This window comes from Anopheles ziemanni, chromosome 2 (genome assembly GCF_943734765.1).
Source record: "Anopheles ziemanni chromosome 2, idAnoZiCoDA_A2_x.2, whole genome shotgun sequence".
NCBI classification, from domain to species: domain Eukaryota; kingdom Metazoa; phylum Arthropoda; class Insecta; order Diptera; family Culicidae; genus Anopheles; species Anopheles ziemanni.
The window spans coordinates 69,270,306-69,414,484 of record NC_080705.1 but is presented as its reverse complement, the minus strand read 5'-3'; the positions used below and the strand labels follow the sequence as shown (position 1 = coordinate 69,414,484).

The 144,179-nt window shown below is 45.3% G+C and overlaps 6 protein-coding genes across 7 annotated transcripts; 5 read left to right on the top strand and 1 right to left on the bottom strand.

The window, feature by feature from the left end:
- Nucleotides 1–9,152: 9,152 nt before the first annotated feature.
- Nucleotides 9,153–59,261, top strand: LOC131290656 (WD repeat-containing protein 47). The gene is made up of 9 exons (XM_058319822.1): nucleotides 9,153–9,908; nucleotides 10,927–11,202; nucleotides 11,297–11,469; nucleotides 13,136–13,515; nucleotides 13,598–13,895; nucleotides 55,835–55,995; nucleotides 58,227–58,623; nucleotides 58,703–58,926; nucleotides 58,993–59,261. The coding sequence occupies exons 1-9, from the start codon at nucleotides 9,167–9,169 to the stop codon at nucleotides 59,216–59,218; spliced, it is 2,877 nt and encodes a 958-aa protein (XP_058175805.1). The 5' UTR covers nucleotides 9,153–9,166; the 3' UTR covers nucleotides 59,219–59,261.
- A 20,173-nt stretch (nucleotides 59,262–79,434) lies between these two features.
- LOC131287087 (anion exchange protein 2) lies at nucleotides 79,435–106,338 on the top strand. Of its 2 annotated transcripts, XM_058316107.1 has the most exons (11): nucleotides 79,435–79,494; nucleotides 90,917–91,363; nucleotides 91,436–91,542; nucleotides 99,829–100,393; nucleotides 100,458–100,604; nucleotides 102,289–102,550; nucleotides 102,602–102,681; nucleotides 103,671–105,616; nucleotides 105,684–105,878; nucleotides 105,957–106,185; nucleotides 106,264–106,338. In XM_058316107.1, exons 1-11 carry the CDS (start codon nucleotides 79,435–79,437, stop codon nucleotides 106,336–106,338), a joined length of 4,113 nt encoding a protein of 1,370 aa, XP_058172090.1. The 2 variants fall into 2 exon arrangements, with proteins under 2 accessions (XP_058172090.1, XP_058172098.1); XM_058316115.1 differs by lacking the exons at nucleotides 102,289–102,550; nucleotides 102,602–102,681 and having other exon boundaries at nucleotides 103,674–105,616.
- A 2,128-nt stretch (nucleotides 106,339–108,466) lies between these two features.
- LOC131286001 (solute carrier family 35 member F5) lies at nucleotides 108,467–112,110 on the top strand. The gene is made up of 8 exons (XM_058314861.1): nucleotides 108,467–108,577; nucleotides 109,991–110,355; nucleotides 110,464–110,601; nucleotides 110,675–110,731; nucleotides 110,816–111,049; nucleotides 111,122–111,304; nucleotides 111,377–111,687; nucleotides 111,760–112,110. Exons 2-8 carry the CDS (start codon nucleotides 110,251–110,253, stop codon nucleotides 112,067–112,069), a joined length of 1,338 nt encoding a protein of 445 aa, XP_058170844.1. The 5' UTR covers nucleotides 108,467–108,577; nucleotides 109,991–110,250; the 3' UTR covers nucleotides 112,070–112,110.
- A 7,428-nt stretch (nucleotides 112,111–119,538) lies between these two features.
- On the top strand, nucleotides 119,539–123,727 carry LOC131294200 (uncharacterized). The gene is made up of 2 exons (XM_058322246.1): nucleotides 119,539–119,640; nucleotides 122,945–123,727. The coding sequence occupies exons 1-2, from the start codon at nucleotides 119,539–119,541 to the stop codon at nucleotides 123,725–123,727; spliced, it is 885 nt and encodes a 294-aa protein (XP_058178229.1).
- Nucleotides 123,728–126,505: 2,778 nt separating this feature from the next.
- Nucleotides 126,506–126,988, bottom strand: LOC131294199 (holotricin-3-like). Its single transcript, XM_058322245.1, has 2 exons — nucleotides 126,980–126,988; nucleotides 126,506–126,907 (listed from the first exon to the last, which is right to left on the bottom strand). The coding sequence occupies exons 1-2, from the start codon at nucleotides 126,986–126,988 to the stop codon at nucleotides 126,506–126,508; spliced, it is 411 nt and encodes a 136-aa protein (XP_058178228.1).
- A 4,364-nt stretch (nucleotides 126,989–131,352) lies between these two features.
- Nucleotides 131,353–131,932, top strand: LOC131294198 (shematrin-like protein 2). Its single transcript, XM_058322243.1, has 2 exons — nucleotides 131,353–131,361; nucleotides 131,588–131,932. Exons 1-2 carry the CDS (start codon nucleotides 131,353–131,355, stop codon nucleotides 131,930–131,932), a joined length of 354 nt encoding a protein of 117 aa, XP_058178226.1.
- Nucleotides 131,933–144,179: the final 12,247 nt, after the last annotated feature.

The following is a 144,179-nucleotide window of genomic DNA, read 5'->3' as shown; positions in this document are numbered from 1 at the left end:
GTCTAGCAGATGTGTGTCTCGTAGCACGTGTCGAGATAAAATAGGAGTCGGTGAAGTATTTTAACAAATTCCGAGAGCTTTTATTTACCTGTGTAGAGCTAATCAAAGCAATAAGAAAGGTATTTTTCATTTTATTTTTACTCATTTTCTCATAACTTTTTTATTATTCACTTAGAATAAGAACAGATGATGATTTAGAAAAATAGAGTAACGTGGGGCATACTGGCGCTTGCGAGTGTTGCAAATCTACTAGAAGGGCTATTTAGGTGTTAGCCAGTAGTGGCTGCAACATTTTATTCTTTTAAAGTGTATAAAATTGTTCTCGATAGTATTACATATAAATCTGTTGGAAAATTTTGAAATTTTTTTGTAAAATGTTTTGGTTGAGTTGCCACAAATGATGTTGAAAGGTTTATGTATCCTTTAAATGTCTTCTTCTTGGTGTAACGACCGTGTTGGTCATGCCTACCCGTTAAGGGGTTACGAGACGTTTTCCCTATGTGTACGTCTCGGTCTCGTTTGGGATTCGAACCCACACCGTCGAGGTGGTGCGCCCCGGCGCTCATGGACCGATTTACCTTTTAAGTTAAAAATACGTAATGTTCTTTTAAAATTTTTAAGAACATCTCAATCAACATTTGTTTATTGGAAAAAAATAAATGAAACAAATCCTACACACTCATCTTCGTACCTTTATCATATTGCAATATACTTACTTGCTGAGTTTTCTCAGACTGTAATATTACCGGGTAGCTCCCAGTACCCTGGAAAAATTCTCCAAATGTTTTCTTATAATTTTGTTGTCATCATCAAATGATCGTAAACATGAAAAGTGTTTCAGTCAAATGTTTACATTTGCATAACACGTTTTTATTTGAAAATTATTTTAAAAAAATAGACAAACAAACAAAGGCAAACAGTCTAAAATTGGATATGTCTGAGATAAAGATTTTTTCCTTGGCTTTTCCACTTTTTAACTGAAAGGGGTGCATGATAGCCTCACTCTACCCTAAAGCCATATAGGAATTACGCACGAAAGTAAAGAATGCATTCGAAGAATAATCGTGCTTCGAGCTGTTGGAGCGATTTTCTTACACTATAAAATGTGAAACATTTTACTGTACCATAATCAACTATACCCCCAACACCCCACCCTCCTCCCACACACTCTGCACGACGATACCGTTGCGTCTTTATCGCTCCAATCGCTCCGTTTCGTCGATAATTGGTGGTGCAACTAGTGCTGGGCGCAGTAAAACGCAGCTTGGTGCAGCGAAAAAGTTGCATGCTACAGAACAATAATGCACCGGCAAAGAACCATTTTCCATTTCCTCCAACCCACGTCCGTTCTGGCCAATGGAGCTGAAAGACTGCCGAGCTGCTAAGGCTGGCGGTGGAGGGAGGTACGCCAATGCAAATCCTCCGCCGGAAAATGGCCATCGCTCGCTCCGGCAAACCCGGCGTGGCAATTATTATTGGTTCGATTCGCTCAAGATTGCATCTCGTGGTCGGTTTGCCATCTCGCGCGCTTGTGCTGTTGCGCTTTAATGTTTATCATTTTTCACCCCCCACCACCTCCTGCAACCCTTTTACGGTGGCTTTGCCTTGCCTTGATCCTCATCCCCTGTGCGTTATTCTTTCATTCATTAGTGTGTTTTAAAATCACTTGCCCAGTAGCAGGGCTGTTTCACTTAGCACTGTCGGTTCATTTCTGGTCCGGGCCGTGTCATGGAAAAGAAATATTTGCACGAACAAGCATCTCAAAATCCCGACGATCTGGTGGACTGGTGGTCCGGTGGGTGAAGTGTTTTCGGTGCTCTATCATATGTTCTATGCTTGAAGTTAATTACCTTACATGGGGAGCGTTTCGTTTTCTTTTCCCCTCCCGAGATCCGACACAGGGCTTAATTATCATCGCTAGCCGGGCAAGACGGGCCGAGGCGTGTGTGTGTGTGGATCGATCGTCGGGGAACGCCCGGTTCCGGGGCCGCCTTATTCTAGTAGTAAACGCTCGTTAAGCCAACCATCGAGCGCAGAGAAGTGGTCGGCTCGGGGAGGCGCACAACAACACAACAACACAACAACAAAATCAGTCACCGAACGCCGCGGCCTCTCTTCATCCAAACGATCGCGAATAATGATCTGCTCTGCGCCATATCGGATAGTGGATCTTTAGTGCTCGACTTAGGGGAAGATGGGGGAGAACAATGCGCCATGCGGATGGTTTTATGACCAACGTCGGGGAGGACAAACGCCGCCTTGCCGAGCGACGGTTTGATGCGGAAAATGACGCGACTCGAATGCGTCAGAACGAATGCGCCCAAAACTATAGCCGGCTGATTTCTTCGGTGTCTGCGGAATGTTTTTTGTCGTGTGGGATTTGTGAGGAAATGATCGTGCCTTAGATGGACGTCGGTATTTGTGGCGGTAAAATTGAAACCGGTGGTGGGTGGGTTTGCCGATTCTTGTGCCTTCCCTCCTCGTTGGCGCTAAGCTTGGCCTTTTTTTGTGTTCAGCTCCCACAGAAAACGGCATTCGATTGAAATGTTGTCGTAGGTGGGAAATGGGGTTTATTTGTTCGAACTGAGGTGCGCCACGGATCAGGGTATATTTTGCTTGTTCCATCGAGATGCTAAAAAGATTTCTTAAAAACCCTTCACATTTTTTCTTTCATCACCCCGCAAGATATACTTTGTTTTATTGATCTTGCAACCATTTATTAATCGGAAGTGCATAAAAACAAGAAAATACCCTATGAAGTGTGCTCGATCATTGGTAATTGGTACCTTTAGGTAAGAGCGTAGCGATAAATTAACCCAAACGAATGCATGCACACAAAAACAGTAGAAAAGTGCACGTGCAAGATTGGAACGAAACTAATAACAGTATGCAAAAATAATCCTAATCCCAACGAAGAAAGTTACCTTCCTTCGTGTGGTGTTAGCCAATACCAATCGATTGAAATGGTACAACAACCAATTGGAGGAAAAGTGTAAGCCCTCGGCAAGAAGTAAAAGGTTGCATAAAAACGTGAAACCCCCCCCCCCCCCCCCCCCCCCCCCCCCGACTGAACCCCCTTAGTTTCCCTTTTTAGTCTGTTTCCCTCATTTGCGTCGGCCGCTTACCGAAGCATAATTAATAACGCTCCAGTGCAAAAGCGAAGGTAAGGTGCAACCGCATAATTGCCGTTCCTTTGCTCCTTCTCCCGGCTGGCTTCCAAGCAGCAAATCGGGTTGGATTGGTTTCGCGTGGTGTCCGAGGCCCTTTTCAGAGCACATACGCCGCACGAAAACTCATCCACCGAAACAGCAGCAGTCATCTGTGGTGGCGAGTTCGATGGGGGGTTTTTGTGCTTAACAATGTGTTTATTTGACGGGAAGCTACAAAACCCACCAAGGTGGAACTATGTTTTATTTCGTTTTTACTTTACCGATCGAGAACGGATGATGCCTGATGTACAAGCGGCTGTCTTAGTTCAAAATGCGTCCTATCTTACGCCGGAAATATGATTTGGATTAAAGATCCACTTCGGGTGCGGTTATTATGGCACCAATTAATGTGAACAAATGTGAACCCGACATATGAATGGTTGTAGGCCGCATATAATTAACGGCTGATCGTTTGATAAACTTTACACACCCTGCTTAATTGATTAATTTGTTTCCCACTTGGTGGAAATTAAATAAATTTTGTTTCCAACCACTTCGGACCAGGCGATTAAATTGATCTCCTGTCGAACTAACCGTAAACACGTGGAATTTAAAAATCCATTAACATTTCCTTCGACCGGCGCGGTCGCTACACCTCCCAGCGAGCCGGGGGTCTTTTATTTTCCTTCAACCTTGAGTGCGGAATCGAATCGCAGCTGGAGAACATCGAGCCATGGAAATAAACTTGTGGCCTAGCGATGGAGAGGTTGATTTAGTTGTCCTACGTGGGTATGGTTTTCTCGATCACCCTAGGGAGAGAGGGTGTAGGTTGTTCGCCGCTCCTGTCTGTCGTCGCCAGAAATCGAATGAAACATGATACAATAAAAGCTTCCCGGGAGACCAACATCGGATCGCTGAAAAGTCACGAATGGTGGAAAAACGCATGGTGAAACGTCTGGCAAACCGTCACGGGCCACCGCTGATGGGTGGAGGGAAATGTTTTCCTTTTCAACACGCGCTCGCTCGGGGAACATCTGATCGATTGGCTGATTTGGAAAAACGATGGCGTGTTGGTTGCTATAAATGACACGGGCTGACGAGAAGTATCGTCGTTCGGCGCACCGCGTGTCTAAGATGGTCGGAAGAGAAGGGTTGGTGGAAATCGTTTTTTCGCGATGAGAAAAAAAACGGAAAAATCAAAACCCACCGGTTGTAAACAAACCTGCCGTCGATTTGTCTGCGCGGGTCCGCCTCGGTGAATGAAAAAAAATCCAACCGAGTGAGTTAGTAAGTGAGTAAAACAAACCGCTGACAGGTCGCAAACTATAGCTGCCAGGCTTGGGGAAAATCTTTAATGAATGACGCATTCGATAGGGTACAAAAGTTATTCAATCAAGGTGCGGAAAAGACGGTAGAAATACACCAAAAAGAGGCAGAAATTGTATGAGGAAAGGAATGACTTAAATGGCAAATGAAAATGGAAATTATCGGTTTAGTTGTTTCTTTTGCCACCCTCAAAGAAGGGGTAGTACGGTTAGGGGAGGGCTGGTCTGGTTATGAAAAGTCACTTCTTTCTTTTCCTCCTACCGAAGGGCCAGTCTCGGCGTTGTTTGATAATAACGCTGGGTCGAGTGTACTTCTCGCCAACAATTGTCTCCCCATTTCCCTCGGGAGGGCTCGGTTTTTTTCTCCGTTTTCCATTATGAGTTGCCAGCAGCACTTTGGTTGCTTCTCGGCTTCCCTCACTGTGCCCCCCCTCCGCTGCCGTGGCCGTTGTCCCATTTCCGAAGTGTTGAAAGCACACGTCGTCATGAATCGATATTTTCGTCTGGTAGTGTCTGGGGAGTGTACGTTTAGGAAAAGTGCCTACTCGCGTTTTTGTTCCCCTACTTCCTCGTGGATTTCATGGGCCTCGGGATGTGTCCCGGAACGCAGTTCCGTGCAGTTTGTTTGGGTGGTTGTGTCATGAGATGCAACTTTTTCCATTTCCCAAATGATAATGCACGGAAAAATAGTTTCTTTTATATCGGCAAACGAATCGCTGCCATGGTGGAATTATTTGTTATAATAGATTTCCTCCGGGTGCATCTGGGACATCTGGAACACGTGCGGAAATGTTTTTTATCCTCCGCTGTGTACCCCTTTTCTGTGCTCATTCTATTTTATGTTTTCTATGTTTTTTTTTATTTAAGGTACCCTCCTGCTTGTAGTTTTTGTTTTTGTATTTTTTTTTCTACTCCACTCTGGTTGTCTCTTTGCCAGGTCTTTTACCTCCTCGGCCAAGTTTTCCGATTTCATTCGTCTTGTTCCATATTTCATCGTTCAGCCGTTCATCATCTTCTTGCTCTCATGCATTTTTAAATGCTCATGATTCTGGTGATTTAGCTCGTTTGTTTTGAGTCACCGGCGGAAAGAAGAAGTTATTCACGGCTCCACCGGGTCGGAAAGATAAAAGGTGATGTGAAATGTGATGCGTCCGCTTCCGGCGCGATTATTCACCAGCATTTTTTTTCTTCTTCTGTGCTTCGACGTTATCTGGGTGGGCTTTCGGTTCGTGTAACCTTTTCTAATCCCGGTACTGATTGGGGGCGATACGGGTTTAAGACGGTGTGATAATAATCTGAAGAAAATAATAACAATGATAGGGGTTTATTCATGTCGTTTGATTGCACGTTTATCTACCACGTGCTGTGAAAGCGATTCCTCATTAGAGATAAGTTGCTGGAGCTTTATAGATCCATACATCATTATCTGTTGTTAAAAAATAATATGATACTTCGTTTTGAGATCGTTTCGCAAGTACGTTTGAATAATAAATTTCGAAGCAGCAGATTAAAAAGATCAGCCATTGCTAACCATTTTCCGCCGTTTACAGATTGATCTTGTAGTAATCATATTATTCGGTCGATCGGTAACCCTCCGTTCCCTTCGGCTGTCCTTTTCGACAATTCCCCCATGCGGATGAAATAATCCCGATACGCCACGGCGCTCCACCCGCAGCAAATCGGATTGTGGATTGAAATCGTGTACGAAACCGACCTAAGGCGTCGGTCGGTGGAAGACGATCGACTTTAATTTCACGGTTCGTTAGAACGACTGCCGGTCACAGCCTTTATCCCCGTTTTATTTTGTATTTTTCTACCCGCTTGGATCGATATTGGTTCGATTGAAAACGGAAAATTCTACGACGGGGTCCCCCTTGGACCTTTCCCTTTCGTCCGCTGCCTGCGCATGACCGCACACGGCCTGCCGGAAGGGTCCATTCGGTTCGGTTGGACAAGACGATTTTACGCCGGTTTTTTTTCTCGTCGAAAGAGAGTCGTCGGTGGTGCGTTTTACTTCCGCTGCCGAACGGGCGGTCAGCTTGCGATTTTCTTTGGCACAAGCGCGGCACCGCACGGTGGGAAATTAATTCGAAAAATGCATGTTTTCACTTCGGGCTGTCCATTTTTCTGTTTAAACGTTGGGAGGTTTCCTTCACGTCGGTGTACTTTTTTTTCTCTTTCGTTTGTCTGTTCCTGAACCGGAATTTAAACTTGGTGGTTGTTTTTTGTTTTGCATGTTTTATTTCCTCCTTTTGCACGCAAAGGAACGCCATCGGGAGGGAGAGCAGAGGTAACACGTGAAGCAAAATGCGTTCAGATTTCACTTTTCCTTCGCCCATAAGCGCACCGCGGGACGGGAAATTGCACCAACGAGCGTCCTAAACGCAATTTTCACGTTTCATCACAGGTAATCAATTAATGGGAAAGGGCTCTTTGGGTTCGAATGAAGGAAGTATGGGCGAAGAAACTAGTTACTTCCGTCCCTCCATGCAGTTGGCGTGCGTTGTCTTTGAAACGACCGTAACGTAATTCAGCAATTTTCGGTAAAGAACGTGTCGGCCATCCTCCTGCACACACGTGTGGATCCATAAATCATGGCATGAATTATAAATGCCGTTGCCTCGTTCGTTGCCTTCCTGCGTGTTTTCCTCCATGTGGGCCATCTTGGACGTTGCGGGTTGCAAAAGTAATCGTCGTCAACCAACTGGATCAACCCATCCTGCTATGGAAGCCCGTGGGTTTGTTGCAGCCATTGCAGATTTATTGACCCCTTTGTAAAGCATAAATTAGCGCTAGCCGGCGTTAGGCGTCCGATCATCATCATCATCGATCGACCGACCGACCGACCGGCCCGCGGTGGTGCAACCCATGGTTGTCTACCCATTTTTATGCTTTTCCATAAAACACTTTCATCTTCAGCCTATCTCTTTCGAGCGCAAAAAAAAAAAACCGAGGGCTCCTACCCGGGGATCCCGTGCCGCCCGACAGATGCTTTCCACTTTGTCGTAAATGGTGGCCCATTAATGTTTGGACAGAGTTTTGCAATGGTGAAGAGGGTGAGCTTTTCCTACGCCTTCCGGTGAAAGTTATGGGATCAAGACCCTCCCGTGGCGGGGCCTAGTCGACCTTTCGTGCGCTGTCCGGTGGGCTCTGGAGCAGGGCTTTTTTCTACATTAATTAGTTGTTTGGTTTTTTTTGGTTCCTCTCGATCGCGAGTGCTTCCGATGTCGAAGTTCCTCCGCCCAGAGAGGTGGAAATATCAAATCGAATGCAATGTCAGTCTAACCTCGTAACCTGCTGGCCTGAATTTGTTTACAGCGTGGTAGGTCAATAAGCAATTGTTTTTTTGCTCCCTATTAGTTGTACATTAATTTCTGTCAGTTTATTTTACACTGTGATATAAAGTTTTAAAGGCTTTCGTTGGATTGTGATTGGATGTGAAATTTCATTGGGTGTGATTTTCATGCGGTTATTTGTAATTTCGAATTACTTACTTAGTTCAAAATAATTGCCCTGGATCCTATCGAACTATTAAATCGGTTCACTTTAATCTATGATCAATTTTGCTTGTGATTCATAACGGAGGAATAAAGCCGGTGATTAATGCCAGAAATCATTCGAATTCTTTCAAGAAATGGAAAATATAAATTCAACCATCAGGTTACTCACCAGTCCACCAGGGGTCCGCGACAGCCGAGCGGTAGCGCCGGTTCGAATCCCAACCGAGACCGGACCCTCCCCTGTACGAGAGGACTGACTATCCACGTACAACAGGGAAACAAGTAAGCCCTTAACGGGCAGGCATGACCAAGAGGTCGTTTACGCCAAGAAGAAGAAGAAGTTACTCACCAGTAAATCCATCTTCCATGAAGGACTCTGCTAGGATCAATCATCTCAGATTAAAATAGAACCTAGCAGAAAACATGTTAAATGATTAAAATTCCTTGAATTTGCTTAAAATTATGCCCTCAAAACATTTACTATCCAACAGAAAACGAATTCATCAGCAAAAAAAGCATACTAACCATTGCTGAAATGTTTTATGCATGAACCAAACCCATGAAAACATTTTTCCACCATTTCCTCCTTTGCATTGTTACCTCCACTTACTCTCTATAGCAAATGTAGTTAAAGTCACCCCCAATTCACTCGCTTAATGTGACAGTCGATGAGGAACGGAAACCGACAGGAGATTAACGACCAGCGGAAACGGAAAGAGCATCACCCCGTCTAGCTAACTTTATCCATTACGAGATATTTGTTCGATTTGTTCTCTCGAAGCCGCTCGTGGGCTTTATGGGCGAGTATGTTTATCCCTCTTCTTTCGATTGTTCGCGTGGTGGTTTTGTGGTGTCGGAACACATTATTAAACCCTCTTGTTCGTGAGTGGTATTCGGTTGTGTTTTCCCACTTTATTTTATGGTTAGGTGGGGGCGTTAAGGACTTCACCCTCTACGGGTGAGGGGTTCTATATTCGATCTGAATGGAATGTAATTACAATTTTAATAAATTCCCCGTTTGTCCGTCGTTTCTATTTGCAGAATCTTCACGTCTTCGTGTGTGTTTGGAGTGGAGGTTGCTCCAGCCGTCCCTTAGGGCGGACCGTCCCGAAGAGCGGGAGGGGACGATTGTATGTGAGGTGCGCTCAGGACTGAAAGACTCTGCCCCAGCCCCGTTATTAATGTGAGCAGTATGGCCCCGGCGCGACTATCACTCCGCGAGGAGGACATCGTCCGGCTGGCACTGGAGTTCCTGAACAACCGCGAGCTGCACATCTCGCAGCTGTCGCTCGAACGCGAAACGGGCGTCATCAATGGGCAGTACTCGGACGACGTGCTGTTCCTGCGGCAGCTGATCCTCGACGGCCAGTGGGACGACGTGGTGGAGTTCATCCAGCCGCTCGAGGCGCTGCAGAACTTCGACATGAAGCAGTTCAAGTACAGCATCCTGCGCCACAAGTACATCGAGCTGCTGTGCATCAAGTCGGAGGCGGGCGGGCTCGCGGCCGGTCCGCCGCTGATTAACAACGTCGAGGGCGCGGTGGAGGAGGTGGTCCAGGTGCTCGGCGAGCTGGAGAAGCTGTGCCCCACGAAGGAGGAGTACTCGGGGCTCTGCCTGCTGCTGACGCTGCCGAAGCTGGGCGATCATCTGCAGTACCGGGACTGGAACCCCAGCAAGGCGCGCGTCCAGTGCTTCCGGGAGATCTTTCCGCTGGTGGAAAAGTTTCTGCCGGGTGACAAGAAACTCGGTTCGGCCGGCGGCGCCGGGGGAGGAGGGGGGCTGGCGTCGGCGAAGAACGACCGGCTGGTGCAGCTGCTGATCAAGGGTGTGCTGTACGAGTCGTGCGTGAACTACTGCCAGGTGAAGGCAACCGGGGCGGCCGATGCGGCGAGTCAGAAGATTAACTTCTCGCGAGTGCTGGACGGCTCGATAGGTAGGTTTTCCGGTTCTGGCCGTTTATTTTTTTCCATGTTTGCCCCGACAAGAAAACATGAAGGTGGACTCAAATTGATGCGAGGGTCCCTGCGGTGACCCACTTCTAGTCGTAACGATTGCCCTCAAGTGCCGCAGTGCCGATGAAACGGTGGGAATTTATTTATGAGATGCAAGAAAAAAGGTTCCTCGTGCGCGGGCGATCGATTTGGCTGCGAGGGAATGGAATGCAGTATAACGTCCTCCTAGTTGCCACGGGGAAGCCAAATATGCAGCTTCGTTGTAGATCGATGATACTATTTTAGAAGAGCGTCGTTATTCCGATGTGCCAAAATATTCAAATGGGAATAGATGTTAGGGAAATTTCTGTGATAGCAGAGTGAAGTCATGAAAATTTATGGCAATCATAATTCAACAGCCGAAAACTCCGGAAGCGATTATTTCTTAAATGCAAATGAAGGATTTCCTTTAAATTTGTAGGCCAACCAGTTCAAAATTAGACGGATTCTGGAACATCGTTTTGGAATTGCGGAGTAATGTCGATCTATTTGGTAGCCAGAGTAGCAATGTTGTATCATCCATTTATGTGACACCTGGTAATTGATAAAATTTGCTTCACTTGGACTTTTGAGAAATCTAATTATAGAAAATGGATCCCAAAATTGTAATAGTATGTTATTTTATGTGGTTTATGGACTTTCACCAAGAAAAAGGATAATTTTCTTTAAAACAATTTGTTCTCAAAGTGACGATATGTAACTCGATTTCGTCCGTTACATCTTTGTTCTAAAAATATATTGCTTTTACTTAATATGACACTACTTTGCATGGTCAATGGCAATTTGAAAGGTCAATGGCATTTATAATTTGACATAAAGGCACAATAAAATATTTAAGTATATGAGTTAAAAATTTAAGTATTGCAGTTTCATCCGCAATTAATAATTTGGCTGGTGATGTTTGAAAATTAGCACGATATAATAAATAAACCTCTTCGTTGTTTTTTTCCTTCTTGCCAGGATTTACCGATTCCGATCTTTCCCTGCTGAGTTGGCTGCAGAGCATTCCGGCCGACACGTTCTCGGTGCCGTTCGAGCAGAAAACGCTCAACGTGGACGTGGAACGGCTGGAGAAACCGTCGTTGGAAACCTCCTGGACCGAACACATGCTCATCACGCCGATCAAACCGAAAACGTTCCCCCACTCTGTGATGCCATTCACGCGACCCCGCAGCGCGGCCGACATCATGACCCGCTCGCTGTTGCCTTCGCTGGACGCCGTTTCGAGCTGTTTGAGTGAGTTCTGGCACCCGGCAGCTCGACCCTAGTAGTGGAGCAGTTATGATTAACTAACGAGTCGTATCTTCCTGCTTCCTAACTCCTCTTTCAGATCCGAAAGCACCGAACGAATCGTTTCCGATGTCCCGTTCCAGCTTCGCCAGTTTCCACCTAACCGGCATCAAGCCGAGCAGCGGCAAACTGATGACCTCCAGCGTGGACCGGTTATTCGAGAACGGCGACGGGGGCGAAGCGTACCGCAGCAGTAACTTTGCCGAGTATCAGGTTCGTTTCCTCGATACCAAACCCACAACTCGAAGCAGGGAGCAACCTGCCGTGGTGGTATGCCGAATTTTGCGCCCGACCCCCCGTGTCCCTTTTCCCTTTCGTGACTTTTTTTTCTTCATTATGCAACGGGTAACCTGTAGTAAACGAGACACTTCCGAGTGGTGTGCTCCATTACCATTAGGACCGGTTTTAACAAGCCACTCGTAGTAGCGTGTTATTATCGTGGGGGGGAAAAAGTAGGTGATAGATTAAGAAACGATAATCAAGCTGGCAACGCAATCTACACGAGACCAGTAGGGACGGCCCTACCGCAGCACGGGCCACTTATGTTTGATAGAAAGTGTCGACGGATTCCTTTGCTACCTTGAGTACAGGGAAAATAAGTAGGTCTTTCTGCGAGTGGTATAAAGAGGAAGAAAAATCGATATCAAACCCAAATCCCCACTCTTTCGCTCTCGCTCCGGGTGGTGGATTGTGGCCAACCGTTTAGATGCATAAAGATAATGATAAGCTCGCGTAGGGTCAATGACTGCAGGTAGTGAATGGCACGTGGAGTATGCGCTCGTGTGCATGGCAGAAATTCATGTCTTTAGATGCTTAGGAATACCTCTACCTGATTGCTAGACTGTCAACATACCACCGTCAGGTGTCAGGAAGAAAGTAGTACCCTTTGCTTCGGTTGCATTCATAGTGGACTGAAAAACTAAATGATACCAGCGCATCGCTCTCTAGGAAGTGTGTAAACAAAGTATTTGAAACGCAAACGCCTGTCCGCAACTTGAACGATGATAAATGACACTATATTCACATAACGGCAAAACAAACAAATCTTAGGCAATGCATAAGAACGGGCCGAACATAAACACTGTTTGCATTTACTACATACAACATACACATAGAGCCATTCGCTTGTTCGCTCTCGACTTTTGGAACCTCGGGCCTTCACCATGTTGGTGCAGCTTTTCCACGGAACCACGGAGTGTCAATATTTACTTAACCGAATTGACTTTCCATTCAATCGGGACGGAACCCCCGGAATCATTGGGAACTCGTGGGATGAAACGGGGATAGAGATTTATCGTGATTGCAGTGCACGAACCCGGAAGTAGAAAAGCACAGCTGGGATCACGTTTCGGTCATTTCGGAGGGAATTATGTCACGGGTACATTGTAGGGACAGTTCAGGTCGTAGGGCATAAGAAGAGGCAAGGTTGAAACACAATACAATCAAAAAAGTAATTTGGAAGGTGTTTTTTATTCCGCTTTTTAGAATGAGTTACGACACATTTTTGTAGTGTATTCTAAGATGTCATTCTTTGTTCACTTTAGTTTGATGTCATGTAATTTGTAAGTCATATTCACTATATACCTGCGCTAAGCGGTGCAGTGAGCAAGCAAGTGTAATAAGATATTCTGTTGTTTTCAATTAGGTAGATAGTAATATTGAACGTCTTGGTTCCTAACTAACGTGGGAGCTCTGCATGACGGACGTAGGCATAAAACTCGCTGCAACCTGCTCAAGGTCTGCTAGAATCGGCTAATGCAAATTGCAAATCCTCCCATTCATACATTACTGCTCCCACGGCTTACAATCGATGGTCACCAGTATCATACGCATACTAATTACGTGTCTCTCTTGTTTTGGTTTGCCCAACCACATCCAGCAGGGACTCCCGTCGATCGACGAGATCGCTTCTGTGCAATCGAAATCACCCGATCTGCAGGCGGTCGCCGGGGCCGTGGTCAAAGCGTGCGACATTCATCAGAACAGTGCCGAGCGGGACAGTCCCAACACAACCAGCTCGACAGCCAAGAGCTCCCGGCGGGACTCACTGTCGGAGAAGATAACGACGACCCAGCAGCCGGTCCCGACGGGGCTACCGCACCACAGTCAACCACACTCGGTGCCAGCATCGGCGATCTCAACGCCCGGAAGTACGGCCGGGCCCAACAGTGCCAATAGTCCGGTGCCACTGATACCGCCGCCGGGGGTGCCACATCCACCAATCGTTGCAGGCGCTATCTACGACCAGCCCAAACCGACGTGAGTATTTCTTGTAATCGTTACAAATTGCTAAAGTACGTTTTCTAACAAAGTGTACCAATAATTTATTTTTGTTTTTTAGAGCAAAACCAGGACACAATCCACCCGCAGTTCACAACTACAACGGTGCAACCAACGGCAACAGCAGTAATTCGGGTGCCGGTGGAGGTGAACTGTATGAAAAATTCAAGCAACAGAAACAGAACAAAGAAAGTGACTACATTATGAACGGAAATCCCACCATCGTTCCGCCGGCGCACATGAATAATACGGCCCCCTCGCCGGCTCCACCGCCCGTGCAGACCAACGGGAATGGGATGCCCCCGGTGGTGATGGGAGCGCACCCATCGGAGGACATTATCGGGAACAGAGATTTCGAGGTAAGTTTTGCACGAATCGGTATTGCTAAACTGTAGGTTGATATGAAAAATGGTTTCGGAAACCATTGTGCTCAATACATTTAGGCAACATTTAAAAATAATTTTATTTGAAGGACAAACACTTCGATAAGAATAATTTTTCTACACCGATGGGTAGAAGAGGAAAGTGATATTTTTCTGGTGTTCTATAAACAAAATACAAGCTGGAATGATAAATAATTTTTCTTGATTCAGTCGCGATAGTTAAGATTTCAAAGAAGATCATATACGTCTTAAACAATAATTATTACATATTTCGGATATCGTTAAATAGATATCTTTCATCTAAATAAGTTATGCGAATATGCACGTCTGAAGAGAAATTCATAAGAAAAGCAATCAAAAGAAAAGTATTTGTGGCAATTGATGAACATTGGTTATCTAAATAATTGCTACTTTTTAGAAGGTTTTTAAGTTCAAAATTATAACAAAAAATGTCTTAACATATTTACGCCCTAAAAAAAGGAACTCATTTACCGATATTTGCTGTGCTCTTCAAGAGCTGCTATGTTATGTATCTGAGATTTCCTATGATACATGCTTTAGATGTGTGAAATACTTACCCTGTAGTATGTAGTCTGTAGTTGTAGTATGAGTTTTTTTTTTTCTTATTTCGCTTTTAAAGAAAAACAAATCAAAATCCATTCCAAAACAAAGTTTTAGCGCGTAGGAGCGTAACAAATAAACAAGATTCAACTCTACTTATAAGCATCAGCAAATTAGACCAACCACTTCCCCAAAAACGTAACGTTGCTCACCTCAATCGCATCATTTGAATATCTTTGGCACGCAAAGCCCGCAAAAGCGGCGAATTGGCGATCCGGGTCCGGGTGCGGAAGTATTGATTGCAAATAATCAGTTGCCTCCGATATCTCCGACTTAGCGTGGGCGTTTGTGTGTTGGCCGATAAATTGGAGCAACCAAATAGATATACATATATACACTGTCCATCCGCTCATCGTCATCCCTGTGTTGTGACAAACTGGTCCGAGGCACGGTATAGTTTGATCCGTTTCTAATTGTGCTTTGTGTGTAGTAAGCGTTGAAGTTGAGGATTGGTGAACGCTACAACGGCCGGAATCCCGTGTGGGACGCCCGACTACCCGGTTTTACCTTTTTGCACTATCGTGCGAGACCTGACCTGCTAATCGGAGGCGGATCCGGATTACCAGAGTGGAGTTGTTAATTCAGTGACACGTTTGTTAAGTCGTGGTCTCTCGGCAGGATGTGTGGAGCTGGGTAGGATGGGTGGTGGATTTAATAAAATCAATCGGTGGGGAATTCAAGCTGATCTCTTGTAAACAAGCTTGCACACAGCACTTGTACACTTTGTGCTTTTGTGTGCAATGTTGTTTGGAAATAGGGTCCCCCCTTGTGAATGTGGATCTCCATCCGTGTCGTTGATGCAGCGCAGTATGGACTCTGCCTACGCCTGAGGTGTGTGCTTCTACAAAACGGCCCGCGCTACTGCGACACCCTTCGCTAAGGGCATCAAAACGATGTGGGATCACTCAAAGACCTTCGGCCGCAATTCCTTCCCCAATGCCATCGCGTCACTGTGTGCTGCTCAGCGTTCCGGTAAAGCTCCAACGTGCGCCCCAACTCTACGAGCTTGTGAAGCATCCCTTTTACGGCAAGTTCATGATCAAGAAACAACCGCCACCGATCGACGATCTCGTAGCCGAAGGGACCGAAGCGATGGGAAGTGTTTTGTCGCATCATGACACTATCATAACTCTCGCACCGTGACACGCTTCCGGTTGAGCTTGAGCCCGATCTCCCGCTGATTTGATGTTCGACCCGATAGAGATTGATACGATCATTTATGGTATCGGGTATCTTTTATGCGTCCTGCGGAGTCGTTGGACGTTTTATTGACTGGCGACAGTCGTCTGCAAGTTGGCGTATCGGCTGGTGGCGCCTTTCGGCGAAACGGTTTCGATTTTAATGAAGGGTTTTTTTTATGATCAAAGATAGGTAGATTTGAACCACAAAACACTTCAGGCTCACTGGACTGATTGATCAGCGTCCACTTGTCGCAAGCAGCAGAGCATAAAAAAGAGTGTCTGTTCGGATGAGGTGATGGCGTTAACATAAAAAAATAAACGTCCCCATTAACTCTCAGCCCCCAAAATTCGAATCCTCTTCGTGTTGACATGCTTAACGAAAGACAGTCAACGACTGCTCGGGATACTTGTTTCGCCTCCCACACGCCAACACCACCAACCCAGCGTCGTAAGGGTAATAATTATCCATAACCCGAACTCATACGCTCATTCACTTCAATGTACCAACGAATCGGCGGCCCGTAGTCGTCGATTGGAGTTTCAAGAATGAGCCAATATTTGCTTAACTCTTTGCGAAACGCTGCCCAGAAGGAACACACGGAACGAGGGGGTGAGTACGGGACGATGATAGGGTCGCGCTCGAAAGATTCTATGTCATAGGCTGGTCCCCCTTTCCTTTCCGCCCGGCTGGAGGAATTAGTCAGTTTTCATTTTTAAACCATCGACCGACATTGGCTTGTGTGTGACGCAAGTGACAGAAGTCATTGATAGTTTTATCACGTAATCGTCAATTAACGGTGGTTTGATGGACGGTAGAAAAGGGTTGAAATGTTTGTCAACAACATGCTTGCTTTTATAAATGACGCTAGAGGCGAAATTGTTTGAACGAATAATTTTTACTGTCATTTTTAAAACAAACCTTAGAAGAGTACCTCCCAGAGAAGAGTTTGATGACCTAATTTATTAAAGCCCCTGTGTTGGATCACATTTAAGTGTGTTCATTTCTTCTGCAGTAAAGTCTTCTTTCCACATCCACCCACCTCTGTCCGCATGCAAGGCATCAATTTATAGCATCGCATACCATTTCAATTAAACCAATCGGCCAATAGGGCCTGCACAACGCAATGCAGCTTGGACGGTTCTGTTTGACCTCGTTGCAGCATTAATCATGATTAGTATGCGTATGCCTTTGCCTACGTGCAAAATCTCTACCGCATGGAAAGTGTTTTTCGAGTGGCCCTCGTACGGGAAAAACATTTATATTTTCCCTTTTCCGAACACTCACGGCGAAGGCGAAAGCAATCTCAATCCAATCGCTGATCAGAAAAGACGGTACGGCCCCGTCACTTGATGGAAGAGATGCTCTTTAAAGAGCTAGTTAAAGTAAACAGTTAATGGAATTTATTTTAAATCCTTCAGTGAGTTCAGTACACCGTGTGGCACAAGCAGTGAGGAACGCTGGACAAGATGATGGTATGCCGATGATGGTGAACCTTGAATGTCGCCCACGAAAGTCCCAGCCAGTAGTTCGCTCGTCACTCGCCGTTGCATTGCCGCTGCTTTGGGCGATGATTTGCAATCGGTTTTTATGTAGGTTAGTGACCAATATGTGTGGTGGGTTAAGGGCGTTCAATTTGAGATCAGCTGCTCGACATACCGCACCGCACGGGACCGGAGTTTACATGCAGTGTGAATAATTGAAAAGTTAACGAAGCAAAAAAGGAGTTTGAGGGATTGACAGTGTTGGCTTCCGTCGAAGGAAAAATCATAACCTTATGCCCCAGATGTGCCAAAAATGGATTCACATCGATGAGTTTGCAATTTGAATTAATTTTATAACGTGCCAATATATGCCATCGGAGGGAAGTGCGGTGAAATTTGAGATGGATTTATGTCTCGCAATATAAAGGAAAAAAGATGATTTTATTCGGCTGTTGCATTTTTTTTGGGTTAAGGCTTACATTTCACTCTTCTGGAAATCGAATTCGTCAAACATAAATTCTGGATCGAAGAATCTTCTCCTTTTTCATCCGTTTTGCGAGGGGTTCGGATGTCGGCGTCGTAAATAAATACGCAACTATTGGACTGGCACCTAAGCGTGTGTGCGTCATGCGGTAACGATGGGAAGTCGCGAGTCGCGCGAAACGGCAAGACAGCGCGAGACACTCGTCGTCGTCGTCGTCGTCGTCTTCGTTGGCCGCCCAGGGAGATCGGTTGCGACACAGAACGTTCAAACGAATCAGTTCTGCTGGAGACGTCGGTTCGATCGTGTCGCGGAAAGTTTGCGTACTGCCTCATTCGGGGTTGGTATTCCAGTGCGTGTTTGTAATTTGATCTTCGATTCACTCTTTTCGATTTAGTTATCATTGGCCTGTTTCTTGCGGTTGGAACAACCTACCAATTAATCAATCGTCCTGTTAAAGGTTAAAGAGATTATTAGCTTGAGGTAAACCCTTTGGTGGAGAAAAAGTGTTGTGTGTATTTTCCCTTTTCTGGAAGTGGACAAGCCGTGTCATCAGTCTGTGGACCACTCAGCGTTTAACTATGCTCTGCACGGGAACGGTGATCTGTTTGACGAAAGTGCTCCATCGGTCTGGCGATCAGTAGTAGTGAGTCACGATTTGTCAATCGCTGTGTGAGGTGAAGCAAGTGTTGACAAAACAAACGGTGTTGGGCAACGCGGTGGAACTCGAGCTACGGTGACACCATACATTCCCGGACAACGAGCCACAAAACAAGAACCAGTATGGCAAATCTAAACAATCATCATCACCATCATCACCACCACCATCCGCATCGTCATCGATCGTTCTGTGGCGTCGATCGGCAGCTGAAGAAGATTGAGGAAATTTTCAACCAAAACCAGAAGGAGAACGAGGTGAAGATCATCGAGACGCACACGAGTCGCCGGTGCAGTGTCCACGGGAGTCACCGGCGCGGTTCGGTGTGTTCGGTGAAGCGCCGCGATTCGATCGCCAGCTCGGTCGGTGATCTGTCGAGTGTCGGCGGACGCACCGCCTATGGGTCGATCTACAACGTTGGGCGGGAGGCGGAAATGGCCGCACGGCGCCGTAGCAAGCTGAGCAACCGTAACTCGATCGCTAGCATCAGTGATCTGCGCGAGTGGACGGCGGCTGGCGGGCAGATGAAGACGGCCCCGGCCCGGAAGAGCCTATCCGGGTTTGCCGATCCACGTCGGAGGGACAGTATGCCGGTGCTGAACGTGATCAAGCCGGCCGCGAATCGACCGATGGAACACCCGTCCGACTTTCCGTCGATGTTGCGGAACACTTCCGTGTCGACGGTGGACCTGAGGCGGAAGCCTTCGATCGGTGGAGGTGGGGTCAGTCGCCGCTCGAGCATCAACAGCAAGCGGAGCAGCCTCCATCTGGACGATAGTCTTTCGTCGATGAAGCTGCACTCGATCCTGAAGAAGGCCGCCTCGCCGTCGAAGGACAGCGAGGACAGCGGTGAGCACGAGCTGTGTGACATGACCAAACGATTGTCCTTCGATTCGGGTATCAATGCGAAACCGCTCGGCTTTTCCCCGGCACCACCCGGGGGCCTCGGGAACATCATCATCAACAACAACAACAACAACAGCCACAACAATCGTCGAAACTCTAACGATTCCAGCTACTCGTCGTATTCAAGGCGCATCTCGATCGATTCGCTTGATCCGGTGGCCGGACGGCGACACTCGCGCCGACTCTCGGATGCGTCGTCCCTATTCGGGGGTGACGAGGACGGTGCCAGCAGCGGGAGCGTCGGGAGCGGTCCCACCAACGACATCGATCGCATCAAGGTGCTGAACAGTAGCTTCTCGAGCAGCTTCGGCGACGACTCGGCCAGCACCCATGAGGTAATTGCGGCGTCAGAACAACGCAGCATTCCATTCTCGGACATAGTGTTCGAGCGCACGCGATCGCTCAATTACTATTAAAATAATTCATCACCATGAAAAAACCCACGACATCGGGTGGAGGACAATATGCAAAAATCAGCTCAAAAAAGGGGTGGGGTAGAGGGTAGGGTAAAACAATCACACACCGTCATCATAATCGCACACCGACGGGGCTCCGATCCGATCCGATCCAGCGATCCGCGAACCAGCGAACGACTATAAATGGCAATTCGCCAGTACTCACTGCGCACATTTTTGTGTGTTCGGAGATCTTTTCAAAAGCTTTTCAACCACTCAACACGGGTGGCAGCACGCGTTGGACGATCCCACGTCTCCCCGGTGCGGTACGGAGCAACCCAAAGATGGTGCTATCGGCATCATCGATCGGTCGAATCATCAGGCCGGAGCCTTCGGAGCCGGATCGCGTGGATCATAAAACGTTCCTTTCACGGACGGACCGTTCCTGCCCGGAGCACCGAAGCACATCCCGAGGGCGGTGGTTTGCATAATTTCAATCATACCGCTCCCATCGGTTTGTTCTGTTCTTTTCTCGTTCTTCCCGGTTCTTTCTTCCTCCACATATGACAAGAAGATGTATACCGTTCCGACTCTGGCTTGGCGCCACAAGGCGGGTGTAGACACGAGCGCCACTGCTACCAGCTGTCGTCGGCCGTTTTGTTTGAGGTTATGTGAAGCGCCATCGAACGGCCCGCGCGAGCGTCCTTCACGCCGTCGCCGAGATGGAATGGAGGTCGCGCGGTTCAATCTGTTTCCCGCGATCCGGTAATGATCCGGTGAAAGCCGGCTTGTGTAATTAACCCAACGAGATCGAAGCTGAACCAAACCAACCAGCCTCAGCCGCACAGTGACAAAATAGGATCGGAAGCCGGCTGAAGGCGAACGGCATCGGTCTCGCGCAGTCCCTTTAAAGCACGATGGAGACGATCTTGTATGAACTACGGTGTTCAATGGAAGCGTTGTAATTGTGCGAGGTGATTATAGAAATGGTAATGATCCTTGACACGACGAACGACGTTCGATCGATTGTTCGTTCGTTCTCGATTCGGTGCCGCGGATTGATCGGTTCTCCGTTTGGTTGTGGCGCCATTGTGTGCGTGGGTGAACGTTATGGATTTTTATTAGAATCACGGAAATGATCACCAGGCAAACCGCTTTCTGTTGTGCAATTTGTTTTGGAGGTTTTCTATCACCTTTTTAGCGGTGTTTTCCAAGCTAACGTTGTTTACCTCGTTGCTCATTACGAGCGCGCGCCCGTGTGAATTGTTTTGGTAAATAGCAGCATCTTAGTGGTGTTCAAAAAGAACCACAGATTTCTCCCCTGTGGCAGGCAAGGTTGGTAACTTTTTCGGTCAATCTAGAACGTCCTACCCTCCGACGGTGAAGGTGGCGATCGGCGCTGAGTCATGCGCATGTCATACACGATCTTGTATACATCCCGACACAACACAACACAAAAGTTGCCTGATTGGCAGCAAGTAAACTGGTTGCCCGGTAAGAAAGCCGCTGTCACCCGAATCCGAACACGCTACCGAACAGCCCGGGTGGGGGTCCGGTTTGTACCTGGACAAAATCCTTTGACCACGGGTACATTCAGCCGCCCACCGGAGTGACGATCTCGCAGCTGATTTGAGCGCTCCCCGTCGTTGGCGTAAGTTCTAGCGCGTTGCAAGCGCGGTGTGGAAAGGGCCGGGGGTGTACAATGTCACTACAAAGTACTATGATTAAAAGCGATTGCCGCAAAACAGGCGTTACACCGGTTAGGCAGGAGCGTGGAGCCCCCAGCCGGGCTGATCGCGTATGCAATCTTTTCAGGTTGCTGATGACGAAGGAAGATAAGTATGCAAATGGTTCCGTTTCCTTCTTTGCCAGTACGCCAGTGTTACCTTCCTAACTGCATGTAATGTCGCACTTCCCTTGATAATTCGTCGCCGGAGGGAAACGTGATCGACGTGTTAAGTGAGCAAACAAGTTCTAGGGTTTCGGTTTTGGCGGCCCCATCCAGCAGATGAAGGAGTTCGGCGTCGGTGTCTTTCCGTTCATCCTCCTCCAATCATCCTAAACCATCGATGATTGTATGCTTCACTCCAAAAGCATTCACACAACGCATTGGCATGAATCATCCGGTACTTATTTTTGATCCGTTATTATGACATCGAAAGCTCAGTTCCCATTTGTCCCGCGGTGTGTCTATCTTTGGCGAAACGGCTTCGTTCGAGGGTTCATTGAACACGTTTTGTTTTTGAGTCGTTCGAGAGAGGGAGCGCTCCAGCCGCTCCTTTCCTTTGCGCTTTGCGGAATGTCAAAGAAATAAAACGGTGAAGAAAAATCTGTCACATCTCGTTACGCGAAACTGACCACCCACTCGCGCTAAAGTTTGGCCGATTCTGGGGGCTCCGTTTCGACGTTTCGTCACTGGCCAACCGGGTCGACTGGCAGTCAAGAAGGAGGGTACTCGTGAGCCTAACGATCTCGTTTCCTTACACGGTCCTGAGCCGTCAAAATGGATGGATCAAAGCACTGGACTTAGGAGTCTGGACGGAGCTTTGCAGCTTTGTTGTTGATGGTTTTGTTTTTCCCTGTTTCCCTTTCCTTTCGGGGACGGCCCGGAGTAACGAGAGCGTTAAGAGCTATGTCTTGTTGTTAAAAAGTCGCGTCATGTGTACCGACTTCAAAAAAAGCGCTTGCCAAACTTTTTATTTTTCTTCGACATACACATTCACTTTCACACCACACCAGAGAAGCTCTCTGCTTCGATCTGTATTCGATGAAGATCCGATTTCGTTGACCTAATAACGCCACTCTACCATCATCATCATCATCATCATCATCATCATGTATGTAGTGTAGATGGCGAGTTCATTTAGAGCACACTTCGGGAGGTAGATTCCCGAACGCACACCCGAAAATGGTCTGACAAAATATTGTGATTTTATGCCGAGATAAACCTCTTGGGCCGCGTCTGGTTGGCGGGCAGGCTAGAGGCGGGAGGATGTTTAGACTGGCTCTCGAATGTTGAGGTTCGTCTGAGGATCGGGATTCTAGTTCACGCCTTCTAAGGTAAACGGTTTCACGCGGATGTAGACGACATTACTCCATATCGTTTTCTTGACGGTGGTGGTGGTACACTTCTTTCGTCGTTCTATGTGTTCTCCTCAGCACGTTGCCCAACGAGCGATCGTTAAACCGATGGTGGTCGTGTGATGGTTTCTGTATCTATCGCTGGTGGCGCCCTGCCGTCGTAAAGTAATTCGCGACTGCTTGGGAAGTCCGTCCGAGGAGGTGTTTTATCGCTCGCCACTGGAGAGCAGCGCACCTGTTGTCGCTGGAGGTTGAGTGCCATCAAAAGAATCGTCTTAGAAGATCCTGTCGAGTATACCGATCGCACTCGTCGCAGGTTGTAGGTGGGGGGGTGTATGCGTGCGTGCGTCTTAATTCCCGTCGAGCTCGTTTTGATTTTACGAGGCTCTTTATTTTAGCTTCCCCGCAAGGTCTGTAAACACCAGCAGCCGATTTGGGGAATGCTCTTCCAATATTTGACCCTACGCGACAGGTTGGTATTGTACCATATGTGTGAAATCTAACATAACCAAGGAAGGCACACCCTTGACGTACATCTGGTAGCGTTATTCTCCGTTTTATTGTACAGGACGTTTAATGGGTTGATTGCTTGTTTATAGAATCCTTTTGTATGCCACTAATTATCACCTTACAATTACAACCTTACCTAACAATTGTATCCTGTTAAGATATATGTCCGTAAAGGTCAGGGTGCGAGTAGTAGGAATATTGGTCCGTATTATGCTAATGTTGATCCCAAATGCAACGTTTTCTCTTTCCCCCCCAAACCATCGCCTAAAGATATTGCAAATCAGTACGTTGGTGTATCATTTATTAATACTCTTTCTCTCTACAAAAAGTGGAATAGAAAGCTATTGGGATACATTATTTATTGCCCAGCTTCGACGTCTGTGGTCCTCCCTGCCATGTCCGCATTCAATCAATCGTGGCTGTGCTAGTTTGCTTCACTGGTGTCTTGTTTTACACAAAACTTAAGATAAAGCAAGGCGTCATCGAAGGTGACAAATTGCCCGGAACCTTCTAACGCATCGACAATATATTATTATTGTCCGGTCCATACCTTATACGTCCGGATGCCGTCGGACACGGACGGTGACGAGTCATCGACATCTCCATCGTCAATCTCTGGCCATCTCGTCGCGTTCGACATTGGCCGCCCAATCGAGATCCGTCCGCTCCGCTGTGTCACTTGTGATTTTTCCCCATTTTTTCAATTGTGGCCGCCATATTTTGGCTGCAATCGCCGACGACAAAGACAATGCATTAAAAGTCAGTTTGCTGTACGGTACTAAAATCTCGATCGTGCCTGGAATGTGTGCACTTTAGGATGGTGGCATTAGCGAAGAAAAAGAGTGGCGACGGACACACACCATGTACCCAACCCTTACTCTGTACCCTGCCTTGTACCTCCCATTTGTCTTTCCGTTTTACATTTTTAAACGCGCACATTTGATTTGATGTCTTAAGAGAGGGTACCTTTTTGAATAATCGTCCTCCCACGATCATAAACCAACGAACCTGTTGATTGCGATGCCCAAGGGGTGGCGGTAAAGTGCTATTCATACGGGGATCTTTTTTGCTGATTGTTGCGGAGACAACGACGCCTCTGCACTGCACAAAACCCATGTAAAATTAATTAGTGCAAAATAAATGGACACGACGCAATAAGTGTGCGTCAGAACACGGTGTGTTAACATGTCATGCTTATGTCTTTATTTTTGCATCTCTTAAACTCCGTTCGAAAAAGGTCATTCAAATGAAGTATCGCGTCACCATGCCTAAAGTGAATCTTGCACGTTAACGGATTGTAATGGAAATGTTATTTTTAGCATTTTGAATATGTGTTGTTTTGTTTATACCTTATAGGACTGTGTAAACTAATATGGAGGAAAGTTTTTGATCGATTTGAATAAATCGATCGCGGTTTGTTTCGAACGGCCTACTCCGCTCAACTTGTATGCGATTGTCTCTCACAGCGCCATCTGGCGCAACAAATTGGCAACATTTGTTTCGAATAGTGATGGGTTCTCGGAACCGCACCCACCGCCCGGAACCGCTTCCGAGCATCTTTAAACCGGCTCCGATTCCGGCTTTGGAAAACCCACGATTCCGCCCGGAATCGTCCGGAGCTGTCCGGAACCGTCCGGAACCGTCCGGACCCGCTAGTCGGCCGCCGGACCCGGCTCCGGACGGCTCAAAACGACTCCGGACGGCTCCGGAAGGCTCCGGCTCCGGTCGGTTCTGGATGGTTCCGGACGGCTCCGGACGGCTCCGGACGGCTCCGGCTCCGGTCGGTTCCGGCTGCCGACTAGCGACTCCGGACGGTTCCGGACGGCTCCGGACGGCTCCGGACGGCTCCGGACGGCTCCGGCTCCGGACGGCTCCGGACGGCTCCGGACGGCTCCGGCTCCGGTCGGTTCCGGACGGCTCCGGCTCCGGTCGGTTCTGGACGGTTCCGGACGGCTCCGGCTGCCGACTAGCGGCTCCGGACAGCTCCGGCTCCGGTCGGTTCCGGACGGTTCCGGACGGTTCCGGACGGCTCCGGACGGTTCCGGACGGCTCCGGACGGCTCCGGACGGCTCCGGACGGCTCCGGCTCCGGTCGGTTCCGGCTGCTGACTAGCGGCTCCGGACGGCTCCGAAGGCTCCGACAGCTCCGACGGCTCCGACTGTCAACTAGCGGCTCCGGACGGTTCCGGACGGCTCCGGACGGTTCCGAGCTCGGAGTATTGCACCTACCTTACGGAGCCGCTTCCGATATTGGTGGAGTCATTCGGAAGCGGTTCCGATTTTTTGTCGAATTTACCCACCACTAGTTTCGAACATTTTCAACATTTAAGTTCTGTGAAACCGTAATTTTTTGCAGGATATTTATAAGTGTAGCTGACTTCTGAAATGATTTGTTAGGTTGTCAAAGTTTTGTCAATTTCTAAATAAATGTCTTTTCTTGTTTTGGTTGAGCAAACCATCACTGGCACAAGTTGCCAAACTTTTTGTCCCAGAAATGTAGTTTTTCGCTATCTCTCATAAATGGTCCAATGATTGGTCAAACTGGGTCACAAATCAGATTGGCAACGTAGTATCGTTTTAAATAAATCTCAGTATGGTTAATAAAAGTTTTGTTTATTTTTTCTATCACTAAAAGGCCAAGTAAAACATTCGAAAATAAAACATGCCGACAGTGCCATCGAAGCTATTTTAGCGCCACCAAAGTTAACATGCATACTTTGTTGTTTGTTGTTCTAAATTTATGTTTTACACTTTTACGCACCAATTTGATATTTTGATTAGCGGCCAAACTCAACGCCAACGATTCTCCGTTCCCGGAATAGATAATACGCTAATGAGAGGCAATTAGCAATGCCTCGCTAAGTTCCCAGCCAGAGACACGCGTAAAAGCATGCTCCCAGCATGGTCGGGAAAGCATTCGGGCTTAGGCGAGTTAGTATTTTTGGTGATTGTTTTTTAAATTTCCAAAACAGCGCGTAAGCAACGACCCATGGGAAGGTCCTCATTTGCGTAGTGTGCTCGGTGGATTAGTCACTTGTGGGGAGGTTTTTTTTTAAAGGGCAGCTCTACTTTCCATGGGCGGGTTTCGTTGCGACAAACAGTACACCATTTGTCACGGCAGTTTAACAGGAAACGAACAACCATCGACGTACCGGATGCGGCAGAGCGCTTAGCCCTCGGAGACGTACGAGTTGGCTAATAAACATTTCACATGTCGCAAAAGGGTCAGCGGAGGGCACCGTGGGCAACTTCTTTTTTCTGCCTCCTCTTACCGGGAAAAGGATGATTTCGTAATCATAAACTTTCAAGCATAAGAAAAGCGTCCAACAGTGATAGTCGGTGGCGGCGTAAAACAAAGCAAATCTCGGGGCACATACACACATGGCGTGATGCAACCGGTGCGGGGCGGATTCATAAACGAAATGGAAAATTCAGCGAAACGGTGGCCAATCTTCACAGCCACACCTTCTCACACAAACCGTTTGCTCATCTCTTAGCGAACGTCGCGGTCAGGGTTTTTCGTCCACCCAGCCCAATATGCTTGATGTATGCGGTGATGTGTTTTCCTCTTCGGCGCAAAAGTCGGTCGAAGGAGGCTGACACGGGCAAACACAATTTGACAACCCAGTTGTCGTCTTTTGACACCTAGTTATCCAAGTGAGCGTGGTACGATTATTTGAAGATTTTCACCCACCTTGCAATTAAGGCCGTACGGTTGGTGGTGGCATTTATCTCGCTTCAAGTTAACAAACAGTGTGTGTGTGTGGCCGTTTACCATGGTGTTACCTCAGAGGCACCCGTCTCTGGGATCGGATCACAGCTTTTCACTTCGTAGCGTTTAAGTTTATGCGACACCTTTGTTTCATGTGTGTTTGATTTTCGTCACATTTATCGAATGGTTTTAAATATTTTCCTTTACCCTTCCTCTTCTTCTCGTTTTAGGTAAGCATTGCGACATAATGATCCTAAGAGACGCATACGATTTGAGATGGCCAACTCAACCATTGCAAATGAAAGGTATGTGGCAGCTGGAGCCGAAAAATTGCCTTAGTTAACGCTAACTACAATATGACCAGGTGATGCAAGATAGTGAAGAAATACATACATATTCCCTTCCTTAATGTTCGGCCGATGGTGGTAACGATGCCAGCGGAACGCGTACGGAAAATTGTTAATAATACCAGCACGCGTCCGGCTACTAGAACTTATTTTTAGGCACGCGGCCCATGAAGTATTGATACCTAAAACCCGACGATAACCTCCGCTCCTACTTACCAACGATGCCTTGAAAGGGATTAGAAGGCATCACTAGCAGCCATACTGAGGAAATTACATTGCGTAGTTATTCCGTTTATCTAAATTATCGGAACGGCAAAACGGAACACGCGTACTTGTTCCGACGCGCTGGTTTTCTGAATGGAAATAATTGCATCATTACACCATCCAGCTGTATTCTATTCGCTTGCGGTATGGAAACTCAAACCTCGAAGGTGTTAGGGCAATGGAACTTTGGAAGCGTGTGCTCCATGCCAAAGAAGTACCTGCATCGTTTGCGTTGGTTCGGGCATGCCATGTGCTCCTACCGACAGATATTCATGTGCCCAGAATGTTGCCTCCTAATTTTCTACCTTCTTTCCCCGGCTGTTGATATGCTATTGATTCCCGATGAACCACCAAAAGTACAGCTCCACGCTGTGAAATCACCTCGGTGGATTGATTTCCACTTACGTCACACACAGCGTTCGGTTTTGTTTTGATTCCACCTGTGCTGTGGAACGTAAAGTGCCGCAAGTTCCCTTTTCCTCGACCTCCCTCCCGGGGTCGGGGTCCGTGGCGGACGTGGGATGCTAATCTAATTTAAATTTCATAATTTTTCCACCGCATGTCGGCTTCCTTCTCTCGCGTTTAGTTACTTTTTGCGCTTGCCGAAAGCTGTGGAGGAACCGAATCAGTGAAAGCTGCTTGCTAGCAAGACCAGCATTTTACGATCGGCATGCTTCAAAAAGAAGATTTTGCTCTCCATTTCGCTTTTCCTAATCGTGTATCATATTAATGACAGATGGGAGTCAACACCGGGCTACCATTCCTATCGTCTTTAGTTGGGTTTGATTGTTGCTCGGAATGATTTTCGGGGTTTTCGAAAAGTTGTTTCTCAATGATGGTTTCTCACCCATTCTTATGTTGGCGTGATTGTTTATCGGTTGGCAGAAAATAAAAACGCAAGCAAAAAAACAGAGTGAGACAGCTCTGAATGATGAACAAAACGATTCTTATCGCATATCGTGTACCAACGTTGTACCCCCGGACGGGGAAAAGGTGGAAAACAATTGTGACAAAATTTGATTTGCAGGTTTCCTTCAACCATGGAACGCTCCAATCGCTTGAAATTCTCATCACTCGCTGAGTGACAGCGTTTATTTGGGAAATTTTAAAAGTGAGTCCGAAGTGAAAAATGTCCCAATGTGAAAAATTCCACGATTTTACCTAATATCCGCCCCCGGACGATGGGGTGCCGGTGCGAAGGACGGGTGACGTAAGGCACATCAATCTCTCTCAACCAAAAAAAAAAAAAGAAGCGTGGAATCTGCTCGCTTTCGGTTTCGATCAAAAAAGAAAAGAAACAACAAAAAGCAAACGGCGGTACACAACTGACGACACATTCGTCAATGTTTCCCTCGAAAATCGGCGCAGAAACGGTGTGGCCACAGAAAATGGCGACTTTTTTTTTCTTTTCTCAAATCCGCGGGAACACAATTCGACCAACTCTCCGCGCAATAAAAGTATGCCGAGAGTGCGCGCACAGACATCATAAATCCCACCGAAAGGTACGGGGGGAAGAGGAACGTCACAGGTGACCGGTGCGGGGCAGGGTCACAGGCTAAAAAAGGGAAAGTATAGGAAAAAGAGATAATTGTAGCAAATTTTTATCAACACCCACCTCAAACGCGCAAAGCGCACACCCCACCCCCCATCGCCCAGCCTTGGCCTGGGAAGTCGCCAGCGAAAAAGAACCCAATCTAAAAGAGACCTCAACCCGACCTTTGCTGCTGGCGATGGTGGCCTTATCTCTGTTGTTCGTGTTGCGCCACGGTGTGAGAAACGCGGGGGTAGAAATCTTTGAGGCTGCGATTGTTTTCCCGAGCGACTCCCACAGGCGACCAATTTTTGCGGCAATCTTCTTTCTCCATACCGTGCGGATCGGGGGAAAAATCAAGCGGTTGACGGGAAGATGCTCCTTCGGCCGGCGGCAGGAAGGAAAAGCAAAACGCGATGATGCAACGACCAATGTCACCAGGTGGGAAATGATTTATGGCACCGCGCTTGGATGGGTTTCCTTCGACCACCCCAACGGCAGGGCGGAAAGGGGTGTGGTACGGAAAGCAATAGAGGTTGCTATTGACTTGCATTTTTTTCGGTTTTCGTTGGTGCAGGGTTAAGTTAAGTTACGCCTTTGTTTCACGTTTTCTGTGTGAGAATGGCTGAGTTTGTTTTTCTCGTGCATTTTATTTCGTCCGCTCGTCGCGTTGTTGCTGTGCGCAGCAATTAGACAAATTGCACCCCGTCGCATTGGCATTGAGGAAAATGGTTTGGAAATCCGTTTCCGTTGCCCGCACTGGTGTGCGATATCTCCGAAATAAAATTTAGAGTATGTCACAGGAGCAAGGATAAACGGTGACCGTAGTCGGAAGTGAACGATTACCGATGACATGTGTCGAAACGGTAATTGTCCATAGTTGTTGGAGGTTGTAGACAGAACACGAATAGCTTAACAATGTTTCAACGTACACGAACGTGTAAATAATAATGGTGCCGTGTTTCCTTGACATTCATTTTTGTTCTGGTTTTTCCCGTTTTTTGTGTTCCTTTTTAAGACACGCGCTTAACACTCAAATCCAAAAAGCGGTCATTTTGACCGCAACACAATTTTAAAATTTAATAGCTTCAAAACCAAACTGCAGCCAAGTTTTCAAAAAGGCCTTTCTTAAATTCCAAAGATATATGTAAAACAAAAAATTATTATTTTTCTGTTCGACCAGTTCCGAGAACCACTTTGCTTTTTTATTTTTTTGTTGTTCTTTTTAAGACGCTTCCGATTTTATTTTGTTTTTGAAGGTATATTTCAAATCTGTTGCTTTTTAGTATATTTGTTGACTATCTTTTGGCGTTTTTGGTTTTTGGAGACACCAAGCTAGCGAAATTAGCTATGAAAAGGTGCATAAAAAATTAAAAAGACTAAAAGATAACCAACAAATATAAATAATCCGTTTGCGAATTAGAAAAATCTTTAAAAACAGAGAAGTTATAGCGTCTTAAAAAGAGCGATCAAAATGGCCACTAAAAAGCAATATCACAGATTCCAAAGCAATGTATTCTAGAGCCAAATCTCTGAATGATTGTCAATATTAAACCCAAATAATCTGTTTCCTACATGTGCGAGATGTGCCTTAATTTACTCGCTTAGTCTGTTGCATGTTCCCAACTTTCTTCTGCATCGATCGTTCCAGGCAAATAGAGTTAAATCTGCTCGAAATCGATCAATCATGCCGCGCCTCTTGCTAAAACCACGGCACGGGATCAGCGGCGTCCTTTCGCTCGTAATATCTTAATCACTTTACGAGGCGAAAGCCGTGTCCCGTGTGTGTGTTTGTGCTGTTATATTTCCCTGATCCGGCTATGTTCATTTCACAAGCGTACCAACGCATTAGGATGATCTATTTCATACCAACCGAAATGACTTTGTTGTGACTCGACCCGATCGGCGAAGGGAAAAGTGAAGGAAGAGCGTGTGGTGCAAGAGATGAGGGGTTAATGCCTTAAAGGGGTTGTCGGGTAACAGAGAGTAGCAGCTGGCGCCCGCAGCCACCGAAAGGTGCAAAACGTTGTCGTGCGGCCAACTTCCAAGTCGCCAGAGTACAACCCTATTGTGCCTCGAGTGAATTAGTTTCCTGTTCCGATTGTTGTGCGACAACTGCAAGTGACACTCCCGTCTGTCGCGGGTAGCCCATGGAGAAAGTTCCCCCTGAAGGAAGACCCCCGGGTGTGGGGGAGGTCAAATTCGGAAATTTTGATGTAAAGTCTCTTCTGGTACCACGGCTTAAAATATGCCAGAAATAGAGGGAAAAAAAATCTTCGAAGCCATTTGACATCGATGACCCGCGCAGTTTTGTGAAATGAAATACCAACAAGCAAGTGTCATGCATATAAACCATCCGCACAACCTCGGTCGCCGAGTATAAAACCGGTCGGGTTCGTCGCTTGGCTGGTCCGGGTTGAAGTCTTTTGTTTTGTCAAGGCGTGTCGTGGTTCACTGTTTTTTTTTTTCTATTTGCCACCATCTCCGCGTCACCTCTTGCGGCGGGCGGTGGCGCTCGGCGGGGGATGTCGCTTTTCCGAGTGAAAGCGAAAATTTTCACGTCCCCCGCGTGCAGCAATTTAAAGCTCTCTGGCAGCTAATCTCTATAAATAGTGCATCTCTTTCAACCAGTTGGCCTTTTTTCATTCGCTCTTTCTTTTTTGCACGGGTGTGGTTTGTTCAGGTTGACAAGACACACCGAACTAATTTAGAGTAATTCTTTTTGGTTTTCCTCTTTTTTTTCTCTCTCCTACGGGCCTGTGTTTTGTTTAACCTCCAATTTTGATCCGCCGCAGCTAATCCGTGCTCCAGACGCGCGGCGAGGAAAATACCCCCGGGGAGCATTGTCTGCTTTTGGGAGGGAAAAAATGGTTTCATCTTTTTTAATTGACTTTTCCCTCCCGGAGGGGTGAAAAACGCTTGCTTTCAGCAATTCTTACCCACACCACACCCTTCGGGGTGTTACCTCCCTCCTGCCCTAATGTGCGTTGTGCGTTGCGGTGGACGATTTTATTCCATTTCTTTAGGCTGTTATTTTTTCAAATTTTAGTAACTTTTCCCGCTTCACTGACGTTGGCGGTTGAGGAGGATGTAACAAAAAACAAAAATAGTTAGATGCGCTACTGGTTTGCAGGGTTAGTCACAAACCTTCATCAGCAACCACCGCAGGCAGCTTCGGGAGTGTGAAGTGCAGCGAGCGAAAAGAACTGGCGATGAATTAGCAAAAATGAAATCGTAGTATACAACAACTCCGTCAGCCGAGATTAGCTTTATGATGTGCGCGAGTGAATTGCTTTTGTTTCCGAGCCCCTTTCTCATACTTTACTTAGCCTGCGCGTTCGGTTTTGCTGCGAAGGAATTTCTACGAGAGTACTTCTTTTTACCTCCCCATTTATTTCTTCCACTCGTGACCTCAATCCAGGTGGGAGGGTTTGTACGGACGCCGTGGCGGATAAAGTGCAAGTGTTGCTGTGGAAAATTTCCCCCGCGCCGTAGTTTAGAATCGATAATTGGTGCTCGGAGTTGAAATTTTGTTTTATCATTGTTATCTCTAAATTTGAGAGTGTGTTCTTATGTGGTTAATCTCACGTTCTATTCTCAATCGTAACGGGTTCGGCATGAATTCCCGTTCCGTTCGAATGCCGCGAGCCACACCGGTTCAAGTGATCATTTGCAATCAACACTAGCGCTTCCGTACTGTTCGGTATTTATGTTTTTCAAACGGCTATTGACGAAATGTTTTCTGCTTTCGTGCACTCCCGCTCGCCACCATTATGCAACGACCGTCCGCGTATAGCTGCATTGGTTCGGTGCATTATGGGTGATCAATTTGTTTTATTGTTGTTTTCGATTTTCCCGAAGCTTGCAGGAAAAAAAAGGTACCTTACCCGAAAAATCTCACTCCCTCCCGCGAAGGCCACTCAAGAAAATCGACGCTTCCAAACCGAGCCGCCTTTGGAGTGGAAAAAGTTTGCCGGCAAAGAAAGCACCTCTTACTTCAACTCAACCAAACGGGGAGGGAAGTCGGGGAAGCGAAGGGTCCCGGCGGCTACCTCATCGCCCAAAGTGTCCGGTTTCGATTGCACCGCTCTTGGTTTGCAATCGAACGAAACCGAAATTTGGTATTACATCTCGACGGCTTCGATGAGCATCGCGAGCGCGGAGGAAAACAAAAATTATTGTTATGATTCAACGCGTAACGGCTTCTTCCGGCAACCCCCGCGCTACCGCCGATCCAACATTACCTTGCCAGGCCTTTTAAACATCGACCCATTCCATCCCCCCGGGTGTGTGGCGGGCGCTTTGTGGCGCGAGGCGGCGCACAGCATCATTTACATATTTTTCTCGGCAACGGCGAGATAATTTCTCGGTACGCATTGCATGCGTGTGTCTCGGGCCCTCGGTGCTCGGCTTTCCTCCATCGAGAAGCCATCGTGCATGGAAATGTGGCTAATTTTTTCGAACCCCTCCCCACCCCCCACCAACACATCACGACGAGCAGCTTTTGTTACCCTTTTGTTACCCCGAGATACCCTTTTGTTAAATTTGGCGCTCGAATTTATCAGCCCCTTTTGGTGGAAGCAATTAATTAATTTCGAAACTGTAACTAATCTACTTTCCGCTCATCTGCCTATTATGTATTAGTGTGCCGTACACTCGCGCACACTTTTACTTCTTGTTCCGTACCGGTTGTGTTTCGTCGCTGGAGAAAGGAGGAACATTAATCAGGAGAAATGCGAGAAGTAGTAAACATTTAATAACAACAAGCGAATAAACAAAATCATAAAAATAGTCAACGAGAGAAAACTGAAGCGCATCTCAAAGCCAGAGGAAAAGGAACGGGTAGAGATTCCACACTGTCTTGCTTTTTGTTTGGTCAATGACGCACTGAATAATTTTTCTCTTCTTTGAAATCCTTTTCATTTTTTTGAAAATAATTTTTCCTAAGGAAGCTACCAGGAGGAAATAGTAAGAAAAAAGTGGGGGTGCAATCAGAGGCGGATGAAGTGTTCTAGAGGCTGTTAGTTGTTGAGTCTTTTAAAAACCGAAACAGTCCTTTTTAGGGAATAGTTCAAAAAAAAAGGAAAGGTTAGTGTAATGCAAAGCATTAGAACTATGTTTGGAAATGTGCTGGGCATTCTTTTGCAGATTCATGTCCTCAAACTATACTGAGAATTTTCCTCTTCTGCAAAGCCATCTTTACACTAATCGTTTTTATATATGTTAGTGCATCCATATTTTATATTTTAACTTAAAAACACAATAATGTGCCGATTGCTGACCTCTTCTTATTCCAAGAACAATTTATTGGCAAATTTGATAAGACATGTAGCTTTTTTGAAAAATAATAAAAATTAGTTTAAAAATTTAATATAAAAAACATATGGGCTAAAAGGACGGGATCTTCGACAACTTGGGGCCCCAAGCAGCTGATTAATTTGCTCATCCTATGAATCACCTCTTGGTGCGATGTAAACTATAATTATCTGCGCATTTTCCACCGCCTAAACGCTATCTTCGCGTTTTCCTAAATAAAAACTCGTGATGTCATAGGAAATTACTGTACTCAAATTTGGCTATTAAATTTGATTCAACAATCAAGTAATGATCAAACACCCCGGGAGAAAGTAAAAAGGCCCCTAAACGGTTGCAGACAAATGCAAAACGGTGATCCAACAATATCTCTTTGATTTTCCTGTTTATAGTGATGATGGAAATAACGCAAATAAATCTGCATCAATGTTCGATTATGTGGCAACATCATCACTTATGATCTACATAGATCATCGATAGATCCCCCATCCTCCCAAAAAGAGCGTTGGAGTGGAAGAGAACTAGGAGTGTGTTCCTTAAAAAAAAAAATAGTTGCCGAGAGAAAGATCACGGGAAGCTTCGTGCAAGAGATTCATCTGGAACAGCTCAACTCAAGCTAGCTCAAGCCACCTGGTCCATCTTGAACAACCCGTCTGGGTGGGTTTCGCTTCAGTTTCGCGTTCGCTAGCACTCTCCTACCCCACCTTCTCCCCACGGGGGCAGGTGATGATACCATTTTGGGTGGCCCCGCACATCACCCGAACTCGCTTCTAACGCGATCCACTCCCATCTCGCCTCGGTTGGGGTCCGTTTTTCCAAGGTTCCTCTGGGGAGGGCAGGGAAAAGCTGCACAAACTCTTCGCATCTCGCGCGCCGTACACGATCGTGTAACCCCCCGATCGCCTCTCCGCCTCGCGAGTGAGAAGAAACGCTCACGACTCTCGGAGAAAACCGAGACGGTGGCGCCAGGGGTTCACCTCTGCCGAGGGAAGGCTGACGGTTCAGTTTGCAGACAGCTCTCACGCGTGCCGGACGGGTTTTTCGCGGGACGGTTGCACCGTGCTGAACGTTAACGTGTGTGTAGTTTAATTAACGTGCCTCTTTTTAGTGTTTAACATTTTAATTTCAAATCCGTAGCTAAAGAAAACCTTGCCCGTTACGAGAGTGGTGCGTTTTATCTGAAACTTATAAAATGTGTTGTGTGAAAAAAGTTTGCGAAACGGCGTTTTTCGCTCCATGGCGAATTTAGTAGCGCTTTATGTTTTAGGGATGTGTTCAGCGATGCGTGCCTGTTGTGAGAATACCATTCGGGCAAGAGTTTAAAACAAGACGAAACACCGCGAAGGCAGGAAAATATTCTGCAAACAAACAGCAAGTTTCATTCCGTTGCACCCCAAAACACGAATGTGCTACATACGTCGAGAATAATAATAATCATCATCATCATCTTAATCGGGAGAAAGGTGGAAGAAAAAAACACACACATACACACGTACGCGATCGGTTCTCTCTGCTTTCTTGATTAGTGGCAACGAGAAGTAACGAAGAACTTCCTGGAAATGATCTCGTGGAAGCGGAAAGAAAAACGTGCAATCGATCGAAAGCAGTTCTGAATCATGATGATCATCTCTTCGTGCTGCTTTGTGGTGGCGGCGGCGGCGGCGGCGGCCATATCTGTGCCAATCGGTGTGGGGATTTTCTCATCGCCATACTCATCTTCCTGCAACGGGAAACGGCCGCCGCCCGGTGTACACATTCTTGCGCCGATGCCACGCGGGAAACAGGTTGCTTCCCCCCGGCAAGGGGCGGCGGTGAGGAGAGGATTGTTATGATGGTCTGCTGCCAGCACGGCAGCATAACATAACTGTGCCCAACCGCCACCCATTGATTATCGTCGCGAGATATGGTCGTGGGATGATGATGGTAGTGGAGAGTGTTTGCGCTCGAAAAGATGGAAGTGAACCGAACAACCATTTCGCCGAACCGCCGCGGGATGATGAATGGAAAAACACCTTGCTCTCGTGGAGGATCAGAATTTAACATTTGAAGAACACGCGCGCTCAAGAAGTAGCGCACACATACACACACACTGCCCCTTTACGAGCGCGACGTTACAGTTACACCGTTCCGTTTTTTCACCGTTGAGCTTGTCTCTCGTTTTACTTCCCATTTGGTATGGACCCCATTCGTCGTCGCCATCTCGTCTTCAGGCCCGCATTGTCTGCCACACTTTTGTGGCGTTTGTTTTTCTTTCCCATCACCACGTTCCCCACGTTGAACTTTTATGTTTTTCTTCCCGCAAGTTCCCTCGGCTAAGCAGCGCTTTTTCGTCGTGCAACAGTGTGTTTGAGGCAGTTTTCTTCTCACCTTTTCCCAGGTTGGCCCAATACGCGGGGTGTAGTGTTCGGTCGGTTGCACCCTAATGGTCACACACGAAGGAAAAGCAAGCAAGCAAGCAACCGAACGAGCGAGCGAAGTGGCCTTTTCTAGCGGGATCCTCGCGGAGAGTCTTTTCTCTTCGCCCGACGCCACACATTTCTAGTGCGTGTGTGCTTGTATGATTTTATATTTTTATACCCATTTTGAAGTGGTCCAGGGAGGTTTTTTTTCGGCCAGCCACGACGTCCTGCCGGACAAGGTTATTTATCGGTGGAATTCGAAATTCCCGCATCCGTTACCGTCTTCGGTGCCGCGTCATCTTCCGTCATCGTAAATCACGCTCGAAAGCGTAGCGCATGGGCACACTTACACACACGCAAACACATGCGTTTTTCGTTGTTTTTTCCGTTTGATGTGTTTGGGAAAAAAGGTTAAAAAAATATCCCATACTCACACGCACGATAGTTTCCAAATTTGTAACGCAAGCGGGTGAATGATCGATCGCAAAACCTAAAAAAAAAATTAAAACAAACCACCGTCGATAAAAATAACCTACGTGCGGAAAGCTGCTGCGGTCCATCTATCATCTTTGTTTGAGGGGATTAATTACTTCAACGAGCTTGCGAAAATTTACGATAAACCCCTCTCAACCTCTCTGAGGTTGGATACGAAACGGACAAATTTTGAAATTTTCTTCGCTGCGGAAGGAAAAAAGGGGTTTGAGTTGTGGCAGCTTTTTCTTTGTGACTTAACAATCGGATTAAAAATATGTTTTCTTAAGCTAAAATTTCCATTTTCCTTCAGTGAGTGATTCGTAACGAGTGATTAAATCGAGATCATAAAAATCTGTAATCGATCGGTAGTAGGTGAACGACAAAAAATTGAAGCTGAAAAATGAAGGCAATCGTAAGCGACTCAGTGTCCTGAGAAGAAACTCCGCGCGGAAGTGGCACCGGCATCCAACGGCAAAAGTGTCAGTGTCAGTGTCAGTGTGTGTGAGTGTGTGATAAAAGTGTCGACAGCGTTGGAAAAATCAAACGCACGTGAAGGCACACGGTTCTAGCAGTCCGCTCGCCGGGCGAAAGTGAACCTCTTTCGCTTCAGACGGTTTCGAGAGAGATTTGCGCGAGGGGTTTTTTCTTCTTGTTGTTTTTGTGAGCTGCTCCCCTTCTTCCGCACGTTCCGGACCACCCCCCCGGTGAAGGGCGAAGGGAGGAAAAGCAGTGCGAGAAGATGGTGCTGACGGCGGCCACCACGACGGCGGCCTCTTCGATCGTCCCCGCGCCCATGACGCGCTACGATCGCGCCCTTCCGGTGAACGCCATGACGGAAAAGCGCTACTCCGACCGCCGCCTCCGGCCGTGGCCCCCGACCTACAACTACGGCATCCCGGGCGGCGGAGGTGGAGGATCCACCGGTGGTGGTGGAGGAGGCGGAGGAGGATCGACCGTGGTGGTCCCGATGGCCGGTGGGGGAAAGTCGCGCTGGATGTCGGCCGGCCTGTCCGACCTCGGTCCGGCCCTTTCGCCCGGCGTGGCCGGGGGGTTCCCGGGGCTGCGCGGTGCCGGTGGCAGTTCCGCCGGAAGCATCTACGGTGGGAGCGTCGGCGGGGGCGGTGCACAGCCCCGGTACCTGTACGCACCGCCCGGCGGCGCCCTCAAGCGCCAGAACAGCGACTTCTTCCTCAACGTCAAGTCGGCGTCGCTGGCGGCGGCCACCGGGTACGACTTCAACAACAACTACGTGGTGAACAATATCGCCTCGCGGAAGGTGAAAAACATCGCCGGCATGACGGCGATCGTCGACAGCGATAGCAACATGGAGGTCGTTCGACGCATGAGGTACACGCGTGGCGGTCCCCACGAACACACGGCCAAACGGTCGAGGCGACGCTCTGCTCGGAAGGAAAAACAAGACGGATGTCCCCAGCGCCTCGGGTGGGCGCCTTCTGATCGGAAAATAACAAACGCACCGATGGCCGGGATAAGAAATCGGAAATCGAACGGAAATTGGTTTCCCTTTTTTTTTAGCGAGTCAGGGAAGTCCGGTTACTCACGCTCGAAGTGTGTGTTTGTGGCGAATACATGCCCTCAGGAATGGAATGTCGACCAGATCGAGCGATTTGTTGGACGTCAAGTTTCCGCTGATAGTGGTTTTCTGCAAATTGCCAAACGATTGTAGACGGCTTTTTTTTTTAAGTCTGTAATTAACTCGCCCGTAAGGGTGTTAAGGAAGATTAATGTGTTTTGCACCGTTTCACTCGCTGTTTGCATATCTGTTATCTCATGCTCCCTTCCGGCAGCAATTTCTTGCAATGGGTTGTGCATTAATGTTGCTCATGCAACAAAACGATGCTTTTATTATTGCGCTGGAATTGAAATTGATGTTTTCAATTATCAATCCAATGTTTACATTAGAAGCGAGCTGGAGCGGAAAAACTTTAGATTAGTTAAATGTGAATACAAAAATCGATTATTAGTTTATTTGCCTACAGTTTGTTACGTCGCTTTTGGCTTACGATTGGAGTTTCAATAAGTTTTTCTTACTTTTGAAATATTAATTTGGTAGCATCTTTGCTAACGTTTTAGCTTATATTGAAAAAAGTAGCTTAATCTTGAGCAGCCCTTTTTGCTTCTGTCCAGAGCATTTAAGTTTTTTCCAGTTAATAGGTGGGTTGATAAGTTGTTGTCCTTATATATATTAATTTTTAACCAGTTTTGTCCAGCCTTGAAAACATGTGTGTCAAAGTTTGACAGTTGTCAGTTGATTAGATTACGAGATATATTGTTTTGAGTGGAGCCATGTCCGCCATGATCCGAAACATGGATAGTAAGGGATTTCATGTGCTGATCCATCGTTGCTTTTCGATGAGGAAAAACACTGTTAAAACCAAACAATTGCCTGATACGTATTACCCGAACTCTGCGCCATCACTTTCAACCATTAAGTATTGGTTTTCGAGATTCTAAAAGTGGCCGTATTGACACAACCGAAGCACAATGCAAGAAAGTGTTAAAAAAGTCCACAACATAGTTTTGTTAGCTGTAAAATAAAATTGATCGAAATAGCAGAAGCTTCTGTGATATCTAAGGAACGTGTGCATCATATGATTCACGAAGATTTGGATATGCGAAAGCTTTGTGCAAAGTGAGTGCCGCGTGATCTCTCACATTCGATCAGAAGCACCGTGTCACAAACCATTAAAAACGATGGCGAAACTCCACGAATTGGGATTCGAATTGCTTCCCCATCTACTGTCTTTTCTGTTTGCAGACCTTAACAGAATGTTTGCTGGGAAGACATTTTTCTCCAATGATGAAGTAATCGCTGAAGCAGAGGCCTATTTTAGAGGTAAAAGAATTATTTTAGATTTTAGAGATAAAAATTATTTTATAAAAGGCATTGAAAAGATAGAAGATCACTTTATGCGCTCCATTGCCCTCGAAGACAATTATGTTGAATACAAAAAAGTTTTTATGTTTAGGACAACAACTTATCTACCCACCTGTTAAACTAATCTCAAGTGCTTTCTTCGCAATAGTTGTTAGTCGAAGCAACACACCTGTCATATTCGTTTATTCATTCATTGAATGACGGTCGAAACCCTTTTCTGCAAAATATTTTCGATTATTTGCACGCCAAACCGGTGATATAAGGTTACTTTCACGATCATCTTTCATGCGGGGTAGTAACCCTCATCACTCATTTTCAATATTTGCATGATTCATCGGGCAGCAAAACTCCTCCATGCCACAGGAGGAATACAGGTCGTGCATCCTCACCGGCCAAAAACCGGCCTGACAGCTTTATTGACCGAAGAGAAGCTACCTTCGACCGTTGCAAAAACAAAACGAACGGCCTTTTCTCCTTTTCCGTTTGCTTTGCAGTTGCACTTTTTGCCAATTTGCTACGGTTTGCTTGCAAAGAGATTATCCTTACTTTCACTCCGTTCCGCACTGTCAAAGGTGTTCCGAGAGCCGTCGGATTGATCGGATTTGACAGGTTTATCTCGCATGGAAATGAAAAAGATAACCGAAAAACAAAAAAAAATATAGCGCTCGAGGTATCAAATATCCCGTGGCTGATGTTTGGTCATGTGGTTAATGTTTCCGCGATCGCGGTGGTGGCACGCGCTCACGCATCAACTCGGAAGCGCTCACGGGTCTTATCTCCCGGAGCGGGGCGTGTAAATAGTCCGATAATTGCAGCTGCCAGTAGGGAAATCATTTTCCACCAGCAAAACGAATCGCCCAACGGGATCGCCCCATTAGCACGGTGACGACCGACCAGATCGGCGCTAATGATTGGATCGCAGAGAAATGGCATGCAAAACATCATGCTCCGGAAGACCCCCCCTGGGGACAACATAATCAATTTTATCTTGGAAAGGAAAGCTTTTTCCCCGATGTCGTCATCGGTGGTCCGACGCCTGACGGGATTTTCCTCCCCTCGGGGATAGGATTCCGTTTAGCCGTATGAAGGTCAATGAGGGAGATTTGTCTCCGTGCGGTAACTGTAACCTGCTACTGCACTTCAATGGACCATCGATTTCCAGCTCTTCCGGGTGCATCTCGGAAGCCCCCCGTAGTCGCATGTTTTTTCGCTTTCCAGAAGGTATTTAATTCCGTTAGGGAAGATTGTACCGGTCGCCTTTTTTTTCCCGCCCCGGTTGGTTAATCGCTTCGGATTGAAAATGTTTTTCCTCGCCTGCCCTGGACACAATTTACAGCCGCTTGATTTATGCCCGTTGCATGCGGTGCCACCATTAGTTGGTCACTGTTTTTTATTTAGATTTGGCACACTCCACATTTTAACCGCAAATAAACCGTTTAAGGTGGCCGCGCTCCATTTGGACGTGAAGGAGAAAAACTAAACTGTCGTGTATTGACTTTTTTCTGAGCCACTTTTCGTACCGCATGCAAAACGGAGCTAGTGCCGCCATCAAGGTTAGGGTTATGTGCAACGCCTTCAAACTGGTTCTTGGACTCGGTGCATATGCGCACCGATGCACTAAAAACCTTCAAAATGAGGTCTGGGACTGTTTGCTTTCGAGCGATGAAAACGAACCCGAACTGCCGGCGGAGAACCAGTTTTGCGGTGACTTCGCTTTGGTCACGTACAGTTCCGCTTCTCCACGCACGAAAAGAATGCCATCTAATACGCCGGGTGGTGGCGCCTCTCCAATCCACCCCGGGTGTGATGTGCAACTAGGGCAAAGGGAGGAACGCTGCGAACGATCGCCGCAGGAACTGGCCGGGAAACTCGTTTTACACTTCACTAAGCAGGAGCTGCTACGCTGCTTTTCGGGGGGGCCTCTGAAGTAGGTTTCGTTTGCGGTGGAAAACATGTTCCGTTTCCGATCGAAAGATTTGGCCCCAATTAAAACGTCAATTGCGTTTGCGATAGGAAAACGTTTCCTCTTCGATTCCGAAGTTGAATTATTCATCGGCGACGTTAGCCTTTCGAGCAACGCCTTCCAAGGTTGTTGTGATTCATATTTATGGAGATTGTTGTTAGCTCGTTGTTTGTAAAGCTAAAAGCGTCCAACATACTCCCAACGGGAAATAGTTGGTGATTTTATCGCACGTCACGCAATGTTCAAATGTTAACTAGTTGGTTGAACCTGTTTTTCTACCAGCCGTAGTTGGAAATCAATTGTTGAAAAGGAACCATTCGGGTTGCCTTAACGTTTTATATTAGAAAAGCTGTTCTGTTTTGTTATTGTTGACTTTTTCCTAATCAATTGCTAACCATTTTAATTTTTCAAAATCTACAAAAAAGTTCACAAAATAGTGAACATTAGACTTGTGTAATTCAGTTTCAGATTCATGTATCTGAATGATTCTTGGAATCTTCTATTCAAGAATCTTTCAATGAGAGATTCATGAATCCCATCAGGTTCATCAACTGATGAAAAGTGATGAGCCAAACCTGGATAGAAGGGCCCTTGTTTTTGTTGCATGATCCACGCCAATGAAAGAATCGTAGAGATTCGTCAAAGATCCATAAAAGAATCATGAAGATTCATTAAGGTTTCGAAACATTCATAACCGTTTGAAGATTCGAATTCGGAGATTTATGAATCCTAAGTGAAAGATTCATATAAATGAATCTCGCCAAAAGATTCATAAGGCACAAGACTAGTTAACATGTTTAAATAGCATTAAAAGAATCGCATGCCTTTGCATCCCAATTAAAAATAGTTTTCAAAGATGAAATTTGCGTCTGCCATTACTAAAAGCGATAGTCTGGAAGGAGTGCAGAAATAAACTTGGAACAAAAACTGATTGCTCAAATTATTCTATAAACAAACATTCATATGTAACGGAAGCTTTCCTTTCGAAAACATGAAAAGAAGAAAAATGAAATGCACAAAATAAAGACAATTTCAACATAACTTGGGTGAAACTAGGCCCGCGTTGCAAACTGTCTCGAATGAAAAATACGCCTGGGGACACATTTTCCTTCCGAACAAAGCCAAGACTCCCGTTTGCTTGCGAAATCCGCTTCGCAAGGTGCGTTTTGCGTGTTTCGCACAGTTTTCTAACCATCACCAATTTTTCTCCACGCGTCCGCCAAACCAATCTCCCCGTCAACCTGTAACGATGTGCTCTCTCGTGCCGTGTCGTGTCGGTAAAATCGGACCGATTATCTTCGTCCGTACGTGCGAACGCGTACTCCTCCAGGCGCCACTCGACCACGCAACAGAACAATTATCTGCAACGGTTGCAAAAACAGCAGCATCAGCAGCAGCAGCAGCAGCAACAACAGCACCACCATCAAACGTACCAGCAGCATCAGTTGCACCATCAGCAGCAGCACCATCAGCAACCGCATCAGCAGTTCTTCAACGTGAGCGCCTCGACGCGATCGCGCTCGAAGTCGATGGAAGACTTTGGCTCGAGCGGGTTCATCATCGAGAACAGCTACAAGTATCGTACAAAGAACGTCCTGACGTCCGGCGCGTCGTCGGTGGCGGCGGGTTCGTCGCCTGCGAACGGCCACAGCGGCAAGCCGCATTACCAGCAGCACCATCCGCTGAACAATAGTGGCGCGAACGGCACGAACAATCTGGGCGGCAGCAACAGCCGCGTCGTCAGCCCCAACCAGTCAACCTCCTCGGCGCCGAACGCGCACGGCAAGCAGCGAGCCCTGCGCCACTACACCAACAACTTCGGCAACAATCTCAACGGTGGCCATAGCTACGACGCGTCCGGTCCGGCGCAGCATCCGACGGTGCCGACGCACGGGAAGAAGCTGCTGTCGCTGAAGAACCACCGCTCGGTGGACAACCTGCTCGACAACGTCGACATCAACTACAGCCAGTACTACCAGGTTAATATGCCAACATTTGGTGGGGTGGGGGTGCGGGGGGAAATTCCCGGGCGACCTCCGTTACGCTTCGTCGGATCTAACGGGGTTGGAACATGCGAAAATGAAATTACTTCCAACGGGCCCTCCGCCAATACTCCGGGTGTGGCGTTTCCGCGATCATGTAGTGCGTAGCATTTGTGTGATTTATTGGATAGGCCGCTTCGGCACCTGCCTCCTCCTTACCTTACGAACCCACAGCACCGCAATAATTCGCGACTCTCCCAGCCCACAACCACCAACGTTCGTGGCGCGGAAGAAACAGACCATGGTCGGGCGAAGAAAAGGAAACCCAAGTCCGCTAAGTTAATTACAATTAAAATCATCGACTTTATACCAAGGAAGTGAACGGGAGGAGAAGGGGGATTGATTGGATTGTGGTAGGAAGAGATGGGGAAAGAAAATATACGGGAACTTTCTTCGCCCAAAACCACACACCCAACAGTTTCGTGGAACAATAATTCCGTGGAGGAAGAAACAGCGGGTTCGTCGCTTGGTCTCGCGTTGCTCTCGTTTGTGTCGTGGGTTGACTGGTGGTCGATCTTTTCACGTCGCGGAGTGGAAAACACCTTCGAAGCCAGACTGCTGCCGGTTGGAAGCTGGATGTTTTCTTTTATTTTCCTGCTATTGTTACTTTTTTCCACGCCAATCGAACGACTTTGAAGGTGTCATTTTTAACTCTTCTGTGTATGTGTTGTTGTTTTTTTTTTGTTATGTCTCCGTCGTCGTCTTTCTTTTGCTTGCGGTTGCTTTGGGAACCGGTGCTGGAGGAACCAATTCGTTTGTTTATTGCCACAATTCGATCCTCCCAGTTGCATTCGAAGGCCCAACGTTGGGGAAAACGAGAGGGGAAAATTGACACCGGGAGAAATTCGATTCGAGTATACCTCGTGACGTATTTTACACCCCGATTTTTCCCTTTACTGTATTTTATCTTGCCTGGGAAATGGTAGAAAAAGTTCTTTTAAAATTAAACATAATTTGGAGAAGCAACATTCCTTAGATGGTTCTGGCTAAATTGAGGTTGTATTTAATTTGGGTGTTATAAAATCATTTTATTTTACTCGAACAGAGAGCGAGAGACAGAGATCGGGAAAAAATCAACAGCTCTTGTTTCACAGCGCCTTACACCAGTTGTTCACCGGTTTACGGGTCGATCGATGTTTCTTCCCTCCGTACTAAATGGCCCCAACGCTTAGTAAGGTGTTGATCGGAATCTTCTCTACCTTCCCTGTGGGATTTATGGCCATCTTCGCTCGTTTTCTTCCCTTCGTTTGCCAAAACTGTTCCTTAAAAGATCCGATTCCGGCCTCGGGGCGAAGGAAGCGGCATTTGCCGGTTGATTTGGCCGACTGAACGGAACCCAATAAAATTGTGTGAGTAAAAAGAAAACATAAAACCCCCGTTGCCGGAAATTGTTTCCATGCATTCCAGCAGGTCTTTTCGCGGTTGTGATGAGCTGTATGTCACCGTTATGCTGCCCGGGCGCAAGGGATGCATGCGTCTCGTCCGTGATTTATTGGTCTCCGCTCGCTCGATTTGATGGACTTTTAATTTAGATTGCCCAATTTGATGTTCCAACAGTCCGACCGCTAGTTCCATTGGACAGATTGCAAATTACGCTTGCTCTTCCGATCCGGTGGGACTTTGCGTGGCCGTTTTCCGGTGCGAAGCAAACCTGTTTCGAATTCAGATGAGACGTTTTATATTGCTCACAACATTTTACTCCACTTATTTAGCTTTCAAATGTGCCCAACAATAAAACGTAAAATATATTGAATTACAAATAATTATAATATTAAAAGGAAATACACTTTCCTATCTTTGTTGATGAATAGAAACAGTTCAGTAAAAATCAGATGAAAAGTGCGCGGAAAGTAAATTGTTTTACCAACACAACTGCACAAAAGAGGGACCCCATCCGCCAATGGGGCCTCAAAATATCAATTGGCACAAGAAAGTTTAAAATATCATCAATCGTATCATTCAGTTCGTTTTGTTTAAAAACGCTTTGCGTCCTAATAAACACCGATTAGTTGGCAAATAATCTAGATCACGGTGCGAAACATGTAATAGCCATGTTGACACCTGCACGTCGGAACAGGAGGGAAATCTTTTTTTTCCCGGTTGCCAATTATCTCACCTTCGGGGAGCTGAAATCATAAAAAAGAGTAAAGGCCAAATCATAAAAAACCGAGTTCGTGTTGGTCTGATCGTGTGTTGTTACTCTCTTACTCTTGTTTTTTTTTTTATTAATACACACCCACGCCTATGTGTTGCAAAGGTTAAAGAAGGTCAAGAGTGGATAGGCCGTATGCGTGGGTTTGCAATTTTGTTTTCCTGTGCCGAGAGTTTCACCGGTTTTTGCTTTTTCCATTTCGGAAACGATCGGTAGCAGCCGGTATTAAATTAGACCAAAAAAATAAAAACGAAGCTAACCCTAATGAGCACACGGTCGATCGACGGAATGTTGTTGCTGGGTTGCCAGTGTTCTGCAACTCATTAGCTGAGCTCGGTTGTTGGTGGAAAATAAAAGTGAAACCACCGCCTATAAAATCTCTCCACTGCGATCGTGCCTCGCGTATTTGTACGTGCAGTTGCGATTTTTCGTTTGGCGGTGTGCAACCCATATGGTAAACATATGTATAAAACGTCCATGAGGGTTGAAAGAGGGTCCTCTCTCCCTAGCATCGTTCATCCGGTTGGCGTGCGGTCAGCTAAACCTAACTAACTAGCCCTTGAAGTCGCGCTCCGCTTTCGCATTAGAATTATGGAAATTTCTTTATGACGATTTTCTTTCCGCTGGGCCGCTTTTGCATGAACCGTGCAGTTTAATGCTCCACTACTGGCCACCACAATGGCCGAGCGGGTGGGGTTTTCCAACACGGCTTGGACACACGGAGCAAGGGGCCAATCCCTTGCGGTGCATTGTCATCGTTTTGGGCGTATGTTAATTTGCTCTTTCGAAAGGGAAGGGTTTTGTTTCTGTTTTGATGCCGCACGGAATTGGTGCGTGAACCTGTTTGAAAAAAACAAAAACGAAGGTGGACCACTGTTGGTGGTTTTCACTTTTCCAACATCCATATCCTCTCACCTATTGCCGATGCTTGCTTACATAAAACATATTCTCCAACTAGCGTCGTCCGGTGGTACAATCTGCGATCGTTTTGGGGCGCTAATGAAGTTATGATGCGACTCCGGATCGCACTCGATCGGACTCGGAGCGCTAGGGGTTGCTAATGATCCGTATTATGCAGCGATCGATGAATATGGAACCACTTTGCAATGGGTGATAAAGCAAATAGAGGCCAAAACAGAGGCAGACATGATGGATGTGAAGGACGCCATTTTACCTCCGCGGGGAAAAATCGTTTCGTCATTGTGTTAATGGAGGTGTAACCATTTTGCAAGAAATATTTACTACTAATAAGTCTGAATGTTTTCTGTGGGTGATGAATCGTGGCTCCATTAAAATGTCGTATTTATCGCTGGCTTGGATCACATTACCACACACTGAAGCCAATATTTTGTGTGCTGTATATTTTTAAAATAAGTGTGTTAACTGTTCTCGATAACATTTGGTACATCATATCAGTCGCAAACCTAATAGATACTAGATTAGTCAATAAGTTTTGAAAGCGGTCATGCAAATACACCTTTTTTTAGGTTATCATTTTTTTGCTCAGTATAGTCTCTCAGAAGATCAATGCACTTGGTTCAACGATCTTCCAACGGGTAAAAATGGGTTTCTGGCTGGTCCCTAAAATACTCCTCTACGACGGCTATAACCAATAATAGTCATAGCTGATTGAGTTTTACTAGTTTGAAGATAATCTGCCTACAAGATCCCTTTTGAATCCCAAAACACTGAAGCTAACACCTTCTTGGCCGACTCCTGAACACAAACACTCCTATTTAGCCTCTTGTTTTGATTCAGGATCGTGATGGTAGATCCAAGTCTCATCCAAAGTGATGAATCTGCGTAAAAAATCGGGCTTGTTCTTTCGAAATCGGTCCAAATGTTGCTCAGAACCCGAATACGAACATGTTTTTGTTGCACACAGTTTTCTGAGCCCCAAAACCTCGACCAAAATATGCCAAGTTGTTCCATGTGAGATGTCAGCTATCACATCCACAGTCGTTCGGTGATCTTCCAAAACCTTATCCTGTATTTTTCCAATGTTTTCTGGCGTTGATGCACTTTTTGGACTTAAGCTCCAAAACCTATCGATGAATGGTTGGAAATGAAGGAGAAGACTGCTTTAGTTTTTTTATGATTTGTTCATGGATCTCAGTCGACAATAAATCTTCCAAAACAATGAAGAACGATATTCAGATTTTTCCATCATTACACAATGCTCCAACACGTCAACTACATAACGCTTGTATACACGAATGAGTTGACGGATCGAAATGAGATTTGGAGCAAGATCATATGAAAGATGAAATATTAAAATGGCATAGGAATTTGGAGGAATTTGGGTTTTCTATTACTCCAAGGTTGTCGCTTTCAAAACTTATTGACTAACCTAGTATGAGTGGTATCTTGTTTTGTTTTATACAAATCTAGGTTTTTTTTTTACTTTGTGTTTCATTATCCAACCTACGACCGACGTTGAATCAAATTTTGTAATTTTTGTAAATAGCTTATCGCAGACGCGTCGAATTTCACTTGAGATTTTCTCCAACCCCTCCAACTGTGGTGGGCTTGTGGCCGCTTATCAAGCCGCGGCAAGAAATTACTCAACACTTTGGCGTCTCTTATCCCGCAACGAACAACAACGAGGTCGTCGATCGCGTCCGATTGTGCTGCACATGACCTGCTTTTGAAGTTTAAAACGTGCGCGACCGGCACGACGGTGTATGTGAATCGTGTGGTTGGTTAATCTTCACCGTGGGATGAAGGTATCACCACCGAACCGTGCCGAACCGCAACTCCCTCCCGAGTGTGTGGTCAGATGGATGGTAAGGCCACTCTGCCACGATGTGTCTTATCTTCTTCCATCGCGCTTAGTGTGCTTGTGTGCCGGATCACTTTCGGCGCGTGGATGGTGCTGAAGACCCGCCTCGGACTGGTAATCGCTGATGAGGTTTAATTGTACTTTATTGTTTTCTTGTTGGGTGAGCGGGCAAGACCCCTCCTCCTCTTTTCCCCGTGCTCTGATATGGACAGCCAATGTGAAGATTGACCCGAATCCTAGAACCGAAGTCCACCGAACGAACACTCATTCCCTTCGGTTGGTTTGTACTACTACCGTAGTGAACAGTTTGATTAACACTCTGTCTACATTCTGCCAACCTCCGGAGTTGGAGAGTTCTCTGCTATTAACTTGAGTCACTAATCTCTCCCGAAGGAGAAGCTTGTGGACGCCGTAAATATAGATTTAATCGTCATTAAAATTTCATTTTCCCGATCTACTAACCCTTGATGCCCTCGGTTGATTCCATGCGGAACAGTCGGGGGCCCCCCGCGGCAGGACTGATGCCAGAGGTTTCCCCTCTTAGGGAGCCTATTCTGACTACGAGCTAACTGTACCTGTCCCCACCGGCGGGAATGGGCCCCGTTCGTCGTCGTTACCTTGTTCGAAAGTCCAACCTAGACCTCGGAGCGCCGCGTCTAGCGTTGCCTTTCACGGCCGCCCGAAGGCATCTGGTTCCGGGCCGTAATTACTTCATAAACCAGCATATACAGCCTACAGTGCCGGTACAGTGCCGGCCCAAACGATCGGGTGAAAAACAAACGGGGGTTTTTATTTTATTTTAGAACGAGCGAACCCTTCGCTAAGCGAGCGAGAGATCTACCCTTTCGCTGGAGGTACGGGATTCCGGGCTGAGGTATTCGATTTCCCTCCGTCGGCCACCGTCGGCGGTTTCCCCCGGCGCACCGTGACCCGGTTGGTCGGTGACCCACTTCTTCGGCATTTAGGTTCGGGCCCCCTAATAGTATTCAATTTCCATTCTTCGCCTGGCACAATTCGATTTCCCGAGCGCCTTTTCATTCCCGGACCACCGAGAGAAAGGGGCGGACCAGATCGACACACCTTTGCTGGCGGGCCGCGCGTTCTCCCCATTCGATTCGCCATCCCCCCGCACTTCCCGCGGATGGAAAAACGTGTCCATTTTCACACCTTTTTGTTACCGGGGGAATTGTTCGTTACGAAATGGAAATAAACCTACGGGAGGAAGTGAACGGTTGGAGTTGGGTTGAGTGGAAGTTATCCCCCCACCCAAAAATGGGGTGGCAAACACGTTACACAATTCTACTGGTGGACGCAATGGAAGTTTGTCCCTTTTTTGTGTTTGTGGTATTTAAAAATCACGCCGTTTTCCTTTTGCGCCACTTTAAACTGCCGTACACACAATTTGCGATCGCCTAAAGTGGATCGTCGAACCATTGCTATCGATTCGGCGTGATGAGATCCCGATCCGGCAGCTCCTCTTTCGTGTGCCATTATTACGTGCGCGAGGATCTTTACCGGCACCTTTGTTCGCGTCCGTCCCGCATCCCCTCATCCAGGGTTATGGCGATATACGAACGCGCAATTATGTGTGTAACCGATCGAGCAATTGCTGTTGGTTGGTGGTGGCGGTGGTGGTGGTGGCGGTGGCGGGGAAGGAAATCCGATCGGGATGTGGAAAGAGCGCCAAAATTTGCCAGCCTCATATCGTTTTTTTTTCGTGAACGCGTTTTCCATCCTCCCATCAGCATCTGATTGTGTTGCGTTTTTGTTGGCTTCCGGAATACGGAATACGGCCGATAAACTCGTTGAAGAAAATGTTACGAAATTTCCATCACAATTGAGCTCGCCGGTAGGTGCACTTGATAAGAAAAAGAAAGCGAATCGAAGATGCGAACCAGATGAAAACAACAAAAAAACAAAACCAGTAGAAACATGAGGTTGGGTAGGTTCGCTTGCGCACGATTTCACGTGGTTATCGTCTTCTGCCTCTTCAAGAAAGGCCCCCTTGTTGAAACAAGTGCGTTAGAAATTGGCGGTATTTAGCCGTTGTTGACCACTCTTCTGACGCGTTGTTTAGGCACTGACCGAGCTAAAGGTCTTCAGCGCTGCGAGGCCAATCGTGCCGGGTTAATGGGTAAATTATGCAAATACTTATCGGGCGTTTGCCTGAGAACACCGGATGCAAGTATTCGTGGGGAGGGGCTGATCTTAATGCCCTGGTTTGCAAGAACTCACTTATTTTCGATCTTTTCTACCCTGGCGGGTACAGGCGGAAAGGTAATCAAACGCCGCAGCATCGAAAAAGATCGATCAGCAATGATTTGAAGATACGAAGTTTTTCTGGCACGTTTGATTGGTTTAAAGAAAAGATAATCTTGCATCAGATTATCGTTACAGTTGTGTGTAACAATGTGTTAATGTTCGCCGATGAAATCTGAATCACTCAACCGTACAAAAAACCTTTTTCCTAGAGCAAAGAAACACTGTTTTGTTACACCGAATAAAACAGCTCTCTTTATCAACATGAACACACACAGGAACTCAACTGGCTCTAGTAGTAGTAATATTAGTACTAAAAGTATATGATTTATTTAGTAATAATACTTTGGTGATTTACATCATCCATAACATTGTTGTAACGGGTTCACTTTTTGTTTCCGTCAATATTTTTGAATACCTTTTGGCGTTGCCATTTTGAATATTTGAAGAGCATTGCAATCCGTACCGTGGAAAAAAAAATAGAAAAAAACCCTCAGTAAAAAAAATTAATTACATTTCTTAAACCTAAATCTCAACCTAGCCTAATTTATTAGCTTATCTCCTTTGCAGGACAAGTTGATTTATGAAGTTCATGCTACTCATTTGACACTTGTTATAATAGTTCACAATTACGTATTCCAAACTGGAGATGCGTAACTAATAATGGGACGAAAACATGTTTTGTAAAGCAGTATTTTGTTTTTCCGATTTAGTTTCAAATTTCTGCTTGTAAAGGAGTTTATCGCTCGTTTACTTTTGTCAGTTTATCTACCTTACTTATGGTGAGGTTTTAGATTATGCCTTTCGGGTTATTCTTGTGTGTATTTTATTTTTCTCTTTATGAAAGATTCTATGAACTTAATAATGGGGAACCTTTGAAACTGTTTACATAACTTCAACCATCGTTGGTTTCAAAAGTAAAAAGCTCTTTTCTTATTCCCTTGTCACATTCATTTTCAACACCACAAGCACACGAAAAAAGGGTTGATCCCCGCTGCACAGCGTCAGAAAGAAAAAAAGGAAAACACAAACACACTAATCGAGTTAGAAATGTGCAATTTTTTTTTGCGGATCCCGAAGCCAGCGTCGTCACACATTTTGCGCGCTCGCTCCATGCTCGATTTGTTCAAGCCTGCAGAAATACGATAATTGGACGTGTTGAAAAGTAAATGACCAGCATCACCAGCCCCGCACCGCACCGTACCGCGCAATCAAGTGGAAAGTCGTTGCCGGGTAAAGATAAAGTTCCGAAACGAGCGAAAGGGCGCTGCTCGAATCCGCAGCTCCGCATTGGTATTACCCGGCTGGCAGATCGAGCTGCAGATGGAAAGAAGAGGAGAAAAAGATCCAGACCCCCCGACTTTTATTGCTGCAATTTTATAGAGTGCCGTTGTGTGCATGTGTCGGTGTGTGCCCTGCCCACCAGCAAGCCGATCGAAAAGTGCATCTGAAACGAATGATGCACTTTTATTACTCAACGGGCTTTAAGCTTAACCAGTTCGATGATGAGGGGAGGGGTGGAGGGAGGGAAAGAGTTCGGGAGCGCATCGGTTGCCATCATTTCACTTTCCGCTAAATTACCAACCGGGTTGCCGCCGCGGTGTTTAATTAATTACAAGCTTGCCTCGAACATGGGGCTTCGGGAAAATGGGTTCCGTTTGACAGTCGGTCTGACAGTTCGTGTTGCTCCGTTGTTGTCCTTGCCGTTTCGCGAATCACTCTCTGCGCTTTTCGCTTCTGCCCAAAGCCGGAAGACGAAAATCCGACGTGCAGATGGAAAAATTATCTCTCGCACGGCCACTGGAAAACTTTCTCCCCCAAAGCGCATTTGCTACGATTTTGCTGTTACGATGATTGCGGCGCGCGCGTCGTCTGGCAGGCCGAATTAGTGTGTCTCGCTGTCTGTGTGTTTGCATATGTTGGGGTGAGATTTGGCAATGAAAATGGCGTGAAAATAACACCTCTTATCTATCGCCAGCTCACTTATCCGAGCTCGTTTGCATCGGTCAACGGGGGTTTTTCCTTTTGCCTCCGATGATAAGGAGATACAACATAACATTGGACAGAAAGGCGGAGCAATGGCCTCCTACCAAACCCCGGGGGAAGCTGGTGTTTATTATGGTTGTTTTGACTGTGAAACTGTTTTTCCAACGAGAAACAGGACCTGATTTTGGTTGCTTTTGAAGATGGTGCACTCGAGACGGTTGTGCGTCTTGTTTAGTTCTCTCTGGAATGTCTCCACGGAGAACTAAGCGCGCTAGTCTATCCGCGTAATTATGTGCAAGCAGCCAGCGGGTTTAATGGGGCTGCAGAAAATTGCACATCCACCCGGTTTCGACATGTCTGCGCTCACCCTGCGGGGGAAAGTGGATTTTCCTTCCACGGGATATGGGGATTTGTGCGAACCGTTGACGAGAGTGTGATCATGTGTCTGGACGGGTTTGAGTCGGAGGTTGCCATCTGACCAACGGACAATTGTGTCTGGTTTTTTTTTCTTTCTGTGTGTGTGTGTGTCTCCAACCAGAGCTCAAATCGGTGGCCACTTGGTGCGAGCGGAAAAGTAATCACCCCGACGCCGGGGCTACCGTTAAATAATAATCGATTTAAAGTGAAACTTTTGCACCCCAACTGCTGGCTGGCTGCCGGTTGCCAACCTCCCAAGCCCGGGCACAGCCCTGATCCTTATGGTGCAGTCCTACATCCGGCTTCGAATGCGACTCGGCGCGGAAAGTTATATTGCCATTTACTTTCCACTGTACACAGTTTACGGGCCACTTTTAGTGTACGTTGACATTGCGCACGAATTGGTGAACGCGGACAATGTTGCGTAAGTAATAAAGTTCGAGCAATAAACATCATTTTCACCGAAACAGGACACAACGCAACGGAGCTGTGGTGCTTTCCTTTTAATGAGGATTTTGAACCGGCAGACAAACGGCTGACAAATAAATAATATAATGACAACACTTGTTTTGCCCATGAAGGCAAACATTAGCAAACGGAATGCGTTACATTATGCCTAAACTTTACTAGCTTCATTGTGAAATACCACAAATGGTCTTAAAATAGTCAAACTTGGAGGCAACGGCGCTCCAATTAGCAACTAGGACAAATAAAATTATGGCAAGGGCAACCCAATCGATGTTTTACACCGTGACGTTGGTGACCGAACATTTAATTTCATGTCTATTTCTAAATTAACTGCCCTTGTTATGGTATTGTAGCGTGGAGCTGGTGTGGAATTAAGTTTTATTTCGTGTCATTAAGTAGTGGAAACCTTTGTTGCAAACCTTTTCTTACTCAACTCTTACTATCTGTTCTTGTGTTTCTTGCAAATGGCACGTAAGATAAGTAGATATATTTGTTCCGTCTATGTGTTTTTGTATATATCCGACTGCTAGTTTAACACAAGAACTATCGCAGTTTTTACGCTTGAAATTTTAGCGCAAATTATTTTCAATATTAAAAAGAAAATTTTATTTTGGATTTGGATGTGTGAAAGTTATGCATTAACATTTGGTAGAATTGTTCAGCCCTAAGAAATAAATGTGATTGAAAAAGTACCTGACCAGTCAAAACGACTGATCCGGTAGTTCTAGTGTTCATTGAATATTTCCATTCGAAAAAACATCTAGAATTATCCAAGCATCAAATTTAAACATTTCCAACCTGATTAAAATACTGAAAATAATATTTCAGAACAAGAGTTTGTGTCAAAGCAGAAAAACATTGAATTGTTATGGATTTGGTATTGGTTTGGTAATACTTGGTGTCCATTTGGTAACAATTAGGCACGAAAAATGAGTGAATAAACTTCATTAAACGACAAACGAAGCTTGTATAAAGGTTGTATAACAGTAAAACAAAGATATGATCATATAATACTTAATTAAGGCTCACATAAAAAAATAAGAACGCCATACTCAATCAACCGTAAATATTATGCAGATTATAGGGCTCGTGTGCCGACAAAAAGTTCAACATTACTCTGTTGCAAACTTCCCACGGTTTGTTGACCTTTTTCCGTGTGAGCATAACGTCATCGTGTCCGTATGGAGAAAAAGAAAAAAGGTACCGCAAAAGAAAGTCGTCCCCTCGAGGATCAGCATGCATGCTTTGGGCACCCATGTTGGCGATCGTGTCCATGCTCGCCTTGTTTACGTTCGCAACGTAAAATCCTGTCCACAATACCTTATCGATCGATCATACGGGGTGTAACCGGCCGGACCGTTGCACTTTTCCTTCTCCGCAGGCAATCAACGACCTTCCCGTGCAAAGAAGGGAAGTTGAGGGGGGGGTTGCATATCGTGTTCAACAACACTTACCGGAACCTTTTTTTCTGAAGGTGCCTTACATTGTCTCACAGCAAAGTTGCAGCAAAATGATCAATTTGAGTTACCTCTCCCCAACCGTGGTACATCGTGACTTATGTTATCCTCCTTGTTTTTCTCTCCCCTTTTCCAGCAATCGGATCAAAATCGGCCTCGGTTTGTGGCGGTGACGACGCTCGAGGATGTACAGGCGGTACGGTGTGCGGAGTTCCACCCGAACGGGCGTATCTACGCCGTCGGCTCCAACTCGAAGACGTTCCGGATTTGCGAGTACCCGTCGCTTTCGGAGATAAGGTAAGGAATTGGATAGTGGATGAAAATCATGTTTAAGGTCATCCAACCTCAAGTTCAAGTGCACACCAACATATCCACACACCCACACATGCAAGGTAGAAGCTCCGAGTCATCGGAAGTATAAAATCCATTGTCTCCGGCATGTGCTTAGATTAGAGGTTAGATTTCACTTCTCCACCGAATCACCGAATGTTGCTCCAGGCTGGGGACGGATCATCCTGTGCCATTTTTTCGTAAATCACTACCGGTTTTATTTTGGTTTCGCTTTGCATGCCACTCGTTTGCCTGCAAACGTGCACCTCCATTTCACGATCGACCTCCCGGACCATGCCGGGAAAGCATGCGAAAGCATCAGAACCACCTTCGTCAAAGTCTCGTTCGCGATCAGCATCGCCCAAACACACAAGCACGAAGGCTCTAGTCGTCTTTTCTGTTGCACCTCATGCATCACATCGCACCGAGGAGCTTTTTTTCTCCTAGAGTCAATCCTTTCCACCATCTGCTCTACACGGTGTAATCTACGCCGTCAACAATAATCAACGTGTTTCTTGACTCTTTTTCTTTCCTCCCCATACGTCTCTCCTTCTTCTTCTTCTTCTTCTGCACGCAGCAAAAGATGTGAAACTAGCTGGTGAGCGGAAATGGATGAGTTTTCCCTTTTTATTTCCTTCCATTCCTTCCACATCGCGCACAGCTAGGGGGGCAGTAATAAGACCGGTACTGAAAGTCTTGGATGATATCGGGTTGGTTGGGGGGTTTTTTAAACGCTTTTGGCTAACCGCCGGGCCAAACACATTGTTGCCAAGTTGCAAGTGAAATGGAACCGCAACCACAACCAAACACGCAGCTCCACTTTGTTTTTTTTTCATCCGACCGGATTGATTGGCAAAGCTGTGATGCTGCGATCGCTGTATGATCGCGATCGACCGCAATGACTCGTTGTGCTTTTTGATCGTTGTGTTACAGAAAGGGACGATCTGTAATCGATTTAAACGATTCGATTAACTATTAACAAAAAAGACATGTTGGTTTTTATTTCTCTTGGGAATGTTTAAGTTAAAATGATAATGGTAGAAGGCATTCATAAAACATATTGAACTGTTATTATGATGTTTCCATTTAAAAAGTAGAGAGATTGTCGTCGGCGATAGGATAAAAATTGACCAAGCTAATTGAATGAAGTAAATTTTATTGTGAAGTTTTATCTTTTTAGTACTTTAAAAAAATATTCAGATGGCGCCTTAATAGCGGCGGGGTATATTAGTTATATATGACCAGGTTAAAGTACCAAGTTTTTTTTACCATTCGTCTGGCTTTAATTAAACTACAACATCCATGATGATCAAGTTGTCGTGATTTTACGAAAACATGTTTGACAGGAGCTTCGAGCCGTTTTGTTTGAGTAACTGGAGTTCGGCGGACAGGAAATGTCTCACAACATCTAAAAAGTTCGGCCCACGATAAAGCTGGATGTTCCAACATGTAAACGTAGTTGGTTTAATATTTTGGTCACGGAGGATTCAATTTAATTGATAAAATTGTCAAACTTGTTCTGAATTTAAAAGAAATGCTACTCTACTTTCTTTCTACTTACTTTCAACAGAAAGTGGCAAGCGTTTTACGTTTCTGTGCATGAAGATTAGAATATGAATAGTGTCTATTTTTTAATACAAACACCACTATTTAGAAAATTTAGAGACGAGCAGTATGCTACAGCCTGAAGATATAATAACATTTCAAAACAACAAACCCTAAGGTACAAGGTTTTTACGATTCCCATGGGTCTCAAATTATAAAACGCATTTTTCTAAAGGTTCTGGTATTGTTTCATCACTTTTAACTTCTTTGCTAATAAATTTCGGGAAATATTAATTCACATCTTTTGGAAATTTTGTTAATGTTTGTATTGATGTCAAAAAGGTGGTGTGCCTTAGTAAAGTAAAGCCAATTTTCACGTTTAATTAAAAATGTCGCTACTCAATTCGTGTGCATCCGCTCGTTTTGATGTTTGTCAATGTCAATGCAGTACACCACAACAAATCTGTGCTTCCGTACGAGACATAGTCTGGCTGTGATGGAATGCACGAACATTTAACGTTAAGAAAGAATGTTTATCGAATTAGGAGAGAAAAACAAAAGATAGATAGATTATATCAAGCATGTTACAAACGAATAAAATAAATGATTCGTTTCACTAATTTGTTATACGTTTTTTTCCTTTCCCATCACAGGGAAGACCACAGCACGTACCAGCCGACGGTGCTTTTTAAGCGCACCAAGCACCACAAAGGTTCGATCTACTGCATGGCCTGGTCGCCGGCCGGGGACCTGATCGCGACCGGCTCGAATGACAAAACCGTGAAGCTGATGCGCTTCAGCGAGTCGCAGAAGCAGCTCGAGGGGCAGGAGATCGAGCTGACCATGCACGACGGAACGGTGCGCGATCTGTGCTTCCTCGAGGACAGCTCGAACAAATCGAGTCTGCTGATCAGTGGCGGAGCGGGCGACTGCAAGATCTACGTCACCGACTGCGAAACGTCCACCCCGTTCCAGGCGCTCAGCGGACACGGCGGTCACGTGCTGTCGCTGTACAACTGGGGTGGTGTGATGTTCGTCTCCGGTTCGCAGGTATTTTTGGATGAAGAAGCCAATGCTATAGGTCGGACGTATTCGAATGGTTCGCTAATGGTTTGTGTTTTACTTTTAGGACAAAACCGTACGCTTCTGGGATTTGCGTACGCGTGGATGCGTCAACATGGTTACCCCCGCCACGTCGCCGGGATCGCGGCAAGGCTCACCGGTGGCGGCAGTTTGCGTCGATCCGTCCGGCCGGTTGCTAGTGTCCGGACACGAGGATAGCTCCTGCGTGCTGTACGACATCCGGGGCAACCGACCGATCCAGTGCTTCAAACCTCATTCCGCCGACGTTAGGTAAGTCAACGACGACGGCCAAGTCACTCCTTAATGATACCCTAATGCCCTCTCTTCATCTTTCAGATCGATTCGGTTTTCACCCTCCGCGTACTATCTGCTGACCGCCGGCTACGACAACAAGCTCGTCCTCACCGATCTGCAAGGCGATCTCACGATGCCATTACCGTCGGTGGTCGTCGCGCAGCACACGGACAAGGTGATATCGGGCCGCTGGCATCCGGTCGACTTCTCCTTCCTCTCCACGTCCGCAGACAAGACGGCCACGCTGTGGGCACTGCCACCGATTTAAAGGCACGCTCCCGGTGGAGTGGAAAACTTAGGGAACGGGACAACAAACCTCACCCCCAGACAACCGTTTCAAACGTAGGGCACCACCATAACTCCTCCAGTGGAACTTTTGTTATTTCGTAGGATATTTGTTTTGTTAGCACCTACTTTTGTTTCTCTATTTGCTTACCCTGGCTAAACCCCTCTCTCTTTTTGGGGCCTCCGTGCTTCTCTATCGAGATTTTTATTTCCACTACGTGTACGTGTGGTGTTGCAATTACCGATTGATTGTTGGGCGGAAATCGTGGAAAAGGAAACCAAGGAAGAAGATCACCGCCATCTCTCTTCATCAGTCAGTGTGTACATCTTAGTTGTGTATTATATATATATATTTAGAGAGATATATAGAGATATAGTTAGTGTCTAAACCTCCGCGGAAACCCAGTGCTTGCGTTGAACGCTTGGTACGACAGCGGTACGAAAAGACAAGACCAAGACTAATCCCCTCCCGAGCCCCCGGTCACGATAGGTTTCTCGCTCATATACCCTTAAACTGCATTACCAGTGTGTTAAAAGGCTACCACAACAAAGCTGCTTCATGTCTATGGCGAAAGGGAAGCTACTGTATGTATATCTAAGGTATTGTTAAAATAACGTAAAACAAAAAAAAGGAAACAGCAAAAAAGGTAACCAGAAGTCCGGTCAAGGCAGAGCAGAAAACAGAGAAAAAAATTAGGCAGGAGGGTTCCCTTTTCATTTCCTCCAATCGTTCAACGCGAATGGATCTTGTGATTCTTCATCATGATTTACAAACATCACATCAAGCGACGATGTGTCTAAGGTTAGGCTTATGTACGGTTAGTTTTCGTTCTCTCTCTTATTTTGAATCGTTCAGTGGCCACTGTGCAGTATTAATGTCCACGATTGTTGTTTTGAATATTGTTTTATCCATATGTAGCTATGGTTTTTGTGCCCCTACATTTCTGCTCTCATTTTGTTAGATGCGTTGTGCAGCGAAATGCACGATCAGTATCCCTTTAAAGTTATCCTTTTTGTCTGCTCGTGTAGTATATTCCCCGGAGAGTATTATCATTTCAATCGCGTATTCTTTTAACTCCGCTATTTCATTCATTTATTTATTTGTGCCGTCTACAAGGAAACTAGCGCTTGTTAAATCATAAATCGCTCTCCCTTATTCAACCCCCATTCCCAACAAGAACCGGATATTTATTGATCGATGATTTATTTATCGCGCCCGCACGGGGTTTTTCAGAAGTCTGATTGAATGATATTCCAAACTTTAGATATTACCGTGGCGAAGAAATTAAAACTACATACGTCTAACTCATGTAGAGCGCGCATCCTATCACCACAAACACACACATACATACAGGCCTACGTACAATTTTATACGGCATCATATTGATCAACGAATTAATCAAACCATTAGTATAAACTTTGCTGTTGGAACAGGCAGGAAAAAGTGGCGTGTGTTTGGCTGGGGCTATTTTATTTTGAACCCACAAAACAGCGCACGTGGCCCGTGCGTGACGTAGGCTTGTGCTCGGCTCGCGTCCCTTCGAAAGTACCACCCAGGGCGGACGTTCGGCTATTAGCGGCCGGTTGCTAAACAACGTGAGAATCTTGTACTAATCATTAGCGTTTAGGAGTTGATACTGACAGCCTGACAAAGTGTGTATATGCGGTGTGAACAGTGAGAACGACCACGATAAAAACGAAAGTGTAGTCGTCCGAGGACCGTGTACATTCGTAGATGTGGATAGGTCCTTGAACGGCGGAGTCGCAGTCACAAATGAAGGACAGTTTACGTTGAGGATTAATTAAGAGCACAAGCTGTTTGTAACATTACTAACAGGTTAACTCGTAACTTGCGTTGTTTATTTTTCTTTCTTTCGATACTCATGTGAGATTTATTTAAAACAACTTCCAGCTGTTCTATTTTATGTTCAACAGATGCAAGGAAGAACGTTAAGAAACAAAAATGGTTGGCCGGTGGTTGAAGATCATAAAAAATAATAAAAATTAAAAATTCTACGCGGTCGTTGTATAAAAGTAAAAGAATCGTGCGAATGTTGCCCGACAAGGATCAAAATCAACTACCTTAAACACCCTGCATGGCAATGTATTCTTACAATACTTGACGAATAAATAAACTAAACAAAAACCTTCATCTATAAGCCCGTCCCGTCGCGGGAATGTTTGACATTTCTTCACAAACCGATAAAAAAGAATCAAAGCATCACAAATAGAAATGTGTGCGGTATAACGGATTTCACACCCATCTGCTAATGGTTCCTAAGGACATACTTTTTCCATTCATTGTTATACATCGGGCTTTGATTCGGAAAAACAAAACTGGCCTGTTTTAACCTGCCGGAGCCGGTTCATCCCGGTCTACGAAGCCGCTAATCGATGGTACCTTACGCCAGCGGTTATCGTGCTTTAAAATAAATAAAAAAACTCTTGATATTCGCGTTCCGCAGCTAAATACGATTTGCTCGTCCATTGCCAATATTTTTTCCTATTATTTATTTTACCCCCCTTGTCGTCCTTGTCCGGTGGAGCGCGCGATGCATCTTCATTATTGGAACGTTAAATACGGTAACGTCCAGCCGACGCTAAATGGATGCAAATACGTTACCGACGTACTGTAATGGAACAGTAAAATTTGGCCGCTAAATGGAACATGTTTTCGGTTCGTTAGCACCACGACGTCATCAATTAGCGTGCGCTTGGTTTTGGGGAGATAGTCTTCTTTCCCTCTGAACACTTCGTCCCGCCTTCCGGTTCACGCTTTCGTCACAAATCTAGTCTTTTCACACCGATAATGTATAACAAATAATGGTCTTGTTTATTTATTTATGTTTGCGTTGGCATTAGTTTTCCGGTCATAATAAAAGTAAATACCTATTCGCAAATTCACGTGGTCGGTGGTGATGACATGCAAAAAAAAAAAAATTGAATGGTTAATGAGAAAAAATCATGTAGAAGTGCTTCTAATTTGAAACACATTAATTATCTACTCATTAGCTACACAACGCTGTGAATATTGTGTCGCTCGTTAGCATTTCATTCTTTCCAGATATGATGAAGGACAAGATTTTATTCACTTCTAAAGTCCGCTCACGTCCTCGAAGCCGCAAGACGTGACGTTGGTGGTCGTATTACAAGCGGACAACAATGAAATATTTTGCATTTTTTGCTTTTCGATATTATTTTGAACTTTTAATGACGTTTGCAATCTGGTTTTCTGGACAACACGTTCCTTTCGCCCATGTATTGTTAATATGATGTGAAATATTGCGTTGATGCAAGTATTGCATCATAATCAGCAATGTTTAAAGTATTTGACAGAAATGTTTAAAGGATTTTACGGTAAGAAAATTCATCCCTTAAAAATAAATTGTTTTGATTTGAGTGCAGTTGCGTTGATAGAATAAAACATAGACAACTTTTTCATTAAAATATCATTGATTTTGTTCCATTATTTTCTCTTAAGAAAGCAAAGAAAACAGACGAATAATTTTAAAATTGATTTTATAGTAGTATATGTCCGTATTTGTAAAACAAGTAGCAAGATCAAATAATCCATGAAAGCAATGGATACTCCCTTTGCAGATAAGAACATATTTTTCTTAGGAACCCGCCCTGTGATTCATTCACTTAACGACTTTGATTTACTGTTATCTTTCTCTTTGCTTACATACGTGCATGTTGTTCCTAAAATTATGCTTGACTAAAAGCAACTTTGCCAATATTTTTCTATAATTGGTTAAGTTATGTTTTATCATTCATGTCTTTTAAACCATAAACGAGGTTATCAAACAAAACCATTAACAAATCTTTTGAATTTATGATCGATCTATAACAATTTATTTTTAATCTTGAATTTAAAAAAAAATTCAAAAATGGCTCTGACGAACCTCCCTGGACAAACTCCTCTCGTGTGAACCGGTTCCGTGGGGGGAAAATCAAACAAACCGAACAAACCGCGACTCAATATTCAAGGTTAAGCCCGCGTTGCACCGCGATCATAAATCATCGTGCTCGAATTCATCGAAAAACATCGTCGCTATTCTGCTAGGCATGGAAACGAAAGAAGAGGCTGCCAAAAAAATGGGGTGGTGGTAAGACGACCGGCGAAGAAATGGTTCAACTGGAGAAGATGGAACGCTAGGGGCGATGGTGGCGGCAGGGAAAACGAACCATGCGAAAAGGGAAACACAACATGTGTTGGCTGTGAAGGGTAGGGGATGGGGGAGGATTCAGGTTGAAAAGGAGGCAAGAACGTGAAAGAAGGAAAGCGCAAAGCAAAGAACGCGTGGAAAAGATTGCGAGCAGCAAATTCCACCTGAGAGGAGATGATGCTTTCCCTGCCGCGTGAGCTCCTGAAGATCGTCCATATCGTCATCGTCATCACCGAGGGGTGACGGTGTTGGTATTGGTAAGCATCCGTATCGATCAGATGCTGGTAGGCCAAGAGCGGACATCGGGTGGCGGTGGGCACTCGAAGCAGCATCATGATGATCAACAGCGAAATGCCAGTGCGCCGAGGGTCGCGTGAGTTTTCGCGAACACCGGCAGGGTGGATAAGTTGGTAGAAGAAAATTTAAAAAATTAAAATGTATGTACGATGGGTTTTAACTTTTGAATTTTAATCATTTCTTTTTAATTCGAGTTTTTTTCAGTAATATTATTTTCAATTCCAACTTTTATTCCGTAGAAGAAAGTTTGGTAGTTAGATTTTAGAAATGAACTTGAAACATGAAAAAAGGAATCTGTTTGGATAGCTGTTTAAGAAAACTATGTAAGAATTGATTGAGACTAATTTGGAGGTAGAAAAAGGTTTTTAATCACTTAAGAATAGAATTATGCCCATCCAGCAACCATTTTTACGTGCTCGAATTATACTAATGCTATAATTATTATATACCGATAAATACCTTTGATTACCGACAATTATTCGAAAGAAAAAAGAGAAACTCAGATCTACCCTAAGATACTAATTAAACTGTTTATTTGTATTTATTAAATTTAATCATGTTCCGCACAATGATGCTTGAGGCAAAATATTATAATTTATTCCGTTTTTTTCCGAGTGTATAATTTTCCTTATTTATTGTGTAGCTTGCTCGCTTAAGAATTTTTTTTAAAATCATTTTAATCAATCAACTAATGAATCTCAAAGTATTTCTCAAGTATGATCACTAAGAAATAGTTCAGGAATAAAACTAAACTTTTGCGTAAATTATTCCATCATCAACAGACATAATCTAATAAAGTTTAAAGACGAATGACCGAATAGGTCAAAGTCTCTAAAATTCATAGCAAAAAAAAAATCTAATAAATGTACGGTCTATTAACTAGATTATTTCTTTTCAGGCGGGAACGTTGGATGTCAAAGCTAATCGTGTGCATCTAGAAAACTCCTTACATTCCGGTAACTTTTCAACCGGTGCGTCAGGCAGTGCTTGACTGTCGGCCATCTCGCTTTCACCCTCACCCTGTCTCGTTCCCATTGGGCCGGACCAATCCCTTCTTGGCCAGCACACCACGGCCGGGCGCATAGTTCGTAAAGTGACGCACCGCCCCTTGACGGTTGCGACTTCGGTTATAGTTTTCCGTTTCAGTACTGATTTGACTCGCGGCGCGTGTATACGTATTGGACACTTGATTTTTCTGTCTTTGTTGTCGCGATTTTTCCATACAAAACACGTTTCCCGTAAGCTGCCTTTCCCGTCGCTGGACGAGTGATCGCCATTCCGCTAACCGATATTGCTGGTGCAATTGGTGTGACAACAAAACAGCGACCAAAATAAAAAAAAACGGTATCGCTGTAGGAAAATCGCTGTAGGATACACGGTGGACGCGAGTTTGTGCGGAACGGTAGGTGTGTATCCGGTGGCACACATCCGGTGTTCGGGCGATCGGATCAATCGGTTTCGAATTTCGCGTTCTGCCAGTCGGATCAGCAGAAATGCATGCGCAAAAAAAATAAAAGCAACAAGCAAGAGGTGTCGATAGAGCAAATGGCAGCACGAACGAGTTGCAGCAGCAGTTTGGTGTTACGCGTGCCCATACCGAAACAGTGCGCCATCGCGGGCTTGAAGAAGGCCGATTGATTTGGTGTGTTACATTTCGCTCGGATAGAGCGTGAAATCGAAACCGATCCGTCGCGGTGAATGAAAACAGAAACAAAATAACAAATGAGAATGCGAATTACACTCGCGAGTGCGCACGTGCGTGTGCGTGTCGATGCTAATGCACTTCCAAGATTTTGTTTTTTTTTTTTGTTTTTGATGTGCAAAGTGTCTAGAAGTGAGGATCTTGATCGATCGTGGAAAGCATGTGTCACACTCACATCATACTGTTGCAAAAGATTATCGAGTGGATTTGTTAACGGCCACACAAATGGGACTCGCATTGATCGCAGCTTCCCAACCCCTCGCCACGCTTCCACCAGCTTCCCTCCCATAATTCCATCTTCGCAGCGCACTTTCCCCTCTCTACTGTTGCTGGCGCCTTTCTCCACTGCTCGAAAGGGTGGTGTTTCGGGCATTGGTGGAAACCAATTTAAAGGGGCGTATTAGCAAAAAAAACGAACGGAAAGCAAACCAAAACAAACCGTAAAAAAATCATCTTGTTTGCGATCGATCTCAGTGAGAGGAATTTTGCGTGCAGTTTGCAGTACGAAAAAAAAACGTATTAGAAATTGCCGGTGGGTCTTTTTTTTTATCCATTGGCAGCCCAAAAGAGAAAATATTCCCCAAACACAGCGCACAATGTGTTTCGATACTCAATAGGCACATACAAACACACACAAACCCAGAGCGAACATAGATTTTTGTTGGTTTGCACAGTGCATTGCTCTATGCTTCGAGCTGGTGGTTTCCGTTTCGAGATGTTGTTGTTTACGTTTTTTGTGGTTTTTTTTTTCATTGGGTCGAACGTGATCGAGAAAATTGTACTCGAAGAGGCTTTCCTACGTCATCATCATTATGATTGGCATCATCAAACATTTTCGAACGCCAGTAAGGTGAAATGATTCATCTTGGTAATGTGTTGTTTTTCACTTGCTCAACACGACACACTTTTTTAGTACATTATTTTTTAATACAATTTGCTTACAACATTTATGAAAACAACGATTTTTGAAGGCTAAGCTATTTTTATTATTTTAGCTTCCCAGAGAATTGAAATTGAATATTACTAAAACTTTTATGTTCCATTTTCATTTATTTATGAGACAAACCCGTTTTAGAACTAATGACAGCTATCAAAAATGATATCAATGGCAGTCAGCGTATTAAAGATCGGTGATCATCACAGCATCTTCTTTAGCTCACTCTGGCCTGTTTAGAAACGAAATCACTCACCCGGAATGAGCCCAAAAATTGCTTTACTTCACGATCGAACTATGATCATGATGATGATGATAATGATGAAGCATGCTGCGATCACACACACATACACACGCAGAGCCATTCGCCTGACAAATAATCTACCCGGTAAAAAAAGGCATGGCTACTTGGATTTTCGTGCCCTTCCAACATAAACTACCCCCGAGTTCCGATTTGTCCACACACCGCGCGCGGTCACCTTAAGGGCAACTTGCCGGTTGCTGTGAGTTTGTGTGCGTGTATGTTTCCGTGCGGAAGGAAAAGGAAAGGTTAAGACGGTGGAGAAGAAACCACCAAAGGTGTCCTCTCGCGAACACAGCGAAAGAATGTAAACAAACGAAAAGCGACCGGGAACGAACACCACGGAACGGAACACGTAAAAAGCACGTTTCGAACCCAACCAGGACCGAAGGTGCATTTATGCTGCCTGCTTTTTTTTTATATGGCTCACGGGTGCATCGGGTGTCTCGGCCCGATTCTTCCATCCGCGTAAGGTTTCCCGAAGGCTGAAGAAGGCCAAAGAACAACGTACAAACGCCGTTAAAGACACCGTTCCCTCGCCGCCAGCCAGGACCACTTCCCTTGCCCGATGATGCGTGCCGTATCGTTAATCCGGTTTTGGAACGGTCACGTGTTGCGCCGTGTGGCGGCAGAGTGTTCCCGTGTTGTTGGGTTCGGTTTCGTATGGCTTTCAGGCCCTGGCAACGTGCGGGGCACGTTCGAAATTTGAAGCTCGGAAATGCAGCGGAAGAATGTTGACCATGCACATGAAACCATTCGTGGTCGATTCACGTCGTTGATGATTCACTATCGTTGGAAAATCGCTTGTTTAAATCGCTTTTCATTGCTAAATTTCGTCTATTACGATTATCACATTTTTCATATTTTTATTTTTTATTTTCATGATAAAGTTTCATGATTTATGTACGCTTAGTTTACGTTATGCACCGAGGATTTTTAATGATTCCTTGCTTTTCCATTCCTACATAAAACCCTTCTCAATGTTTGCTTGGTATTTGGTTGGTTTTTGTTTTGTTTAGGCTAGCCTGTTTTGTTCTTGTGTCTGCATGTTTTACTGCATTATAAATATTTCCTCATTGATCTTTCAACAAAACCTAAAAACTGCATCAACCTGAGAGTTGGAGTCGATTGTATTTTCTTTACATTTTACGTAGTCCCTACGTTCTTTTATTTTTACGTAGCGCTCGAAACCTTTTTTAATTTGTAAACTACATCATATAAAACATGAACTTGAAATTTAAATTTTTCAAAGTTCAATTTAAACAGGTTCATCAAACAAAACCATCGATGTTTGACGGACGCTTATTTTGAATCAAACCATTACGGTCGTTGTTGTGAATTCAGAATCGTTTTTTTTTCTGTTCATAAAAACAGTAGTTTGGTAGCTACCCTGACCCTTGGGTCAGTTCTTTTCCATCTAATTATTTTGTGGATTTTATTAAAATCATCTTTATCGCTCAGTCTTGTTCTGACCCTTGCCTTAACGAGTTTCTTATTTATGTGCACCCGTTGCTAAAATGATAGGAAATACATGATGCTGATAGGGTCAGTCGCAGGTTGCGAAGTATAGCCACCCCGATCACCCAACAACAGCTTATCTTCGATGACGTTCCCTCAAAAGCCTCGTTGTTTCCGTTCATTTCGGGTGAAATTGCTTATTTGCCAACATGCGACCAGACTTGTGCAAACTGTACATCCTGTTTGCAAAGTGCTTTTGGCGGTTCCTAAAAATAGAATCATGTAGGGTAGACTCCCACAACTCGTTCAAAGGGGCAAACACAAACCTGTTTATGAAAGGATCAATTGATGGATACCAAAATAGACTATAACGTGTTTCCAACGCGACGTAACGTTCTAGGTGTGTTATTAAGTAAATATTAGCGAACCTAAAAACATACGCTGTTGAATGCACGAATGGCACGCGAGTCAGGTTGAATTTGTTGTTTTTTTTTTTTTAAATTTTTAGCAGTCAAGATCATTTTAGACCGGACATTCGAACTTTGAACATTAGTTACTTTGAAATCTTTCTTCCGGCGCGATCGTACTTTTTATTTTATACGATCATCCGTTCAAACTTTGAGACATTAGTTACTTTGAAATTTTTCTTCCGGCGCGATCGTACTTTTTATTTTATACGATCATCCCTTCAAATTCGTTCATCCGTTCAAACTTTGAGAAATTAGTCACTTTGAAATCCTTCTTCCGGTGGGATCATCTTTTTATTTTTATACGATCATGTTTATCAAATTCGTTCGACAGAACATGTGTCACATAGGAACGCTTGAAAACTAATCTAATTGATGACGGCACGTGCTCCAGCGCTTGGCATTGAGTCAATAAATCGGCATCCGCCAGCCTCCATTGCGTGGTACAGACGAGTGGCAGGTTGACACGGTGCAGAAAAGTGATCTCATGTTTTCAACCTCCACCGCGTTTCAATTCAATTTGTTTTACGTCTTTTTGTCGCAAAAAAAGGCCACTCGCTATGTCGTCTGAATGTTGGAGTCATGATCAGCCGGTCAAGGGTGTAACAGGGTGGTGTAGGGTGTGGTTTTTAGATAATTTAGATAAGTTGAGAATTTCTGATGCTGCGTTTTACCTGAAAAAAGGATTCACCAGCAGATAAACATGATTGGATAAATAAAATTAAACGATCAAATCAGTTAATTAATTATGCCAGGGCAAAGACCAGCTCATAAAACACGTGCTTCGCTTGTGTAGCATGGCGTAACGAAACGATACACACGAACATGACATTTGAAAACGATCATCACCCCTCTCCTCCCCATCGATCTCAAACGGGGAATAGATAGAGTTTTTTTTATTTCTATTTCTTGTTTTCATTACCACGCATCCTTGAGTCTCCTCGTCCGACGATATAAACCGCACATGATCGACCCGCTTCAACCGGTTAGCTGACCCAAAGCTTTTCCAACCTACCCCAACGTGTACGTGTTTGTGGCACGCTTCACTGACACGTTTCAAAGTTGTTTTTTCTTCCTTCCATCACCTAAACGGCCCATAAAGTTCTTCCCTCCGTCACCTGCACCTGAGAAGGGATGCGGAGTTTACGTACGTCGTTTATGATCGAGTTTTATGGCACATCAAATTGGCGAAACCGTCAAACAACGGGAGAATGTTTGCGGCGTGTTTTAAGAAGATCGGGTTAGTTTGGCACGAGCCGTACGATGCGAGTTATATTGCGCACTTTTACGGTAAGAATAAAAATGAAAACGCTCGTTAACAAAGCTGCACTATCGATTATGGTGTTGTGCAGTTTTGGAAATTTAAATCAATTGTCGCAGAAGAAACATTGTACAAAAAAGGAAAAAAATGAAATATAGCTTTAAAATCAATCAGTCAAATTAAACATGTTTAGCGAATCAATCAAGCTAAGTTTACAAATAACATTTTAAATTGACCATTTTCAGTTTAGGGTAGAAATTACGGTCAGTTCAAAGCCATTGACGATTCAAGCCCATTGATGATTATGTGTTAATTTTTTTAATTTAAAATGAAACGTAACCTAAACATTAGCTACAAAAATATTTATTTTTGAGAGTAATAATTTAGATTAAAAAGACCTACAGGATAATTACTTCTTACTGAATTGAACATCATCATAATTGTTCATTCTAAAGATTTTATTTATTGTTTTGAGAGAATAATTATTCTAAAGTACTTCAAAACTAAAGTGTATCATTTACTTTAAGTGATACTGTACGGTTGCTTTACACCGAACAATAAAGGACACCAGATTTAACACTGGAACAAAATGTTTTAAATCTTAATCGCGAATATTGTTTTAAATTTTATCGCTCACCACAATCGGAACGGTACTGTAGTTTTAGTGCAGCACTAGTTGGCTTTTGTTTTGTCTGCAACCCATTTAACGATCCCGGGCCACGTGGAAGGCTGTTGAACTGCGTTGTCTATAAAACACCCGTATCGCTCGCATTTAGATTGACGAGTTGCTGCTGATGGGTCAATCTGTCAATTTCAGTTCGACTCACGTGACCACCTCCCTTGCCTCGAACGGGAGGAGTGGGATTGCGCAAACCAATCGAATCCTCTGTTTCCAACAACCTGTGTGGCAATCGATCCGTTTACGATCGGCGCGAGTCAACCGCGAGTCAACAGTGCAAGTGTTGCACTCGGGTGAGGAAAAAGGGGGGTTTGACGACGACACCGGAAGGAGGCCACAACGTGATGAGTAAATTGAGCTTTATTGCTCTTTCATTGATTTTAATCGACGGTTTGGGGCGAAACATCTCTCCCGATCGAACTTTCAGCTTGACGCTTCGAAGAAGTTGTCAAAGGGCTTCGAGGGATCGCAAATACATTCCGCCACGCCACGAAACGGCCGGGATAGGTTCCGAGCCCTTTTGCTTGTCCCGAGCGTGGTGTCGATGCTGAGATCGTTGATTGTTTCCAGCCAGCCGGGCAAATTGCGACCAATTGGCCATCGCTTGGCAAGATCAATTGGTTAGCGTAAAGCTCCTTGATCTCGAACTCCCTCTCCATTGGGGGGGATGCGCGTGACCAATCGGTTCCTCGGAACTCGGGCCGTTTCCTTGGCAGCACCAGCACAACACAACACACCCCGAGATTGGTCGTCGCAACGGAGAGGGGGCCTCAGTCTAGGAAGTAAACGGCCCGAAAAAAAACCCCTAACCTTCGGGAAAACCCCCCAACCTTGGGTAATCAAAGTTAGGCCGCCATTGTTGAACTGCAGGCTACCGTTCCCTAAACGCGCCAAAAATAAATTTTATTTTTACGTTGCCAATTGTGGCGTCAATTGTGAATGCGAGTGGACCTAACGGAAATGGGCCTAATGGAAATGAGTGTGACTTTTCACCCCGACTCGACATCTCCATTCTATTTAGAGATCGAGACAAGAATCGAAACGCGCCTCCATAATAACGGGTAATAACTCATTTCCGAAATCGTTGCATTGACATCAACGTTTGATGTTTTTAACGATAAATGGTTTTAAAATGCTAGCTATAAATTTGACCTATCAATCACCTTTTAGCACGTGCGCGCAGGTGTCCGCTTCCACGGACACTCCTTGGATGTGGTTTTGTGCTCAATTTCAACTACAAAGAACTCGAAATGCCGCATTTATTAAGCCCCAAAAGCCTTTGAAAGACATCTCATGCCTCTAAACAACGCCAGACGGTCGGGGAGTGGTTTGTTTGCTTCCACGCGAAGCATTTACTTTGGCCATTTTCTTCGCTCGGGCTCGCAATCTCCCCCGGGTTGATTCGGTCTAGCTTCGTCGAATTTTACTTCTCACAAGTTAAGTCATTCTTTGTATTGCGTTCAACTGTGATATTTCCCTGTTTTTTTTTTTTGCGCGATAAAACTTCTACAGTTTCGTCGCCATCGCCATCGAGCCGGGCTGGGCTCGAGTATGTGGCTTTAGTTTATTTGTCGCTTCCCGCAACATGACGGGTGCTGATGCGCTTCGAATCGTTGCCTTCCCAGGGGCGGCCACGGTTGGCGAAATTGACGGTCACGGACGACGACGACGACTACGACGGTCGCGATAATGCTGTCATCCAACCCGATCGCGCCCAACGTTCCGGGGCCGGACGTACGCGTGCTCGATCGAACGGAGCCAGCCTGCTGCGACGCGGAAGGTCGAGCAAGTTGATAAGCGTTTGGAACGAAACCACGTGACTAGAATTTGCAACCGGTTCGATGGTCGATTCTTCTCGCATGATTACGTAAAAGCATGGATTATGTCGTAGTTGGATTATAACAAATTGACCTCAAATTGACCTGATTTTAGTAGGCAGGGTGTTCTGTTAATTTTTTTCAGCATACATTTAGACTATTCTGGACTGTTTCTCATCTTAAAAATATTTGTAACGAAAACCGAAGATAAAGATATATAAACTTTTGCTTGAAATTTTCCTATCCCACACTACTATTTTTTAAATAATGTTGCTCATATGAGACCATGAATTTACAAATTAAAACAATACTTTTATTACTCATTGATTTAGCATTTGAAAAGCATTTCTTAACGATAGCTGCATTTTTCTTTTGCATTACCACAAAGTTAGCTTAATAAATATTACAATAAGTAAGCCATTTTGCAAGTTCAATATGCTGATTAAACCTTATTCTATTGATCCATTGAATTAACAATTGAAAAGAAAAATAAATTGATGTAGTAAAAAGTGTATTGTACAATACTTTTATCAATTTCTAATTAGTTTTTTATTTTATCAGTTTATACATTAGGTTAATCTTATAATATTGCTACACTCCCTAAAAGAGAAACTGGATAAAAACACCAAAATGCAAAAAAAAAACAATTAAGTTATATTCAAAATACAAACAACAGTATACAAACACTGCCAAAATTTTAGTTAAAAATCGAAGAACCAAAAATCTAATTTTCAAAAATTTTCAGGTTTGTTTATTTAGCCTTTTTGAAGTAAAATAAATCTTTTCCTCCTTGTTACCCCCTAAATTTGAAATAGAAAGATCACTTTTGAGGCACATTGCGAAAAATGGGTTCGCCTAATTCCTTAGCGACTCATCTTTCTGTTATCTCCAAGGTTGAAGCAATAAAAATCTGACTCAATGCCAATGGTAAAAATTACCGTACCACGAGGCTGCCGTTTTGTTTCGCCTTAAACTTTTCAAACAGTGATTAGAAACTGACTGTCTGGGCATCTGGCGTGTGTGTGTGTGTGTGTGTGTGTTTGTCCAATGACCAATCCGTGGGACGGGTTCGTCAGCTCGTTATGAGTTATCACGTGCGTGGTTACACTCCCCGACTCCTCCCCGTCACCCGCAAACGTCCCACCCTTTCGCGATGAAACCCTTCCGCTAGCGGCTTATCATCAATGTAGCGATGTGCATGCCACCGCATACTACGTGTCGTATGCACTTGCCCATCGGCCCGAGACCCGTTCGTTATTCCCACCATTCAGGTGCTCCCCGTCGAGGACCGGTACACGGTACGGTTGGAGTAAACATCGGAGTCCAACGAACACCTCCAGACTCCCGCGGGCTCGATTGAGCGATGACGGGCGCCGGCCGACAAATGCTTAATTTATGCGGTATGTGACATTTCCACTTAGTGTCCATTGCAATGTGAACGCAAAGCTATTAAGCGACCAGCTACGTTTTCATCTTGCCTGCCGGGAAGCTTTACCGAGCTGCCCTGAAGGATGAATTCGATTACACACACCTCCACCTCCGCACACACTGGACGGTGTTTTTCCAGTAATATTCGGTAGCGTACGTCTAACGAGGCTCCACTTATCCCGTTTACGATTAATGAACGCTGAATGCAAGTGGTGTCGTTTGTGAAAAGCTTTGCCGGATTCCTTTAGACCAATTATGAACTAGTTTCGTTACGGGCACGTGACGACATTGAGGTTAGGTGAAGCGAATTTCAACACGCTGTGAAATACTCTGGTTGCTTTAACGATCGTTCTTTGCAAGGCGTTGCGAAGCGCCAGGTTGCTTAAACCACAGGTTGTTCATTGGAAGTCCTATTGTGAGTTCTAATTGTCAAATCTCGCAGTCTGAAGTTAGCCAATTCTTGCACAGTTGTTTTGACAACGCGTTAAAAATGGCATTCGTTGATATTTTCCCTCTCCCTCGACCATTGTAAGTTTCCTTCATTCAGCCATATCTTTCGGACTAGCTTTCATAACATCTCCTTTATTTTATTAAAGCACCATCATGGAAAGGTCATCGCGCCGATCAAAGCGATTCGCCATTGCTCCATCAATCAATTTATATCCAAGGCGCAGCATACGTGTGTGAGCGCTTGCGGTTAGAATCGTTCCTCATCGCTGATGATATTGTGAGTTATTGCGACCATTTGTAGCACAAAAACAAACCGACGACCGCCAACTCCAGACACACGAATAAAAAACCGGGCAATCAATTACTAAAGCCCTTGATGGGCGTCTCCAAAAGCGTCTCCGACGCATTTCTCTGGTAGCAAATAATTTTAGAATCGGTGGACGAAAATAAAAAAAAAGATAAATAGATCAAGGTACTTACGACGCCGTTTGTTTGAGCCTCGGAGTGTGTCATTTGGTCTGATCGCGTGCCCGATCGTCCGCCCGATACCGTCCCGAACTGGCCGCAACCCGTTCAAACCCGATCCGACGCCTTTCGAAGGCACAATCATGCTTTTCACCAGAACCGCAGCCCGTTTTTCTGCGGCGCAACGGGATGACGCAACGGCGTCGTCGCGATCTTACTCACGGTCGCACCAATAATTGAGACAAATTAATGTCTCAATGTTGTGTGCGTCTCTTTAGCGGGGGTTTGTTTGGCGGGCGGTTTTGTGCACCGATCCTTCTGGACTAAAGATTCACTATCTGGCAACGGTGCGCCCTCGCTATGGTGGCGGGTCAGGCCGGGTAGGGGAGGGGGGGGGGGGGGATTAATTCTCGTGTTTGCTCTTTTTTGGTGAACCCTGTCCGCCGGTGCTGGCCTGTTTGCGAAGCGCATCATGTTTGCCAAGGGTTACAGTAAGACAACACCCGGACGATTACTCCAACGGCTGGGATGAGGTTATCGGCGCGGAGCCGTTTCGTGCAAACAGTCCAATGAAAGTAATCAGCATTAATTTCAGCCGGGTGTTTGTGCCGAAAAACCAACCGCGTGACTCTCGTGCGCCATGTTTGCGAATCAATATTTATTCGCGGGTCAAAAAGCAATCGCCAAATGGGTAGGAAATGCGTTGCATAACTGTAATATTTGTATTTGGTCTATAAAGTCTACGCAAACTTTGCCTATCTTTTTTTCTATTTCAACCTTTCGTTGAATAATCGATTTCATAGTCATGAAAAGTTACATCTAATATTTGTCGTTTTTAAGGAAATATTTTATGAAGTTGTGTCTAAGAAATGTATATTTCTGTGCTACTTACTGTAGTCATTTTCTTTTAATTATGATGTGGATACAAAATACAAAGTCGATATTCTGAAACAATTTTAATTAACACAAAGAGCAATAAAACTTCTCAGAACTTAACAGGAAACAAGATAGATTGCAAACTGAACTGATAAGTAACGATATCGTAGAATTCTGGTAACTCTAGAAAATGTATGATCAAACCAAGAGATTCTCAACTGTCACCAGAGGAGGATTAAGCGTTCTAGAGGCCCCAAGCAGCCAATTGTTGGAGACCTCAAATACGTACAATACATTTACCTTACTTTTTTTTCTTTTTAAAATTTATAAAACATCTCTTAATGTTAAACCATAAAAAGCAATCAAACTAAGATTTAACTCATTGTTATTTGACTCAAATGTTACTAAAATGTAAATCATCAATAACTTTCCAAGTGAACCCATAATAAAATTTTCTAAAAAAAAAATTATGAATAACAAATTGTCTTACTTTTTTTCAATACTTGTATGTTTGAAAACAAATCAACTAATATTAAATATTATTTCTATATTTCGATATGTGTGGGACACTACTTCTGCTAATCCATGTATTATCCTCAAAAATTTGCCAAACTATGGGAGGCTAACAAGGAAACTATCCCAATTTAACCCTTCTCGTGACGATGATCGTTGGGTTCCGGAAGATTGTTTAAACCTGGACGCGGAAGTCCAGCAGCTCGAATGGTTTTCGGCCAACATAAACAATTTGTCGGAGCTCATACACTTATCAGCAGCTCAAAGCATCATTCTTTAGATAACCGAGTGGAAGATAATTTCAAGCTCCAGATTTATGGCACCCGCTTGGGAAGGAAACAAAAATGAAATCCTCCATAATCATCCTGCTAGTAGCGGATCCATTGATGTATAAGTAATAAAACTACGAGCATTTGCTACGGAATAAAACAAAAAGAGAAGAGAAGGAGGAGTGAGTGGTATCTTGTAGATCTAGAACCGATCAATCATGCACCCTTATCGGTCCCTAACATTTCCCGTGCCGTGCTCCTCTTCGCCAGGCGTGCCATACTCGAACTCTAGCGATGTTCCGATAATTCCGGTTCGGGCTCTCGAAACGGTAGTCCCGTTGGTGGAGATAGCAACAAAAAAACACGCTACCGAAGCTTTTATCGGGCCCGCTGGCTCGTGCCTCGAGTGTTAAATCGGCCGCCCTACTCAAAAGGGCAATGTGCTCGACGTCATCAGTGCGTCGGCATGCAACAGGTGGGCGTTGTGGGCGGGAAGGCTACCCTCTGAAGCATACACCGACTCGAGCACGTGACGCAGGCGATAGGCGATACCTGGTATTTGCAGTCCTGCAGAGGAACGTTTTTCCGGCGATGCTTCGTTCTACCGCTTGTAACATAACTACGCTTTGTTTACGTCCCGTGGGTCGGTTTCTTTGCGTAGCAAATTAGTAGCACCACTTTGTCGGTTCAATTTTCGCGGCGATTTTTTAGCAAATTTACACTTTCGTCGAGCAAATTTGCTCGCGACCAGGGACGACCAAATTAGTGCGATAAAGTCGCACCTTATCGCAGCGTGGGCTAACCGTGGTACGGCATGCGACACCGTCGAAACACGTTTCGCTGCTTCGCCAAACCGGTGAGGTGAGGAAGACAAAATAACATCGAAAATGTAATTGAATTTACTTCCGTAATCCACTGCAAACTCCGCACCCGACCGTCGAGGGTACACAGGATCAGCGCAAATTGATTAGATTCCGCACGAGGAGTCGAGGAGGGTGGCCCTTGATTTTCCGGCTGGTAAAGTTACGCTTACGCGTGGGTTCGTTGCAGCAGAAAACCTGCCTGTAAACACTATGTCATGGGTAGCACGTTTTTCGTCACTTTATCGAAGCATCGTATATTATCCATCACCGACGTAACGTAGCACAACAATATTCAATTGTCGGGGGAAAACAACAATGGTAGCATATATTTGTCAAAAAAAATAAATAAATACAACTCGAGAAGAATCGGCCATCACGGTGACGGCGATAAACGAAATCAATCATCTTCATGCTGACGGTCTCAATTGGTTTGGACGATGGGTTTATTGTGTTAGCGATTGGCCGTAGGCTTGGAGGCGGCATTTATTGTTGTTGTTTTTTTTTGTAACGTACACTATTGTCCGTCGTTCTGAGACGCGAGTGTCAAAAGTGCAGAAGACAGGGCCTGCTTGGACGATGCAAATTTTTTGAACAGACCATCCTGAAGGATGACAGCGTGAATAGATTATTTCAAGGCCGGGAAAAATTTCAGCCGTTCCTTTTTCCATTCAGGTGTATTTGTTCGGCCGTAAATTACTAAACCCAATTAAGTGTGGATTAAAATGATTAACCCCGCTTCACGCTGACAAATAGTCACTGCTCATGGTGGTGTATTTATCTATTTTATTTATGGTTGTCCCTAAAACAAACTAAACGCTTCACGTGCGATGCTGGAAATAGATTAGTTTGTTATCGTTACGTTTTAGGTTCGATAAAGTGTCGATAACGGTTGACCAGAGTAACTTATTTCGAGCCAAATGCCACCCTCATTTCCTGCTAGAGCAAAGGTTCGCCGTGAAAAGTGTGCAAATATGTTGCTCTTCCCGGGCCGGAGACGGCCGTTTCCGGTGCTTCTTAAAACAAAACGCTTAGCCTCTAATCCCAAGCGTGACCATAATCTCGTGTCGCCCTATCGCGTGTTTAGAAAGATAAACATACATTGGGGAATGTGTGCTATTGTGCTCCAGTGAAGTATGAAGTGAAAAAGGGTTCACCTTTGAGGAATTTCCAACTCATTTTACATAACAAAAAACATATTTTAGAACGTTAATTAGACCAGTATAGGTTTCAGAACATGTGACTTTTTGTAACTTAAAATTACAAAATCATGATCAATGATCTTTGTTTCAGCAATCCATGTCGAATAGTTTAACTACTCGAGTTTTTCCTCAATTCAGTTGACAAACTGTTCTTCCATTTAGTAATATTTTAGTTGAAAAGCTTACACTACACAAACACACAATGTTCTTGTTGAAACGATCTCCCAAATTTGGGGTTGCCGATATTATTTTTGTTTATACGATCCACATTGGACACTCTCCCCGTTTGCGCCAGTAAAGATAATCGAGCCGGGTGTTGTTTTTTTAATTTTTATAACATTCGTTCCCGAAAGCGAGAGGTGTTCGAACACTCCCCACCACCACCAACAAGCGTCTCGGTGCTCGCACACCTCCTTTATCAGGTGAACTTACTGATTGTGGTTCCCGCAAGCAGAAGAAACCTCAAACGATGGGAGCCGGGTTGGACGTTAGGGAACTGGAGGGGGCGGTCACTTTTGCGTAACCAAACCAAGAAGAACGCGTGGCGTGGAGGTCGAGGGCGCTAGCGCCGCTATCAGCGGAGAGCGATCAAGTTCGCGGGACCCGACCGGAGGGCACGAGTTTCCTTGCGTCCAGAACCGGCCGTCAGTAGCCGGAACGCGTCGGTGCGAGATCGTAGTGTTTCTTGGGTGCTTGTGCTCGCCACTTGAACACGTTCGGTGCTTCTCCTGGTCGCGGGGTAATCTACAAAGGGGGACCGTTATTGAACGTTCCTGCGCCCATTGGGGGAGGGATTCGTTGTGTACACGACTGCAAGCCAGCTCCTTCGTTCACGGTGTGTCTTTCTTCCTCTTTGCAGCGGGTTTCAGCGCGCAACTGCATCATTTCCGCCTAGTGAAAGTGTGTGGTGTGATCGAAAACATTCCCAAGAGGGCGCGAGTGACGGAGAGTGAGCGGTGTGTGTGTGTGTGCTTGTGTCTTTTCGTTCTGTTTCGGTGCTGAAGTGAAGGATCGAGCGACCATCCTGTAGCTGCTCGATCGACGCGACGCCATGAGCCGAAGGGACAACAACGTGAGAAAATTGTCCTTTCTCGGATTCCACACGAAGGAGGTAAGTGCGTAGGAATTAAGCCGCAGACCAGCGTACAATTAAGCCCAACTCGAACTTTATCAACTGGTTTCTTCCAACACGTGTTGCCAGGGGCTGATAATAACTTTCACCTGGATGGCTGGCGACACGAATTGAACGTTGCCCTTTTTTCCCGTCTCTCCTAGATAAATAAACGTACGACACGGAGTAGACAAATCAATTTCTTATCAAAACACCACATGGGACCGGCTTTGGTGCATTCGATAAGACACTTTTCTGGTTAATTTTGGCCAACCGGAAAAAAAATCCCAATGTATTTTTTCGAAAGGTTGAACAGAGCTCTTTAAATAAACCACCGTTTCAACACATCCGTTGGATGAATATACGATAGGTTTCTAACAATCAAAACTGTTCCGTTTTACGCTTAGTCGTTTTATAGCGCGTTTTATAGGAAGAAGTGCAATAAAAGCGCCCCAGTGCACTCGAAACACCCTTATCTTCTAACATCGTCTAATTTTGGAGCATTACACGCCTGTTCAGTTTTCCACTTTTCAGTCTCATGTGAGGCTGTGGGCTTATCGGAGTCTGATAATTCTCCGTCCCCGGGGGGAACCATAAACCATAAAACGCATCGTAATGCTGGCACGCACGATCGTAAGCTTGCCGAAGCGTTAAAGTAAGAGTTATTTCGGTGGCCATCCGATCCGTTTCGTACGAAGATTTATTGTAAATCTCACCGTGCAAATGGCTTGTTAATTATGGTAACACATTGTAAAATGTCTGAGCCGCTGTCTGGACAAGATACTACCCCTTAATGAGTGTCCCCGTGTGCCCGAGATAAGCGGTTCCTCCTTCAGCTGAATGAGTGTCCACCATTCACGCACTGATTTATAACTTCAAGTGATTTTTTTTCCGTAAAACAGAAGCACCAACACCTACGCTTTACGCCACCAACGAACAGGACTGGCTTATCGCTGGCTTAAAATATAGCCGTCATTATCCACTTGGCAGGCTATTGAGCGTTCGATCACCGGAAAATGGTTCGTCATATGACGGTGAATTGCTTAATGACTTCCCGAAAACAAAACGATAGCTTCTGTCGGTAAAATAAACTCCCCCCGGAAGTGATCCGCTGGAAAGGTCAGGATTGTTATCTCACTCCATATAATGCGATAAAAGGGTGGAATAGTAGATGGTTCGTTCGAAATGAAACAGTAAAATGGTTTGTGTATGATAGTGAGTATCGATTGGCTGTTGCTTGTTTTTTTTTCATGCCCCACCTTACGACGCCTCGTGCGCGTCGGAAAATCGATCGAAGGGGCCACCTTCGAGTGGGAATGCACCAACCTCACACTGGGAGGGTGTTGGGCATACAAAAACACGTTTGACTGTATGCAAATAAAGGTACAGGGTGTCTACACATTTAAAACAAAACTGATGTCTCATTTTAAAAATGAAAAATCTTGGCGGATTCATTTTCCATAATTGACAACATTGCACTAGAAAGGTGGGAAATTTTAACTATATTTTAACGATATACACATTTAAAACACCTTTGGTCGTACACCATGTCGTCCGTTTTCCTTCTACCGGATGGAAGGGAGTGAAAAACAAAACGCAAAACCCTGCGGTTCAATTACATCCTCGCACGGACGTCGTGCGGCCGAACGGACACACCCACGTGTTTCCCGGTCGAAGACTTTTGCCGGGTCGTGATTCCGACCGCGACGCCAGTGCCCGACGACGGACCGGCCGTGACGGAAGCGGGACGTCGTGCTAGTCGTGCTCAATTTGCGCCCCCGGGACACGCACCGGTGCGGGAGTAATTGGATACGTCAACCGGTTCCGGACGGCCCTCGAGTGGCCGCGTCAATCCTAATCCGTCGGCGATGTTTGTGTGCACTGGATTGCATGGCAAACAGTTCGGTTGAGTCACATTTTACCGCGAGCCATTCGGTGAAAGTGAGGTTTTTTATGGAAAATCATTTCCTTCGTCGAGTGTCCTTTCTGAGGGTGCGTGTTTTATGAAACGATTGTGAAGTGTGCTCCTTTTTTTCCTGCACGGCAGCAAAATGAGTAGGATAATTCCGCTACTGACACTCAAAGCTAAAGGATTTCTGGTACGTAATGAGCGCTATATACCTATCGCTTTTAAATAAGAATAAAACTCGTTACCTGTTTGTCTTCAACACGTCACACCAATATTGATAAAACATGGGGCGCCTCCATTAATGTTGCAGATCCTCAACCTGTTAGCACAACTTCCTTTTTCCCATCAACAGTTAAAATATCTAAAAACAAAAAAATTTCAAATCATTGATTGAAATTTTTTCAAGCAAATTCGTTGTTTTACAAATCCCTTTAAATTTACAAATTGCAAACTGGAAACACATTTTTTGAAACTTATTTTTCGGCTCGCTTGTCATCAAGCTGCCATTACTCACATTTTGCATGACCTTGGCCGTCAGCTATATCGATCGCAAACAGATAGAATGCACCGTATCTTCCCTTGCTGGCAGAACCTTTCGACAAACGGCAACCGTTTGAAGGGGAAAAAGAGAAAAGGAAATCGATAAAATCGCAACACGGGGAAAACCGAAACGAAAAGCCGGCACGGAGGCAACAGGGAAACCGTTTCTAAATGACAATTTCATTTTTAGATCGTAACCTAGACATCGAGCTGTAGTTATGTTGCGTTCGGAAACTTCCAGCGCTCGTGGCGTGTTCTAAAGTTTTCCAGAGCCGATAAAGAAACCGACCATTGTTTGCGCACCACAACACTTCCTTACCCCGGCTGGACGTTTACTGTATTGTGTCCACCGAGTTTATCCGTGTGTATAGGCATGATTTATTAATTTGTTTCTTAAAATAGATTCCTTTCTTCCGCCCCCCACCCTTGGCTGGTAGAATAAAGCCGTCGAAAACGGGTTTCCGCCGGTCTGGAAATAGGCTTTCTGTTTTACTTCCACCAAGTTTGTTCTTCGCGCATCGCGTGCTATTTTTTCATACCTCGGTGATAAATGATACGTCACAAAGGTAAAGAAATATATCCACTCGATTTGACTGTTGTGTTTGTGGCTGTTTGCTCGCTAATACCTCCCCCCCCCCCCCTCCCTCCTCACTTGGTAGGGGTAGGATGAGGCAATATCTTCATCACAACAACGAAAAACGTTTTTCAATTAGCTAAATTAACATTTCGTGATGCCTTCTCGCACCGTATGTGTGTGTGTGTGTGTACCACGAAAGGTGTCAAACGAACAGGGGGAGCATTTATTGCTGAAAATTCGCCCGATCGCGATCATTTCCGTCCGGAGGTGAACCGGAGTCGGTTGGCTTGGTCCGATCGCGTCGATAGTGAGTTGCCGAAAATAACGGTGAAACCCTAGGAGGCTTTTTTGCGGGAGGGGGTTTATGTTCGGTGCAGTGTGTGGAACTGTTGGCCGCCATAAAAGTTCCAGTAGTGCGTGAAAATGAGTTTCCTTACGATCCCCAGTGTCAGCGATCCGCTCCGTACGTCGATGGAGTCGGTTTTACGGAGATTTTCTCTGATAGTAAGTGAAATTCCATTCTTTAGTTTACTCTTCATAAGTAAGAAAAATGAATACTTGATAAAATGTTTAACCAGGTGGACTTGGTGCCATAACTAACGCCTCTTCAAATGAAAGTCTGAAGGTCAAATGCTCCCTTTTATGCGCCTTTTTGCAAAAAGACCCTTTCATTTCCCTTTCGTAGAGCAAAAACGGAACAGAATGTAATTAGTGTAGTGTCCGTGTACGCCGTGCACATCTTTCCTCTCCATGGTCGCATTCGTTAGACGAGCTCTTGACCGGTGATTTTAATTACCACCGGTCCAGACCGGCGCACGACGTAACTCGGCTGGGCCACATGACGGTTGGGCGAGTCGGGCGTCACCTGCTCGACGAGGAAAACTCATTTATCCGGCCGGTCACGACCACGGGTTGCCGTTCTAAGGCCGGCTTTCTACATTCGGTGCCTGCCTTCTACATTCGATGCCTTGGTGACGTTTCTGTAACGGTGCGTGATTTGCTCGATACGTGATGACGAACGAAAGTCGAAAGGCTAGATATTGTGGCGCCAAAGTGGATGGATGGATGACTTTTTCCACTCACATTTTATTGCTCGCTCTCCTGCAAACGCCGGTGGACGCCAAATGTGCCCGAAAGAAATTGTGACGGTGGTAAACGATTCCTTCCCCTCCTTTACGATCTGCACATCGAGCCCGAGACGCTGGGATGGGCGAAGCAAGGATTGATGGATTATGCCAATAAAGCGTGCACATGTGGCCACACTGTTTCATCAAGCTGAGAGGAAATATATCTACCGTTTTTATTTGACCCGTTAACCGAAATGTGTTGCACCTAATTTATCCTGTCGATCTAATAACAATCAATGTCCTACATTTGTTACGCAACGATGGTAACAGGGAAGCAGTAAAGCACCCGGAGGGGAAAAATTGGACGTTACAATAACCAAAGACCACATGTTCACCCTCAATTTGCATACGATTTGTCGGCCCGCATCACCTTTAATCTGCTCGTTTCGAACGGTTGTTTTCACTGGAACGTCAAAATATATTCCCACCGCTATCAAAATATGATTTTTCCCCGCCCCGCAGTGTGTTTGTGTTTTGTTTTGCCGCCATTTGGCAATGCACACAATAACATCCCCGGGCGGAAGAGAAAAAAAAGGACTCGGGCAAAGTTCATAAGTAACAACAACATCGAACAATAACACCACGAGTGAGTGGACTGGAGCAAAACAAAACCGGATAACGCAATCAACACTCCGGTGGGTCCCGTTCGACCATTGCTGAACGATGGCCATGAGCGTGTGTTTGTGTTTAAAGCACCATATCAGCTGTGCTCGTCGAGTATAGGAAAAAGGACATGTTTTCCCTACCACGGGCGAATGTCGAGCGACTGTGGGAAATCAGATCGCAAAAAAGAAAAAGGAAAAAATCCGAACCAACTTGACCCTTTTTCCCTTTCGGTCGAGTCCCATCCCGTGTTCGCTCGCGCCCACTCACTTTCTCGCGCGCCTTTTTTTCCATCCGCTTTCCTTGACCAACGCCACCGGTCGTGCCATTGCCCCAGTTCTGCTGGGAAACGCATTTTCCCACTCCTATCGCTGCGCCCTCCCGTGGAGGGAGGGGTGTTTGGGGTGGGGGGCATCAACATTGAACTTCGGGAAAAACGTAGCCCAGCACAAACAAATCTGCTGTGGGAAGTTGATAGAAGTGAACGATTTGGGGAGGAATAATACGAACGGAAAACCCCTCTCTGACGTGAGATTTTTGTCTCACCCTTGTGCTCTCTCACAAACACGTGCCTTCGGGGTGAGAATGTTGAGCATCTCACATTTTTCCCACACACCTGGTTCTACTCACTTTCGTCGGGAGGTTTTTTTTACTAAATAGAATCAATGAATGAATATGATGCCTTTCAGTTTCGTAAGACAAAACATCCAAGTAACTGTTGATCCTTTTTTTTTAAAGAAAGAGTATGGGTTTTACTTCAATATATTCTATTTCCGACGGATAATCCCTGTAGAGAACTGAAGATCCCTGTAGAGTAACGCAATGAATGCGCCACCCTTGGTGAGTACTCTTCATGTGCTTTTGCATGCACACGACCATCCTCGTGGCCCAAGTGCCTCTCAAGCTGCCCTGAATGCTCTTATGATTTGCTCCCGATGAGCTGCACGAATCCCATCAAGTGGAGGGCACGCCGGTTTGAAACTGTTGGATTGTCAAAACACGAAATTCGTGCCGCTCACTGGCAACCCCCGGGAAGCTCACGATCCTTCACAGCGGAGCGAACCGAAACACGCCACGAGAGAATCGCTCCCCATCACCCTCTCTCTCTCTCTCTTGTCGTGGAAATCTGGAGCACTTTTTGGCGTAGAAGATTTTCACCGGAAGGAAAATTGACCGATCCGCGTTCAGATGGGCCTGGAAACTCGACGGCAAAACATCGCCCTGCGTCCGCCGCTCGAAGGTCCTTTATTTAACTCCATCGCCCCCTTTGCTATCGATAGCACGTTCGAGGTGTGTGCGCGCGTGTGTATGTGTTTATGCGTGAAAAGCAGAAGTTTCCCGTGGTGCTTGCTGGTCGTCCGGGGCGAAAAGTTTCTCTATAAAATGTGCTACTTGATGTGACTTAATTGCGAATCAAGTAGGCGATACTTTCGGTGTCCGCAGTGAAGTTGTGATTTCGCCAGGGGGAGAAAAGTGGCTCAACAAAGCAGTGCTGTCGATAGAAAAGAAAAACAAAACAAGAAAACCGCTAGAACTCAGCATCCCACGTCGAGATTTTCTTTCACCCCAGAGCGTCAATCGAAAGCGTACAATCGCTTGATTCAGTTAGTTTTAGTTTTCCATTTGTCGCCCAACTTACCCTTGGGAAAACTCGGTCGAATAAGAAGAACTGTGGCTACTTACACCTACTTGGGTGGAGGTTTAGAAGGCGAAAAAACAACTCTCTTACCTATTTGTGATGATCTTAGTGACGTTAGAGTTTCGGCTGAAACGGGCGAGTGACCACGGGATTGCGAATAAACAAAATATTGGCAAACATTTCTATTTTGGCGAAGCTCTAGCAATGGGTTTGCAGCGACGCTGTGCGGGAGCGCACGGGGAGCGTGATTTATTCGTCACCCGGAATACGCCGGATTTGCGCAAATTCCACCCAAGGACCAGCCGGACGGGGTCACGTTTCGATAACTTTCCGTTCTGGACAAAGTTTTCAGTTCAAGTTGTCATGGGGTTAGGGAGCAAAAAATTCGCTTGTGGTGCGATAACAACCGACCGTAATGAGTGCTAACCATTATCAGCAATGCTACAGACGGGATCAGCTGACCAGGTTTGGTGGAATTGTTCGCCCTTTGACCGTTGCCAAATTTTTAACGAACCTGCCATTAAATTTGCGTGCAAATCGTTGCCTATCAAAGCAACCTCATGCAACCTCACTGCTTCCGCGTGCTCTCAATTCGACACGGGCTTTTTGTTTTTGGCACGGACTCCCGAGGTCAGCAGGAGTCGTAAAATGTTTACCCCCTCAAAGTATGTGGTCGCCTTGAGACCAGCCGCGCAAACGATAGCCTCAAGGTGACAAGTTCAATGTTCGCGGATTAAAATCACAGCCAAATTTTATGCCCAGTTTTATGCTGTGGAGCCCAGTGACCCGTTTTTTGTGATGTTGAAGTTCACGGTTTTATGGAGCAGAAGCAAAGGTTTCGAAATATTTGGCCCGTGTCCGGCGATCTTGAAAAACATGTCGATCGATGGGACTCCATTGGACCTTAACAATTAGGAGTTGCTTTAGGGTTTCGGGATTCAAGAAATTTGAAACTTTTAATAATAAGCTGAACATAAAAAGGAATTTAGCTTGAGTTTTGTGACACAATTGTATTACAAAAACAAGTTAAAAACACCTTAAAGCTGACCCTTGGAGCTTAATGAATGCCATAACGGATGATCGAAACATAACAAACAAAATGAAAAAGTTATATTACCTTAAATTGTTTGGAGAAAAAGAGAGAATTAAAAAAATTATATTGAAATATCATGAGTTTAATGGCTCACATGTTCAAAACAAAAATGAAACCAATAATATATTTTCCAAATCTAAAGTGATTAACTTTTTTCAGTTCCAATGTCAATTGACATAGAGTGCCTGATTATTATAAGAAGCATTATTTCAAACAATTAAATAGTGAATTTACAATACGGCACGTGTCGTAAAACTAGAAATAAAAAATGAAATAGAGAATGGGAAAGTAGCATATTGAAGACAATTTTATTGGACAATACAGATTGATATCAATTGGATTTTGAGGAAATACGCTTGGGGAACAACATGAGTGAGGGAAAACATATTAGAGAATCACTCTGGATTATTCGAATCAGTCGAATCGAAATACGACTTTTTGCGTCAAATAAAACTGCAGAGAACTGTGTTTGCGCCAGTGGGTTTTTCATTAGGCGTTTGCAAAATTTGCGCAAAGTTCATCGATTCGCGAGCCGGGCGACGGCGCGTTGGTGGCATAAATGGTCCTGAATGTTTTCGTTTTTTGTTTGTGCGATCGACTGGAAAAAAAACCTGCGACAACATGGAATGGATTAATTTGCATGTTTTTCTCGAACGTTAGCCGGTTCATTTAGCGCTCCCCCGTTAGCCTCGGGCTGGTCGAAAAATGCGTCGCAGAAAAAAATGAACAACAACAGCTTCTGCTTGTGATTAATTATTGGACGCTCGGGCAACCCGAAAGACACTCGAAGCTCCCCGGCCCGGAACGTACCACACCGTAGTTCCGTAACCCTCTCCCCCCGAAGGGGGAACCAGACGGTTCACAAACGACGAATCCCCACGAAAACCCGAATCGAACGACGAAAAGTGTGCCGTGTGTGTGTGAACAAATTAATCGTGGGACCACTCGAGGTGGTTCGGAGATTAGGTGTGTGAATATTGCCGCCCGGTGGCAGACTGCTGGCCATCGAGTGGGGTCGGGTGCGAGTGCACGTCATATTCGATGATAATATTGTTCGAGTGCTGACGAAGACGACGACGACAACGACGGGTCGGTGCTGGCCCACTTGAGCGTGGAGCATCCGGAGATTTCGAAGCGCAAAGTGCAAACAAAAAAGTGCTGAAGTGGCGAGTGTCATAAGAAGGGCGCCGATTTACTTTATGACCCATCCACGTCTCATCGACATCAATCCGGTCGACGGTTTTGATTCGTACTCGAGCAGGGTTTTTTTCTGGACCAGTGGTGCGTTAATTGGTGGCCACCCGCCTAAATCCGCGGACAGCTCAACGGCGGATGCATGCAAGTCGACTGCTCTTCGGTAATGCTCGGCATCGAAGCTCCATCACCCTCATCACATGCTCCATCCTCACCGCCATCGACCTCATCTGCGTCGTCGTCGTGCGCCACCGGATCGGTCCAGTCCACCCGGGCGCCCGTCATCACCACCACCACCACCACAACCATCATCACCGCACTCCATCACAGCCATTCCGACTCGAACTGCCCGCGGCTGTCGCGCTGCTCGACGGTGCGGGTCGGCGTGTCCTCGTGCCACTCGCTCGGCAACGTGCGCCACGCTACGGAGGGTCGCGAGCGGGAACTGAACGCCTCGGGCCAACCGAACCACCGGCGCACCGCGAGCGGCGCGACCACCCGTGGCCTGTTTCGAAAGGTGACGGCGAAAATCATTGAGCGCATCCGCCACTCGCTGGGCGGACGTCGACGAAAGGTTACCACTTCCGTTCCATTCCCATTTCAGTGTTGTTTGTTGACGATCGTTTTCTCACGTTTCGTTGTAAATATTTTCGAGAAACAGTTTTGTCCTTGCATGCAAAAACCCTGTGAATGCAAAACATAACAACATCTTCGGAAAACAATTCGCTGTAAAGTACTGGGCGCCTCCATCGATTACGAATACGAACAACGAAACTCGTTGCAAATCATTTTATTTGAGCGTCTTAACGGCGTATTGTTTTTCACATTAAATATTAACTCAAGGCATTCGGAATCGGTCATGAAAAACAGGACTGTTGTACTGCTGGAAGCACCGCTCGAGGAATTTTACCGCATGTTTACAGCTGCTCCTGAACCACTTGTTTCTTTGCCAGTAGTTGGATGCGTGTAACATGGCTATGGAAACAAGGGAAACACCGGTGCAATAACTGTAAAGCGACCTGCAATCGTTATCGAATGTTCTTGCTATCAAGTCTATTGTTTTTCTTGTAGGAATAAAAAAAATCGTACACACTTGACACGGAACCGCGAGTGAAACCCGTCCGGTGAAGCGATAAATTGCTACTATTGCCTGCTACCAACGATCAAACAAATTGTAGCGATGAGGCAATGGCGTGCCGTGCACCTGTTTGAAGTGCACAAAAGGGCTTTCGTGTGTACGAAAGGGGGTTATATACTTTGGACCAATTTGTTTGTGGCATGCAAATGAAATGAGTCAAACAAATATCAAGGATTAGGCATAATTTACAGAAAATAAACAAACACACACATTTATGTTAACCTTAATTAGTATATTTAAATACTTTTGTTTTAATTTAAATATTCTAATTATTTTGTAATTTTTTTTTTTTTGGTAAACAAAATCTATAGTAAACCTAATCTACAAATTTATGCTGTAATTTACTGCAGTAATATTAATTTAGTATCGAAAATTTCAAAAAGGTTTTTTTTTTATATTTGGACGGCCAGGCCGTATTGTACAAAAAAAAAGTATTTTTATTATATAAACAAATTTGAACTTGCCCAGGGTGAACACTTGTATGGGAAAATTGGAACGAAAGATAAACATGAATGGTTTTAGTTCAACTCGTACAAGAATTTAAGGTCTTATTATTTTTTTAGACCTCAATGAATTTACTGTGCATAGTAGATTAATTTTTATTTCAAAATTTAGGTATGAAAATAATGTTTACTTCTAATTAACCGAACCAGAAATGGGCTCCTTCTGTCGTAATATATTTGAATTATTTTGTGAAACTAATTACGATAATAAAAAGTAGAACACCCCCTCGCCTCTCTTGGCCGTCCATGCACATGCAAAACCTCCCAAAATCTTCGACCGGCTGAATGTCACTGCCATGGTCTTGACCAACGCTTTTGGCACTGATTTTGTCGGAATCGCTAGTTTCGAAGGGTTATTTTTAAACCATAACCTACCAAGCGCCGTACAGCGAGGACGTACCTTGCCGCGGCTCCATTACCGAGCAGCATCGAACCGTTCAGTTAGATACGGCTGTCGGCGTCACTACGATTGATACGAACGGGTTCCATTGGGCGGAATAGCGCAATGACTCGGCGCAACGGTTCGATAGAACGACATCGCGTGACCACGGGCAACTATGTTTCGGAGCGGTTGGATTTGATGATGCTTCACGTCTCCCCCTACTCTTTATGCCCTCGAAATTCCCTCAACGATGGGAATCTCCAAGGCACCGAGGGAAATCGTGTCAACCGTGGGATTCGCTTGTCGGTACTTTTGTTTCGATAAAACATTCAGCTGCGCAACAAGCTGTGAAGAGATGGTTTATTATGGCAATCAGCGATGTGGATAGGGAACTGAGCTATAGGTTCGGATAAATAAAACGGTATTAGCGGTACAAAATTCTACAATCCATAAATACATCGAACAAATCACCAAAGTAGCCTTTGAAGTACTCTATGAACACAAATTGTTGTTCTTAAATTAAAGTTTTTGATTACTCAACCTCAGGCTAGGGAGAACCGATGACGTTTGTGTGTTCTTTGATAACCCCTGTGAATGTGTGTTTCGCTACGCAATCTTGGATCACGCGAGTGACGAAAAAGTGTTGTTGCACCTCCAATAAATGGTTAGAATGAAACTCATGATGGCGTTCTTCAATTTTCTCCACATCTTTCGCAGACGACCAATGACGACCCGAACGAGGTGCACCTGGACGATGAAATCGAGCGCGTCTTCGGCTCGGCCAGCGGCATCGAGAAGGAGCGGTTCGAACTGAACCGGCTCAAGGACGATGTCATCCTGGACAACTCGCCGCTGAAGTACGACGAAGCGCACCGCGTCCCCGACAAAGCCGACAGCAGCCGTCCGGCGCAGCTACCGGGCACCAACCGCCAAATGCACCAGCCGGACGCGGCGTCCAGCGCCAGCAACGTCAGCAATGGGGGCCACGGGGCAAAATCGCCGCCCACCACCACCCCGACCAGCCCGCTCTCGTTCTCGTCCAAGAGCGAGACGACGACGACGGCCAACAATGCCACGCTGGCCGACAACACGTCGAACGATTTCAGCGAAACCGTGCACGACGAGCCGATCGTGGACCAGGGTACGGTCCAGGGCGAACAGTGGGTAAGTGTCAGGACCATTCCTTATCCCCGATAGACATTGTATTTCGACGTCCTCTGTATTGGTCTTCCGCAGGATACGAGCGCCAGAAGGAACGTGCACTTCGACAAGGACAAGAAGGGAGCCCAGATCGAAGGACTGCCGCTAGAGGACACCAACGAGGAACGTCGTCGGCGCACGGAGTGAGTAGGGATGAAAACCCAAAAAAACAGAGTCGGGATTTGTGGTTTCTTAGGATGAACGAGTTACACTTACACACGCCCTCGCGTAAAACTATACAGACCAACTCACCGACAACTTTCTGTTCCAAACACTCTTGTGTTAACCCTTTGCGTTGAGGTATTTCTTAACTTACCATAGATTGTTACCACCAAAGAAATCTCTACTGCGCGAAACCCGCACGAAATACTCGATAAAATTTTATCACAATACTTTGCAGACTAATGTAGGAAACAAATTACTGTTGCTTATATTTCGCAATCATTCTACCCTTTTACACTATGCATTTGCATTATGTACCAAAAAACAAAAACAAGGAAACTGCTTCAAGACAAACCAACTCGAAGCAAAAGGTTAGTGAAGACTATTTCCAAATGGCATGGTACTGAAATTTTCTCCTATTCTCTTTTCTTCTTCACCGATGCATGCATATTTATGCAATTTCTGTTTTTGTTCTAGTTTGCGTTGTAGAAATATCGTATTTTCGTGTACTACTACCTTATTTCAAATAATTTTGTTCGCAGAAGATTTTGGTGGCAAAATTTAAAATTATTTGTTTTTCTCGTGTTTCTTTTGGTGAGTCACTAGAAGTGTACTACAAAAGGTTACGACAGGGTTGCGATATGGATCCAATAGTTTGGAAATTATTATGCAAGAGTTCATAAAACAAATTGTTAATTATACAGCTATGATCATTGCTTTTTTATAGTCTGCGTAAATTGTCTATTTTATGAATTCACACATTGATAAAAGCAATGTGCTTATATTGCCGAAATCAAACCGGGATTGCAACGCTTATCTTTCTTCTGTCTGCTTCTAAATTTCTCCCATGTAATTAATCACAAGCAGTTGTAATTTAATCAGTTGAGCTGGAAAGGAAACTTAGGAATGTTATGGACTAATATTTAACGTACATTGTGGTGTCGTAGATGCGAAATTATGAAACCATACTAGTAGCTAGGTTTCAAATCGTCTACTGCCTCGCTCCGGGTTTCATCTCGATAGAAAGCTTAGAGCACACATCAAAGAGTCTTGGAACTCTATGTTTGGCATTGAGCCCAACTGAGTCCACCGTAACTGGCGTAGCTTATACGTAGCTAAATTTATAATGTAAGATGATTATTTACATCTCTCCTTGTGTGTTTTGCTCGTAGTCATAGTTGTGCTCGGGGTGTTTGAAATTCAGTAGGGGTTTTACGCTTACGCCCTGTGTAGAACAGTAAAGATTGGCAAATGTTCATTTTTTATATCCTTTTTAACCATTTTGTATTGTAATTAATGCTTACCAAAAACTGAGTTTCTATTAATCCTATCCATGAAAATGCTCAATGCCCTTTTTGGATTCTACTTCGGATTTCTATCCCTAGATACTTATTTGGTTTGTAGCCTAAATGTTGATATTCTTTGTATCCTTGTCAACAATTTTGTATTTTTATTATTGCTTACCAATGATGAGTTTCTATCAATCCTATCCCTGAAAATGCTTTACGCATTTTTGGATTTGAATTCGCATTTCTATCTCTAGATACGTCATACTCGGTTCTTGTCGTGGTAATAAGAGAGCAAGTTTTATTTCTAACCTTACCAAGGCAGCGCCATGTACTTAAAATACGGTATATAGTTTTGTCGCCCGTTTATATACGAGAGTCTTGTGACCGAGGTCCAATCTAAAACTGTAGGTTGAACTTTTTAGATCCAAAAATCTGTAGATTGAAGAGTGTCTATTCTAGTCCATTATCCACTGGATGATGGATACTTTACTGTATTGATAAAGACGTTGTGCTTCGAAATATTGGAGTGTTCAGTGGTACGAAAGACACTATTCCTCGCACGTACCAACGATCTCCACATTTGAAAACCATACCTCCACCGCTGTCACCTTTACACGCACTCACATTACGGCTGCCTTCACGACAGCCATTTGCAGGCGTTTCGGATCACCAAAACCGATCAGCCACCAGCGATCTATTCGTCCCAGCGATCGACTCCAGACTGGAATCCATATTCCACAGACATACCGGTTGCACGAAATCTGTCATCGTAATGTTGGTCGTAATTATATCGTTACAGATCGATTCCCTACACGAAATATTGGATGTGGAATCACTTTTGAAACCCTTGTTCCCTTCTATATGATTATTTGGGTAACGTTCTATTGGGGTTATACTAAGTTTATCGACTATATAAAAGACAAATGAAAGAATTTTGATCTAGATTTCCCAAGTTTGAAAGCAACGTTTCTTACATATAAGAATTATGTTACTATCAATGATAGAGCCTCCACAAACGTATTTGAGTGTTTCATCAATCTGATGATAGATTGCAGCATGCCAAAGCCAATACCCTATCTTTGTTTCTGGGAAGAACAGAAGGGTTTGGGTAAAGTAACGCTTGTATGCAAGGAATTGGGTCATATTCTTCTCGTGACTAATTTAAAGCAATTGTTTATCTTTAATTGTACAGATGATAATGATTGTTGTATGATCGAAAAAGTGTGAGACGTAGCTCCTTTAAGGGAACCCATTGTTTTCTGTTTGGGTGATTTCTATTTTAATACCTTTCCGGGGTTCTCTTCCTTCTCTATCTTTAACGATTAATTTTTATTGCTTTTTACTCTGATTTACCAAATGTGACTCGTGACAAGACAAGCAATGGTGTTGTACACACGAATACGTTATTCTACCTCACTTGTTTCTTCTTGACCCCTTCATTTTGTACAATATTGCCAAATCTTAATATTTTTGTCACTTTTCATATTTTACTGACAACCATTTTTAATGTAATAAATTATCCTCTCCAGAAGTTCCTAAGAAGTTCAAATTTTGAATAGCTCCTTCTTTCTGACAAATGTTATAAAGAAATATAAATACTTCATTGCAATTCAAAATTTTTTCTAGCACATTAAAGCCATTGACCAAAGCAACAGAGGTGGAACGAACTATAGTAGAGAAAAAAGAACAGATTAAAATTATCAAGGCTTCAGAAATCAAATTGAGTACCTGATAAAGATGAGCACAATTTGCAAAGAAACAAAATAAAAATGACACCTAAAGTACCACCTAGGTTTCCCATTGAGTAAGAATTAAAAAATAAAGAACAATAAAAAATGCTACATTGAATTGGATATTGAAAAAAAGTTTAAAAATTATTTAATATCTTACAGTCAATTCGTTTTTCGAATTGGATTATAAAGAAAGAAAGGGAACAATTACTAACACAATTGTTAAGCTAATATAATTTCACTAATTACTTTCATCTAAAAAGGTACTCAAATTGAGCTAGGTACAAATTACCCTCAGTAAAAGTAACACTACCCATACAAGTTTAGGAAATAAGAAAGTAACATTTAATTTACCGACAATGCTAAAAACCCCTATCATAGGCATTTTAAATCATTTTAAGGGAGCCTCAAAATTTCCACAGTATCAGGGTTTCCATACTAATGAAGAAGAGAGTTGAGCGAAAGATTCACATCAATGTCAGAAATCTAAAGTGGAGATCTACTATTTCCATCAAATAATTTCCAACTTAATCATAAAACGCATCTTCCCATCGCAAAACTAAACTTTGAATTTAGCTAAAGTGTATTATAATTTAATTTCTGTAACTCATTTGATCAAACTTTCGTCGTGTTTTCATATGCTACACAAAATGAAAATTCACTAATGGGAATATATGTATTTTTACGGATCTTTTTCTAATATACATTTAAAAGCGAAAGTTATTGTGGTACAATTTAAACTGAATTAATGAGAGTGTTAGCGCTGCCAGGAAAGTTTAAACATATTATCAAAGAAGGCTGAGTAAATAAGATAGAATAGGTCAGCCAAGAAATAAGTTGAGTTGCAATGAAGACTTTGAGAGAGGAGGTTGGAATAGTATTTTTTTTAGTTCTTTGATGGTTTTGATGGTTTTGATGGTTTAATGGTTTGATGGTTTGATGAAGGCTTGAAGGTTTGAAGGTTGATGTGAAATATAGCTACCATTTGAACTATCTACTAAAAACAGCTATTTCGTTATTTTCGAGATAACATTCTAAAAAAAATAACTAGGAATTATTCTCAAAAATAATTCACAAATCTTCTCGAAGAGTTTTCGTCCCGAAAAAGTAGTGAACCTCTTCACAAGTGAAAATCAAAGACGAGTGAAGTGGTGAGCTAAAGAAAGGCAACTCCGCCATTGACATTGGACAGTGAGTGTTAAAAGAACCAAACCACGTAAATTTGTGCTAACGCTGAGAAAAGATACGATGAACGTATAGAAAGAGAGTGACAGTGCAAAAAAGAGACGTGTGTGAAGTTTGAAACACTAACCAAAAAGTCAGTGAGTGTGTGATCAAAAAAGACAATGGAGCAGTCGGTGAAAAGCGGAGATGATTCTCCGGACAAGAAAGCCGTGCTGAAAAAAGCGAAGAAGCGTTTAGAGTTCCGTAAGGAAATTGAAGATAGCGATTCTGGAGAAGGAACATCCCGGCGGATAACGCGCGGAATGAAGAAATTAGAAGAAGAAAAACAATATGTGAAATCATCTTCGGACAGTGAAAGTTCTTCTAGCGAAGAAGAAGAAGAAATCATGGACGAATTGCCAACCAAAGCTCAGCGTCGTACTCGGCTCGGAATTTCCCAAAAATTGCCGGTCTTCAATGGCAAACCCGAAGATTGGCCGCACTTCTACGGATCTTATACAGCCTCGAATAAAGCTTGCGGATTCACCAACAACGAAAATCTTGTTCGATTACAAGAATCTATTAAAGGTCCGGCATATGAGCTTGTACGCGGAAAATTAATAAGACCAGATTCAGTGCCACACGCAATCGAAAAGTTACGTCAGGTGTATGGGAGGCCGGAACTTATTTTGAACAACTTATTGAAAAAAGTGCGCGACGTTAAGGCTCCAAAGGCGACGGAAATGACCAGCTTCCTGCCTTTCAGCATCGCGGTCGAAGAGCTCTGCGAACATCTTGAGGCAGCGCGGTTAAAATACCATCTTTATAACCCACTACTCATGCAAGAGTTAGTAGACAAACTCCCAGATACTGACAAGCGAGCCTGGTCGCGTTACAAAAGAGGTCAGCATTCGGTATCATTGCGGACATTGACGGATTTTTTAAATGAAATAGTCTCGGAAGTGTTAGATAGCACCGTTGAAATACACGAATACTTGGCGGAGCATGCTAAGTCGAAAGATTCGCGTAAAAAGGAAGCAGTTACACATCATACAGTCCAGAAAGAGAAAAAAGGATGTTTTGCGTGTAATAGAACCGAGCATCGCCTACGTAATTGTACGTCATTTAATGAATGGCCCGTGAAGAAAAGACAGGAGCTTGCTACAAGATTCAAATTATGTGAGCAATGCCTCAACGCTCACAATGGATCATGCTTTAGACCCACAAAATGCAACGTCGATGGTTGTATTAAAAAGAATCATCCTCTGCTACACGAACATGCGCAATATGCAGCAGTGAACGTATTCAGTGCTCATGTTGGTACGGGCGACAGTATGTTATTTCGTGTAGTACCTGTGGACATTCATCATGATGGTCGAAAACTAACGGTACTAGCCTTTTTGGATGAAGGTGCAGCTATAACGTTAGTCGAACGTCAATTAGCGGATCGTCTCGGGGCAACCGGAGTACCAGAGAAACTGACATTAACATGGACTGCTGGGATCGAACGTGTAGAAAAAGGGTCTCAGAAGCTGAATCTCACCATATCATCAAAGGACTCTACAGACCGACAGCTATTGAAAAATGTTCATACCGTAGAAAAGTTGGAGCTGCCGAATCAACGCCTGGATCCAAGAAAATTAAAAGAACGGTACGACTATCTGAAAAACATTCCTTTGGAATCCTACAAAGGACGACCCGAGATGTTGATAGGATTGAACAACATCGACATGTTCACTCCGTTAGATGTAGTTTCTGGAGCAGAAAATGATCCAATAGCCGTCAAGACAAAGATTGGTTGGGCAGTTTATGGCTACACAAAATCCGGCACCACAAATACCAACCATATAGGGTTTCATCAACGAGTGACAAACGAAGATCTGCACGAACTCATTAAAGAACAACACCAGTTAGAAGAGTCCGTCATCTCGATTCCGAATGATTCTGCCGAAAATAAAAGAGCTAAAAGAATCATGGAAGAAACTAAGAAACGAGTAGGCGATCGGTTCGAAACAGGGCTTTTGTGGAAAGAAAATGGAAGAAAGTTTCCTGAGAGCTACTCCATGGCAACGAAGAGATTCAGACAACTTGAATCGAAATTGAAGAAAAGACCTGAATTGATGAACAACCTATGCCAACAAATCGAAGACTACCAGAAAAAGGGCTACGCGCATATGATCATGCAAGAAGAATTGCAAAAAACAGATTCAAGTGCTATGGAAAAGATTAAAAAGCAAAGCACAGTGTACATATATTCTCCAATATTAGACGACCAAAGAGTAATGCGAATGGATACCAGATTGACCAACAACCCCGATCTTCCATTCGATCAACGGTACCCAATTATAATGGCAAGACAACATAACATCACAAAGAAAATCGTTGAACATTATCATGAAGTCTATGGTCATGCTAATAGTGAGACAGTTTTCAACGAGATACAACAACGATTTAAGATCCCGAAACTTCGAGCAACAATTAAAACGGTTTGCCGTCAGTGCAATTGGTGCAAAGTGTATAAGTGCAAGCCCAACACTCCAAGGATGGCACCTTTACCTGTGGAGAGGACGTCACCAAATCTTCGTCCTTTCAGCGCAGTTGGCATCGATTACTTTGGACCACTAGAAGTTACAGTTGGACGGCGAAAGGAAAAACGGTGGGTTGCTTTGTTCACCTGTTTGGCTGTGAGAGCGATACATCTCGAGGTAGTTCACAGTCTGTCAACTCAGTCGTGTTTGATGGCGATTAGACGTTTTGAAAGCAAGTTTGGAAAGGCGAACGATATCTACTCGGATAATGCAACATGTTTCAAAGCGGCTCACAAGGAACTTCAACAGATGAAACGGGTGTTCTACGAGTGTGCCGAAAAAGTGACCTCAACTTCAACATCCTGGCATTTTAATCCACCAGGAACTCCACATATGGGCGGCGTTTGGGAGAGAATGGTGCGTTCGGTGAAAGAAGCGATGCGAGTCCTTAATGACAACAGAACACTGACAGACGAAATATTAGTAACCACTTTGGCGGAGGCTTGCGAAATGATAAACTCGCGACCATTAACATATGTCGCTGAAGATTCATCAGAACCAATAGCGCTTACTCCGAATCAATTCCTAAGGGTACCAGGGGCATACACTGCAACTTGTGAACCATACGATTTAGCCAAGGGACTTAGGAACCAATTTAAAAGGTCGCAATATTTAGCAGATAGAATGTGGGAGCGTTGGATAAAGGAATATCTGACATCTTTGAACCAGAGAGGTAAATGGCTCAAGGACCAAAAAGATTTGGAAATCGGAGATCTAGTTTTTGTCGTTGAAGGAAAAACTAGAAATGAATGGATGAGAGGGAAAGTAGTAAATGTTATAAAAGGTAAAGACAAAAGGGTTAGACAAGCGGATGTAGAGCTAGCGAATAAGAAAATCGTAAGACGAGCAGCCATCCATCTGGCAACGTTGGAGATTTCGTAAGTCTTCGTTAGAACCCGAGAGACGTTACGGGAGGGGGTGTTAGCGCTGCCAGGAAAGTTTAAACATATTATCAAAGAAGGCTGAGTAAATAAGATAGAATAGGTCAGCCAAGAAATAAGTTGAGTTGCAATGAAGACTTTGAGAGAGGAGGTTGGAATAGTCTTTTTTTTAGTTCTTTGATGGTTTTGATGGTTTTGATGGTTTAATGGTTTGATGGTTTGATGAAGGCTTGAAGGTTTGAAGGTTGATGTGAAATATAGCTACCATTTGAACTATCTACTAAAAACAGCTATTTCGTTATTTTCGAGATAACAGAGAGTGTAGTGGCAAATTTTTGCTGTATCATATATTTTTTTTTATTTGTTAAAAATTTAGGAATTTCTGTCCCACGCGTTTGATAATTTGTTTAAAAGCGGCGCGCACTTTAAGAATTTCACAAAAGCCTGGGCTATGCGAGTAGCATGATACGCTTCTTCTATTATTAGGGTTTACTACCCATTTGAGCCGGAACTCGTCCGGAAACGTACGGGAAGCAATTTGTCTCCGTCGAAGCGCAGTAGAAAGATTAATTGGAATTTTCCTCCCCTCCCCTTTCCTGCACCCCCGAAAAACAGGCGCCACCATCCGCATAAGTCGCGCAAGTTCTCGCTGCAGGAATACCATCCGGAATGGCGGCGACAGAGCGGAACCGAGGGCGGGCCAACGGGGCGCCGGATCTCGGTGCAACCGGAAGATGCGACCCTGCAGGAGGCCGACATCGACGAGCTGACGTCGCACCGTTCGGACGATCCGCGGGCCCTGCGCCGCCACAAGGTGAGCGCCCAGTCCGTCACGTCGATGGTGAACATCAACCGGAAGGAGGCTGGCGCACCGCCCCTCCAGCAGCTGCTGCCCCTGGGCAAGTACAAGAAGCTGTACGATCACAGCCCGCACGAGGTGTTCGTGCAGCTGGACGAGCTGACGGGCACCGGCGAGGACCGGGAGTGGAAGGAGACGGCCCGCTGGATCAAGTACGAGGAGGACGTGGAGGAGGGCGCCGATCGGTGGGGCCGGCCGCACGTGGCCTCCCTGTCGTTCCACTCGCTGCTGAACCTTCGGCGCTGCCTCGAAACGGGCGTCGTGCTGATGGACCTGGAGGAGAAGGACCTTCCGTCGGTGGCCTATCGCGTCGTCGAGCAGGTACGGAACCCGTGTGCCCTCGCCGGAGTGGGCTTACTAATTCACACCCCCTCCTCCCCTGCAGATGGTCATCGACGAGCTGATCCACGAGGACGATAAACCGGTCATCATGAGGGCACTGCTGCTACGCCATCGACATGTGAACGAGAGCTCGCACGGTGGCTTCTCCTTCGGGCCGAAGCGAAAGTACAGCAGCTACACGAGCCTGCAGGTGAGTGACCGTCCCTCGACCCCGCGACCCGCGACTGTGTACAGCCACACACATCCATTCACACCATGGTTCACCGTAGTGTTATTAGTATATCCATCGTACTTTGCACCGAACAACTCATCACTAATTAACAACGGTATCCTCACTTCCATCTCCTAACCATCGTATAGGGACCACACATTCACACATACACACATACAAATAAACACACACCCATATACGTAAATACATCGCCGGAAAGGCAGAAGGAACGAAAGGTGGCCTGCCTTATTTATGGACGGAACAATATACCTGATTGATGGGTGTCGTCCTTGGGCAGTTCGTGTGTGCCAAAGGACGCCTGAAGCCATTAGATGCGATTAAGTTAATTGAATCGTTTTAAGCCATCTACTCAGTTCGGCTCAATCAAACCAAACCGTCCTTTAGGACCCTTACTTTGTTTCTTTTCCCTTCCAAATTCAGCGCCGTGCCACACTCTCTTTCCTTCTCGAGGTTCTCATTTGGTTTTTCTTTTAAATATTATTTCCATCTTTGGTTTTTCTTCTTCATTTGTATACTTTTAGAATCTAGCATTTCGTTTAACTGATCGTAGCATGGAACACTTGGTGTTTATCGATGACACTGACACTGAAACTAACACTAACACTAGCCGATTGGTAATCAATAGAACAAGCCCATATGAACAGCAAAAAACCGCCTGTTCGATTTTACTTTATCTGAAAATTATCTGTAAATACGTTCTCATGTCATACACCAACACATTAGGGCGCGCTTATCAGTGTTTCATCAACGCTTAGTGGGTGGAAAATATATGTGCAAGGTGCAACGAGGAGTGTTTTTGGACGAGGCTGGACGATAACATAATGGTGAAAAGCGGAAAGCCTTACCTTTTTTTTAATTGTGGACTGATTGGTCACCATTTTAGATATTTAATAAAATCATAGATCAAGCTTTTCTGATTGATTTGAAATTAAAATGGAAACTGAGATTCACAGGTTTTAAATTTGATAGATTTATTCCAGTTCAGAGCTCGACAAGCTACGATCGTAATCAATGTTCAATTTATTTAATAATTTTTGAATTGTTTATTTTCAAAAAAAATTTTAAAGTTTTTGATAATTTACCACAACATTACTCACAAAAGTAGGGAAATTTGTTATGTTATTTTTCTCGAAAATGCTGTGCTTTACCGGAAAAAGGATCTCCAGTTCATTACGCATTTAAAAGTTGTATCATAAAAAAGGGCACGGCTTTCCGTTTTAGGAACTTGTCCTGTGGACCTGCGTGTCCTTAAATGTGTGTCTGATTGTTGTGTGATCGGGTGAGCCTGTATGTGTCCCCAAATTGTTTTCCACCCCACTATGGCAGGGAAAATTGTGTTCACTCGCTCCATCTGTAGTGGCGCAGTTCGTCCCATCTGTCATTAGTGTTGCTCGTGCGCACATACACACACATACAGAAACACCCTGCCATCCTTCCACCGTCGCCGTAGTGTGTACTTTCACCCACCAGAAACACCTTTTGGAACAGCAGAACAGGACCGTTATGCCGGCGGGTTCGACCCCAACGGATCGTTTTCAACCGTGTTGTGTGTTTGTTTCGATTTCGTTTCTCCCTATCTACATCTGTGTATTTTTCTCTCTCGATCGATCGAATCGAAAATCCTTATGACCCGCTCCCAAAGTCTCTGTCCATGCGGGCCGAGGACGGTGGCAATGGGGAGGTGATCGTGGGTGTGCGACGATTGAACTCCTTCATAAGCCCCACCCAGAGCTACACGCTCAGCCCACCTTCGCTCCATCCGAACTCGGTGTACGGCCAGAGCCCGAACCTGTCCTCCCGGGCGCAGGGATCCGTACCGACGCCGCAGCAGGACCAACGCCACCAGCGTCAGCACACCGCCTCCAACGGCAAGCGCTCCGTCAGCCAGGACACTAGTAGTAGTGGTGCGACGGGCGCGACGGCAGCAGGAGCACCGGCGGCGGCGGCGGCAGCAGCACCGGTGACCCTAACCACGGTCGCCAGTGCCGTTGGTATGCGACGAAATAACTCACCTTTATCGCTGACAGTTGTAAATCAATTAATATATCGAACTGATTTAAGCAACTTCCACCGGCTGTGTTCTTCCTCCCACCAAACGACGCACACACACACATACCCACGCTTTACAGTAAAAATTGACACAGGCTCCCCTACAAGCTCCACTTCCTTCTTATAATTCCCCTTCAACACAAACACGCGACCCTGGCAAGATCCTTTTAAGCTAGTTTAAGTCACCTTTGTTGCGGCGCGGGAACAAAGTGTTTAGGACCCCTTATTTTCCCGTGCGCCACTTCGCCCGTTCCGCTTGTTTTGGCATGTTTACTGGACATGTTTCTGTTTTGGCTGTTGTTAGCTACGTTTGAGCTGTTAGTGATTTTCTTTTGTTTTTGTTTTCTTATTTAATAGTTGTAGGTTTTTTTTTCTGTTTTTAGTTCCATGTTTGAAGATGTAGGGTTTACTAGATAGTTGTTTAGTCTTTTTCCCTTTTTCCAGATTTCTTTACTTTTTTAAATTCATCCCTAGTCTAGTATTGTAAAAATGTTGAATTTTAACACACTTATTTTTTAAATACTAGTAGCGTTTTAGATTTGTTTGTAGTTTTTTTGTTGTTTTTTTTTATCCTGTTGTCACTTTTATATTGGAGTTACATCACTACTTATGAAATTGTTTTAAATTTAACATTTGGAATTTTCTCTTTTACGCCAAATATGTTTTCTTTTAAATTACTTTTCATTTTGGTTTATTTATTCGCTGCTTGTATAATATTTAAAAAGTGTGTATTGCATGTTTGTAGCTTGTGTAAATAGGTGTTTTTAATGTATTTATAATTATAACAGCTTCTGGTGTGGTTTTGCCAATTCTAACCCTAACTCTACTTTGTAAGCTTTTACCTAGTGTCCTCGTAGAACTTTTCCTGCGACGAACTTTTGCTCGTTCGTGGCGTTTATTCCTGCGGTTCTAAAATAGATCGTCCTAATGTGTGTTTTTTCGCTCTCTCTTTGACGCGACCGCTCCCCGCGGATGCAGAGCGTGGACGATAAGAAGCCGCGCATCGTGCCGTCGCCAGAAATCAATGGTCATGGCGGGCACGGTGAGACGCGCATCAACATCAACGAGGAAACGTACACCGCCACGTCGTCGCAGGAGGACATCAAGATGCGCACGCAGAAGGAATCGATCCTGAAGCGCATCCCCGAGGGGGCCGAAGCGACGACGGTCCTGGTCGGTGCGGTCGACTTCCTCGAGCAACCGACGATCGCGTTCGTGCGGCTGGCCGAGGGCATCCCGATGCCGAGCATCACCGAGGTACCGATCCCGGTGCGCTTCCTGTTCATCCTGCTCGGCCCGCAGAAGACGGAGCTGGACTACCACGAGGTGGGCCGCTCGATCGCGACGCTCATGTCGAACGAGCACTTCCACGACATCGCGTACCGGGCGGACGACCGGCGGGAGCTGCTGTCGGCCATCAACGAGTTTCTGGACGACTCGATCGTGCTCCCGCCGGGCAAGTGGGAACGCCAGGCGCTGCTCCCGTTCGAGGAGCTGAAGGCGAAGAGCGACATGATCCGGTTGCGCAAGAAGAAAGCGCTCGATGCGAAGCTGAAGAGCAAGCAGTCGGTGGAGGTGCACCTGACGGGCGACGAGGAGAAGAAGCTGCTGGCCGCGGCCGCCGACGCTGAAACCGGCGCTGGTGGTGGTGGTGGCAAGAAGCCGAAGAAAAACCCGCTGGAAAAGACCAATCGATGGTGGGGTGGGTTGATCAACGACATCAAGCGCCGGTATCCGATGTACAAGAGCGACATCATGGACGGGCTCAACACGGAAACGCTGGCGGCCACGATCTTCATGTACTTTGCCGCCCTCTCGACGGCGATCACCTTCGGTGGGTTGTCATCGGACAAGACCCACAACCTGATCGGCATTTCCGAAACGCTCGTATCGGCGTCCTTCGTCGGGCTGGTGTTTCACCTGCTGGCCGGCCAACCGTTGGTAATTATCGGCACGACCGGTCCGCTGCTGCTCTTCGACGAGGCCCTCAACCAGTTCTGCATCGCGAACAACTTCAGCTTCCTGACGGTGCGCGTCTACGTCGGCTGCTGGCTGGCCGTGATCGCGCTGGTCGTGTCCGCCTTCGAGGGAAGCGTGTACGTGCGGCTGTTCACCCGCTTCACGCAGGAGATCTTCTCGGCGCTGATCACACTGATCTACATCGTCGAAACCGCCATGAAGCTGATCTCGGTGTACGCACGCCATCCGCTGCTGGAGGAGTATCTCTACAAGAACGTCACCGTGGCGCCGGCGCCGTTTGTGGCCGATGGTAACGATACGACGTCCACCACCGCCTCCGATGGGCTGCTCGCGGAAAGTCTCACGGCGGTTGTGAACGGAACGCTCGGAGTGGCCGCCGACGCCACGTTGCTCCTACCGGAGGACAGCATTGGCCCGATCAACCGCCCCAATACGGCCCTGTTCTGCACGATCCTCACCCTCGGCACGTTCTCGCTGGCGTATTACCTGAAGATGTTCCGCAACTCGCACTTCCTCGGCCGTAACGCGCGCCGAGCGCTCGGAGACTTCGGCGTACCGATCTCGATCGCGCTGTTCGTGGCGGTGGACTTTATGCTGCCGCAGGTGTTCACGGAGAAGCTGAGCGTACCGGAGGGCCTTTCGCCGAGCGACGAAACCCGGCGCGGTTGGCTTATTCCGCTCGGTGGGGTGCCCAGCTGGTTGCCGTTCGTGGCCGGCGTGCCCGCCCTGCTGGTGTACATCCTGATCTTCATGGAGACGCACATCTCGGAGCTGATCGTGGACAAACCGGAGCGTGGCCTCAAGAAGGGCTCCGGGCTGCACATGGACATTGTGCTGCTGTGCTTCCTCAACGTGGTGTGCGGGTTCTTCGGAATGCCGTGGCACTGTGCCGCAACCGTGCGCTCGGTCACGCACGTATCCGCCGTTACAATCATGTCAAGGTGCGTGAGGGACGGATTCGAATGCTTTGCTACAATGTTAACCAAATTTTTGTTTGTTTCAACGTAGAAACCACGCTCCCGGAGATGCGCCGCACATTGCCGACGTCAAGGAGCAGAGAATATCGGGCTTCTTCGTGTCACTGATGGTCGGACTATCGGTGACGATGGCTCCAATCCTGCGCCTGATCCCCATGTCGGTTCTATTCGGTGTGTTCCTCTACATGGGTATCGCGTCCATGAGTGGAGTGCAGTTCTTCGAACGGTATGTACCCCACTCCGTCCCGGAACTTACGCCTCCCAGTGCCCGAAATTTGCTCACTTTCCTTGCCTTTCCGAACAGATTGCGGCTGTACCTGATGCCCGTGAAGCACCACCCACAAGTGCCATTCGTGCGGCGTGTACCGACGTGGAAGATGCATATCTTCACCTTGGTACAGGTGTTGGCCCTCGCCATGCTGTGGGCGGTCAAGTCGTCGCCGTTCTCGCTAGCGTTCCCCTTCTTCCTGATCTTGATGGTGCCGATACGGAAGCAGATGGAGAAGCTGTTCTCCCCGCTGGAGCTGCGAGCGGTAAGTTCGGGCCGATAAAAGTGGCCCGTTTCTCAAAGTTCGCCCGAGATACTCAATGTTCCCCCATCTACTTTCCAGCTCGACGGAAGCCAACCGAACGAGGGTGCAGAAGATGAACCTGATTTCTACGAACAAGCATCGATCCCTGCCTAAGAACAATGTAGATGATCCCCCCCTATAGGCAGCTTGTTTCATTTTGTTTTTAATTGTTTTAATTGTTTGTAACGGAACCCAGCGCAGGCGGCGGTTATAAGACTTACAACACATTACTTTCATCGATCATGTCCCGTGAATCGTCCTCCCCCAGGGGATCGGGAAAAGATTTTCTATTTTCCTCGAAAAGATTTCGTTAGAATGTTGCGTCATCAACCAGAAACTCGTAAACGAGATATATTTATAACAGCAGGGACCTAACGAACAACTGCAAGCATGACAACTGCAGATGCTTGTGCCATGAATTTATCCAAGCAACAACAAGGCAAACAAAACCACGATAATCAAAATGACCCTCACCCGTTCCAGCGTCGAGCATTTCCTGAAGGTTCTATCCACTTGCACATCAGCTCCTATCCTGCAGGATATTTGAAATTATTAGGAATAATGTAGGCACCGCAACTAGGATCACGAAATTCGAAACTTTTTCACTACAATATGAAACTACCTTTACAGGAATTTATGGATCCTTGCCGAGATTGATAACGCGTACAGAAAAAAGGAAAGGAAAGTAGGACGTGTACAACTGTCTGTGATCAGTATTACTTACAGGACAAAGAACGACGGGGCATGGGAGGGGGACAAGAAACAAGGCGCACATCATGAAGCAGTAGTAAACCAATTCACACAATAGCACCACAGTACGTGGTGTAAGAGCAGAAACAAAAACAAAATTATTGACAAAATTGAGATTATTGGAACCATCCTTAGGAAAATCGTAACGGAACAGGGGGAAAAACATGGGCCTAAGAGGCAGCTACACTAACCCGCCATCAGGAAAACATTGTGCAGGGGAGGGAGGTATAGTGAGAGGCAGAGAGTGCTCCAAGAATGGAAAATTTATTTTTGCGACTATACACATTACAGCCCTCTTTGTAAAACGCGAGGGACCCCGACCTAGTAAAACATGTTGTGAACACTATTCAGGAGTGTACTGTGGGTTTCGGTGGGCGAATAGGCGATTGTTATGTTTAGCACCGTTGTGGCCAAGCCACGCGTACGGATAGATCGATGTGTACTGTGTGTGCGTGTAGAAAAACCAATCGAATGGTTTGTTAGGAGGGAATGAGAATCATAAGTATGTTGTATTTAAGTTTCTTGTTGATTGGCAGATACATATTTTATCAGGGAGAATGTTCATATTTCCAATTGGTTGTCTTTCGAGAGACAGACAAAATGTTCGATCCTCAAGGAGGGCTACTTAAAACGAAAGGGCCAATGTACACACCCACACACACAAGAACACACATTTACACGATAGTTGAGTATATCATTATGTAGTTGACCGCGTTTCGGCTGATCGTTGGCGGTACCATGGTTAGAAGAAAAAGAGAATTTTATCTTACTTACTTACAGATATATTTTAGATAGCCTGTAATTAGTGCGGTCCAGTAGTTGGCGGACAGGAAGATTGCAGAGTGCATGTTAGCTCTTCTCGGCATTACTTACACTAGATTAGTGCACGCAATTAGTGATGATACAACTAGAAATTCTACGTAAACTGTATGCATCATCTCGAAGACATTACTTGCCTTCTGGCAGCATGTAGGAAGACAGAACAAACGATACAAATAAAAGTACAGATTAAAACGATCACGGGTTGTTTGCGTGTTAAGTGAAATCCGAATTATAATGCACATGTGATGTTTACAGATCCGACCCCAACCTATCGTATCCAACGGTATGAATTCAAATTTGAAATAAAACCACTGGGTGAAAAATGAGCTTATGTCACGCAAGATTGCGAAGCCGCTAGACATTTCCTAACAACTCGCTCAAAACTCCTCAGTGCGAGCAAAACAACTTCTAATTTTTGTATGGGCCGAATTTTGTATCAGCCCGCCACGGCTCATAACAAAATAAGGAGTTGTTTTGTTCGCGCTGAGAAGTTTTGAGCGAAACCGTTAGGAAATATCTAGCGGGAAGTACTCTACCGACAGTTCTAAACGGCCCGCTATTTGAATGTCAGCTGTTCTCTTCGTCAGCCACTCGACCATCGGTTCTAAACAGCCCGTTGTCAGTCGGTTCGATGATAAGAAAAAGAAAAGTGAAGTGCTTCGTGACGAAGAAAGATTGAATCTTTATGTTACGGTGTTTTTCATGATCAAGTGCCCGGTTTTTAAGTGTTCAACCGCTCAAATCAGTAGCCGAATGTAGTGTTTTAGTCGAACTATCAAAGGTTGGTGTGTATGTGGTTCAATTTCTGCATCGCTGGAAAAGTATTGCGCGTTTTGCGTTCTTTGTTGACTTTACTCGGTGTGCGACAGTGGTTCTATTTACATGAACAATTATGATCCTTTGAGGTCGATATACTAACGTGAGGGCATTCGTGCTCGGTTAATATTCCACTGGGACTAGTATGCACTTCAATCAACGGCTATACTAGCCGTCAGGAGCCCCCCATGGGATGCAGAAAAGTAGGCGCTGGTGCTAAACAGGCCGACAGCTGGAGCCCGTTTCTCCTAAGCAGTCGGAGGAAAAGCGTTTATCAGCATAGTTCATTGGCCCGTACCATAATGGGTGGTATTGTGCTGTTCTAGCAAGATAGCGAAGAAAGTAAACATTCCGCTACCTCGTTGAATTTAGTGTACCTCAAGGGCACGAGAGGCGCCGGGTGGAAACCAGTGCACATATCGTTATCCGTACGTCACGTTGACGCCAGCGGGTAGCGCTATAAAGACGGTCGTGAACTGACCAAATGATATCGGAGATTTGTTCTGTTTGTACACACCACACTGTAGCCCGCACCTACTCCCTGCCTCCGTGGTCAGCTTGCCTGTCTTGTTGTTTGTGATGGCATTGCCAGAGTGTATGGCATAAATTAGTGCAGTCTGCCGCCGCCACGGGACCTTCCCGGCACCAATTTGGTTACCGCAAATACCGAGCAAACTTTGCGGTCACGATGTGTATCAGAATATGAAACAGCGCGCACAGGCAAGAGGCTGGCAGGGCTAAATAAATGTGTTTCATTTGTCCCTCACAGTGTACATCGTGGGGCAGCATCTTGTTGAGGTAGCGCACAGGAAAACAGGAACAATTGGGATGTGAAAAACAAACAGCGTGAAGTGGACGGTAAAAACACATCGGACCGACAAAAAAGTGATAACAATATCCTAGCGGGAGGTAGGCGGTGATTTGGACAGCAAACGGTTCATCCGTTGATTTTCTGTGTTTGCTTAGGTTCCAACAAAAAACTTAAACAACACAACCGGATACGGTGGAATTAAGCAAATATCGTTTTTCGGGTATAGTTTCTTAAGTATTTCGAACTAAATTTCGAATGGAAAATCTATGCTTAAAGTAAACATATGGTACCAATTTGGCTGTTTGTGGTGTGATGCGGTTTGGTTAAATTACGATTTTTAAAAGAACAAACTTGATTTTTTGTAAAATGGAAATATGACCTGCTTCATCGAAGGAAACTCCAGAGGTTGGACTATTTTTTTTTTTAAACTTAGCGACTGAATCTTTGTTATAATATATCTTGAAATAAGGAAAAAAAGAAAATTATCGTTGTTTTTAATACCTTTTTCAAAGTTATTGAATGTCTTTTCATCATAACAATCATTCCGGTTTCGTACATTTATTTTAGAAAACATAACTATGCTCTATAACTATACACGCATCTGAAAGGCACGAAAAATGGAGTGCCATCCAAGGATCGTAAGGTAAATAAACTACCCCATAAGAGCGCACATACGACCGGTACCGAGAACGGCAAACAAGAGAACGAAACTGCCACCAAAATCCCCACAAAAGGATCCACCGAGCGGTGCAGAAGAAATTACGATCTCAACCAAATCAGCGGAAAAAAGACACCGCCCACTACGGCACTACGTGCCTGCGTGGTGTATGAAGGGTGGAAAAATGTTAAATAAGGCACAAAAACTAGTGCTCGGAATAGTGTTACTGGTGCTGGTCGATATAATATGGGTCTCATCGAGCGAACTAACCAAGGTCGGTAGCAGTCTGCATGATTTAATTACACTGAATGCCGCAAATGTTTATTTGTTAATGTCCTATTTTTTTGCTTCTTTTTTAATGCTCTCTCCACCACACTATTAGTTTCTCTACGAAAATGAAAACTACGATAAGCCCTTTTTCTGCACGTACTTCAAGGCGTCGATGTTCACCATTTACTTGATAGTACTCGGTTTAATTGCACCCTGGAAGGAAAGCTGCACCCGGAATGGAAACTATTCGGTAAGGAGTGGTCCCGCGTTCCGTGGTCGTAAACTATGGGCCCCGCCTAACGTGATTTCCCATTCATTTACAGCTGATGGAAACAATCGAAGAGGACGAAGGATACTACGCCAATGGGACGTCCAGTTTGGTAAGCAAACCACCCATCTCTGTTTTCACCACGGGAGGGGTGTAGTGAAATTTTAATTTTCGCGTTTCACTCCCTGTGCTGTAGAGTGATTCATCGTTCGTGCCCATCAAAGCGGACTCGCAGGTGTCCGGTACGGAGAGCGACGATTCCAGCATTCGCAGCGTGCGCTTCAGCAAGGTGGCCGAAGTACGCGAAATGTCACCGCACGAAGCATCCGAGGCCCTCATGTCGAGACTGTCGTACGCGGCAAGCTTACGAGTGCACCGACAAAAGTCCCACCACAAAACGGCACGCACGGCATTGCTCTTCTGTGTGCTGGTATGTTTCTCACCCCTGATCGTACTACCGGGTTGGCAAGGATATTAATTACTGTCTTTCACACTTTCCCAGTGGTTTATTGCCAACTATATGTTTCAGCTCGCGTTGGAACCAAGCGAGACGGCAATGGTAACGCTGCTCAGTTCCAGCTCGAGTTTTTTCACGCTCATTCTGGCCGCAATGTTTCCTTCATCCTGTGGGGACAAATTTACCTTCTCCAAGTTTTTCGCCGTTTTGCTGAGCATCTCCGGAGCGGTAAGTCAAACACATGGATGGGACGATGGAGGAAACATGAGAAAAACATATACATACTGTTGCACGTTTCAGGTGATGGTCTCGCTGTCGGAGCTGGATCAACCAAAAATGTCCCGCGGGATTGTCCTCGCACTGCTGAGTGCATTTTTCTACGCGTCCTATCTGGTGCTAGTCAAACGTAAGAGCGACACCGAGGAGAAGATCAGCATTCCGTTGTTTTTCGGTTTCGTCGGGCTGTGGAACTTGCTGCTTCTGTGGCCACTGCTTTTTGTGCTAAATTTTTCGCAGCTCGAAGTGTTCGAGCTTCCATCGAGACGTCAATTTGTGGTCCTGTTTCTAAACGGGCTCATCGGAACGGTGCTATCGGAGGCTCTCTGGCTGTGGTAAGTTTCCCTGATGATTCCGTTGATTGATGATTGCAAGCATTTTATCGGTGGTTTGCTTTCCGTTTTCAGGGGTTGCTTCCTTACTTCATCCCTTATCGGAACGGTGGCGATTTCGCTGCAAATACCCCTGGCCATGGTGTTCGATATGGTGCTGCATGGTAAGACCTACCCGCTGCTGTTCTATCTCGGTTCGCTCCCGATGTTCCTCTCGTTGGTGTTGGTGGCCTTTTTGGTAAAGTTCGACGACTGTGATCCGCTCCTCAAGTTTGGCAAGCTAATGTACCGACGGTTGTGGCACTGCCGGAAGGCAAACGTCATCCGGATACCGGACCTTGAGGAGCAGCACGAATCGCTGATCGACGGTAGTCATGATAACTAAAGCCAGCAAGAAGGCCACATGGTAAGATCAGGCTGTAGGCCCATCCTAAAGATTTGAAGAAGAATTTGAAATGATTTAAAGATCGTTTACTCGACGGTGCACGAACCGATCGTCCCGGAAGGCGATGTTTGTTTGTTCTCAATAAGCGGTGCAATTTTGAGCAGGAAACCGTTATTCTTATTTAGGCGGCCCTCGAGTTAAGTCACATCTACTTATCCACTTGAGAGATTATGATTGTTAAGATCACCAAAGTGTTCTTGCTTGAACGAAACATTATACCGACTATTCGAAACTCATTCCGGAAATCAACAAGTGGTATTCCTCAAGCGATGCTTGTGGTTTGCTATAAATCGGCTGCTAAAGGAAGGCGAAATTATGACCGTTCTTGCGAACGCATTTTTTTAATAATTACCGACCACCAGTGTTAGTTTAAAGTTGATGGGATATAACCATTTGACAAACCTTTATTTCAACGATTTTGTTCTTTCCATCGGCCTACTTTGCATTCGTCTTTATTACCAGTGAAGGCAAACCCTTCTTGCGGTCGTCTCTTCACAGCCGGTCGCCGTAAGAACAAGAGAACTATTCAGTATTATCACTATTGATTTGAATTTCACTGTTTCTAAATTATCTGACCAACGCTTTAATATGTGTTAGAATTGAATCATACAATTTTTCGTGTCTCGAATAAATGTACTCTGTATGTTTATTTCAATAAAGTCAGGTATGAGTTGTGAAAAAGCACTAGCACGAACAATAGGAAGCAACCTCTCCGCCTACCCAGTTTGTGTGTGGCCAGTCAATCGTTTTATGCTAGCACTTTACAGTATTAGTTCGTCACCGAATCACATCACCCGTCGGATGGCCGAACAGACGAAGCGAGAAGGCGTCCTTCGAGAAGATACGTCAGGAGGCAATAAGTGAGTGTGTTTGTCTACTTTGATTAAGAAAAAAAAATGAGGAATTGTTCGAGCGCACACTACGCAATACATACTACTACACAAACTGATGAGGCTTAAATCGGTTTGAGCCGTGTTACGGGTCAAACGCACCCTCCGCCAGAGAGGAAAGCGAGCACACAAACAGCAACCACAAGTAGAAGGAAAATGGGAAAAACCAGCTAGCCAGTAGTAGATACTATTTTGTATTTGAGTTTTTGATTGTGATATATAAACGTAGGGTATACACGAAGAAATTAAGTATTCGACACACGATGCAGTCTAGTGGCGTGGATGAGCGTTATAAAGGCAAATCTAAAAGACTAAAAGAAAGATCAGAAAGCTATAGAGCGCGGCGACGAAATTGGATTTCTGCCGCCGTTTGTAAATGTACGATTAGTGTCACCATTACGTTCTTTAAGTATTAGTTTTCGATTTTCTGCCTCTTCACTGATTTCTTGCCCCGCTGGATCATGTTACGAATGGTTCTAAATGCATGTTGGTGCGATAAAGCGTACACAGTCGAGTAGTGACTGCCGAAAGTATCGGTATATTATTTTGTAAAAAATTATTCCCTCAATTAAGGTTAATATAATTGTTTTGCAACTGTGAGAATTCCCCTACAAACTATCAAACTATAGAAAAGTAAATGTTTGAAAACCTTGAAACCATTCCTTCGTACCCATTAAATGTTCACTTATTAACTAGAGCACAACTGCTTCACGAGACGCCGCACCACTTTAATCCCGTGAGTGTCCTCACTATGTGTTCCCGAAACAGTTACAAGACTTGGCACAGCCTTGGCTCCACCCAGTACACATACCTAAGGAAGTTGTTGGAGTTTAGCGTGTAAACAAAAAAAAACAAAACAAAAACTATAGTAGTCGGAAGCAGCATGTTTTTTGGAAAGAACTACACGCAACTTAAACTCTACGAACATCTTTGTGAGATTGAATTGAAACCGAAACTAAAAACAAAAAACAAGCATACACCTATACACGGTAGCAAAACAAATGGGCAACAATATTAACCGAGTATTTCGTTAGGGGACAGGAAAACAAAAGCGTGAAAGAAAGCGCGAGTCCGGAGGCATGGACCGGGCATGTGGCACAGCATAGCGAAGATGAGAGCAGCATTCCTTGTGGTAGGATAGGTTTTTGTACAATTTATATGTGATACAAACAAAGCCCATTTATTGAATAAGATTTACACTTACTGTTCGTAGCCGAACGAGGATGCGTGAAACAGAGAAGAAATGGTCAGTAAGTAGCGTGGGGCGTTGGAGGCGAAAATATATTATTGGAAAAATCCATAGTAGTTGAACAATAAACAGAAAAAAAGCAACACATTTAAAGCAGCATACACAAATATAATACGGAACACAATTTTACACCAACGTAGTCATATAATGATGATAACGAAAGGCAAAGTGGCAAAGGCAGAGTGTAATTGAATGATGTGTTGCCTAGAACTTTACCGATCCGATGCAAGCACACCCGTTTTTCTTTACTTGGTAGTAGATCTTCACTGCGGTCTGAGCGGGGTAAAAGACGATAACGATGAGTCCGTTGTTAAATGGCCGCCGGTATGTTAAATTCTAAGGCTATAAAGAGCTCCTTACACGGGTTGGGCGAATAGCCGGGAGAAGGGCAATATACACGCATCAGTGAAGCACCGGAACTGTGTTGTAACCTGTAATAGAATAAAACCAAACCCCAAGTGAAGAAACAATTTTCTGAACAATAAAGAAAAGCTCTACAACAACCAACCTAAACAAAAACACGCATCTACGCAAAAGAACAGCCGCGTCGTGGGTAAAACGAATCCGATTCGTCTTGTGTCCGAACATCCTTTGCTTCCTCATGCTGATGATGACACACGAGCATTCAGCAGCTTCCTTTTTCCTTCGCGTGCGACGCGTGCGTAACCGATCATTAGGCGTGTATGATTCGTGGTCAAATATTAGTATTACTGTTTCGATGGAACGGGGCAGCGCGGGGTGTGTAATTAAACCCCATCTTGGTGCTTGGTGCGCGCAAAAGATGGAAACCCATCATCAATCAACGTCACAGCATCGTGAACGAAAGCAAAAACGAAAAATGGATCCCCAAACAAACCGATCCACCTGGATGGCCTTTTCCGAATTGGTTCCGAGCGGGATTCAACGACCAAGCACGAGTGGGTATGGAGGAAGGCATGGCAAGGAGAGAGAGTGAGAGAGAAAAATGTCATTACTTGTAATCCCCGGCTAAAAAACACCGAAAAGTTCACATGGATGCTGACACGTCGCCGTCCACCGCACGAGATGTTCACATGTGGCAGAAAACCGAAGGACACGTGCTACACCTGTAACCTGCCGCTGGGCACTGGGCGTTCGTCTTCGCAGGTGATTGTCCAGTTGCGGCGGCCTTTTCCAAGTAGATTCACTAGTCGGTCTTTTTCTTCGTCTTCTGCGCCCGGAACGAATCGATTTCAATCGTCTTAAAGCAGAAGGTGATGAAAAGGCGTTGAAAATGCATTTACAGCTCTGTAAATGTTCGCCTGTCCGGTGCGGTTCCCTGTGGCCTAAAGTTGTAGGTCACTCAACCGTTTTAACTTGCCTTAATACGAAGCTTTTGTTTCTCTTACAGATTGATTCCACAAATAGACTTGATGGCCGTTTAGTCGCGTAACATATTGGAATGGTTTCAAATTCGAACTGAATCCAACTTTACATACAGATTGTATTTTGCTTCAGGTAAGAATTGTTTTTAATTAAATATATTTTGAAATTATGATAGTAATAAGCTTTTTAAACGATTTTCCAACTTTCCACTTCGCTCAACGTTGGACTAATTAATAAATTATTTAAATTCACCATCGTCAAATTGGACCATTTTTCGGAGATGCTAATTGGGCTCCAGCGGCCGCGAACCTAGAAGCAGTTCCGTTTCCTCCGGCATGATTGAATAAACCGCTCGCATCGGTGAGTCAACGGCGTTAATTTGAATGCACCTTTGCTCGTGTTGCACATTAATTTTCCCTTCAATCTGAGTTTATTTTTCTTACATCGTTTATGCTGCGCGGTGGCCTTATGACACATACGTGCGAAGCCACCAGGTTGATGGGGTGGCACCGCCACCGTTTTCTCTCTCTCCTTTTCTCTCCTTAACCACGTTAATCTTACGATCATTATCGTGAATGTGGTGCATGCAGCGATCGTGACCTCGGTGCCATCAACTCTGTTGCTCTGAACGGGGCGGCCATAGTGTCCGGAGGGTATCATTAACGCCATCGGATGATGATAATCAATTAAGCGGCAGCTACCGCCGGTAATCCGTTGGGCGCTGAGGGTTTCGAACCGATCAAGTGCATACACTGCTGAAGGGCAGGAACGATAGGACTCAGAAAATTGCACTCAAACAAAATAAAAAAGATTCTTTATGGGACGATGTGTGCAAACCATTATTAGCACCATTTTACTATGGCATCAGCGTTTCCCGGGAAACGCTGGGGCCGCGGGGGTCTTCCGAAGATCCGGCCACCCGCTCCGAGTGAGTGATCTTCAATAGGTGAGATGTTCACAGTTCACAGCGAACAGTTTTAAAGGCGATCATTGCCATTAATTATTAACCGCGGGGGGGCTGCACGTTAAAATGTATTTATATTTACTGCGCAACGAATAAAAGCTCCTGTCACTTCCGGTACCGGGATTGAACCATAATCGTGTGATTTAATTAATTAACCACCGTATTGCGACCGCGCAGAACAAAGAAACCATTCGGGTTGCTTGCGCGGGTGCAGAGATTGCGTTTTTCTTCGCTTTCCACTCCGTTGCGACATGCAGACATTTGACTGGTTGGGTTATTTAAATAAATTATTTCTTCATTGCAGAAGGGGCTCGCTTTTCGGTTCAGTTCCGTTACCCTTCAGCTAAATGATTCGCATGGGGTTTTGAGCAGAACTTGTGCAAAAGCTCATCGCAGCAGGCGGATAATTGGAGGTCAACAAAGAGGCTGTTCGAGTGGAAATGTGCTTCAAGACAAAGTGTGTCAAAGTGATGATGTTCGGTAATCCGATCTTGCGCGTGTCGTCCGACCGGGGGGATGCAAAAATATCCACCTTATGATTGTGATTAATTATGATTAACGCGGTTTGAAGGCTACGCCGGAGGAAGTAGGTCTTTTTGTCATAACCATAAATTAGGATCAAGTTCAACTATGTGGATTTACGTTGTTACCTAATGCAATGTGAGCTTATTTCTTTCCTGTTGTGACATTTTTTTTTCATGCACAATTATTATCTTAGAAGAGGGATACAAAAAGAAAAAAAGTTCCAAAACAATCACTCAAAAACCGGTACCGGTTAGTTCTCGTGGCCGGTCATTTTCGTCTCTTCTTCCCGCTGCATCCGGAAATCTGCTGTCCACGATGCTCGAGTGTGGATAAACTTGGCGCGGGGGATTCCCTACTACAAGTTCCTCTTTGAAGAGACCTTCTCCGCGCGTGCTCGGAACTGTAGGCGACTTCAAGAACTGGCGGTTTAGTTTATCTTTGTGGGAGCCACCGAATCCAAGCCGCACATGTGAAGCGGTACTCGGTAAAGTTCACACGCGAACGGATCTGGCCGATGGCTTCTGAACCAGGAACTTGTTGAGTGAATAATTACTGGAACGCTTCTAAAGACCGATATTTTTTGCTTCTTCGATTTTCATGAAATCACTTATTTCTCCGCAGGTTCCGTCGAAGGTCACGTGAATCCTTTGTACTGTTGTGCGAGATTGAAAGGCTCAAGTTTACGAAGATTGATGGAACATCGTTTAAGACGATTGAGGAGCGTTTCTAGATCGTGACCCTTGAAAATATTCTAGGAAATTTTTCAAAATGTAATATGTGTCTAATGGTAGTCATCTTTCTGTAAGACTTGCTTCTACGCGACAATGACTTGTGGTTATGCCTTACGATAATGTGCTGTTGTTTGTGACAGAATTCATCTAGAAAAACGTGCTATGACTTTCTACATCCTGGTGTAAACACCTACCTGTCTATTAGCATCCCATGTCGTCGTGCGTGTTGTTCTACGACTCATTACCCATTTTTCAAACATCTCCTCCACATTCTGGGACTTCCCGGCATTCCATTCTAGCGCACGGGAATAGGTTAATCCCTTCGTTGGACAATTTTTCAAGCTCTTTATGCAACGAACAACAACCACATTCGACTTTTTCACCCGATCGGCGATGATATCATAGCCCCGCCGGTGATCGGTGATCATCTTCTCATGCAAATGTGCATGTACTCCAGCTCTGGGTGCTCTGTGTGCGGCTTTACCACGTGCGGTAGTGGACTCTAGTGGAAAATCCAATACAAATCCAACACATCATCCAGCGTGGCCCTCAAATACAGTACACTCGTCAAGAGGACACCCCGTTCGTCTGCTTCGGTGGGACCGGCGGACAAAAAAACCAGAAAAATGGGCGCCGATGAAAAATGTTGCGAATCATAATTAACCTTAAAATCCACAATCGTTTGATGGGTTTTTGTGCTCACCCTCGGTCCCTCGGCTAGCAGGCTACCAGAGGTCGATGGCTGTTGATTGTCGGAGGCCACGAGCAACGAGGGGGAAATGGGGTACTCGTAGAGGAAGAGCCACGTGACACATTGCGCGCTAATGCAACACTTGTCAGACTCGGTGGCTCCTCAGCGGAACTTCTGGTGCAATTGTGCGATTGTGCCCGGCGTTTCGCTTATCCGATCAAACACTGTAAAGCCTCGGCCGAGAAACCTGCCCTCCTCTGCGCTTTAACTGGCGAAACAAAAGACTCCTATTTCTTACCCGGAGCCCGGGGCGTATTCTGTGAGCACATACTTTCGATGAAGTTGTCCAAAATTGATGTCCTCCGTCGTCGCTTCGAAACGTCGCCTCATGGGTGACATTAGATTAATGTTTTCTACCGTTTTTTCCCTTCAGTTGGCACTTTACTCAGTGGCACATACTTCTTTTCTTTGTGGGTCTTAAGCTTCTTCCCATTGTATGAACGACTTCATCTACCGCACCGCATCTTCATATGCGCTTTACCTACCTTCGCTGGCCAAAGTTGTGCAAGAGCGGTTGCTTTTATTCGCTTCCTCGGAAGGGACGGGAAAAACTACCCGCAGGGGCACGAGGTGAAGAAATAAATGATCTACTTAAAAGCGTCCCCCGAATGATCCCTCCGCCAACCGAGCCGGGCTCGATCGTGATGTAATGCTCCGCGCCAGGGTTACGCTTTGCGGACCTTGCGTTCTTGGGAGATAAGTAGAGATTTAATTGAATCACTTGACGCTGCGAAAATTGTAACGAACTTTCGATAAGCGCAAAGACCGCGCGGTGGCCAGCAGGATCACGATTATCTGGGTGGCTGCGTAGAACCGGATCAACCGCCCGATCCTTGCCCCAATCGCCCCTACGGGCTGGGGAAGCTTCGGGAGGAGATTGCAAGACCGAACCCCAGACGTAGACGGTTGGTCAGGTGTTTTAATTGTACCCTTGCGTCCCGAGTTCGGCTCGAAAATGATCGATGGTGACTCACGGGGAGCGAAACTCGAAACACTGATCAACAATGATCTGCACGATTTTTTCCAACCGAACCGATCCGGCGGATTCGGGCTGAAGGTAAATATGTTTAGGCTTTAGGAATCGGACTGCAAAGAAAAAGAAGCTGGGCCTTTCTGCCCCAATCCCGTAGTGGCATGTAATTTAACCAATTAAGTCGGCTGATTCTGGAACGGCAGCAGACGTCGAATGATTGGGTTAAAAATTTATTTAAGGCAACCCGAAGTGGGTTGTCCGGTACGGTTTGGGCCAACCATCAATAGTGCCAATTAAATGCACGTTACACATATTTATGTCTGATTAACGACAGTTGGTGGTTGCCAGATCGGTGAAGAAAGAGGAAGTAGAATATTTTAAGAATAATAAAGAAAAGTAATTCTAAATCCATTTGTAGCTCGAGTCGATCTATCGAATATGTAATTCAAACAGATGAGATATTTAAAAATTACAAAAGAGAGGATCATTTTTTCATTAACATGGGTTCTAAAGAAATGTTAGAACAAAGAGCTTAAACTGTTAAAACCAAAAATGTATATGTTACAGTAGAATTAGTACATACCAATAAGTTCGATCCCAAACAAATGACTAAAGCAGGGGTCGGCATATATTTCCTAAAAAGGGCCACATGATTAAAAGGAAACCGAAAGCACGAGTCAATTATGAACCAATGATATAATGTTTTCAAAGTAGTACCTTATTAAATGAAATATTTAAACATTCTCATACATTTTTTTTGTTGAAGTTATATGCTCTTATCAACATATAACAAAAATACCACGTTCAAAACAAAATTATTCTTCATTTTTGGAACGAAAACAAACCTGACATCGTGAACAAATCCGATAAAAATGGAGTTGGATTTTTTGTATGTAGCACTAAAATTGTCTTACGGGCCTTATAAAACCAGTTGGCGGACCGAACATTGCTGATCCCTGGTCTAAAGTGTGTTCCGATAGACAATAAAATAAATAAATAACATAACAAACTGTTTTTAACTACAGAATACTTCTCTACTAGAAAAATATGGACTGATTCTTCTCCAAAGTTTGGATGACGAAAACTTTAGTAAAACCTAGTTTCAAATAATTACTAATTAGGTTCAATATACTAGACCATTCTTAGGAGTGCTATAGTGTAGATCATGATTCGTTAACAACAAAAATGTTATAACTTCATCTGTCTCGTATTGTTAAAAGAAATACAATGTAGAGTATTCTACGGAATAGCTTTGAAATATCCATAAGGTAAAATAAACATTTACGACTATTTAAAATTAAGCTCTACGGGGTTCTCAAAGTTCACTCTCAATTTTAAGTGTGGAATGAGGCTTGCATTGGTCGCGTTTTCCTTTGGCCGATAGCCGATCTTCCCGACGCTGCCAATAATTGATTTAGCGTACGGAACAAGAAGAACATCTGTTCGGCCTGCCAAGATTTGGTCAATATTATGATGAGCCGACGATCAAGGCGGACATTACTGGCTACCAGTCCCGCGTCCCACCAAACCCCTCACACCAGCTGCTTCCTCTTGGTGCAACAATCAGCAAGTCATCATCTACTTCGATCGCATCCGCGGATTATTATGGTTGGGTTTATGTGCTTGCGGAACTACTCAGGAACACGGATTCGCCAGTAGATCTACCATGCGTGTATGTGTGTATGTGTTGAGGAAGGTCCACAAAATATTATTTGGGGGGGTTGTATGCTTCGTTCAATAAGTTGTAGCTCGTCAATTACACTTTTATCGGAGTAGGAAGTGAACGCCTGGGAGAGAGAATAGCGCAGAACGGCCAAGAACCGATTGAAGAAGAAGATGCTGCTCGTCGGGACGCGAACAGGTCAGCGTCGCCCTGAGAGCCTTCACCTGCTACTGCTGATGCTGCCCGGGGGTGGAACACGCCGCGGCAAATCCCGTAGAGTGGGGCTCGAAAAAAAGGGGGCAATTGTACGCCCGGCACCACCTCCCCGTGAGTACTAAAAAGTGAACGCCGTGTGAGGAGCTCGAAGTTGCGCTCTCTTTGTTGTCGAAGTCCGCCAGAGGTCGGAGTGGGGTAGAGCCGCAGCCGGCCGGGGTGCTTCATCTGGGCTGGGTGCACCGGCACATCTCATCCGAGCGGTGGTTGCAGTTTTTTGGCTATAAAAGCCAACCCTTGCGCCGGCTAGTGGCATAGTATACTTGGGTAGTTCATCCGAGTAGCAGCAACAGCAGCAGCAGCAGCAGAATCCGTAGTGTTCAGTAGTCTCTGTTCTCCAGCCGTTGACCGTTGAGCATCCTTGTTCCGTAGGATGATGAAGGTGCGTTTAACCATCGATCGTAAAATTGAGACTAAGTGAATTATTCGTTTCTGGAGGACATTTTCAATACTCCGAAGAACCTTTGAAGTGAATGTGATTTTATTTATAAGGTGGTAAAATATCGAAGTCTATTTCACCGCTTACATAACTGCCAGATTCTTCGATTTTAAATTTTCATATGAATATGAATTTCTAAAAATTTTCAAATACATTTTTCAATCTTCAAGAATGCTTGAAAAAAGGCACAATCAGTCCGAGAAGTGGGAAAGCATATACGCAACAAAAAGTAAATCAGTGAAATCTAGCTGACAATATGAGCGAAATAAGTGTTAAATGGCTTTTATACAATTTAGCGATTTTTCTCCGTTTCTTCGATCTCCCCTTATTTGTTGTTTGCCTTAGTTGGTTAAACATTCTGTTTCAAGTGTTTATTGAATTAGACGAACAATTTCTCAGTTTCAGATCTCTCAGATTTTTTTAGACACATTCATTATATTAAAAGTCTGACATACAAGTGTCTTTGCTGGTTTAATTCCTACTCTTCATCTTAGTACTTGCATCTTTCAAGTATTTGTATCTTTCAAAGAGAACAGCATACAACACGGTTTTCTTTCGATTACCTATTGTTTGTATAAATGCATTTATTTTTCAAATTAATTAAAAATGAAAAAGCAGGTATTTTCTGTAATAAACGTTGAGGAGTATTACTTACCATTACTTTAAAATTGAAATGGTTCGAACTTTAAATGTCCCAGTGTTAGCACAGAGCTGCCGAACAAACACGCTCGATTGATTACGAACTGTTATTGATGAAAGCTGCACCCAAATTGTTAACACGCTCCCACGAACTGCCTTTCAAAAAGATGATTGAATCTTAGCGTCGAAAAGATCACGCGATAAAATTGGCTATCGATCGGCTGGATGGATTGTGTTCGATCGCTCGGTCTAAAGCGTAATTGGTCTTGGTAGAAGGCGCCAATCAAGGTGTCCCACCCCCGAGTTGTTTTTTTTTAAACAGAGAGCTTACAATCGGTGCACCCGATCTCTCGGGCCCTTCTTCATCCTTGCAGAAAGCGATCGTTCTGAGCTGCCTGGTGGCGGCGGCCCTCTGCTCGTCCGATTTGGAGACAGCCGAATCGGGATGGAGCGGCTGGAGCGGTGGTGGTGGCGGCGGCGGTCACGGTAGCGGTGGAGGCAAGGTGATCATCGTGACGTCCGGCGGTGGAGGTGGCCACGGCGGTGGTTGGAGCAGCGGCGGCGGAGGCTACGGTGGACGCAGCCTGGGCGGTGGCGGCGGATGGTCCAGCGGGGGTGGCCTGAGCAAGGGCTGGTCCGGCGGCGGCGGTGGACTCGGCGGCGGCTACTCCAAGGGTTGGCCAAGCAGCTTCGGAGGTTCCGTCGGCAAGGGATGGTCTAGCGGTGGCGGCTCGTACGGAGGCGGCTACGGAGGTGGGGTCAGCAGTGGATGGTCGCTGGGAGGAGGCAGCGGACTCGGTGGAGGACACGGAGGTGGCTGGAGCTCGGGTGGACGCAGTCTCGGCGGTGGTTGGGCCTCGTCCGGCGCCGGCAAGGGCGGATGGTCGTCGGGCGGAGGCTACGGAGGCGGTTTGAGCCAGGGATGGTCGTCGGGTGGTAGCGGCTTCGGAGGAGGCCACGGTGGATGGTCCTCGGGCGGGTATGGCGGTGGACGTAGCCTCGGCGGATCGGGAGGATGGTCGTCGGGTGGAGTCAGCAAGGGATGGTCCTCAGGTGGCGGTTACGGAGGTGGCGGATACGGAGGTGGCAGCGGATGGTCCACCGGAGGAAGCGGAGGCTACGGAAGCGGTGGCTGGAGCGGTTCCAGTGGTTGGTAAACACATCCATACACACACATACACTCACACACACAAACACACAACGCCCAAGAAGCACCTCCACTGCCCAATGTTACATCCCTTCATCAAACTGTTTGAGGAACCGGTAATGTCCAACTCCTCCAGCTGTTCCTGTTGATCGATATTTCAATAAAAGAAACCTGCAAAGCCCTTTTTTGTACATAACAACCTCTCGTGGTCCATTAAATACTCATTTACGTCCGCAACGATCGCCGTCGTCGTCACGCACGGAACGCGTGTGAAAATGTTAACGACTCCTTTGACTACATCGCGCTGGATCGTGGTAGAACAATCTCCACCGGTCAGCATGGTATACCTACCATACCTGGAAGCGTACTCCTACAACCGATGGTTGTGCTTTTTCTCTGAGGCAACATCAAACAACCAAAACCCGAAAGGGAACGTAGATTGATGACGCCCTGATAGCATTATGCCATTATTTCCCCAATCCTTCGCCTCGGTTTAACGAATGCACGATTATGATCTGGAGTGCTGGGTGCTGACAAATTGGGCATACCACCACTACCCCGCCGAGGGTGATCACCGTTGAGGGTACCTCCGGTACCAAAGGGCGAATTGAAATGTTAATGCTGCAATTGGGAGCTTCTGAAGTGTCTATCGTGAGCGAAGCATCTTGCAAAGCACGCCCGTCCCTACTGTAAGACGACGCCGCGAACAATTGCGAATGATCTCTATCGCGGAAACAAAACGGTGTCGAAGTACTTGGGCTAGTGCGGCCACGGTGGGATGTGTTGGTAGCACCAAAAAAACAGTAGAAAACATTGTTTTGACAATAGATATTGTTGGATTCTGTGCATGAGTACGTAATTGATAACATGGAACAATGGTGATCATTTGATGATTATTTCTTATGTTTGTTCTGCGTCCTACTTTGTTTGTTCCTGTCTTTTCAATTCAATCAACTTTGTTTAATTTTAAATTTATTCACTTCTGTTATCGATTTTAGATATGTAGCTGATTCTTTTTTGATTACTGCGGTTAAAGTGTTTAATTATTGAATAAATTTATGGGTTTCTCCTTGGATCATATACGTTTTTTTTATTTTAACAGTTTTTCTTAAAACTGGAGCTGAAAATTTGTTAATTGTTATACGCCTAGTGTATTTTTTGATGATTAAAAGATCGTTCCGAAAAATATTACATATTATCTGATCGGGGATAAGATAAGTTTTTTGTTTGATGTACTTTAATTAATAGTCTATGTAAATAATTTGGAAAAATAAATAACTCATAAGAATAACAAAGCTCACTTTCACTTTCCAATAGCAGTTATATCATGTAACCTTAGCAGTTGGGTCCATCTCGGCAACGAACTTTACTGCACTTTCGGTATAAAATGTTTTATGTTTGGTTTTTATTGAGATATCTAGGTTTGCGAGCTGCTTTGCATTTCATATCGACTTTTTACAGTACGAAACATCCATTATCAGACACTTAAAAACAGTGCAATGTTTAAATAATGTTGCTATTTAAACGAAGCCTATGTAGAAAATAGACCCCTGTAAAGCACTAATTACAACATGTATCAGACATTTCCTAGCGTATGTGAATAGTGGAAAGTTATCATCATTTTTAAATGCACAAAGCGTTACTATGTTAAACTCATGAAAAATGCTCATCTCATCGAATGATGCTCTAAGGGTAATGGTGACATTAAAACATTACCTCTTATAGCATTAGACGAAGAGATCGACTAAAATGGAATCATGATCTTGGGAAAGCATACAACTTGCACGCAAGTCGCATAGTATGTTTCAATATTTTAACGATCATGTTGATCGGTCAAGTGATGTTCTTCGTGTGGTAATTTTGTATGCTCATTGGTAATTCGAATTGAAACAATGTAATCAAATAAGAACGATTTCCAGGGAGCAATATTCACAAAACAAATTATTATATTCCCAAACGAAAATGTAAACGCAAAACTTCGTCGTTACAACCTCAACTTCATCATTTACAATGCAAATGGCACTAAATCAAACCGTTGTCATAGGTACCGTTTTATCTATGTTGGAATTACCTTGCCGTCCGCCCGGCAACATTCAATCAGCAGCAATAGAAACGATGACTCGCTCGAAACAACCCCGTTTTAGTCATCCCGCTTGAATATGCAACCGTTCATTTATAATTTCGCACAAACAAAGTGCTTTATGAGTTTGCGTTTATGCTTTACCCCCAACCGGCAGACGGGCGGGTTAATTTGCATCTGATTATCGCATCTTGTTCGCCTTCGACGCCATGCAAAGGGCTCGATGATGGGCCCGATCTGCCACGGGTCTGCGGGAATCGCTGATCCTAATATGTTCCCCACCGTGTTTGGTGAATGGTTTCAGAAGATTCTAAAGCACCTCAATGCTGATTTTGTGCGAGGTGTGTTCGATGATAAATGGTAGAAACCGCAGCGTGAAGCAACGGCATGTGACGGACGAGAACGTTGGTCAGAGGCTTATGAGGCTTAGAAACGGTGGAAGAAGATAATTTTTGCGCACAAGAAGATGAACGCGAGCAGATGATACGTACATCGGGAGGAGGTCATGGTAAACTTGAGCCTGCGCCATGATGAGCGGCAACTTTGCAACAACAGCCCACCGGATCGGGGCTCTCAATGTGAAGCGATAGCAGTCCGTTCAACCGGTTATTTCCGCCCGGCACGTCCCACCGGGAGAAGGTGCTCGTGGCAAGGTAGAGAACGCAAAGGCAACACGGTTTGAGGGATTGAATTTATTTCACACTCCGTCTATCGCTTCTTGCCATAGAATCCGCCGCCCTTGATAAATCCACCGCCAACGATGAACCCACCGCCGCCGCCGCCGAACCCGCCCAGCCCGTGGCCACCAAATCCACCGAACCCACCGTGCCCTCCGCCGAAGCCGCCGTGATGTCCAAAGCCGCCTCCACCGAATCCACCGAACTTGCGGAACCCGAATCCGCCGCCGAAACCGTGCCCGAATCCACCGCCGTGTCCAAACCCTCCGCCGTATCCGTAATGGGCCGCTTCCGCCACTTGCAGGTCGCTATCGTCGTTGTCCTCCAACCGACCCTCCGCAACCGGAACGAGGCTGTCTCTGGACACCTCTGAAGTGGGCGCCGCATTTGCCAGCAGACAGGCGCAGCTGCACAGGATCACCGGGATCAGGACCTGTTCAGGGAAGAAAAGCATTGGAAAAGCCGATTGATACACCCGGTTTCGCTTGACCTTCTTTGCACGCACCTTGTTCATCGTTTATTCGATCGACACCTCGAGCTAGCCAACACCGAACTGATCGCTACCGAACGCGCCTCGATTACGTTTATATATCCTTTTTTCCCTTCAAACAACCCGGGAGTACCGAGCCAACCTTACGAAGTACGCGAAAGGGCAAAAAAACTGACAGAAGGAGCTCCTGAAGATGTGCCAGAATGCCACAAAGAATTACAATCGAACGAGTGCCCTCAAGGCGTGGATTGGAAAATCATCTTCTTTTGGACAATTTAGACACGGTGCCTGCGTATCGTATCCACCCAGGTTCTAGTTCGACTTCAGATGTACGTTTTCATCCGAAAAGCGCCTTTTGATTAAATTCTTATTTAATCTCCTATTTCAAGCATGACTTCCTACCACAGATACGTGCCTTAAATGAGCTTTGGCCCACATCTTAGTCATCTTCCGCAATGGAAGATGGCGTAGCTGAAAAGAATAAGCTTCCCAGTTCGTCCGTGATAACCTTCGCCATTAAATTGCGTCGATTGTTTTGACGAAAGGTTCGGATTAAAATTATTTCCTAATCAATCATCCGTTCCGAGCGGGGCCATCATTATCATTAATAACTGGTTTGATCCAAAAAGTTTCCCACTCCACATCCAGAGACATCCCTGTGCGTTTCGTCTAAGAATGATAATCCCGCAACCGTTGTGATGAAAATAGAAAACAAATTAAAAAGAACTGAACGCTGCGTCGGGCGCGCGAGCTACGAGTGCCAAAAATTCATTTCAGTGCCGCGTGTCTTCCCTCGGCTACCGGCATACCCATTCGTCATGGTCTGTGCCGTTGTCTTAGAATGTTCGTGGTTTTTTGTTACGCTACCATTTTTCCCCAAAAGAAGACTCCGCGGATGTTATCGTCTTTGCAGAGGTGATACAAATTGGGGAACTGGAGGGATGGAAAAAATACGTGCGGGAATTGATTTAAAATCTCAACATGACATCGAACACACACACACACGCTGACCGGCTTCCTTAATCCACCCAAGTGGGACTTCTTTTCCCTCGCCGGGAGGGCGGCTTCTCCAATCGAAATGGCAATCATCATCATCATCAACGGCTGTTTTGTGGTCCAAAGGAACAAGCACTACATGCGAACTCGAACCCCTCAGGTCACCCGAAAGAACCGAGTTTGTTGGTCATTAACAACAAACTTTGGCCGGATGGCATCCAAAGAGACACACATGATTGGGAACGCTACCAGGCTGGAGGGTCTCTTAAACCTTTATCTGAAGAACTTGTTTCACATGTTGTGTAATTCGTTAAGGGATGAAATTTTAAGAGTTTTTTTTGTCCACAAACAAATTTCAATTGTATTCTTCCGTATTCGGCAGATTTTAGTGTACAACACGAATCATATGGTTTGAGTTAATTTTAAACAAAAAGTTAAAACAGAAAATGTCAACTAACTTTTTTCCGTATGTTAACAGTTAATTATAAAATTTCTCAAACATGGCATTTTTCGCATCGTTATCAACTTCATTTGTTTGTTGATTGCAGAACGATAATCAAATTTCCAGTCGAACTTACTAAACAAATTAAACCGTCTAAACCATGGGTCGGCATACATTTCTTAAAAAGGGCTAGATGATTAAAAGGAAGCCGAAAGCGCGGGCCGGATGCTTTAAACGATGAGTTTATTTTTTTTGGAAGAAATAACTGTTTTGAATAGAATATTAATTTATTTAATAGTAAAGTTACAAAAAAGTGGTAAAAGACAAAATATATTAAATTTTACCGTTAATCTTTTTTAACATACTTATTTTCGTTAAATTTTGATGTTTTGAACAGGAACACCTCATTCAATAAATTTAATCTTCAGTTTTGAGAAGAAAACAAACCTTATATCATGAACAAATCCGTTAAAAATTGAGATGAGGTTTTTGTATGAAGCACTAAAATTTGCTTACGGGCGGCAAAAAAAAAAAATCAGTAGGCGGACCGCATTTGGCCCGCGGGCCGCAATTTGCCGACCCCTGGTCTAAACCATAGATTTCCGACCAAAATTTAGTCACTGGAATTATAAATCGGTAATTCACAGTTTTGATAAGTTATATTCTCATTCAGACACTTGAACCCAAACATCAAAATTAATGCTACTCGAACACTTCTATAGGGACACTGCCACTTATTTACGTTTAAAAATTCCACTACCAACCGGCTTTTATTATTTGGTAGTAGAGTATAGTATAGTAAACTATACTATAGTTTATTTGAGAGTATTTTCATTTCGTAAAAGAAGAAAGTGTGAAGGAATCATCGATCATACTTTTTGTTTAAACTACACCATGTACCTTCAGATAAAGTTTCACTTGGTTTTACTTTTAATTCAGAAAACGAATTAGTTTAGCATCGCTATGAAAATGTGTGCACGATAATCCGTGCGATACGGTACTCCCGAATCCCGATAAAGTCCGCATGTATTTACGATCAAGTCGACCTGTTCTGCGTGTTCTCATCATCTTCAAGATCATCATCTCGTTCAGCACTACGAGGGGGAAAACCCCAAACCTTCCGAAACCCCGGATATAGAAACGACAATTCAAAGAGTAAACAACATCGGCGTCTCGCGAATAGCACGTTAGTGAGAAGCAAAAGCCCAAAGCCACTCAACGGGAAAGGAAAGAACGGAGGGTGTTGGGGAGGATGAAATTAAGGCTCCATTCTGTTTACCATTCCTTCCGGTGTGGCGTTCGACGCTGATCGCAGTAGCTTACGCAGGCTGGTGGGAATAAATTAAACCGATCACCATAGCGTGGTAAACAAGCCCGAACCTGACCGCGCAACGCACACTGCGATCAAAGAACTTCAACGCCCGAACAAACGAGTTTACAATGGTGACGTATGCCGATTCCATCGGTGATCGTCGTCTCGCTTGTTTGTTTGTTTGTTTGTTTGTTTGTTTCTTTTCGGGTGACACTGTTGCGCGTGCACGCGCGAATCTCGCAGACGGCGTCGATGAATCATATGCGACTCCAAAATAGATTGCCCCCGACAGGCGACGGAAGCTGGAGCAGACATCGGAATCAGCTGGATCAATCGCCATATGGTTGTGTATGTTTTGATTTTTGGATGTTTTTTATAAATTGCATAACAGCCATATTAACTGTTTGGCCCTCGAACAAAACAATCCCACGCATTGATACGGGCAAGGTGGGTGGGTTCGCTAAGCAAAAGGTCAATATTTTCACAACATTTCGTAACGTAAACTATGCGAAATCGCCCATGTCCTGATGGAAAACAACTTATCACAAATCCAACCGTAAACGTATAAGAACTTTCGAGTTCAGTAATTTGTTTTCTACGCACATGTCTCGATGTGACTCGCGCTTTCACCGACGAAGGAAACATATCTCCAAGTCGTTGAACCTGTATTTTTTGTTCAAGTTGATTTTGAAGCAAAATGTTCTGCTTCGAAATGTTCTGGGGCCGATTTTGCCCACTCATGCATGCAATGGCAAAGCCGGGTCACGCTGAAGAGTAAAGTCGGTCACTTTGAACATGGATGGACGATGTTCGTTTTTTTCATCTATTTTTAAGACGGGTTTCGTTGTGTAATTAAATGGCAAACGTTTGCCTTTTTTATAATTTTGTTTGACACAAAAAACTGCCAATTAAGGAGACAAATAGTTGACATTGGTTAGAAAATAATTTTTGATCGCATAAGGAAATAGTCATTATGTTTTGGATATGATTGAGAAGATGTCGTCCTAGTTTTGTAATGTTTTTACTTACAACATTTGTTTTCAATTTAGTTGTTTGATAAACCAGCGCACTTTTTTCACATGTCCATATAGTATTTCGCGGATGTAGAAGCATATCTACGCATTTGATTTGTTCCCGGCAAGAGAACATCATAAAAAGCATTTAACCTTACCAGCGGGCTTCTTTTTGTTTTGTTTTCATTGTCTCTCGATCGTCTTCCTGGCTTCCTTCCGTGAAACTTCTCACCGGCTCATTTCTCCACCAGCCCTACCGCAGGCTTTCAACGGGTCCCACCCTTAAGTGTTCATTTATCTTCGAACGATCCGAACTTCCCCATTGCCCGCTCCGCCCGTCGGACCGGTTTCTTTTATTCGGCGATCCTCCTTTATGGTCGTCCGACCCCGCACGCACACGGTGACGTTTCAGCCGTCCGTCCTCGTGGAGAAAAATCGCTAACCAGACGCGCGGCTCCCCGGTGGGTTTTTTGGGGATTTTTGTTGATTTCGATTCCGGACGGGGCGGGCGTATAAATAGTGTGGCCAGTGGAGCGATTTGGCAACAGTTAAAATTCGACGTTCGTCAAAGCAACAGAGTCTTCGCGAGTCTTCAAATCAGGAAACGTTCATCAACACAGCAACCATGTTTAAGGTGTGTATAGCAGTGAGGTGTGAAAACGGTCGGCAAACAGTTGTGTCGCATTTGGAAGAACTCTATAGCAAGCGTTCAGCATTCAGTGACTCAAGCTAGTGCCAAATGACATCTTCATTGATCTCAGTTATTGAAACAGTTGTGAATTCGACTACTAGAATGTGCCCAAGTTATCCAACATTGCGTATACTAAATCATCTATCGTTTATTGCATCCCACCCTACAGTTTATCGCAATTGTGAGCTGCCTGATCGCCATCGGCATGGCCATGCCAGCCCCTGACCTCGGCCAGCCGATCGCCGGTCCGGAAAGCCAGGACAATGCCGCGGTGCTGCTCGTGCAAGCGGATGACGATAGCGGTGAGCTGGCCGTGGCGGAGACGGCCCACCACGGCGGTGGCTACGGAGGATACGGTGGATACGGCGGTGGTTTCGGAGGCTACCCGTACGGAGGCTACGGTGGTGGCTTCGGAGGTGGCTTCGGAGGATACGGAGGCGGCTTCGGCGGATACGGAGGCGGATTCGGTGGATACGGTGGCCACCACCATCACCATGGTCACCACCATGGCTAAGCGGCTGGATTTCGATCGACTGGACTAACCCTTCCTACCTCACTGTGATCTGTACCCCATGGCGAGGACCATGTGGTGATACATTTCGACTTCGGTGAAATGTATTTCAATGTCCTGCCGCTTCATCCACCATCCACCGTGACCATTGACCACTCTCTGGAAGATATTTATTACCTGGATTAAATTGTACGTTACCAATAAAGATTCACTTTTTAAGCAAAGTACAGTCCTTGTCTTAATCTGCTCCGGATGATAACGGGTTCGGATAGTTACGGTTCGCGAACAGGAGACTCGGTTCACATTTCCCGAAATTCATGTCAAAGGAATAGAATTTTAAATTTAAATGCTTCACATATTCGAATGTAACAGCTATAGCAGGTTCTGTAAAGGGTTGGATCCGACGCCTCCTGAAGGCTACTATAGGCTCTCCTCCCCAACTCCTACTCAATACGTCCGCGACGTACAGAACGGTAACTTGTCGCCTAAATATCCAAGCTTGGGTACACGGGGAAACCCACCCCCTTGGGCGGATGGGCGGCAAGGCTGAATTGAGAGGGGGAATGGACTGCTACTTACTAGTAGTTCATCCCCGAGCGTCTGTTCTCCATGTTAGGAGCGGCTCGAACCAGCGTCTGTTCCCCATGTTAGGGGCGGCTGTACACCCTGTCCTGGCATCCTACGGGACGTAAAACAGCTAGGATGCGTTGTTCCACCGACGAGATAGGAGGCGGAGGGAGAGGCCTTGCAAGCCACCCTCTGTACAATTGCAACGAATAGTCACCACGAAGAATACCCGTTTTGGACCAATCATGCCCGACCCACGCAACGAAAAAAGGACTACGATTGGAAACTCGGTACATGGAACTGCAGGTCTCTTACCTCACCCGGGAGTACCAGAATACTCACAGAGGAAGTGAGAGCCCGCGGCTTTGAAATAGTAGCACTTCAGGAGGTTCGCTGGAAAGGAGTCTCGGAGCGCCCCTACCGTAGCGATTGCATGATCTACCAGAGTGGTGGAGACAAGCACGAGCTCGGTACGGCGTTCCTTGTTATCTGTGCTATGAGAAAGCGTGTGATCGGATGGTGGCCGATCAACGATAGGATGTGCAGGTTGAGGATACGTGGACGTTTCTTCAACCTGAGCATTATTAATGTGCACAGCCCGCACCTTGGGAGCAGCGATGACGACAAGGACGCCTTCTATACGCAGCTCGAGAGGGAGTACGACCGCTGCCCACAACATGATGTGAAGATAGTCATCGGAGATCTAAATGCTCAGGTCGGGCGAGAGGAGGCCTATAATCCTACGATTGGTAGCTTTAGTGTCCACCAGCTAACCAACGACAACGGCCTCCGGCTCATAAATTTCGCATCCTCGAGGCACATGAACATCCGTAGCACCTTCTTCCAGCACAAACCTCGTTTCAGCTACACCTGGAGATCACCACAGCAGACATATTCCCAAATAGACCACGTTCTCATAGACGGAAGGCACTTCTCGGACATCATCGACGTACGTACGTACAGGGGCGCAAACGTCGACTCGGACCACTTCCTGGTTATGGTGAAGCTACGGCAGAAGCTCTGCGCTGTCAACACACTGCGTCACCGGCCTACCCCACGCCTAAACACGGATCGGCTGCGAACACCTGCTGTTGCCGAGGGCTACGCGTCAGCGCTTGGGGAAGCGCTACCGGACAACAACGCGACCGCCACGATGTCCCTCGATGACCACTGGCGTATGGTGGAGCGAGTCATCAGCAGCACAGCCGAGCAGACACTGGGCCATAAGCCACGTAACCAGAGGAAAGAGTGGTTCGATGACGAGTGCAGGCGGGCACTATCCGAGAAGAACGCAGCGCGCGCCCGAATGCTGCAGCGCGAAACCCGTCAGAACGTGGAACACTACAAACGACTGAGGACACAGCAAACCCGGCTCTTCGAGAGCAAGAAGCGCCGCTTCGAGGAGTCGGATGAACAACTGATGCAGCAACTAACTCAGTCGGGGGAAACTCGCCAGTTCTACAGGATGTTGAAGAAGACAAAAGGCGGCTTCACGCCAAATGTCGCAATGTGTCGTGACGAGGAGGGCAACATTCTTACGGACGAGCGAGATGTGATCGAAAGGTGGAAGTGCTACTTCAACGGACACCTGAACGGAGCGGAATTGGGGGAGTCCAGCAGCGGCGCAGGCAGAATTGAGCAGCACATTAGCCAGGAGGTAGATGACGAGGTGCTCCCACCATCCTTGGACGAAGTCACTAGTGCCATCAAGCAGCTGAAACAGAACAAAGCAGCTGGCAGCGATGGGCTGGTGGCAGAACTATTCAAGATGGGTTCGGTAGAGCTTGCCGTCAGGATGCACCAGCTAATTGTAAAAATCTGGGATCTCAATGCCGCCTACAAAATCCTATCCCAGATACTCTTCTGCAGACTCGCGCCCCTTGCTACAGATTTCGTCGGAAGCTACCAAGCTGGGTTTGTTGGAGGCAAATCCACCACCGACCAGATCTTCACTCTACGGCAGATCCTCCAGAAGTGCCGGGAGCACCAGATCCCGACGCACCACCTCTTCATCGACTTCAAGGCGGCCTACGATACCATAGACAGGAAGGAGCAAGGAGGTCTTGTGCCAGGCCCTTGACAGGCCGGTTTCTGGTTTGACGAGACAATTGTCGCATGGGCACCACCTTGGTGGGCAGCTCACCGGTGCATCCCTCATCGACGTATGGCAAGTCGCCCCATAGACCTTTCCGTCACCTTCCTACTGTGCGCTTTCGCGCCTGCACTTACGTGCCCGACTGTGCCACGAGCGTCGTCCGTTCTGCTGCTGGTCATGACTTTCGATGGTTGGCGGGTCCATCCTACTCGCCCGCCAGCAACCCCAGGAGAAGCACCACCAACTCCTTCGTATCCGAACGTCCACTCGCGGCCTGCACATCGGTCTCAGTCCTGCGCCCCGGGAGGCGGCAGAGCACATCGTGACTTCGACCTTTGCGACTTTTCGTGAAACTTCCAGGAGAGTGAATCCCTTCCGAAACACTCCCTACGTCTTCGCGGTCCTGTCCGCTGACATAGGGTCCATCCTAACCTCCCTCACTCGGAGAGGCTAAACAGACCAGAGGGCTAGATATCCAAAACCAGGATTAAAGATACCTTACAAGGCCCGTTCCGTCTGCGGCACACTACCATAACCCCGGCCCAACGGGGTCATCACCCTGATAGTGCAGGGGAGGGCGGATATCCCTCCCACCCAGATCTCTGTTCGTCACCCCTGTCTCCAGGGGGTCCAGTGGCGCCACGAGGAGGCCAGTATTCCAGGCGTTCACGCCGTCACACCGTTTGACCGGAGTGACCCCGCAATGACTGCGAGCCCGTTAGAGGCCACAATGGAGGGGGTGCTGTGTAAGGTGAGGATTTCGAACATGCTGTCGGATCCGTTCGAATCTCACCGGGGTCTGAGGCAAGGCGATGGACTCTCCTGCCTTCTATTCAACATCGCTCTGGAAGGTGTCATGAGAAGCGCGGGCTTCGACATCTGTGGCACGATTTTCACCCGCTCTCTCCAATTCCTCGGCTTCGCGGATGACATCGACATCGTCGGGCGGAACACTAGGACGGTGTGCGAGGCGTACACCCGACTGAAACGCGAGGTAGTAGAGGAGTTTTGCTACCTTGGCACTGTCGTAACTCCGGACAACAACTTAAGCTGCGAAATCCGGAGGCGCATTGTTCAGGGGAATCGTGTCTACTATGGACTCCACAAACTCCTGCGGTCCAGATGGCTTCTCCCACACACGAAATGTGTCATATACCGCACGCTGATAAGACCGGTCGTTCTCTATGGGCATGAATCCTGGACTCTGCTCACGGAGGACGCCAACGCCCTCGCAGTCTTCGAGAGGCGCGTGCTCCGGTCTATCTTTGGCGGTGTGTACGAGCAGGGCGTGTGGAGGAGAAGAATGAACCACGAGTTAGCTGAGCTGTATGGCGAGCCGGACATCCTGACGGTGGCGAAGGCCGGCAGGATTCGTTGGTTGGGGCATGTCATGAGGATGCCCCACCAAGAAGGTGCTCACCAGCGACCCGCCCGGCACGAGACGACGAGGAGCTCAGCGAGCTCGGTGGATGGACCAAGTGGAGCAGAACCTGCGAGACATCGGATGCGACCGGGGTTGGAGGGCTGCAGCCATGGACCGAGCTACCTGGAGAACGATTGGTGACCAGGCCATGTCAGCACGACGTGCTCAACTGCGAGCGGGCCATTGAAGAAGAAGAAGAAGAAGAGTGCTGCGTTTGATTTATAAACATTTTTGTTACATTTTCCACAATCAGACTACTTGATGCGAAGTTTGGTTGACTAATTTCCCATTTCTTTAATTTCTCAACAACCACGGTAGGCTGTGCGTTTATATAGTTTTGTTTCAGTGCGTGCGGATTCGTAGCTCAAAACGTTTAGTATATATGAAAATAAATGAATCAAATTCAACCACTAGAAGAGACGATGGCAACATTCGAACCAATTTAATCCACTGAAATCCACCAAATGCTCGTATCGCGAATTGACTAGTGTTGCATCTTATACACATATAGAAAGTGAATCGAACTAAACATGTCGAGGAAAAGTTTGTTTTCATAAGGAGCTTCCATACATTCATCTAGGGATGTTTTCATCTATTCATTCGATACAACGCGCTGGTTCCGGTTCTGAAAAGAGAGAAATCATTTTTTTTCTTTTTTGTTATTTTACCAGGAGAAAGATCTTCTGGTTCGGGAGGGCAAGTGTTATCCCCGATCAAGACACCCATTCTCCTAAGAGAATGGGTAGTGTGGGATTCCTACCCACTAAGAAAACTCCTGGGACATGAGTATTTTTATTTATTTTTTTTTTCTTTTTTTTTAGTTTGGAATACTCAAATGTAATCGGTTAAAGGGTTAATGAAGCTTCGGGCGTCGTGTTTCTTGGTTTTGCTACATAGTAGCAAGATCATCCATTGCCTCGGCATACGGGAAGATGTTCATTGATTATGGGAATCTTCGCCGTTGAAGCCGTAACTGCCGCCGGTAATTCGGTAATAGCTGCCTCTTTTCACCAAATGTAGCTTTAGAAATGCATTGCAATGCACTCTTTCTAGCACACCTTTTTCTCAGACATTTGGAAGGCATATCGGAACACCCCCAAAGATATGCAATTGATGGACCACTGAATAATTTTGCAGTTTTTTTTTTATTTTACAGACTGGTCTTCTTTGGGAATATTCTGATTGGAACATCCCCAAAGGACCACTCTATATTTTATATAAAAAAAAATGTTTTTCTTTTGAGTTTTAAAGATTGATCTTCTTTTGGAATATTCTGATCAGAAAATCCCCGAAGGACCACTCAATATTTTTTTATAAAATTTTTTGTTTTGATTTTAGAGACTGATCTTCTTTGGGAATATTCGGATTGGAACATCCCCAAAGGACCGCTCAATAATTTTTTTATAAAAAATATTTTTTTTTTTGAGTTTTAGAGACTGATCTTCTTTGGAAATATTCTGATCGGAACATCCCAAAAGGACCAATCAATAATTTTTTTATAATATTTTTTTGTGTTTTTTTAGAGACTGATCTTCTTTGGGAATATTTTGATCGGAACATCCCCAAAGGACCAATCAATAATTTTTTTTGTAAAAAATAATTTTTGTTTTTTTAATTTTAGAGACTGATCTTCTTTGAGAGTATTCTAATATGCTTGCAAATGCTTGAAGATATGCAGTGTTAGAAAGAGTGCATCGAATCGGATTTGTAAAGCCACGTATTCGGAAAAGAGGCTGCTATTACCGCATTACCCGCCGCAGTTAGGGCTTCAACGGCGAAGGTTGCCATAATCAAGGCACATCTTTCCGTGTGCCGAGGCAAAGGCTGTATGCATACAGCAAAACCAGTAGACACGGCACACGAGGCTTCATTTTGCCTTTACCCGATTATTATTAAATTACATTTTTAAAAAAAGAAGAAAAGAAAAGAAAGAGAGAAAACTAAATACATAATTAATCGATTACTGAAAAACTATTAAACATCAGAAGAAAATTTCCTCATTTTCATCAATATCCGAGAGTCTCGGTTTCTTCGTGATCTGAAAATAAATAAAACGAAAGTTGCTTAAATACCGTTCTTCAATCTAAAAACACCTTATTATACGAAAAAGTTGTTTATATCTACTTACAGGCCTATAATTTCTATCTCTATACCTATATTTGTAATATATTGGAATCTGGGTGTTCCTCCTGCGTTCTTTTTCTTCCGCTGTATAGCCATATTTGTCGTTGTCTAAGATGGTGAACAATGTTTTAAATCCTTCGCGTCTATTTGTTGATTTTCGTTGGCAATCTACACATTTCCCCACCACATTTCCCATTGTCGGTGAAGACCTTTTCTTTCTGCAAAATATAAAGTTCAGAAAGGCGCTAAGTATAGTTGTTGTTTGGGTTGAGCGCCTTTTTGAGCGGGAGCGAATAATATCACATCTGCATGCCATCTCGTCTCATAAACAATTGATTCTAAATGAGTGCTGCGTTTGATTTATAAACATTTTTGTTACATTTTCCACAATCAGACTACTTGATGCGAAGTTTGGTTGACTAATTTCCCATTTTTTTAATTTCTCAACAACCACGGTAGGCTGTGCGTTTATATAGTTTTGTTTCAGTGCGTGCGGATTCGTAGCTCAAAACGTTTAGTATATATGAAAATAAATGAATCAAATTCAACCACTAGAAGAGAGGATGGCAACATTCGAACCAATTTAATCCACTGAAATCCACCAAATGCTCGTATCGCGAATTGACTAGTGTTGCATCTTATACACATATAGAAAGTGAATCGAACTAAACAATTCGAGGAAAAGTTTGTTTTCATAAGGAGCTTCCATACATTCATCTAGGGATGTTTTCATCTATTCATTCGATACAACGCGCTGGTTCCGGTTCTGAAAAGAGAGAAATCGTTTTTTTTTTCTTTTTTGTTATTTTACCAGGAGAAAGATCTTCTGGTTCGGGAGGGCAAGTGTTATCCCCGATCAAGACACCCATTCTCCTAAGAGAATGGGTAGTGTGGGATTCCTACCCACTAAGAAAACTCCTGGGACATGAGTATTTTTATTTTTTTCTTTTTTTTATCTTTTTTTTTAGTTTGGAATACTCAAATGTAATCGGTTAAAGGGTTAATGAAGCTTCGGGCGTCGTGTTTCTTGGTTTTGCTACATAGTAGCAAGATCATCCATTGCCTCGGCATACGGGAAGATGTTCATTGATTATGGGAATCTTCGCCGTTGAAGCCGTAACTGCCGCCGGTAATTCGGTAATAGCTGCCTCTTTTCACCAAATGTAGCTTTAGAAATGCATTGCAATGCACTCTTTCTAGCACACCTTTTTCTCAGACATTTGGAAGGCATATCGGAACACCCCCAAAGATATGCAATTGATGGACCACTGAATAATTTTGCAGTTTTTTTTTTATTTTACAGACTGGTCTTCTTTGGGAATATTCTGATTGGAACATCCCCAAAGGACCACTCTATATTTTATATAAAAAAAAATGTTTTTCTTTTGAGTTTTAAAGATTGATCTTCTTTTGGAATATTCTGATCAGAAAATCCCCGAAGGACCACTCAATATTTTTTAAAAAATTTTTTTTTTTGATTTTAGAGACTGATCTTCTTTGGGAATATTCGGATTGGAACATCCCCAAAGGACCGCTCAATAATTTTTTTATAAAAAATATTTTTTTTTTGAGTTTTAGAGACTGATCTTCTTTGGGAATATTCTGATCGGAACATCCCAAAAGGACCGATCAATAATTTTTTTATAAATTTTTTTTTGTGGTTTTTTAGAGACTGATCTTCTTTGGGAATATTTTGATCGGAACATCCCCAAAGGACCAATCAATAATTTTTTTTATAAAAAATAATTTTTGTTTTTTTAATTTTAGAGACTGATCTTCTTTGAGAGTATTCTAATATGCTTGCAAATGCTTGAAGATATGCAGTGTTAGAAAGAGTGCATCGAATCGGATTTGTAAAGCCACGTATTCGGAAAAGAGGCTGCTATTACCGCATTACCCGCCGCAGTTAGGGCTTCAACGGCGAAGGTTGCCATAATCAAGGCACATCTTTCCGTGTGCCGAGGCAAAGGCTGTATGCATACAGCAAAACCAGTAGACACGGCACACGAGGCTTCATTTTGCCTTTACCCGATTATTATTAAATTACATTTTTAAAAAAAGAAGAAAAGAAAAGAAAGAGAGAAAACTAAATACATAATTAATCGATTACTGAAAAACTATTAAACATCAGAAGAAAATTTCCTCATTTTCATCAATATCCGAGAGTCTCGGTTTCTTCGTGATCTGAAAATAAACAAAACGAAAGTTGCTTAAATACCATTCTTCAATCTGAAAACACCTTATTATACGAAAAAGTTGTTTATATCTACTTACAGGCCTATAATTTCTATCTCTATACCTATATTTGTAATATATTGGAATCTGGGTGTTCCTCCTGCGTTCTTTTTCTTCCGCTGTATAGCCATATTTGTCGTTGTCTAAGATGGTGAACAATGTTTTAAATCCTTCGCGTCTATTTGTTGATTTTCGTTGGCAATCTACACATTTCCCCACCACATTTCCCATTGTCGGTGAAGACCTTTTCTTTCTGCAAAATATAAAGTTCAGAAAGGCGCTAAGTATAGTTGTTGTTTGGGTTGAGCGCCTTTTTGAGCGGTAGTGAATAATATCACATCTGCATGCCATCTCGTCTCATAAACAGTTGATTCTAAATGAGTGCTGCGTTTGCTGCGTGCTGTACATTTGCAACGAACAGTCATCAAAAAGAAAACCCGATTTGGACCAATCATGCCAGACCTACGCGACGAAAAAAGGACTACGATTGGAAACTCGGTACATGGAACTGCAGGTCTCTTACCTCACCCGGGAGTACCAGAATACTCGCAGAAGAAGTAAGAGCCCGCGGCTTTGAAATAGTAGCACTTCAGGAGGTTCGCTGGAAAGGAGTCTCGGAGCGCCCCTACCGTAGCGATTGCATGATCTACCAGAGTGGTGGAGACAAGCACGAGCTCGGTACGGCGTTCCTTGTTATGGGTGCTATGAGGAAGCGTGTGATCGGATGGTGGCCGATCAACGATAGGATGTGCAGGTTGAGGATACGTGGACGTTTCTTCAACCTGAGCATTATTAATGTGCACAGCCCGCACCTTGGGAGCAGCGATGACGACAAGGACGCCTTCTATACGCAGCTCGAGAGGGAGTACGACCGCTGCCCACAACATGATGTGAAGATCGTCATCGGAGACCTAAACGCTCAGGTCGGGCGAGAGGAGGCCTATAAACCTACGATTGGTAGCTTTAGTGTCCACCAGCTAACAAACGACAACGGCCTCCGGCTCATCAACTTCGCATCCTCGAGGCACATGAACATCCGTAGCACCTTCTTCCAGCACAAACCTCGTTTCAGCTACACCTGGAGATCACCACAGCAGACATATTCCCAAATAGACCACGTTCTCATAGACGGAAGGCACTTCTCGGACATCATCGACGTACGTACGTACAGGGGCGCAAACGTCGACTCGGACCACTTCCTGGTTATGGTGAAGCTACGGCAGAAGCTCTGCGCTGTCAACTCACTGCGTCACCGGCCTACCCCACGCCTAAACATGGATCGGCTGCGAACACCTGCTGTTGCCGAGGGCTACGCGACAGCGCTTGGGGAAGCGCTACCGGACAACATCGCGACCGCCACAATGTCCCTCGATGACCACTGGCGTATGGTGGAGCGAGTCATCAGCAGCACAGCCGAGCAGACACTGGGCCATAAGCCACGTAACCAGAGGAAAGAGTGGTTCGATGACGAGTGCAGGCGGGCACTATCCGAGAAGAACGCAGCGCGCGCCCGAATGCTGCAGCACAGTCGCCAGTTCTACAGGGTGTTGCAGAAGACACGAGGCGGCTACACGCCAAACGTCGCAATGTGTCGAGACGAGGAGGGCAACATTCTTACGGACGAGCGAGAGGTGATCGAAAGGTGGAAGTGCTACTTCAACGGACACCTGAACGGAGCGGAATTGGGGGAGTCCAGCAGCGGCGCAGGCAGAATTGAGCAGCACATTAGCCAGGAGGTAGATGACGAGGTGCTCCCACCATCCTTGGACGAAGTCACTAGTGCCATCAAGCAGCTGAAACAGAACAAAGCAGCTGGCAGCGATGGGCTGGTGGCAGAACTATTCAAGATGGGTTCGGTAGAGCTTGCCGTCAGGATGCACCAGCTAATTGTGAAAATCTGGGAGCAGGAAAGGATACCGGAGGACTGGAAGCTGGGTGTCATCCACCCAGTGTACAAGAAGGGTGACAGAATGGACTGTGCCAACTTTCGAGCCATCACAGTCCTCAATGCCGCCTACAAAATCCTATCCCAGATACTCTTCTGCAGACTAGCGCCCCTTGCTACAGATTTCGTCGGAAGCTACCAAGCTGGGTTTGTTGGAGGCAAATCCACCACCGACCAGATCTTCACTCTACGGCAGATCCTCCAGAAGTGCCGGGAGCACCAGATCCCGACGCACCACCTCTTCATCGACTTCAAGGCGGTACCGGTACGGTACGATACCATAGACAGGAAGGAGCTATGGAAGACCATGCGGCAGTACAGCTTCCCCGAGAAGCTGGTTCGGCTGTTAGAGGCCACAATTTTTTTTTTGGACGAGGGTTCACATTGGCCTTGGCCCCGAGGAACCACGACCAACATTACTCCCTCCTCTTGCCTTTCACCTTCCGTCACGCTATGCACCTACACGGTAGAAGCAATGACGGAAGAGGCATCTGTCCCTAGGTTAAAATCTCAGTTTACGGACGCTGTGGCACGCAACTAACTCCTGAAGGGTGAAAGCGCGTGTCTCCAAAGGTCTAACAGGTACTACCCTGACTACCAGGGGCTATTTCCCAAGCCTAAGGCGACGGACTCGGTGCAGTGCAACTTAAGCGGCTCAGAAGATCGATCCGACAGCTGACTTACCTGACACCAATACCTCCTCAAAACCCGTAAATGGGACTTGCACTAAGGTTCAAATATCATGCGGATGCGTCAGCCCGCAAAACTAGGCTCCTGCCTCGTCTACGTGCTGGGTCTCCGATATCTGACACTTCTTGATGTTACTCATGCTGGCCCGCAAAACCAAGCTCCTGCTCAGTCTACGTGCCGTCCCCTGTGGCCTGTTTGGAATGTACAAGGCCCTGAACTCGACCGGTGTCCTAGAGGTTGTTCAGCGATGGTTCGGTACCGCGATTGGCGGGTGAGCTGCAACCCCCGGTGCATCCCTCCCCAAAGCATCACAAACCTTAAGTATCCGGTCTTGTTCCCTTCACCCTGGGGTCGTCCAACGTCTGACTTGACTTAGTCATGGAAGACTTGGTTGCCTTGGTCGGGAATCCTCGGCGCCCTACGTCAACCAATCCTTTGTCGCGTCTATGTCGGACTTGCCCTCGTCCACTTGGCCTGGCCGATGTTGTGCCAGGCCCTTGACAGTTCAGGTTTCTGGATTGACTTGTTCATTATCGCATAGTTATCACCGGCGGCACTTTACCGATGGATCCCTTACCGACAAATCCCAAGTCGCCCCATAGCCTGTCCTGCCCTCATTCCACACTGTGCGCTTTCGCGCCTGCACTAATGTGCCCGCCTGTGCCGCGAGCGTCGTCCGTTCTGCTGCTGGTCATGACTTTCGATGGTTGGCGGGTCCATCCTACTCGCCCGCCAGCAACCCCAGGAGAAGCACCACCAACTCCTTCGTATCCGAACGTCCACTCGCGGCCTGCGCATCGGTCTCAGTCCTGCGCCCCGGGAGGCGACAGAGCACATCGGGACTTTGACTTTTGCGGCTTTTCGTGAAACTTCCAGGAGAGTGAATCCCTTCCGAAACACTCCCTACGTCTTCGCGGTCCTGTCCGCTGACATAGGGTCCATCCTAACCTCCCTCACTCGGAGAGGCTCAACAGACCAGAGGGCTAGGTATCTAAAACCAGGATTAAAGACACCTTACAAGGCCCGTTCCGTCTGCGGCACACTACCATAACCCCGGCCCAACGGGGTCATCACCCTGATAGTGCACGGGAGGGCGGATATCCCTCCCACCCAGATCTCTGTTCGTCACCCCTGTCTCCAGGGGGTCCAGTGGCGCCACGAGGAGGCCAGT

Bases quoted from the DNA above. Each gene is read 5' to 3' on its own strand.
- LOC131286001 (XM_058314861.1), top strand. From the start codon at position 110,251: ATGAAGGGTGGAAAAATGTTAAATAAGGCACAAAAACTAGTGCTCGGA. The intron at 111,305-111,376 runs GTAAGTCAAACA...TGCACGTTTCAG, and splicing joins TGCTGAGCATCTCCGGAGCG to GTGATGGTCTCGCTGTCGGA. The intron at 111,688-111,759 runs GTAAGTTTCCCT...TTCCGTTTTCAG, and splicing joins TCGGAGGCTCTCTGGCTGTG to GGGTTGCTTCCTTACTTCAT.
- LOC131294200 (XM_058322246.1), top strand. From the start codon at position 119,539: ATGATCGATGGTGACTCACGGGGAGCGAAACTCGAAACACTGATCAAC. The intron at 119,641-122,944 runs GTAAATATGTTT...TCATCCTTGCAG, and splicing joins CCGGCGGATTCGGGCTGAAG to AAAGCGATCGTTCTGAGCTG.
- LOC131290656 (XM_058319822.1), top strand. From the start codon at position 9,167: ATGGCCCCGGCGCGACTATCACTCCGCGAGGAGGACATCGTCCGGCTG. The intron at 11,470-13,135 runs GTTCGTTTCCTC...AACCACATCCAG, and splicing joins GTAACTTTGCCGAGTATCAG to CAGGGACTCCCGTCGATCGA. The intron at 58,927-58,992 runs GTAAGTCAACGA...TTCATCTTTCAG, and splicing joins CCTCATTCCGCCGACGTTAG to ATCGATTCGGTTTTCACCCT.
- LOC131287087 (XM_058316107.1), top strand. From the start codon at position 79,435: ATGAGCCGAAGGGACAACAACGTGAGAAAATTGTCCTTTCTCGGATTC. The intron at 79,495-90,916 runs GTAAGTGCGTAG...CATCTTTCGCAG, and splicing joins TCGGATTCCACACGAAGGAG to ACGACCAATGACGACCCGAA. The intron at 100,605-102,288 runs GTGAGTGACCGT...CCGCTCCCAAAG, and splicing joins GCAGCTACACGAGCCTGCAG to TCTCTGTCCATGCGGGCCGA.